The 144,179-nt window shown below is 42.4% G+C and overlaps 1 protein-coding gene and 1 long non-coding RNA gene across 4 annotated transcripts; both read right to left on the bottom strand.

Moving 5' to 3' along the window:
• Positions 1-56,803: 56,803 nt before the first annotated feature.
• LOC109897936 (uncharacterized) lies at positions 56,804-141,939 on the bottom strand. 3 transcript variants are annotated; one of them, XR_004211178.1, is made up of 6 exons: positions 141,819-141,939; positions 90,292-90,541; positions 82,389-82,494; positions 64,229-64,320; positions 60,093-60,177; positions 56,804-57,194 (listed from the first exon to the last, which is right to left on the bottom strand). It is a non-coding gene; the product is annotated as an uncharacterized LOC109897936 (long non-coding RNA). The 3 variants fall into 3 exon arrangements; XR_002256291.2 differs by lacking the exon at positions 141,819-141,939 and adding an exon at positions 113,530-113,856; XR_002256292.2 differs by lacking the exon at positions 141,819-141,939 and adding an exon at positions 113,530-113,737 and having other exon boundaries at positions 64,234-64,320.
• LOC109897935 (transcription factor Sox-2-like) lies at positions 84,726-86,739 on the bottom strand. The gene has a single exon (XM_020492618.2). It carries the CDS (start codon positions 86,420-86,422, stop codon positions 85,475-85,477), a length of 948 nt encoding a protein of 315 aa, XP_020348207.1. The 5' UTR covers positions 86,423-86,739; the 3' UTR covers positions 84,726-85,474.
• Positions 141,940-144,179: the final 2,240 nt, after the last annotated feature.

The following is a 144,179-nucleotide window of genomic DNA, read 5'->3' as shown; positions in this document are numbered from 1 at the left end:
TTATTTTAGATTCTCTAAAATCAATTCAAATAGATACACGTACAGTACGTTTGGAGAATGCTTTTATAAAGACTAGTCGGTTTATATGTTACATATACAGTACAGAACATCATACCTAGCTATAAATCATGTTTCAGTTCTAAATGTAACGCTTGTAACACAGATGAATGTCAAATTAAAACACAATTGAAAGGCCCTCCTTGAGGGCATGGATGTATGTGGCTGTCCCTTGTGTAAGATCATTGCTGTATCTTCACAGTGCTAGAGCCCATTAATAGTGCTGGGTTTGTCATTGCCCTTGTCCTCAACATATTCAGCTTTCCTAAAACAAAGGTCTATCTATACGACCATTTCCACGGTCCACCACTAAACCCGATGGGTGGCGGAAGATAAAGAAGGGGTATTTGTTCAACTAGGAGCCTTTGAAATCCCTTTGGTCTATAGGGCTGCAACCTTCTAACTGCCCCCAACTTAGCCTTTTGATCAGATTTTTTTTTACTGATGTGCCATCCACCTAATCCTCTCAGCTCTGCTAGTCCCTGGAGATGCAAAGTGCAAAGACTCTTATACTAAAGCAGGCCTACCACACTGAAGAGAGAGAGAGGGGGAGAGTGGATAAAGAGGGGGGGGGGGGGGTGAATAGAGGAAGAGAAAGAGAGAGGGGAGAGGGGAGGGAGAGACCAAACGGTCTAGCCCTGCTATATCACCCCCTGCCCCACCCCCTCCATCTCATAATTGCACCATCACAAAAATAGCTCTGATGTATTTTCCTGTCACAACAACCACACAGGAGCCAAATCGCCACTCTGCGCAAATAATGTATTATTTAATAGAGCCATGCTTGGGCAAATTGCATTTACATGAGCATCCAAGTCCCCCCCATTCCCCCGCTCCCCTGCACTAAAAGAGCACACATAGCAGAGGATGCCTCAGAGTAGTGTAAGCAGGTGCATGTCAAAACAAAATAAGAGTCTGCACAGGAACCTAAAGACAGCCTCTCTGGCACTCAGACAAAATAGGTGCTCAGGATGTCTGGAATGTCTACTGTCTTCTGGTAGCACCACTATACTCTTTAAATACATTGTGTTGTGAGCATATTCTTTCATTGCTTTGTATTTATTTATCAGCATATTTACAAAGAGATGTGTAGTAATCATGTTCTAAAGTCTGTCTGTATTGGCAGTGGTATCAAACACTGGTCCACTAAAATGGTCTAGTGGAACTCCCTGGGTCCCTGGTGTGTACTACTCTGTGTCTTCCTCCCAGGGCCAGACAGAGCTTCCTGCTGCATCGCTAACTGTGAAGACTCTTCTCACAGCTTTTCATCTCCCTCCACTGCCTGCCAGGATTAGGCTCTCTGTAGTGTTCCGGAATATTCCCTCCAAAAATAGTTATGGAGGGCAGGAGTGACGTAAATATAGTGTCATTTGGCTCTCCTCGACAGTGGAGGCCGAAGGGAGAGGGGAGAGGGGAGAGGGGAGAGGGGAGAGGGGAGAGGGGAGATGGGAGAGGGGAGAGGGTGAGGCAGCCAGGGCAGGCAGAGTGAAAATGGTGTTTATTCACGCCTTGTTCAACTCAGTTGTAGGCTTTTGCCGTGACATGCTTAGGCCAGAAGACGTTCTCTATGCCGTCCTCCTCTTGACGTTCTCCACAACACATTACGGGAGCAATTGGACATGGAATCTGGGGTTGTCGTGGGTAACCAGGCAACTGAGGGGAAACACTCCCCTGACAGACAGTACACTTATTGCCTTACCTCCCGAATCTTAATACATTTGCACACACTGCACATATATTTTTCTATTGTGTTATTGACTGTATGTTTGTTTATCCCATGTGTAACTCTGTGTTGTTGTTTTTGTCGCACTGCTTTGCTTTATCTTGGCCAGCTCGCAGTTGTAAATGAGAACTTGTTCTCAACTGGCCTACCTTGTTAAATAAAGGTGAAATAAAAAAACTAAAAACACTTTGTATGCAGCCCTGCACGTATACACACAATGTCAGGACAGGCGCTAGCAGGGTAAATGCGTATTTTATCCCCATTTCAAAGTGGCTCACCTTTAAGGTGACAAATCACCTTTGTAATGACTCTACAAGGTGTGGGCCTCATAAAGAGGTTTAGTGGAGGGTTCAGATGATGCTGTCTGATTGGGACTCATCATGTGGTCTCTACTTCAGGCTGTAGGTTATTGTAGTGTAGTGCGGTCTGTCAGTGAAGTGGGAATTAGCAGTGTTTTAATGAAGGGTTTATGTTTATCCTGCTCTGCTCTGTGCTGCTGCCTGGGTGGCTGGCAGGCCGACCTGTTCTTCTCTAGACGTATATACGGCTGCCACGACTTTACCCTGACGGACAGACAAACACATCACATCACAGGCCTCTAATACCCATCACCACAACATTAATAACATCATTTGCATTATTAACATGGCCCCAGCGCATTAGGGCTGTGTGTGAAGTTAACTAGTCACCACGGCAATGACAGAGCGTGGAGCAGGGGAATTATTGAGCGTCTGCGGGCGGAAATCAGGTTAACACATTCTGGTGATATTACTAATATAATTACAGCACCATAACGCAACACTCCCAGTGATCGCCTCTCCCTCCCTCCACCAGAGACCGAGAGACAGAGAGAGAGAACAGCCGTTTACACACTCTGAGCCTGTTTGTGTTTGTTCACACCCTCCCCCCCCTCCCTCACAGCCAGGGCTCAGCCTAGGGAAACTAATATGGTCTGTCAACATACTGTACACTATATCCAGCGCCTGTATTCACTCCCAAACATCACTGCCAAAGAGGATGATGCGGATAAACTGTTCTGTAAATATAATGCTGTGTGATGTACAAATAATATATGATGGATCCAATAGCCAGGGCTGTGGTTCATAAATGAAGGCCTTCAGATTTGTCACTAATGGGTTGTTATGTACTGTATACTGTAGGCACAAATACTATGTACGTAAGAGAGGGAGGGAAAATAAAAGAGACGGAGGGAGAACAGGATTCTCTCTGAGCTCAAGGAGGATCGAGCAGTAGAAAAAGAGGTAGTAAGGAATCATAATCGAATGTTATGGTTAGTGAACAAAATGTTTCTGGACTTTAATAAACATGCCCTTTGTCTTTGTCTGCTCTCTGTGCCCTAAGGTTTTTGTTATTGTCATATGTGTTCAGGAGTTAGAGCTGTGAATTGGATGATGAAATTAGGGGAATTAGGCTTATTTCACAGTCTTTTTTTTATTGAGGTAAACAGAGATGGGAGAGGATGGAGTGGTAGGGATACAGTGACAGCAAAAGAGTGTTGTAAGGAAACAGTGGAGGGAAAGTGAGAATGATATATTGTGGGAAATATTATTTCCTTTCCCCCACTGCCTCTCAAGGGTTAAGTGCAGCCGGCGTGAGGGAGGCAGAGCAAGGCTGGCAGCCCTCAGCTGTTGCACACTGGACAATTGCCAAGAGTTGAGGTGGACCACACCTTAGATAAACCTTCTAATGCCCCAATCTAACGCTCCAGTTTCAAACAGTTTCCCTACAGCAAGCTCCAGCTTGTCCCTCGTGTTTGTGAGCCGCTTCTCCCATTAGGGCTGTGCTGTGGCTAGTTTGCTCTTGGCCAAGCAAACAAATCAGAATGTGTTGATCTTTCTGTGATAGGAGAGGCTGAGATCACTTCAGGAGACAAAGGTCCTCCCTAAGTTCTTCTCTAAGGAAAGCACTAAGCAAAGTGAAAGAGCTAACCACAATGTCATCTTTAAAAAGGAAATTAATTAGCCTTGGGTTTACACAACATCCTATCTTTTATTCCTCCAATTTGTAACTAATGCTATCAGGCTACATTACAACCCAGTGAGGAAATGCTACACTTCCTCCATTGGAGGCCACAGTGTACTTTTCTCTTTTCATGTGCAGGTGTGCTGCATTGGTTGTAAAGGACGTTCAACTGATCTAAGAACAGCGGTGTGTGTTGGATTGCGGTACCATTCTGTCCAACCACCAATAACGTGCCCACCCACTGGGCACACACTGGTTGAATCAACGTTGTTTCCATGTCATTTCAATGAAATTCAATTCTGGTAAATTCTATTTTTTTCTGTCCGGGATTATATACAGTATATTTGTGCCCTTTTATTTGTTTTTTCTGGTCCATATTTTCACATGTACCATTCAGCTTTATTTTAAACAATAAGATACCTTCCCCTTTACAAATTCTCGCCGGAAACCGCCATGCTTCCAAAACCACTTCTAACGATGTGCCAGACAAAACAAACAATCACCCTAAAACAAGAAAGGAATGTGTATTTACTTCAGACATTCAGACCTGTCTCAGTACTACAGGTAATGTTCAATGTAAACACGTAGGACCCACCCTCTGCACTCCTCTGCAGTTCTCAGGAGATGAGAGTATGTAGCTACAGACCCAGACAGGAACAAGCATGGTCAACTCCAGGCCACACAATAACCCCAGTGACAGATGGGGCTTAAGCTCCGATGCTGGCTCTCTTGTACACTGCAGACCTTTTTGTTTGGAGGGTTCACCAGAAGAACATGAAAAGGAAGTGCTGTGCCCTGCTTGGCCTGTGATTTGGTCCGGACAAACAAGAAACACTCAATTCCTGATTTAATGTGTTTTGTCTTGTTAATCGTCACTAATCCAAACAGAGATTCCAGACAGGGCCCACCCAGATGAGAAAGGTGAAAGTTATAAAGGCAGAGAGATGCAGCTGTTTCCCTTCGTCACAGGACACAGGTGACACAATAGATATGTGTACCTGATGATATGGGAACCTCTGCCACTGAGGGCCAGAGGCCCCGTCGACAAACAGGTCTGTGTTTGAGTGAGAGGTATAGAAAACACAGTGTAAAGAGATGGAAGCCTTGCTTACTTTATGATGTATGACTATATTTTGGTTTACTACATACTTAATAATATATATAACGCGAGGACACTACATTTAAAGGGGCAGTGCAGTGATTTTTCTGTGTTTTCTATATATTCCCACACTATGCGTTTGGAATAATACTGGAAAATTGTGAAAATTGTGATAACGCACTTTTAGTGTAAGAGCTGTTTGAAAAGACTGCCTGAAATTTCAGCTTGTTTGTCTGTGTGGGTTTTTTGGACCATCTGATGACATAACCAGGCGGTACAAGTTAATAGACCAATAACAAAGAGAGTTTACTCTCCTCTCTGCCAATAACAGCTAGTTTTTAGGTTACACAGTCCTGCCATTATGTTCCTCCAATTAGGCTTCTCAGACCACTCCCAGACAGTCCTAACAAAGTTCTTGCTTCATTTTTTCTAGGAAGCTATTGTTGTTTATTTTTGACCATTTTAATTGAAAGAAAGTCAATGTAAGGTACTTAATTGTTACACAGAAATTATTTGATATTGAGATGAAAACAAAACAGCTGCATTGGACCTTTGACTCTGTTTATGTGCAACAACGTCTACATTAATCCAATGTGCATTTGACATTTCCCCCTTCTTGTTCCAGAGTGAATGTGATCCACATTAAGCCCAGATGTCAGGTTGCAGTAATCCCGGCTACTTTCATATAATTAGTACCCACCACTCCTAATTGTGAAAAAAAACTTTCATGATCCTTTATTTTCACACCACACCACACCAACCCCCCCCCCCCCCCCCCCCAGAAAGACTGTGCAGTGTGCCTGCATGTCACTGGCAAAAACTAAAGTACCAGCTCTCAATATTATTAGCCTATATTGAAGTTTCTGTTGTTGATTTCAGAGCTCTCGCTGTACACCAGCCAGCAATTCAAGTGACATGATACTGAAACAGCCCTGGTGGGGGGAGACAGGTGGAGAAACGTCTGCCTGCTTGATGGCTTTGCTCACTACCTGTTCCTTCTGAACCTCTGTAGGTTAGTGGAGGGAGGGGAGGAAAAGGAAGAGAATGTTTGTTTTGAACATGCAGCCAGGATACCGTAGAAGAGCCACCGTGCTTCAGATTCTATGGTAGACAGATCAAAGGCATGACGTTTGCTGGGTAGTGGGGAAAACTATAGAGCAGCCTGTGTGCTGTACATGGTCTGACTTGCCGTAGCAGGACTAGCGCACTTGAAGGAACAACACAATGCCATGATAACAATCTGCCGTGGCAGGGGATGGAACCGTGTGTGTTTGTGCACACCACTCTGTCGTATTCATGTGCCTCGGCCAGCGATGCCTATCAAGGTTTTGGGCTACAATTAGGCTGTTGTGAGAAGTCTCTTATTTCTGTTGCTGTTTTTGAGTGTGGTATGATTTATCATGCTGTTTTTATGACTAACTAGTCCAGTTTTGTTGGATGGAAACAAGGTGGACTACATTATTCAAGACCTCTGACTACCTTTTGGTGACCCTCAGGCAAGAAACCCTCAGGCAAGACATTTCTCTTCGTTTCTTTCTCTCTTCCATTCCCCTCCTCTGTTCTCCCTCCCTCCCTCTTTCTCTCTTTCTCTCTCTCCCTTCTCTCCCTTCCCTTCCCTTCTCTCTCCTATAGCAGTGGTGGATTAGCACTGATATGCTCCGATTGCCTCCACCTGTCAGTTGAGTTAACCTCTTTTTATTTTTTATTTTATTTCACCTTTATTTAACCAGGTAGGCTAGTTGAGAACAAGTTCTCATTTGCAACTGCGACCTGGCCAAGATAAAGCATAGCAGTGTGAGCATACAACAAAGAGTTACACATGGAGTAAACAATTAACAAGTCAATAACACAGTAGAAAACGAAGGGGGGGTCTATATACAATGTGTGCAAAAGGCATGAGGAGGTAGGCAAATAATTACAATTTTGCAGATTAACACTGGAGTGATAAAAGATCAGATGGTCATGTACAGGTAGAGATATTGGTGTGCAGAAGAGCAGAAAAGTAAATAAATAGAAACAGTACGGGGATGAGGTAGGTGAAAAGGGTGGGCTATTTACCAATAGACTATGTACAGCTGCAGCGATGGGTTAGCTGCTCAGATAGCTGATGTTTGAAGTTGGTGAGGGAGATAAAAGTCTCCAACTTCAGCGATTTTTGCAATTCGTTCCAGTCACAGGCAGCAGAGTACTGGAACGAAAGGCGGCCAAATGAGGTGTTGGCTTTAGGGATGATCAGTGAGATACACCTGCTGGAGCGCGTGCTACGGATGGGTGTTGCCATCGTGACCAGTGAGCTGAGATAAGGCGGAGCTTTACCTAGCATAGACTTGTAGATGACCTGGAGCCAGTGGGTCTGGCGACGAATATGTAGCGAGGGCCAGCCGACTAGAGCATACAAGTCGCAGTGGTGGGTAGTATAAGGTGCTTTAGTGACAAAACGGATGGCACTGTGATAGACTGCATCCAGTTTGCTGAGTAGAGTGTTGGAAGCCATTTTGTAGATGACATCGCCGAAGTCGAGGATCGGTAGGATAGTCAGTTTTACTAGGGTAAGCTTGGCGGCTTGAGTGAAGGAGGCTTTGTTGCGGAATAGAAAGCCGACTCTTGATTTGATTTTCGATTGGAGATGTTTGATATGAGTCTGGAAGGAGAGTTTGCAGTCTAGCCAGACACCTAGGTACTTATAGACGTCCACATATTCTAGGTCGGAACCATCCAGGGTGGTGATGCTAGTCGGGCATGCAGGTGCAGGCAGCGACCGGTTGAAAAGCATGCATTTGGTTTTACTAGCGTTTAAGAGCAGTTGGAGGCCACGGAAGGAGTGTTGTATGGCATTGAAGCTTGTTTGGAGGTTAGATAGCACAGTGTCCAAAGACTGGCCGAAAGTATATAGAATCGTGTCGTCTGCGTAGAGGTGGATCAGGGAGTCGCCCGCAGCAAGAGCAACATCATTGATATACACAGAGAAAAGAGTCGGCCCGAGAATTGAACCCTGTGGCACCCCCATAGAGACTGCCAGAGGACCGGACAGCATGCCCTCCGATTTGACACACTGAACTCTGTCTGCAAAGTAATTGGTGAACCAGGCAAGGCAGTCATCCGAAAAACCGAGGCTACTGAGTCTGCCGATAAGAATATGGTGATTGACAGAGTCGAAAGCCTTGGCGAGGTCGATGAAGACGGCTGCACAGTACTGTCTTTTATCGATGGCGGTTATGATGTCGTTTAGTACCTTGAGTGTGGCTGAGGTGCACCCATGACCGGCTCGGAAACCAGATTGCACAGCGGAGAAGGTACGGTGGGATTCGAGATGGTCAGTGACCTGTTTGTTGACTTGGCTTTCGAAGACCTTAGATAGGCAGGGCAGGATGGATATAGGTCTGTAACAGTTTGGGTCCAGGGTGTCTCCCCCTTTGAAGAGGGGGATGACTGCGGCAGCTTTCCAATCCTTGGGGATCTCAGACGAGATGAAAGAGAGGTTGAACAGGCTGGTAATAGGGGTTGCGACAATGGTGGCAGATAGTTTCAGAAATAGAGGGTCCAGATTGTCAAGCCCAGCTGATTTGTACGGGTCCAGGTTTTGCAGCTCTTTCAGAACATCTGCTATCTGGATTTGGGTAAAGGAGAACCTGGAGAGGCTTGGGCGAGGAGCTGCGGGGGGGGCGGAGCTGTTGGCCGAGGTTGAAGTAGCCAGGCGGAAGGCATGGCCAGCCGTTGAGAAATGCTTATTGAAGTTTTCGATAATCATGGATTTATCAGTGGTGACCGTGTTACCTAGCCTCAGTGCAGTGGGCAGCTGGGAGGAGGTGCTCTTGTTCTCCATGGACTTCACAGTGTCCCAGAACTTTTTGGAGTTGGAGCTACATGATGCAAACTTCTGCCTGAAGAAGCTGGCCTTAGCTTTCCTGACTGACTGCGTGTATTGGTTCCGGACTTCCCTGAACAGTTGCATATCACGGGGACTATTCGATGCTATTGCAGTCCGCCACAGGATGTTTTTGTGCTGGTCGAGGGCAGTCAGGTCTGGGGTGAACCAAGGGCTGTATCTGTTCTTAGTTCTGCATTTTTTGAACGGAGCATGCTTATCTAAAATGGTGAGGAAGTTACTTTTAAAGAATGACCAGGCATCCTCAACTGACGGGATGAGGTCAATGTCCTTCCAGGATACCCGGGCCAGGTCGATTAGAAAGGCCTGCTCACAGAAGTGTTTTAGGGAGCGTTTGACAGTGATGAGGGGTGGTCGTTTGACTGCGGCTCCGTAGCGGATACAGGCAATGAGGCAGTGATCGCTGAGATCCTGGTTGAAGACAGCGGAGGTGTATTTGGAGGGCCAGTTGGTCAGGATGACGTCTATGAGGGTGCCCTTGTTTACAGAGTTAGGGTTGTACCTGGTGGGTTCCTTGATGATTTGTGTGAGATTGAGGGCATCTAGCTTAGATTGTAGGACTGGCGGGGTGTTAAGCATATCCCAGTTTAGGTCACCTAACAGAACAAACTCTGAAGCTAGATGGGGGGCGATCAATTCACAAATGGTGTCCAGGGCACAGCTGGGAGCTGAGGGGGGTCGGTAGCAGGCGGCAACCGTGAGAGACTTATTTCTGGAGAGAGTAATTTTCAAAATTAGTAGTTCGAACTGTTTGGGTATGGACCTGGAAAGTATGACATTACTTTGCAGGCCATCTCTGCAGTAAACTGCAACTCCTCCCCCTTTGGCAGTTCTATCTTGACGGAAGATGTTATAGTTGGGTATGGAAATCTCTGAATTTTTGGTGGCCTTCCTGAGCCAGGATTCAGACACAGCAAGGACATCAGGGTTAGCAGAGTGTGCTAAAGCAGTGAGTAAGACAAACTTAGGGAGGAGGCTTCTGATGTTGACATGCATGAAACCAAGGCTTTTTCGAACACAGAAGTCAACAAATGAGGGTGCCTGGGGACATGCAGGGCCTGGGTTTACCTCCACATCACCCGCGGAACAGAGAAGGAGTAGTATGAGGGTGCGGCTAGAGGCTATCAAAACTGGTCGCCTAGAGCGTTGGGGACAGAGAATAAGAGGAGCAGGTTTCTGGGCATGGTAGAGTATATTCAGGGCATAATGCGCAGACAGGGGTATGGTGGGGTGCGGGTACAGCGGAGGTAAGCCCAGGCACTGGGTGATGATGAGAGAGGTTGTATCTCTGGACATGCTGGTAGTAATGGGTGAGGTCACCGCATGTGTGGGAGGTGGGACAAAGGAGTTATCAGGGGTATGAAGAGTGGAACTAGGGGCTCCATTGTGAACTAAAACAATGATAACTAACCTGAACAACAGTATACAAGGCATATTGACATTTGAGAGAGACATACAGCGAGGCATACAGTAATCACAGGTGTTGAATTGGGAAAGCTAGCTAAAACAGTAGGTGAGACAACAGCTAATCAGCTAGCACAACAACAGCAGGTAAAATGGCGTAGACTAGGCAACGGGGCCAACAGATAAAACAAACAAGCAGAATGGAGTACCGTGATTTATGGACAGTCCAGCGTGCATCAGCTATGTAGCCAAGAGATCAGTGTCCAGGGGGCAGCGGTGGATGGGGAAGGGAAGCTGGACTGGCGAGTGTTATCCAGGTTAAAAAAACGAACAATGACTGAATAGCTTGTAGCTAGTTAGCTGGTTAGCTTCTGGAGGTTCTTGAGTGTGTTCTAAAAATAAATAAAAAATAATAGCGATTCCGTATCACATTGGGTGAGGCAGGTTTCCGGAAGGTATAAACAAATTAAAAGTCAAAAGAGATAGAAAGTAAATATGGGTCCGGTGGGCGTTTGGGACGCGGCGATTCAGGCGGTTAGCAGGCCTGTGCTAACAAGCTAACAGTTTGTAGGCCCGGGCTAGACAAGGTAGCAGTTAGCGGACCGGAGCTGGACAAGCTAGCAGTTAGCAGGCCGAATTAGCAAGCAGGGAGATAGCGAGGGCTAGAGAGTTAGCCTTTGGGGGACGTCGCGATGGGGTGAGTCTGTTTATTCCTCTTCATGCGGTGACATCGATAGACCGGTCGTGGGCCCGGGTATTGTAGCTCAGGAGTATGCTACGGTGGTAGCGCAGGCCGGGCTAGCTTCAAGCTAAGTGGGTGGAAACGCTAGCCAGGGGTAATCGTCCAGGGTCCAGGGTTGCGGTTTAGCTAGATAGCTAGTTGTGAAGATCCAGCGTATTTGGAAGCTTAGGTTTAGCAAAATGTTTTTAAAGGGATAGCTATGTAAAAAACGAAAAATATGTAAAAAAAACGAAGAATAAACAAAATATACAGGGACACGACACGACAGGACGACTTACTGCTACGCCATCTTGGATCAGATATGCACGGCTCTGTGCAATCAGCCGTGCTAAGGTCAGACCCAGGGCTCTTCCACTGATGGGCAAACAGTCCCACCCAGCCCCAGCCCCAGCCCCAGTCCCACCCAGCCCCAGCCCCAGTCCCACCCAGCCCCAGCCCCAGCCCCAGCCCCAGCCCCAGCCCCAGCCCCAGCCCCAGCCCCAGCCCCAGCCCCAGCCCCAGCCCCAGCCCCAGTCCCACCCAGCCCCAGTCCCACCCAGCCCCAGCCCCGGCCCCAGCCCCAGTCCCACCCAGCCGGCCCCAGCCCCAGCCAACAACACACCTGGCCCCCCTTCCCCTAGCCCCTCGCTCGCCCACTCAGCAAACTCAGGCCCGACAGCATTCACTCACCCAGCTGCTCCGGACAGCATATCCACTAATGGAATTAAAGAAATCTCGAGCTGGCCGACAGGCAGAAAACCGCTTGCAAATCAGCTGTGTTAAATTGAGTAGCAAAATTTGAACAACCATGTCGTGAAGATTAATTTCAGCTCAGCTCTTGGTCTGGCCATGGCTGGCCAAGCTTAGTCTGCCTGTGATGTATTTGAGTGTAATACCAGTTCTGCTATGCACCCACAATCTCTGGGTTTGTTTATTTTTGTCCACACATGTTACAAGTATCCTGTATCTTACCCCATTAACACTAACACTGTATTGAAACCACTGCAATCTGCAAAAAAACATTCAAAAACACACCAACAATTAACGTCATTCTGTGGATTTTGATGTTAGATAACAGGTTGTTTTTACCTTCGCAGTAGAAATTCTGCCTGGAATGAAAATTTTCTCTCAGCTTTACCCTGCTACTGTAAGCTTTTCACTGGGAACATTTATCTCCAATTAAAGCCCCAGATCAGTGGAGGGCTTGGGAGGAGAGGAGAGGGGAGGGGAGGGGGGATTGGCATCTCGATGTGTGGTCCTGTCCTGTGTTATTCCCTCCTCCCAACGCAGCTGCTGCGCAGGGAGCTACACCTCTGCACGCCTCAGTGCCTCTCCCCCCTGCCTGCCCCTAGGAGCCTGCAGCAGCCCGTCAACAGGAAGTGTCTCCCCCTCATCTATATCTCCTCCATCATACCTGGCCAGTCTGTCCTGCCGTCACTCTGTCATCACACTCAGCACACTAATGTCAATACGTGCAGCGAAGTCTCCCTCCTCTCTTGTTTGTCCTGTTCTGTTTGCCTGTTCTGTTTTTCTAGAGAGGCTTCATGCAATATGTTGATGCTGTTATTTTCTGGCTGTATGAGTCTTTAGTACACAATTATGTCTTCAACCACCTGCTCAGTTAGCACAAGAGCAAAATGTGAATTAACATACTGTGATGGGTAGTTAATCACTAAATTCTCCTGAGGGATTATGAAAGTAATACCAAGCTTCCATACATCAACACCCTAATGTGGGAGGCTATTTTTTTATTTGTTTTCCTGGCAGTAATGTAGTGTTTTGTTTGGGTGTTTTCTCTCAGCTGAGGTGTCCTCTGTCTGAACGCTGAGGCAGTCCCCTAGATGCAGGAAATCCTCTCTCTTGTTTTGTCGTCTTGGCGACAGCAGAAATCAGCTTCTTAGTGGAAAGTGGATGGGGGCTGGAGACAATGGAGGGGGCTGGAGACAGTGGAGACTGGGTACAGTACCTCTCTCTCTGTCGGGCCTGATAAGTGAGGAGAGCACCGGATGAAAATGTACGGCCTGGGATTTTGGAGAGCCTGAGCAGCGGCGTGGAGATGATTCGCTGCTTGTCTGGGACTCGATCAGCGTAATGAGTTTTGGACTGCCCACCTAAGCCACTCGGGTGCCAGGGACAGTTTTTACTGTTTTATCTAAAGCAACTCCCTGTACTTACGGCTACAACGTTCTCATTAACATATCGCTAAGCCTCCTCTGAAAGCCCTGAGAGCAGCAGAAAGATATCTGACCTCTGGATGGGGCACAAAAAATTGCATTGCTCCTCATAACATGAGGATTAATCCCACATATGATTACACATTAAATTACCTGGGATGTATGCATTTGTGCTGTGCTTTGGCATCAGCACGTCAAGGTTTTTCACAAAGTTGATAGCAACTACTTCCTTGCAAATGGAAAAAAATCCTTGTAACCAATCGTTTTTTTTTATATAGACTGACATTCTGCCTGGCTTACCCTTTTCTTTACAAAAAGGAAAGATTAAGACAATCCGTTGCAAGCCACCTCGACTTTGCAAGGTGCTTAAGGACTGAGAGTAAAGAGGATTTCTCCGGTGGTTTCTGAGAAGATGCTGAGGAATCTAGGGGCATTACTTTTGCCCACCTGGAAGTTAACAGCAGACCACACCAACTCTGTCCTTTGTTTATCAGCTTAGTGCCCTTGCACTCTGAGCGCTGATAACAAGCACCTATTCAGTTTCCCTTTGTTGCCCTCTCCCTTCCCCTGGCCACAAACAGGACTCACAGACAGGCTGGGAACACACACAGACACACAGACACACAGACACACAGACAGACAGACACACAGGCAGACAGACACACAGACACACAGGCAGACAGACAGACAAACAGACAGACGCACACACACACACACACACACACACACACACACACACACACACACACACACACACACACACACACACACACACACACACACACACACACACTGGCCTCCACTCCCTCACACGGTCTACACTCACACTCATCAGTCAACTGTCCCACTTCTAAAAGCCCAAAACCCCACAACATGTCTTATTACAGGTATGCAGGATCTAATCCCAAAATCGCAGCAAACCTCATTCTTATCTGTTGTGCTCTCAGCATGTAAACCCACCTCGCCTAGGTATTTTACCTCCAAATGATCAACTCCTCACTTTCCCCTCACCACTCTCCTCCCCTCTAAGCTGTTTTTCTGCTAACTTTTAGCTTCATACCGAAAAATAAGCAGGTGGCGGATAAGGATGTATCTCCCAGGTAATGTGGATTTAAGACTTACATGAGGCGCCTTTAAACATTAAGAGCCCGATAATCACCATTTCATCTGACAGGACTTGTGTTTTTACCCTCACTGTCCCTTTCAGAAGCCATGTCCTGACTGTCACAGGGTGGTGTGAGGAAGTGCCATTGATTGCCCTGGGCGGCTGACGTTAATAGGTGCTCGCTTTGTTGAACCCCTGTGATTTATGCACCTCTGTCTAAAGGCCGGCCGAGTCGGCCTGCTGCTCCTTTAACGTAGGCCTCTGCTGAACAAAGTGACAGCTGGGAGACTTACCAGCAACCTCCCAATAGTGGCCATGTGGTTTCACCACTGCGTCCAAATCCCCATTCAAATTAACTGCCTCCAGATCCAGAACAACAACAAAGCAAAGTTTTCCAAGATTTTGAGAGTTTATTCCAAAGACTTTTGCTAAACACACTGTTCATACTTATCATGAACAGCTTCACCAATCGGAGGATTGATCTCGCGGGCGTGGGAGATGATCTAACGGGAGCAGACCGGGCCTGGATGGATGTTTTCAACGAGAATGGAAGAATTTATGAAGGGCAACCTGGAAGCCAAACAGAGTTTCGACAAGGAAAGGGAGAAGAAACAGACGGCTCCCTCCAATCTGTCCAAATGCCCCAGTGTGCCCATTGCCCAGTGCCAGTCGCCCATTTACACCAGGCAGGGGCCTGCTCTCAATCACCCGTTTATCTCACTCCGTTCCCCCCGGCCAGGCAGATGGCAGTGCCACCCCTGCCAAAGGAGTGTGCCAACCCCCGCACCAAGCAGGAATGCTAAACGAGTCAGCTGTATGCATTTGGCATTAGCATATAGTTGACATGTTTGGAAACTTTCATGATAGCCTCGGACCATGCGCTGGAGCCAAGTCTCTCACAGTGGAGAGGTGTTTACGGGACCAGTTGGCTAGGGAGGATCCCAACAAAGGCCCTCGTAAAATAAATATTCTTTTGAAGGAGTAAAAGCCACTAAACCATTCTTTGTTTCAATAGGCCAAGTGTCCACTATGCAGTATGCCCAAGTGTCAACTATGCCCAGAGTCACCTAATACAATTTGTTCTCCAGCAACTGGGTACAGTTACCCTCTACTACTAGAAGCCAGGAAAATGTGTGGCGTCTCCAAGAGGCCATATGCCATTACGTACTTCAGTTTGTGTCGGCTGTCAAATCAAATGATGCAGGAGAAAACATGAGGTCAATTTCATATTTAGGACGATACCCTCAACTGAAAGAATACGTATAGTACATATCGCGGTGTAAAGGGGTTCATATGAATAGATGGCTAATCAAAAGCCTACATGAAATATGATGATAAACATCAGACCATGTAGCCACAGAAGCACAGAGCAGCTATTTGACTTTTGCACAAAATGTTCCTAAATGTTTTAGGTTTTCATTAGCTGGCTCTAAAAGGAATTCCCGTTGGTTAAAATGTTGTGGCCGAAGTTCGTTTGGTTTGGATTATTAATAATGTAGTTTGAGTCAAGTCGTTGATTGTGGATGGCTCTGTCTTGCCCTGGTCGAACCCATGTGGCGTTTGCCTTCCCTTAACTGTCTGCAGTCGGGCCTTTCAACACAGAAATGGCTTTGACTCCTATAATTGATGTAATTATGCACAGATCATGATACTGCACAACTACCTCCTTTTTTTCTTTCCCCCATTGCAGGCATTTTATTTTGTCCCCTCCAGAAGAACCCTAGTCCCGCTGAACCCCTCAGCTCAGACTATACATGCAATTGGCTGTGAACAGTAGACAAACAATATTCTAGTCCTAGTACCGCTCACAATATAATTAGCTTTCGGCAAGTTGGACCAAAGCGGTTGACAGTTCACTTGACCAAGGGCTCACTTAGTTTGACTTGTGCTCAATAAAAAGGTCACATTGTTTGGAAGGAGTTCTTAGTGGGAATCAGGCCTTTTCCACCAGGATCACTGCTATCCAGAAATGTATATTTTCGTCAAGACTGTCAAAAAATGAAGACCTTTATATTTGTATATTTTTGAATGCTCATGTTTTGAGATAGATATCGCACACTGTGAAAATCAATCAACAAACAGACAGCATGCGTAGGGCTGGGTCAGATTCTTTTTTTTCTCCTCTCCCAGACTGTCATTAAAACTGCTGTTCCAGCCTCAGTGAGTCAAGGGAGATAGCTGATAGCAACAGTAGAAGAGGTAATTACACCTATCTGTCCACAACCTTTGTCTCAGAGCAACGGAGCCTCACAGTGGAGCAGATAGAGGCGGGGCGGTGAGGAGTGGGCCCTCTCGGTCCGGGAGAAGGAGACGACCCGTTTGCCTGGGGCTAAACAGGCTCTCTCCACCTGCCAGCTGCTGAGCACAGCTTTAAACTCTGGGATGGAGACAAGCCTGAAGAGATTGGAAAGTTAGCGAGACAATAGACAGGTTGACAAAAAAAATCCTGCTTGTACCACTCTCTCCCGCCCTTTCTCTCAATAACATGGTCGTGTAAAATAACACTCTACCTGAAGGTTATTTAACAAAGCTTTACTTATCATGACGTTATATTATGTCTCAAAGCAAAACGTTGTTTGCTATGAGACAGATGTGTTCATCAAATGAAAAGTGTATGTATTGTGTTTCCATCCCCACCCTTTATGAACCAAGGTAAAGGGGTTAGACAAGATTAAAAGATTTTTTAAGATGTGAAGTTTATTCTGAATTCTCAGGTTGTTGTTTCTTTTACCAATGAAAGACATTTTTAATGTCAGTCTCAAATCAATATGCAAACACAATGCAGACCAGAGTACTGTCCTCTGAGCATGTTGGGCTCCCAATAGCCTGAATAGTTTTGTCTCTATAGACCTTGGCCTTGTAGTGTCCAACATAAATGACACAATTGCCAGTTTCATAGAATGAGATCAGATCATTGATTAAAAACCAAATATATGTTGTCACATATTTTTACATGTAATAACACAGACTCATGGAGAGGCTGTGTTATACAAAGGATATGGCAGAATCTTTTGTAGCAAACATGGCCGCCCCAGCTCCCTCATATGTAGCCTCCACATGTGGTTAGCAGTGCCGTGAGTAATCCTAGTAACTAGTCAATATTTTGGCCAGCTTTGTGGTGTTTGACATACCATTTCGAGTGGATGGAGTGATGGATGATGGATAAACACTTTGTGTGTGTGTGTGTGTGTGTGTGTGTGTGTGTGTGTGTGTGTGTGTGTGTGTGTGTGTGTGTGTGTGTGTGTGTGTGTGTGTGTGTGTGTGTGTGTGTGTGTGTGTGTGTGTGTGTGTGTGTGTGTGTGTGAACCAACTAATCCCCCAGCCTTCTACAGGTGAGGTCTAACTGGATTCCTCTCAGCTTGGTCCGCCCTTGCAGGAGAGAGCCATTCTGGGAACTGTTAATGTTTAACTCTCCTAAACAAATATGAATGTACATACATGAAGTGTGTTATTTGGAAAAGCTACATTTTTTTCAGTCAAGGGCTGTAACTATGCCTTAGTCATGAGTATTTAGGATTTGTGTGTTTTATGGACAATGAACCAATTAGGAATTTTCCATTGTTGCCAAATGGTGTTTGACAATCTGCTGTTACTTTTCAGCACAAGTTTATGTTCAAATCATTGTACATTTGTATTTATTATTTTAACTTCTTTTAATTTTTGGATAAAAAACGTTCCCGTTTTAAACAAGATATTTTGTCACGAAAAGTTGCTCGACTATGCATGTAATTGACAGCTTTGGAAAGAAACAACTCTGACGTTTCCAAAACTGCAAAGATATTATCTGTGAGTGCCCCAGAACTAATGCTACAGGCGAAACCAAGATGAAATTTCATACAGGAAATGCCCCAGATTCTGAAGGCGCTGTGTTCCAATGTCTCCTTATATGGCTGTGAATGCGCCAGGAATGAGCCTGCCCTTTCTGTCGTTTCCCCAAGGTGTCTGCAGCATTGTGACGTATTTGTAGGCATATCATTGGAAGATTGACCATAAGAGACTACATTTACCAGGTGTCCGCCCGGTGTCCTGCGTCGAAATTATTGCGTAATCTCTAGGTCCATGCGTGTTCCATTTCTTCAGAGTTGAAACTAAACTGCCACGAATGATTTATCATCGATAGATATGTGAAAAACACCTTGAGGATTGATTCTAAACAATGTTTGCCATGTTTCTGTCGATATTATGGAGTTAATTTGGAAAAAAGTTCGCGTTGTAATGACTTATTTTTCGGGTTTTTTCTTACCCAAACGTGATGAAGAAAACGGAGCGATTTGTCTACACAAATAATCTTTTTTGTAAAAACTGAACATTTGCCATCTAACTGAGAGTCTCCTCATTGAAAACATCTGAAGTTCTTCAAAGGTACATGATTTTATTTGAATGCTTTTCTTGTTTTTGTGAAGATGTTGCATGCTGAATGCCAGGCTTAATGCTATGCTAGGCTATCAATACTGTTACACAAATGCTTGTTTAGCTATGGTTCAAAAGCATATTTTGAAAATCTGAGATGACAGTGTTGTTAACAAAAGGCTAAGCTTGAGAGCTAATATATTTATTTCATTTCATTTGCGATTTTCATGAATAGTTAACGTTGCGTTATGCTAATGAGCTTGCGGAGAGAATTACACTCCTGGATACAGGTTTTTTTCGTAGCCAAACAAAATGGAGCGATTTGTCCTACACAAATAATATTTTTGTAAAAACTGAACATTTGCTATCTAACTGAGAGTCTCCTCATTGAAAACATCTGAAGTTCTTCAAAGGTACATGATTTTATTTGAATGCTTTTCTTGTTTTTGTGAAAATGTTGCATGCTGAATGCTAGGCTAAATGCTATGCTAGGCTATCAATACTCTTACACAAATGCTTGTTTAGCCAGGGTTCAAAAGCATATTTTGAAAATCTGAGATGACAGTGTTGTTAACAAAAGGCTAAGCTTGAGAGCAAATATATTTATTTCATTTCATTTGCGATTTTCATGAATAGTTAACGTTGCGTTATGGTAATGAGCCTGAGGCTGTATTCACGATCCCGGATCCGGGATGGCTAGAATCAAGAGGTTCTAACATATGTAGTACTCTCTTTGCCTAAAATGTTTTTTGTTGAGTGAATCTTTGAGGGCATAAAGTGCAACTGTTTTATTTCCATGTGTGCTACTCACTCCTCGGTCGTCCTCCAGCTGGGCCGGAAACAACAGAAAAGTTCCTTTCATTACTCCAACGGCTTCCAACCATTCATTTGACATCGATTGGGTCAGTTGATATTTTCAAAATACATCCCGCATGAATAATGTCGGGTGAAAATACTATATCTGAGGAACAGACATGCTGATTAACAAGCCCAGTTAATCTGCAGGCCAGGAGACTGCATAGCCTCCACTCTGAGCACATTACACTGGTGCTGCATATTACACCCTGCACCTCTAGATGCTAAAATAATACTCCTGATATATTAGAGTAAACCCTCAACTGCTTATGTGGCAGAACCCCCTCATTACATTTAAGGAGGAGGTTTAAATTCAGGTTTAGAGAGTGGTGTGTTGTCATAGAAGGATTGGTGGCTTGGGTATGGTGTGATGAGGGGCAGTGGTGGAAAAAGTACAAAATTGTCATACTTGAGTAAAAGTAAAGATACCTTAATATAAAATGTTTCAAGTAAAAGTGAAAGTCGCACAGTAAAACACTACTTGAGTAAAAATATAAAGTACTTGGTTTGAAAGAAACTAAATGTAATTTCTAAAATATACTGTATTTAAGTATCAAAAGTAAAAGTAGAAATCATTTCAAATTCCTTATATTAATGAAACCAGATGGCACCATTATTAATCAGACATAATTTACAAATGAAGCATGTGTGTTTAGTGAGTCAGCCAGATCAGAGGCAGTAGGGATGACCAGGGATATTCTCTTGATAAGTGCGTGAATTGGACCGTTTCCCTGTCCTGCTAAGCATTCAAAATGTAACGAGTACTTTTGGGTTTTAGTGAAAATGTATTGAGTAAAAAGTACATTATTTTCTATAGGAATGTAGTGAATTAAAAGTAGTCAAAACTATAAATCGTAAAGGAATGTACAGATACCCCCCCCCCCCAAAAAAAAATGACTGAAGTAGTACTTTCAAGTATGTTTACTTAAGTACTTTACACCACTGGGGTGGGTTGATGTCTTTGGAAAGGTGGGTGCTGTAGTGGGGGTCAGGTGATTTGGCAGTCTGTAGGTAGAATTCACTTTAATACACCTACTATACATTTATACCCTTTTTAACCTTTGGAGGGTTTTTTCTAAGCAGAAACTCTTAGAACCTGTGCTAGGGTGCGTGAGTGAGATTTCGGTTTTAGGATTAGCAGTAATACCTGACATTAAAAAAGTAAACAGAACATCCTTCTGTTAGCAGCTCCCTTTCCATCTGAACACTGCAAAGACAACAAATGTCCCGGGGAGGAAGGGAGGGAGGGGATGACTCACCATGTCACAGTGCATTTACTCCCTTGGCACACAGCCTAATCTTTTAATTGTGTCTGTGTGTGAACTCTTTCATAGAATGAAAATAAACCATTTAAAAGTGAATCTTTGCCATCATCGGCAAAGAACTGAGTGTACGTGTCGATGAGTGCCTTGGGTATTCCTGAGGTAATCCTGTTTTTTGTTGTCTGAACATTTAAAGATATTAAATAGTACATGATTTAATGTATATGGCGTACTGTGCTAATGTAGCTATATGTCATAGGTTGTGCTTATGTTATGGTGGTGTTTTTGTGACTTTAGTGAAGTCATTTTCAGGAATCATATTTGGAGGTACACTACCATTCAAAAGTTTGGGGTCACTTAGAAATGTCCTTGTTTTTAAAGAAAAACATTTTTTTTTGTCCATTAAAATAACATCAAATTGATCGCAAACACAGTGTAGACATTGTTAATGTTGTAAATGACTATTGTAGCTGGAAATGGCTGATTTTTATTGGAATATCTACATAGGCGTACAGAGGTTCATTATCAGCAACCATGACTCCTGTGTTCCAATGGCACATTGTGTTAACTTATCCAAGTTTATCATTTTTAAAAGGCTAATTGATCATTAGAAAACCCTTTTGCAATTGTGTTAGCACAGCTGAAAACTGTTGTTCTGATTAAAGAAGCAATAAAACTGGCCTTCTTTAGACTAGTTGAGTATCTGGAGCCACAGCATTTGTGGGTTCGATTACAGGCTCAAAATGTCCAGAAACAAAGACCTTTCCTATGAAACTCGTCACTCTATTATTGTTCTGACATATGAAGGCTATTCCATGCGAGAAATTGTCAAGAAACTGAAGATCTGGTACAACGCTTTGTTCTACTCCCTTCACAGAACAGCATAAACTGGCTCTAACCAGAAAAGAAAGAGGTTTGGGAGGCCCCAGTGCACAACTGAGCAAGAGGACAAGTACATTAGAGTGTCTAGTTTGTGAAACAGACGCCTCACAAGTCCTCAACTGGCAGCTTCATGAAATAGTACCCGCAAAACACCAGTTTCAACGTCAACAGTGAAGATGTGACTCCTGGATACTGGCCTTCTAGGCAGCAACTAGTCTGAAGAAGGCCAGTATTTATTGCTTCTTTAATCCCCACAACAGTTTTATGCTGTGCTAACATAATTGCAAAAGGGTGTTCTAATTATCAATTAGCCTTTTAAAATTATAAACTTGGATTAACTAACACAAAGCACCATTGGAACACAGGAGTGATGGTTGCTGATAATGGGCTTCTGTACGCCTATGTAGATATTCCATTAAAAATATGACATTTCCAGATACAATAGTCATTTACAACATTAAAAATGTCTACACTGTATTTCTGTATGTTGTATGTTATTTTAATGGACAAAAAACTAGCTTTTCTTTCAAAACAAGGACATTTCTAATTGACCCCAAACTTTTGAATGGTAGTGTAGATTCAAAATGTTTCCTATTATGAATCAATATATATTTCTAGCCAGCAGCCTTGATACATTTGCGCATTCTTAAAATCTCACCGTCCGTATCTCTCCTTGTTTGTTAGTGAAGGTGTTATATTTCACCAGGGTGACCCAACGGGTGGAATCCAGGTAGAGAGCGACAGGCAGAGAGAGAAGAGAGAGAGAGCGTGCATGTGCGAGTGCGCACGCATTTGTGAGGGCGCGTGTGCATGTGAGTATGTGCTTGCGTGTGTTTTGTGTGGATCTGTGTCCTAGGTAGAGAAAGTCATTTATCACCATGCACACAGAGAGCTCTCATTACCTCCAGTGAAGGTGTGTCCACTCCCAGGAGTCAGGTGTCACTGCCGGAGGGACTGGCCTAGCACATCCTGCAGCAGCCGCAGCACAGGAGCCTGGGAGAGGAGAGGCCTGGCTGGGGAGAGGGAGAAAGACCTGGGACCACAACCTCTTATACACTCAATACCCACATGTGGTGTTGTTTTTCAACCATATTTGATCATCATACAAACCTTACAACATTTATCCATCAGAAATGACAATGAGCCTCTGCATGCAGCTGATATCTGTCTCACTCTTTCTATTTTTTCATAAACAAACTCATGCACTGTAGATTGCTGGCATGTATGCACTGGTTGCTATCGATGCATACATTTTCCCTCATCCTCAGTATTAAGGGCAGCTTTCCTCCAAACCCTAGCATTTGTTGATCTCTACTTTTAAAAAATTAGAAGATGCTTTTAGCCACAGAAACAAGCATACCTTTGAGACACTCAGACAGGAAACAGTTCAGCAGTTCATTGTGAGCCACTCTGGAAGTACACATTGCAGTTGAATGTTATTTCCACTTCTTGCACGTGTTCTAGAGGTTCACATAAAAAAAAAAATTGTACAAGCATGTCTGTCAGCTTTGAGTAATTTTCAGTAAAAAGTTTTACAAGTAGCACACACAAAGCATGATATTTCTCATATTATTCTGAAGATAACACTTTTGGTGCATAAAAAAAGTCAGTATTTTGGTGTTTTGAGGGGTCACATTCATAACTTTTGAATGGCCCAGTTCAGTCAAAAAAATATATTTTATATTTTAAACTCAGCAAAAAAAGAAACATCCTCCCACTGTCAACAGCGTTTATTTTCAGCAAACTTAACATTACAAGATTCAACAACTGAAACTGAACAAGTTCCACAGACATGTGATTAACAGAAATGGAATAATGTGTCCCTGGGGCGTCAAAATCAAAAGTAACAGTCAGTATCTGGTGTGGCCACCAGCTGCATTAAGTACTGCAGTGCGTCTCCTCCTCATGGATTGCACCAGATTTGCCAGTTCTTGCTGTGAGATGTTAGCCTACTCTTCCACCAAGGCACCTGCAAGTTCCAGGACATTTCTGTGGGGGATGGCCCTAGCCCTCACCCTCCAATCCAACAAGTCCCAGACGTGTTCAACGGGATTGAGATCCGGGCTCTTCGCTGGCCATGGCAGAACACTGACATTCCTGCCTTGCAGGAAATCACGCACAGAACGAGCATTATGGCTGGTGGCATTGTCATACTGGAGGGTCATATCAGGATGATCCTGCAGGAAAGGTACCACATGAGGGAGGAGGATGTCTTCCCTGTAACACACAGCATTGAGATGGTCTGCAATGACAACAAGCTCAGTCCGATGATGCTGTGACACCCTGCCCCAGACCATGACGGACCCTCCACCGCCAAATCGATCCCGCTCCAGAGTACAATCTTCGGTGTAACGCTCATTCCTTTGACGATAAACACGAATTCAACCATCACCCCTGGTGAGACAAAACCATGACTCATCAGTGATGAGAACTTTTGCCAGTCCTGTCTGGTCCAGCGAAAGTAGGTTTGTGCCCATAGGCAACGTTTTTGCCGGTGATGTCTGGTGAGGACCTGCCTTACAACAGGCCTACAAGCCCTCAGTCCAGCCTCTCTCAGCCTATTATGAACAGTCTGAGCACTGATGGAGGGATTTTGCTTTCCTGGTGTAACTCGGGCAGTTGTTGTTGCCATCCTGTACCTATCCCGCAGGTGTGATGTTCGGATGTACAAATCCTGTGCAGGTGTTGTTACACGTGGTCTGCCACTGTGAGGATGATCAGCTGTCCATCCTGTCTCCCTGTAGTGCTGTCTTAGGCGTCTCACAGCACAGACATTGCAATTTATTGCCCTGGCCACATCTGCAGTCCTCATGCCTCCTTGCAGCATGCCTAAGGCACATTCACGCAGATAAGCAGGGACCCTGGGCATCTTTCTTTTTGTGTTTTTCAGAGTCAGTAGAAAGGCCTCTTTAGTGTCCTAAGTTTTCATAACTGTGACCTTAATTGCCTACCATCTGGAAGCTGTTAGTGTCTTAACGACAGGTCCATGTTCATTAATTGTTTATGGTTCATTGAACAAGCATGGGAAACAGTGTTAAAACCCTTTACAATGAAGATCTGTGAAGTTATTTGGATTTTTACAAATGATCTTTGAAAGACAGGGTCCTGAAAAAGGGCAGTTTATTTTTTTTGCTGAGTGTATATATTTCCACACTATGAGGTTGGAGTAATACTGTGAACTTGTGAAAACAATGATAATGGCCTTTTAGTGTAAGAGCTGTTTGAAAAGACAACCTACATTTTCAGCCTGTGAGGTGGGAGGGAGTTTTGGTTTGGTAACATCACATTGCATTATATTAGTTAATAGGCCAATAAGAAAGAGTTCCAAATATCTCTCAATAACAACTCATTTTCTGTCCCCCACCCCCACTCGAACCACGCCCATACAGTCCTAGCATAATTCTTGCTTGTGATATTGCGCTTTGCTAAGAAGCACTTTGTTATCAATTTAAAATAGTCCAATAGAAAAACAAATCCCAGTAAGGTACTTAAATGATACCCAGAAATGATTTGATATTGAGATAAGAATAGCTGCATTAGATTAACCCTTTCATAATATAGTGTCTTTGTGTGCTGTCACTCAGGTGGTGGAAAATGTGGAACTGTTGTTGGTATACTGTAGGTATTTCTACACAATCTATTTAGATTACCTTGTCAATGCGAGACGTCCGTGTGCTTGTTTTGGTGTGTCCATTAAGCCATACATCTTTTAGACATTTGTGAACTCCTGAACTCCCATAACCTCCTGTTTTTTTTGTTGTGGATTTGAAGATAATTGATAGGACTGAACAACAACAACAGACATAAAGGTATTAATGCTAAAGGTTTACGGAATGTGAAGGACACTACGGATTTGTACTTTTTTCATCTCCAACGGAAGAGGAACACGTTTAGGAAATCACATTTTGATTGTTTTAATGTTATAGGTACAACTCTCCTCCATATGTATTTCGACAGTGAATCTAAACGTTTTCATTTGGCTCGATACTCCAGCATTTTAGATTTTGAGAATGTTTCATATTAGGCGACAGAGCAGAATGTCAGCTTTTATTTTGTTTTATTTCCATACATACTGTATCTGTTTTACCATTTAGAAATGAAAGCACTTTACGTATGTGGTCCCCCCATTTGAGGAGGTCATAAGCATTTGGACATATTCACTTACAGTGCCTTCAGAAAGTATTGCCATCCCTTTACTTGTTTCACATTTTATTGAGTTACAGCCTGGTTTTTAAATGGATAAAATGTAGATTTTGTGTCACTGGGCTATGCATGATGTCCCATGATATCAAAGTAGAAGTTTTACAAATGAATAAAAAATGAAAAGTGGAAATGTCTTGAGTCACTAAGTATTCAACGTCTTTGTTATGGCCTAAAAAAGTTCAGGAGTAAACATTTGATTAACATGTCACATAATAAGTGGCATGGACTCAATCTGTGTGCAATAATAATGTTCAAAATGTAGAATGACTACCTCATCTCTGTACCCCACGCATACTGTTCATGTTTGTAATGTCTATGTTCATGTTTTAAATATATATAAATTCTAAAGTATTTTTGCCTGTAATGTGTTTTTCATAATGTGTCAGACCCCAGGAAGACTAGCTGTTGCCATTGGTGTCAGTTAATGGGGAACCTAATAAAAAATTATCCAGCAAGTTTGTAGAGCCACAAGCTTGATGAAGTCATTGCGTGCAAGGAATATGGGACCAAAAACTAAACTTTTGAGTACTTTAATAAACTATAAGTGAATTTGTCCAAACACTCCAATGGAGAGACTACATGTATAAAGTGCATTCATTTCTTAACGGTTAAACAGATATGTATGAAAATACCCTCAAATAAAAGGTGACATTCTGTACTGTCGCCTCATATGAAACATTTTATCTCAAATCCAAAATGCTGGTATATAGAGCCAAATTTTTAACAAATTGCTTCACTGTCCAAATACATATGGAGGGGAGAGTACAGTATATGCTTGATATGCTATGACTCAAAATTGTGGTATTCTTTCATATTGCCCCATGGCAGTAGCTTTTAGCGTTGTCATCCCGACACATTACATGACAGTATGTTGGTATTCCCCAGAGTAACGTCACATAGGCACCACTCCCCTCATAGCTTCCACCACTGGCTGGGCCTCACATCACTGGAATCAGGTACGACTGGCATGCCAAGGCCTCACCCTGAAGACGTCAAACCCGCTGAGATGCTCAAATTCCCATGCCAGCCAGCCAGCCAGCCACCCAGCCAGCCAGCCCAGACGCTCTATCAGCCCGCCCTCACGAACACCAGGTACGGACAAACCAGTTCTCTCAGCATCTTCCTTCGTAAACCTCCAGACAATCCCCTGTTATATCATCCATCTTCTTCATTCTGGCTTGTCATTTTTGTCCTCAACTAAAAATAGTATGAGAAGACACTGTGCATATCCACTTAATTCAAAACTACTTCAATTTAAAAATGTTACAGTAGTAACCATTTTATTTGATAAGTGAACCATAACTATGAGTAATCCAGCATGAGGCTTCTTTTCCTGGAGAGCGTCAGCAGCCTGTAACATTTACATAAAGAGGCATTGTGATTAGGATCTTATCTGCCTCTGAAATATGTGTTTAAGTTGTCTACAATGACGTACAACAGTATCAAATCAAATCAAATCAAATGTATTTATATAGCCCTTCGTACATCAGCTGATATCTCAAAGTGCTGTACAGAAACCCAGGCTAAAACCCCAAACAGCAAGCAATGCAGGTGTAGAAGCACGGTGGCTAGGAAAAACTCCCTAGAAAGGCCAAAACCTAGGAAGAAACCTAGAGAGGAACCAGGCTATGTGGGGTGGCCAGTCCTCTTCTGGCTGTGCCGGGTGGAGATTATAACAGAACATGGCCAAGATGTTCAAATGTTCATAAATGACCAGCATGGTCCAATAATAATAAGGCAGAACAGTTGAAACTGGAGCAGCAGCACGGCCAGGTGGACTGGGGACAGCAAGGAGTCATCATGTCAGGTAGTCCTGAGGCGTGGTCCTAGGACTCAGGTCCTCAGAGAGAGAGAAAGAAAGAGAGAATTAGAGAGAGCACACTTAAATTCACACAGGACACCGAATAGGACAGGAGAAGTACTCCAGATATAACAAACTGACCCTAGCCCCCGACACATAAACTACTGCAGCATAAATACTGGAGGCTGAGACAGGAGGGGTCAGGAGACACTGTGGCCCCATCCGAGGACACCCCCGGACAGGGCCAAACAGGAAGGATATAACCCCACCCACTTTGCCAAAGCACAGCCCCCACACCACTAGAGGGATATCTTCCACCACCAACTTACCATCCTGAGACAAGGCCGAGTATAGCCCACAAAGATCTCTGCCACGGCACAACCCAAGGGGGGGGGGGGGCGCCAACCCAGACAGGATGACCACATCAGTGACTCACCCCTCCCAGGGACGGTATGAGAGAGCCCCAGTAAGCCAGTGACTCAGCCCCTGTAATAAGGTTAGAGGCAGAGAATCCCAGTGGAGAGAGGGGAACCGGCCAGGCAGAGACAGCAAGGGTGGTTCGTTGCTCCAGAGCCTTTCCGTTCACCTTCCCACTGCTGGGCCAAACTACACTCAATTATATGACCCACTGAAGAGATGAGTCTTCAGTAAAGACTTAAAGACAGTAACCTTCGTCCTCCTTCATCACCTCCCTCGAAACATTGATGTTGCAAAAACACAGCACTGTTATTAAAGACGTTCTAGACGCACAACACTGTTAAAGACGTTGCAGACGCACAACACTGTTAAAGACGTTGCAGACGCACAACTCTGTTAAAGACGTTGCAGACGCACAACACTGTTAAAGACATTGCAGACGCACAACTCTGTTAAAGACGTTGCAGACGCACAACACTGTTAAAGACGTTGCAGACGCACAACACTGTTAAAGACGTTGCAGACGCACAACACTGTTAAAGACGTTGCAGACGCACAACACTGTTAAAGACGTTGCAGGCGCACAACACTGTTAAAGACGTTGCAGACGCACAACACTGTTAAAGACGTTGCAGACGCACAACACTGTTAAAGACGTTGCAGACGCACAACACTGTTAAAGACGTTGCAGACGCACAACACTGTTAAAGACGTTGCAGACGCACAACTCTGTTAAAGACGTTGCAGACGCACAACACTGTTAAAGACGTTGCAGATGCACAACTCTCTTAAAGACGTTGCAGACGCACAACAATGTTAAAGACGTTGCAGACGCACAACTCTGTTAAAGACGTTGCAGATGCACAACAATGTTAAAGACGTTGCAGACGCACAACTCTGTTAAAGACGTTGCAGATACACAACAATGTTAAAGACGTTGCAGACGCACAACACTGTTAAAGACGTTGCAGATGCACAACAATGTTAAAGACGTTGCAGATGCACAACACTGTTAAAGACGTTGCAGACGCACAACACTGTTAAAGACGTTGCAGACGCACAACACTGTTAACGACGTTGCAGACGCACAACACTGTTAAAGACGTTGCAGACGCACAACTCTGTTAAAGACGTTGCAGACGCACAACTCTGTTAAAGACGTTGCAGACGCACAACACTGTTAAAGACGTTGCAGACGCACAACTTTGTTAAAGACGTTGCAGACGAACAACTCTGTTAAAGACGTTGCAGACGAACAACTCTGTTAAAGACGTTGCAGACGCACAACTCTGTTAAAGACGTTGCAGACGAACAACTCTGTTAAAGACGTTGCAGACGCACAACTCTGTTAAAGACGTTGCAGACGCACAACACTGTTAAAGACGTTGCAGACGCACAACTCTGTTAAAGACGTTGCAGACGCACAACACTGTTAAAGACGTTGCAGATGCACAACTCTCTTAAAGACGTTGCAGACGCACAACAATGTTAAAGACGTTGCAGACGCACAACTCTGTTAAAGACGTTGCAGACGCACAACAATGTTAAAGACGTTGCAGACGCACAACTCTGTTAAAGACGTTGCAGATACACAACAATGTTAAAGACGTTGCAGACGCACAACACTGTTAAAGACGTTGCAGATGCACAACAATGTTAAAGACGTTGCAGACGCACAACACTGTTAAAGACGTTGCAGACGCACAACACTGTTAACGACGTTGCAGACGCACAACACTGTTAAAGACGTTGCAGACGCACAACTCTGTTAAAGACGTTGCAGACGCACAACTCTGTTAAAGACGTTGCAGACGCACAACACTGTTAAAGACGTTGCAGACGCACAACTTTGTTAAAGACGTTGCAGACGAACAACTCTGTTAAAGACGTTGCAGACGAACAACTCTGTTAAAGACGTTGCAGACGCACAACTCTGTTAAAGACGTTGCAGACGAACAACTCTGTTAAAGACGTTGCAGACGCACAACTCTGTTAAAGACGTTGCAGAAGCACAACTCTGTTAAAGACGTTGCAGACGCACAACTCTGTTAAAGACGTTGCAGACGAACAACACTATTAAAGACGTTGCAGACGCACAACTCTGTTAAAGACGTTGTGGGATGAATCCAAACAACAGGATTTGTTGTTTGGGTTGTTTGGATTCTCCTCGCCAACTCCACCTCTATTACCAGGATGATTTTTCCCATGAGTGTGTGTCTGTTCGTGTGTGTTTGCATAGGTGTGTGCGTGCGTGAGTGTAGCCCCCAACACAACCTCAGCCGATGGGTAGTAAGAAGAGGGAATTACTTCCTGTCATCAGGCTGGATTAGGCATTCAGTTATTCCTGTTTGGCCAAGCCATCTTCATTCTCCCCATCAAAGACCCCAGCTTAACCCAGCAGAATACCTGCAGGCCGTACCGTGTATACACATACCACTAAATCACTGCTTATGCTGTACTATAGGTTTGAATGTACTGCACCTGTTAGTCTGTCTGAGTCGGTCCAACCACCTAAAATGGGGATGGCTTGGAAATGTACTCAGAGAGAAAAGCTTTCACAAGTTAGTACAGAATGTGTAGCCAACTTCTGTCTCAACTAAACCCCCTCCACCTGAAAACATCCACACAGGTGTGTGGAGAGTCTCTTGGGAAAACACACACACCTTCTCACTCTCACTATCACACACTATCTCTCCTCACACACAAACATGGGAACAAAGCTGGGATTAATATTTCATCAGGAAGCTCAGTAATGATCTGAAATCGGAGGCCCCGCTTGAACTATTATTCTATTTCAATAATTACAGCTGTATCTGAAGTGGGTCGACATCCAGAAATTACACAACCCTAGCCTGCACTCTGTGGCACAGGGGTCACCACCTGAGTTCACAGCCTAATTAACACGTCAGGTAGACTTTTGACAGAGGATCTCTGGCACAGACATGGTTCCCAGAGTAAAGTTTCAGCTCTGCTGCTCCTGCTACTGGTGCTTGTGGTGGTCACACTCTCATTAGCTGGGTGTTCTGGCAAACTGACCTGAGTGAACAACTGAAGATTAAAGTACAGGTGTTGTAAAGGAGTTACAAGTGTTAGGTAAGGAATATGTTAATTTTATGTAACAGGCTTGTGTTTGATTAGGGAAATAAAATAATAAAATGTTCACTGTTAGGTATTTTGTTTTATAATATATGTGTGTGAAATAATATTGTTTCTTGGAAGAAAAAAAAACATTCAAAGTTTCTTATTTTTTCAGGTAAGTTGACTCCAAGAACACATTCTTATTTAGAACAACAACCTGGGGAATAGTTATGGGGGGAGGAATGAGCCAATAGGAAGCTGGGGATGATTAGGTGTCCATGATGGTATGAGAGTCAGATTGGAAATGTAGCCAGGACACCATGGTTAACTCTTGCAATAAGTGCCATGGGATCTTTAACAGTCAGGACACCCATTTAACAACCCATCTGAAAGACAGCCATCTAAGCAGGGCAATGTCCCCAATCATTACCCTGGGAGATTGTGATTAACTTAGACCAGAGGAAAGAGTGCCTCCTACTGGTCCTCCAACACCACTTCCAGCAGCATCTGGTCTCACATCCAGGGACTGACCAGGACCAACCCTGCTTCGCTTCAGAGGTAAGCCAGCAGTGGGATGCAGGGTGGTATGCTGCTGGCATACATAAACAATCAAAAGAGAAACAATGAGTGTAATAATTGTGTTTGTTATCAAAGCAGTTGTGAAGTGAGTTTGTTGTTGAAGTGCGCACTGTGCTGTCCGTCCCCCAAACCTCAAGTATCAGATTAGCTCATTGTGGCAGGATGAATTGCAATCCCAGAGGATACAGAGGCAGCAGTGATGTGAAACCTGTTGAAACCCAAACAGCCGATGTAGTATGATAAGAGGAAGGCCTATTGTGGAACTCAAACCCTCATGTCTCATCTGAGTATGACCTTATTCTCTGGCTCAACAAGTCAGTTTGCAGAGTTGATCTCACTACACTGGCATGAAAATCTATGACTTCAATGTTTATAACTGAAATGTTCAGTGTGCTGTTGTGTACAAAATAAAAACAAATACTGACAATTTCATGAAAATCAGTAAAGACAGCGAAAAGCCCAATGACAAAAATGTAAAATATAGAAATAAAGAGTAGATTGTCAAAATATTTGACATTTTAAACAATCATTAGGATCATTAGGAATCAAGTAGGAAAAAAATATGATAGCACGATAATGTAGTTCAGCACCGTATTGCTCTTTACTGATGAGATGGGCTGCTTAGTGAAAGAGGAATAACTTCAATGTCTAGAAATGCAGAGAGATGTGACACGTCATCTGAAATGGGGCCCCAGTGTTCTGCCTGACCGCTCCTGACCCAGTGTGCCGTAAACAGGTTGAGGGACAGACAGACACGGAGGCATGAGGTCACCACAGCCATGAGCCCCCACAGGGTGCTGCTGGACTCCTAACTGTCCCTAACTGGCTCACTGAGACAGACTGCATGTCATAAGAGCGGGTGGTTAGTTAGTTGGTTAGTTAGGAACCTACAATATGGGAATGGGATGGGAGTCTCCATAGGGGTTCCTCGGTTCACTCAATGACTCATCTCAAACTGTCCCATCCTCTTTTTTGGATACAGCTGCGGGACGGGTGGTAAGGAAGAGGGGGGAGCCCCAAAGCAGATGCCCTTCCCATCCTCCAGGAGGCCATGCAGCTGCTTCCAGCTGCATCCCAGCCCAGCGGAGAGCTGTCACAGGACATCTGCTTTGGGGCTCCTCGCCCCGCCGTCACCAGCCCTCTTTTCTGCTTCACTGGGGGCTTGTCTCAAGTCGTCTAGGCGCTTGCAACTGTGCGCTGACAGCTGCTGAGGTTAACGACAGGAGAAGGCCCACTGATGCCTGACATGCTGGTGTTACAGCCGGAATCACGCTCTCTGTCCCTTACACACACACACACACACACACACACACACACACACACACATAAACACATCACGCCCAATCCAATGTTGGTTAGCAAACACACGAGTCTGACCTGTTGAGTAATATATTTCTATTCCTTGACTAAGTGAGTGTCAATTTACACATTTTTATGGAAGTTCAATGAAAACTTTAACATTCATTTGCTATCAGACAGTGTGATAATTTCAATGAATTACTGTTTGATATAGTTTCAATATACCGTATAGGTAAATTACAACTTATTGGGGGAAAAGATTTTCTTAAAAATAGTTTCTTTTGACATATGCTATTGTATAGTGAATGCTATGAACCTAATTTTGAGTCACTAATTACTTGATCCCTAGAGGATTAAAGACTAACTTCCTGTAGGAAGTGTTCCTAAAGAGGAGATACAGATGTAGGATCTTAATTTGAGCACATTCTTCTACAGCAGGTTAATAATCCTGCAGCAACAGGAAATGTTCATTATTATGTGAATTTATAATTTTTTTGTAGGGGTTGATACATTTTACGTCTGTTTGTGAGTGCGTGTGTGTGTGTGTCTGTGTGTATGTGTGTGTGTCAGTGGAGGCTCCTCAGAGGAGGAAGGGGAGGACCATCAGTGAATTTCATAAAATTTTTTATTTTTTTTATTTTTTATTTTACCTTTATTTAACCAGGTAGGCAAGTTGAGAACAAGTTCTCATTTACAATTGCGACCTGGCCAAGATAAAGCAAAGCAGTTCGACAGATAAAACGACACAGAGTTACACATGGAGTAAAAACAAACATACAGTCAATAATGCAGTATAAACAAGTCTATATACAATGTGAGCAAATGAGGTGAGAAGGGAGGTAAAGGCAAAAAAAGGCCATGATGGCAAAGTAAATACAATATAGCAAGTAAAATACTGGAATGGTAGTTTTGCAATGGAAGAATGTGCAAAGTAGAAATAAAAAAATAATGGGGTGCAAAGGAGCAAAATAAATAAATAAATAAAAATTAAATACAGTTGGGAAAGAGGTAGTTGTTTGGGCTAAATTTTAGGTGGGCTATGTACAGGTGCAGTAATCTGTGAGCTGCTCTGACAGTTGGTGCTTAAAGCTAGTGAGGGAGATAAGTGTTTCCAGTTTCAGAGATTTTTTTTTTTTTTTTTTAAATAAAAATAAAAATACTGAAACAAAAAAAGTCATTTTTAGATTAAACGATACAAAAAAATTCACGTTACCAAATAAATTATTAAAAAACTGTTTACTATCAAGGTCTACAGTAGCCTCAACAGCACTCTGTAGGTTAGCACCATGGTGTAGCTGGAGGACAGCTAGTTTCCGTCCTCCTCTGGGTACATTGACTTCAATACAAAACCTAGGAGGCTCGTGATTCTCCCTTCCTACCATAGATTTACATAGTAACTATGACAACTTCCGGAGGATGTCCTCCAACCTATCAGAGCTCTTGCAGCAAGAGTTGACATGTTGTCCACCCAATCAAAGGATCAGAGAATTAATCTAATACTGAATGCATAAGCTCCAGCTAGTTAGCACTGCAGTGCATAACATTTGGTGAGTAGTTGACTCAAAGAGAGAGAAAGATCATATTTGAACAGTTTTGAACAAATTAATTTCTTAAAAAATGAAGGAGAAGCAAGAGTGAGAGAGAGCAAGCAATATTTCATTTTTTTTTCAGTTTCAGTTTCACTTACTTAGCTAGTGAACGCAGCTAGCTAGCTTGTTTAGCCTACTTAAACACCCAGCTTAAACAGAGAGGGATGCTATGTTACCTAGCTGGCTAGGGCTATCCAACACAGGAAGTCTTTCAAGTCATGTTTATTTTATTTATTGCCACCGGGCCTACCAGTGTAATTGCTAAACTGCTTTCTCACTTTACTGCATGATTGTAGCGGGTTTACTAACGTGTCAGATCTATGTGGTTGACTTGACGTTAGCTAACATGGTGACAATGATGTTGGCTGTGTGTAGCAGTTAGCGGTTATGATATGAAGGTTTGGCTTGGAAAGGTTTTTTCACATGGTCACAGACAGCTGATGTGTTCTGTGCTGATGTGTTAAATCCACAAGCGAAGGGAAAAAGTGAGAGAAGGAGAGTGCGTAGATGCAAGGAGGAATTATAACTATAACAATCTGGCTGCTATGAAAGTGAACTGTGTTTGCATGTGATCAGGGGTGTATTCATTCCACCGATTCTGTTGAAGAACATTTCTTAAACGAAAGCAAACAGAATGAAACAGGGATAAACATACCTGCATTTTTCAATAGAAATTCTCATTTGCAACTGTTGGACTAATGATTACACCCTAGACCAGCTAGATGCAGGCAACATTCTGCAAGGCGATATTGAATGTGTCAATGTCTGTCACCTTGAGTACTCAAATTTCTGTCGACCTATGGACCTAAGTTGTAAACTTTCATTTATAGGCTAGGTTGTAGCAACCTCATGATGGGTATAGGGAAAATTGGAGTATAATGCAGTAAGCAGACTAAACCTATCAATGTTAAATTGAGCTGAGTGAATGGAATATGAATGATAGTCATCCAATATGCTGTAATTGAAATAAGGTCATGCTCATAAAAAATGTTTGCGTCATACAATAACAAAACAGTTGGATAAACAAATAATTTGTGAAATCATGATGTAATGCAGCGCATGACATGGGTGAGTTTCGAATTCTCAAACAGTATGACAGAAGCAGCTTCAATTTGATTGGCTGTTGCATACAATTGTAATCACGTTTGAGTTGCTTCATGTAAAAGCAAAGTTGCTTGAGATGATGTCACTTGCAACTGCAACTAAAATAGCATGACATTTGCTTTGTGTAACTCCAGCCTTAGACTTGTAGTCACACTCGCTCACGTGGAACAAACTTAAATTTGTGCCTTTTTTCAATGCTGAATTAAGAAAACAGAAAGGTGTCAATGTATTTTTTTCTTGCTAAACATCCTTTCTGAATTTAAAAATAATCCATGAAGTAATCATCTAGATGTGATCAAATTTGTTTTGTTGGTAATGTAACAGATTACAGTAAAAAAAAATCGGACTACATGTAACCAAGGTGGATCCCTCACCCAGCTACTGTCTCCTTGGGGAAAGACCTTACCTCTTGTGTTCTTGAAATGGATCCAGCTGTGTGATTGGGTCACAGTGGCAGAGGGATTTTAATGTTCAGATGAGAGTTTGTGCTGGGATGGATGCTAAGCATGCTCTGATGAGTGACTGACACCTTAATTAATCATTTACTCCCCAACCCTGGTTGAGCGGAGACCCCGGTCTGGCAGAGCCTGTCAAAGAGATAAGATCTGAGTCAGAATGGAGGCAAGGGGAAAGGCCAATTCCTCACAGTCTTGCTGCGATTAACATCTGGATAATTTTAAGTTGTATACAGTAGCTGATGGAAATTGGTTTTACTTAAGGGGGCAGCATTAATTAACTGTACTTGGTGTCTTGTGCACTTGGATTTGAATTGCCAATACTGTGAGTGTCTCTTTTATTCCACACAGACTCTCCAAGCCTTTTCAAATTTTGGACCACTCAAGTAAACTGATACATTTTGAAAGCGTAATGCTTTTCTGTGATTTATCGCCACCCTTTTACCATTCTTGCATGTGTATTGCAGAAAGGAGCACATGTAATGAGCTTGGGAGAAGGTTTTGGTTGTTTTTTTGAGAAGTGTGGCTGAGGAGACAATCATAGCAGGCTTACTGTGCACACAAGCTCCACGTCCGCTGGAGTTTTCCAGCATCAACACTAATCTGATGAAACGATGAGGTCTACATACGGGCTCTGTTAGGTGGGCTCTCATGCCACCATTACAAAGGGTGAAAGGTCCTAAAACAACATGGAACTGTCATGCTCCATTACTTCCTACAAGACAGAGGATTTCAACTTGTTTTGTTTTAAATCAACCCCTTTCTCTAAATCCACCCCCACCCCGGGCCCAGTCCTTCCACTTCAGACTCACTACAATGTTACACAACATACTAGCCCAATTTTAAATGTACACTAGAACCACATAGTCCTACAACACCACATTAGTCCATTAGAAAAGCTATTCAAAATAACTAAATAATCAAACGTTTTTTGTCATTCTAATGTGTTTCTTATGGATATGCCATTAATACTTTATGTAGAGTTAAAACAAGTTATTAAGGTTACAGTAACATGAAGGCAGGAGCAGACAGACCCACACACGCACACACACACAGAGCCAAGTTTCACACCTTTCCACACCCTAATCAACCCAACAGGCCTTGTTGCTCAATGTCTTGTTAGTCTGTGAGAATGTGTTGATATGATGTGTAGTCATGGAGGAAGTGAGATGGGGTTGCTTTAGACTACAAGGTGGATCCCTCACCCAGCTACTGTATACTTGGGGGGAAGACACCTTACCTCTCTTGTTCTTGAAATGGATCCAGCTGTGTCATTAGGTCACAGTGGCAGAGGGATTTTAATGTTCAGATCAGAATATGTGCTGGGCTGTATGCTAAGCAAGCAGCTGATGAGTCACTGACACTGTAATTGACATAAAGAAAAAGGGATAAACATTGTGTTAGCTGTCGAGGAGTGCGCCCAGGGCTTGACTGGAGGAACACTGTCTGTGTTACTGTACGTCTTGTAGCGTCTTGTCATTATAGTCGTTTCATGAGCCTGCATCAAGCATAGTGGTATCCCGATAAAGTGATTGTGCATGCAAAAACACATGCCAGATAGTGGACCCCCTGTGATAAAATGGTAGCCAGTGGGTAGGTGTTCTGTGGAATGATCTCTTGTTTGGTCCTGGTCTGCTGCTAAAGCTCTGAGTAACCATCTGGACCAGTCCCACTGCTCTGGGCTGTCTGAAGACTTACCCCCAGCATAGCAGCACTCCCCTCCGTGTGGGCCACTCGCCGTGTTGAGTCGGGCCTGCCTGCCTTCCTGGGGAAAAACATCCAACCAAACAAAAACACAGCTGAAGATAAGGCGAGAGAGTTTGTGTGTGTGTGTGTGTGTGTGTGTGTGTGTGTGTGTGTGTGTGTGTGTGTGTGTGTGTGTGTGTGTGTGTGTGTGTGTGTGTGTGTGTGTGTGTGTGTGTGTGTGTGTGTCTCTCTGTGTTTCAAGTTTCAAGTTTTAAGTACAGTGAAATGCCTTTCTTGTAAGCTCCAAACCCAACAATGCAGTCATCAATATCATTGTAGCACTAAAAATAACATAAGGTAAAACAAAAACAATAGAGAAATAAACGTAAGAAATTAAAAGAACACGAGAAAGTAAGATGCAATATACAGGGTCAGTTTCAATACCATATTTACAATGTGCAGTGATGAAGTGATAGAGGTAGGTATGTATAGGGGTAAGGTGAATAGGCATTAGGATATATGATAAACAGAGTAGCAGCAGCGTAAATTATGATTGTGTGTGTGTGCGTGTGTGCGTGTGTGTAGAGTCAGTATAACTGTACAGTGCATTCAGAAAGTATTCAGACCTCTTGACTTTCTCCAAATTTTTGATTTTTTTGCAAATGTATAAAAATCTGGGGAAGGGTACCAAAAAATGTCTGCAGCATTGAAGTTCCATCATTCTTAAATGTAAGAAGTTAGGAACCACCAAAGCTCTTCCTGGAGCTGGACACCCGGCCAAACTGAGCAATCGGGGGTGAAGGGCCTTGGTTAGGAAGGTGATCAAGAACCTGATGGTCACTCAGGTGAGCTCCAGAGTTCCTCTGTGGAAATGGGAGAACCTTCCTGGGAAGGACAACCATCTCTGCAGCAGTCCATCTACCAGGCCTTTATGGTAGAATGGCCAGACAAAAGCCACACCTTAGTAAAAGGCACATGACAGCCTGCTTGGAGTTTGCCAAAAAGCACCTAAAGACTCTCAGACCATGAGAAACAAGATTCTCTGTCCTAATGAAACCAAGATTGAACTCTTTGGCCTGAGTGCCAAGCATCACGTCTGGAGGAAACCTGGCACCATCCCTACGGTGAAGCATGGTGGTGGCAGCATCATGCTGTGAGGATGACTCGAGGGTGTAAATGCTGCCAAAGGTGCTTCAACAAAGTACTGAGTAAGGGTCAAAATACTTATGCAAATGTGATATTTCATTTTTTTGTTTTTTTTGCAAAAATGTCTAAAAACCTGTTTTTGCATTGTCGTTATTAGGTAGTGTGTGTAGATTGATGAGGGATTTAATCAATTTTAGAATAAGGCTGTAATGTAACAAAATGTGTAAAAAGTCAAGGGGTCTGAATATTTTCCGAATGCACTGTATGTGCATGTAATGTTTGTGTTGCTGTGTCAGTGTGTGTGAGTGTGTAGAGTCCTGAGGATATGCAGGATATGGCACTACATAGCCAGGTCACTGACCTCCTCATCGTCACCGGTGATCAGGCCTACCACCGTTGTGTCATCAGCAAACCTGAAGTTGTGGGTGAACAAGGAGTACATGTGGGGGTCTAAGCACACACCCATGTGGGGACCCCGTGTTGAGGGTCAGCGTGGCGGTGTTGATGTTGATGTTGCCTATCCTCACCAACTGGGGTCAGCCCGTTAGGAAGTCCAGGATCCAGTTGCAGAGGGAAGTGTTCAGTCCCAGGGTCCTCAGCTTGATGATGAGCTTGGAAAGGACAATGGTGTTAAATACTGAGCTGTAGTCAATGAATCAACATTCTCACATAGGGCTTCCTCTTACAGTATCTAGGTGGGTGAAGGCAGTGTGGAGGGCAGTTGAGATTGCATCGTCTATGGATATGTTGGGGCGGTATGGAGACACACGCACCTCCTTGTCAGGCGGATGCACTGGAGAAAGTGCTGAAGACATCTCTCTGGACGAGGAACTCCCAGACACACATTCACTCTGTGTGTGTGTGTGTGTGTGTGTGTGTGTGTGTGTGTGTGTGTGTGTGTGTGTGTGTGTGTGTGTGTGTGTGTGTGTGTGTGTGTGTGTGTGTGTGTGTGTGTGTGTGTGTGTGTGTGTGTGTGTGTGTGTGTGTGTGTGTGTGTGTCCGTCCGTCTGTGTGATGAAATTTTCTAAAATGTTACATGATTGCTCATTATTCAATAATCTGCAGGAGAGAAAGAAAAGTGGCCTATTGGTTGGTTGAGTGCAGATGTTCTGCTTTTGATTAGAACAGACATACTTGGGACTGGCCCAAATGATGTGATTAACTAGCAGATTGTCCTCCTGCCCTAAGCAGTTAACATCTATTTAAAGACAGAATCCTTAGTTGAAACAACAACAAAGGGACACCTCACCTCTGTTTTGGTAAAAAAGGGATGGGCCTGGAGAGATTGAACCACTCTCAAATCTGAAGACAGAGCTATGGATGCAAGGACTGACCATCCATGATGTCAAAAGTATAGTTTTACCATGTTTTGAGGTGATACAATGTTTGTTTACATTTACATTTTGTACAAATATTGGAGTTAAACAAGCTTATATTTGGGGTTCTGATGGCATATGACAGCACATGAGCTCATGAGGCAAGTATACGTTTTTCCTTCAAGAATCAATGGCTATATGTCAATATTTGTTCAGAAATTAGTGTGGCAGCTAAGGATTCTATGTATAGAGGTCACTGAATGTAAAGCCCAGTTAAGAATTCAAGTAATGAGGATCCGATTGATGAAATCTCAGGAATGTGACCATCTCATCCAAAGTTCAGATTCAAGCACTTGACTGAGCGAGCAGTGTCAATGCAATGTCTGTGTTCCTCATTAAGGCGTTCACCTCAGACACTTCCACACCCGAGGGGTAGTATGAGTGTGTGTGTGTGTGTGTGTGTGTGTGTGTGTGTGTGTGTGTGTGTGTGTGTGTGTGTGTGTGTGTGTGTGTGTGTGTGTGTGTGTGTGTGTGTGTGTGTGTGTGTGTGTGTGTGTGTGTGTGTGTGTGTGTGTGTGTGTGTGTGTGCGCGTGTGTGTGCGCGTGTGTGTGTGCCAGAACGCACATTGGCTAGGGGTGGGGTGAGTGAGGTATATCTGGAAGGGCCGGGTGTTTGCTCAGACAGACAGCAGGTGGAGGTGAAGGTGTGTCCAGAGAAATGCCTTCAGCACTCTCTTCGGTGCAGCAGCCTCTCACAAGACAATGAGGTACGTGTGTGTTTAAACTAGAAGTAATCAGCCTCTTCAGGTTAACCATGTGAGAGGACAGAGAACTAGACAGAAAAGACATGGTATTACTCACTGTTTGGGGGATTTGATCATGTGAGTTTGAGATATTACTGTGTGAGAGTGGCCACTGTGCTAATGACAGTTTCCCCACAGGCTGAGACAGTGATATGTTGTCACACAAAGCCCTAAATTCTGTCAAATCAGTTCAGTCATGTCTGTTTCTCATCACTAAAACACTAGTATACCATTTAGTTACCAGCCAACCCCTGGCACACAGTTCAATCACTAACACAAATTTAAAGCATTTGGCCTCTCTGAAGTAATTGAAACCTATGTGTTACTTGGTCTTGATCTGAGCCTAGTGATTTATCCATTAGCTGGAATTCACTGTTCACATTTTGCATTCTTATCGGTGCTCAGGCTCTGTTTACCTATGATTTCTCACCTGATTGTGCAAAATTGTAGTATTTTCAGTACTTTTAAGCTTTCAGTCTCTCTCTGCCCAGCGACTGAGCTCTAACATTCCATAAACATAGAAAAGTGTTCTTTTTTCCATTCTTTTCCCCAAGCTGGGTTTTTCTTTTGCCGTAAATAATTTGGGTGAAATCTGAGTCTCCACAACTTCCTACTACACGTTTTAATGCTGGAGTTAGAGTGTAGTAGACGCGCGACATGTGATTTTAAAGACTTTCCTCTATCCTCAGGAGACTTAATATTTCACACATTAACTTCATAGATGTTGTCACACATTTGAAATGAATATGTGCTGTAGCCGTGTAATTGTGCAGTACATCATTTCAGAGGTTTGTTTTAGAGCCGTTATAATTTGAAGATGATATCCGTTGATAAACCAAACTCTATAAATATAAAGTTAGTGAATCATTTAAATGCATGTAAATAGTCCCCCAAAATCCCTTTAAAGTAATCCGAAGCATGCCAAATGAAAAGATTCATTATAAAATGATCAGCTTTGGAACGTTCTAGGATTTTTTACTTTGCGTGTGGCTGTGCATGCATGTGAGAGAGAGTGTGTATCTGTTGGAGTGTGTGTTGTTTATGCAAATTCACATGCCATTTTTTTTCTTCAGTAAAACTGACATCATTAAGCATGCTGTAATCCTGAAGAAAAAGTCAACAGATATTGGCTCCATTAAGGAGTGGACATGTGTTAAGTGTGTTGCACTGCTTGATTTGCTTGAGGAGGGATGAAGTCGATTCAAAGCACGCTTTTAAACTCCCGTAGCAAATGAGCTGGCCAGATAATTCAGTTAAGGGAGATATGATTACTTCTGGTTTTCTGTGAGGCAGAATGGAGTTGACGCAGCGAGATGGAGACCAGGGGTTGCATTTCAGGCCCATCAGCCAGTCAGTCAGTGTGTCCCGGGGACTGGGCCCAGCGCTTGTTTGAGGAAAGATTACCTTGACAAATTGGATAAACATCTTGTGCATGACAGGATGCTGACGGAGGGTCGGCTCTGCATGCACACCTGGGGAGAGTTTGCTTAGTGTGTGACCAGGGTTTGCAGCTCAGCTCACCCAGCCTGGTGCTGTTTATCCCAGACAGGTAACGACAGGCACAATGGCCCAGGCCTCTCCAAAAACACTCCATGCAGGTTTCAGGTGTCTGTCTGTCGCTCTCCACCCCCTCCCCACTCTCTGTTTTTACCTGCATCTGAGATGGACTGCAGACTGCAGCTTAAAGAGACAAAGAGAAGAGAGCAGGCTGCCTGTGCTGTGTTCTGCTGCAGAAAAGGCCAGCCAGGTGAGGCAGAGAGCAGCAGGTAGATGGAGGAGGGTTTGAGCAGAGGGCAGGTTTACACAGTGATTGGCTGGCTGGTCCCGTTCCCCTCTGCCTAGCCATCTTCCATGGCCGTCAGTCAGTTGCGGTGAACTCAGCAAGCATGTGAAACTTTATCGCAGGATTGAGTTTGTTGAAAGTCAGCCACTCTGTGACAGTGAGTTCCAGAACAGAACACCTTTTCACTGTAACCCCCAGTGCTCTGCCACTGAGAAAATACATGCTGGAAAAACACATTTCAAAGCTCCCACATCCAATATGTTTAAGGAGGTTGTGAGGTTATGTTGTTTTGAATTGTTTGGTGACGTGTTGTTATAAATTACAGAACATGGGTTGTGACACCATTCACCATCACTAAAAAACTACATCATTATTTGTCATTTAAAGTGGAGCAAAAAACATTAGTAGTGATAGTAGTGACAGTAGATGTATTTCTATGAGGAAACAGTGGCATTGAAATGTGTGGAAGTGGAGATGACTGTCTCTCTCTCTTCACATCCAGGCAGCCTGAAGGTTAGACTGTGTCGAAAAGTGTGGTAATGAGACAGGTGTAATGGCCTTATGATTCTGTCCTGGGGGAACTGTCTGTGTATGATTGATCAGATCCAGGGAAAAGGGGCCTCACACCTGAGATCACCTCTCTCTTTGTAGTACAGAAACTTTGGAAGGATATTCTATTACCTTCTAACCCAGGAAATCTCTTTATCTCTTTATCTCTCTTTCTCCCTCTCTCTCTCGCTCTCTGTCTCACTCTCTCTCTCTCTGTCTCAGGCCCTCTCTCTCTATCTCAGGCTTTGTCTCTCTGTGTCTCTCACTCTCTCTCTGTGTTTCTCACTCATTCTTTCTTTCTTTCTCTCTCTCGCTCTCTTTCTCTCTAACGCTCTCTGTACAGTATGTAGAACTGTACCATCTCTCTCTACATGGCTGTCCTTACCACACATCCTCCTCTGGAGTCGTGTAGAGGTTAGTTTATCTAATGCCATATTCCCAGGCGCTAGACTCCGTTTTTGACAGGTTCATCTTTTTATAATTTTACACAGGATTTTGTTATTTTCTGTCTCCCATTTTTCCCCCACTATCTCTATGGGGGGTAACTTGATCATACTTAGCAGATTTAGAGCCAAGTTCTTAATTTATGTAACCTACTTTGCCATGTGTACAGCCAGTCTTTTGGTTCTCAGATCAGTTCAAGGAACACATTGCTGTTACTCTTTGGCACTACAAGGTCAGCTGCTTCAGTGGCGATGACAACATGCATGAAGACCAGTGGCATCTTGCTCATCCTGTGTGTCCAATACCCATACCAGCTTAATGTCACTTTTAGCTTTCAACTAACTAACTGTACTATCTAAATATAATTATTGTCATTACTGCATCCCCCATCAGTGATCCTCTGTTCAGAAAGTGGTAGCACCACTGTCACATGCATTAGACAGTGTGTGTTTTCCCAACTGGAGGACACCGTTCAGATAGGAAGTCAATTCCAATCCCCTAACCATATATCCCTCACTCACTACCACCATCACCACTATGACCACAACCATCACCCAAAACAATGAGGGCAGTCTGTTCTTTACTAAAAATAATCTGCAAGCAAATAGCTCCCTTTCTGCATGTGAGAATGTGTGAAAGGACCCACTAATCAAGTCACAAAAGAGTTGGAAAACAAGTGCAGAGGAAATAGAAGGCAGGCAGCATAAAAGGCCTTTGTGTGGCGCTCTGTTTCCCTTCTATACTCTGAGTGTATCATAGCTGACATTTCCACTCTCATTACTGGGATTCCATGAACGGGACCTCAAGGGCGCGGTCGCTCAATGATGGGGAAGGATGGCAGGCTCTTTCTCCTGCATGTTTTATCTCATACCAACCCTCACATTTCACTGTAATAGAGCTGAAAGTTCTGTCCTGTTCAACTCTGTTCTGGTTCTAACCTTAAACCCAACCGACCAGCTAGGCCTCTGGGTTCTGGGTTCCATGTCTCGGTCACACTGTTTCCTCCAAAGGGTTAAAAATCCCCAAGAAAAGTGCCTGTCTTTTCCCACTGGCATTCGAGGGCTAATTTCCAGATTAGGAACAGGAAATGTATTTAATCCCTCCCACCTTCATTCAATTCAAGAGGGTCTTGTTCTTCATGCTTAAACGCTTGCTAGCCAAAGCTTTATTTGAATCAGTCAACAGTAAAGGAGAACCAATTGAACATTATTACGTCAAACAAAAAACGGATGACCCTTTTTTTTAATTTACAATTTACTATAATATTTTATCGTCAGTTCTTTTCAGTAGGTGATAATAAGTAAGAGCCTTCCCTGACTAACACAGATGGCTATAGAAGTAGTGACCGTCTGTAAGCTTTCTAAAAGATGAGAACTCTAGAAAAAAATACAAAGCAGAATTTCAGCATATTTTGTATAATTATTTAAATATTATTCCAAGACGTGCTTAAACACAAGTGGTGTGAGAGAAGAAAAACATCTCTCCCTCCATTTCCCTTCTAGATTGCTGGGAATGGGATGAGCATCCTGCCCTCCAGGACATTTACAGCACTCTGTGTCAAATAAAGGCCAAGAAGATCATTAAGGACCTCAGTCACCCGAGCCACAGACCGATCAAGATGGCGCCGATAGACCTGGTAGCTCTGTTTCTAGCTCCTAAGCAACTTTGCAGTATTTAGTTATTTTGGTGTTATTTCTTACGTTGTTAGCCCAGAACATTTTTTGTGTTATTACATACAGCCGGAAATAACTTTTGGGTATCAGAGCAGCAGTAACTCCCCAGCATTACAACCAGAAATACGACTTTCCTGAGTTGGATCCTTTGTTCGTACCCCCCGTGCAATTGAACTTATCCCTGAGGCTGCTCCAAGACGCCGACAGTGGAGAAGAGGTATTTGGAGAGGACTTCTAGTCTGACTCAGGAGGTGTGCATACCATCCACTGTTCCTGAGTATACTACTCGCTAATGTTCAGTCCCTGGACAATAAAGTAGACAAGCTCAGGACAAGGATCTCCATCCAAAGAGACATCAGGGACTGTAACATACTCTGTTTCACGGAACTATGTCTCTCTCTGGATATACAGTCCCCGTGAATATAGCCAGCTGGGTTCTCCATACATTATGCAGATAGGAATATAGAACTCTCCAGGAAGAGGAAAGGCAGAGATGTTGTCACGGCTGTTGAAGGAACTGGACCAAGGTACAGCGTAGTAAGCGTACATTTTCTCTTTTATTCGAAATGAAGCCGACAAAACAATAAACAATACAAAACAAACCGTAAAGTTTCAGGCAATGTGCCATCAAACAAAGTTAACTTCCCACAAACACAGGTGGGAAAAAGGGTACCTAAGTATGGTTCCAGAGACAACAATGTCAATCAGAGACGACAGCTGTCCCTGATTGAGAACCATAGGGACCGGAGAGCGTCGCTGGAAGGTCCGGACTGGAGGGCGACTCTGGAGGGACCGGGCTGGAGGCCGTCTCTGGAGGCTCCGGGCTGGAGGCCGTCTCTGGAGGCTCCGGGCTGGGCGCAAACACAGGACTCACCAGGCTGGGGAGACACACAGGAGACCTGGCTCTGGGAGCAGGCACAGGACTCACCAGGCTGGGGAGACATACAGAAGGCCTCTTCCTTGGCCGAGACACCGGATATACTGGGCCGTGGAGGCGCACTGGCGGTCTCCACCCATTCTGGCTGGATGCCCACATCCACCCGGCAAATGCAGGAAGCTGGCACCGAGCACACAGGTCTGTGAATGCTCAGCCTCGACACAGTGCGCATCACCCCATAGCACGGGGCCTGACCAGTCACATGCTCGCCACGGTAAGCACGGGGGAATTGGCTCAGGTCTTCAACCTGACTCAGCCACACTCCCCGTGTGCCTCCTTCCCAAATGTTTGGGGCTGCCCCTCGGGCTTCCTTGCCAGCCGTGTTCCCTCATAATGTTGCCGCTCCGCCTTAGCTGCCTCCAGTTCCTCCCGTGGATGGCGATACTCCCCAGCCTGCCTCCAGGGTCCCTGGAGGAACTGGACCAAGGCGCAGCGTGGTGAGCGTACAGTTTTCTCTTTTATTCAAAATGACGCCAACAAAACAATAAACAATATAAAACAAACCGTGAAGCTTCAGGCTATGTGCCATCAAACAAAGTTAACTTCCCACAAACACAGGTGGGAAAAAGGGTACCTAAGTATGGTTCCCAATCAGAGACAACGATAGACAGCTGTCCCTGATTGAGAACCATACCTTTCGGACTCTGGTCTGGACTATTGACCTCTGCCTGCCCTTGACCTGTTGTTTGCCTACCCCCCTGATTATGTAATAATCTTTTGTTACTTCGAAACTGTCTGCATCTGGTTCTTCTCCTGAGCCCTGACACCACCGCATTTAACCATGGCAAACTGACTGGGAATATGGTTGAATGCAAACAGTCCAGTTATGCCCTCTGTAAGGCAATCAAAAGGGAAAAATGTCAGCACAGAGACAAAGTGGAGTCGTAATACAGCAGCTCAATCATGAGACGTACACTACCATTCAAAAGTTTGGGGTCACTTAGAAATGTCCTTGTATTTGAAAGAAAATGACATTTTTTGTCCATTAAAATAACATCAAATTGATCAGAAATACAGTGTAGACATTGTTAATGTTGTAAATGACTATTGTACCTCGTAAAGTCAGATTTTTTTATGGAATATCTACATAGACGTACAGAGGCCCATTATCAGCAACCATCACTCTTGTGTTCCAATGGCACGTTGTGTTAGCTAATCCAAGTTCATCATTTTAAAAAGCTAGTTGACTGGCAGCTTCATTAAATAGTACCCGCAAAACACCATTCTCAACGTCAACAGTGAAGAGGCGGCCTTCTAGGCAGAGTTCCTCTGTCCAGTGTCTGTGTTCTTTTGCCAATCTTTTATTTTTATTGGGCAGTCTGAGATATGTATTTTTCTTTGCAACTATGCCTATAAGGCCAGCATCCCGGAGTCGCCTCTTCACTGTTGACGTTGAAACGGGTGTTTTGCAGGTACTGTTTATTGAAGCTGCCAGTTGAGGAATTGTGTAGGCGTCTGTTTCTCAAACTAGACACTCTAATGTACTTGTCCTCTTGCTCAGTTGTGCACCGGGGCCTCCCACTCCTCTTTCTATTCTGGTTAGAAACAGTTTGCGCTGTTCTGTGAAAGGATTAGTACACAGTGTTGTACAAGATCTTCAGTTTCTTGGTGATTTCTTGCAGTGAATAGCCATAATTTCTCAGAACAAGAATAGAGTGACGGGTTTCAGAAGAAAGTTCTTTATTTCTGGCCATTTTGAGCCTGTAATCGAACCTACAAATACTGTGGCTCCAGATACTCAACTAGTCTGAAGAAGGACAGTTTTATTGCTTCTTTAATCACCACAACAGTTTTCACCTGTGCTAACACAATTGCAAAAATGTTTTCTAATGATCAGCAACAGCAGCAGGAATGATTGAAAACTTATTGACTCAAGCCATTACAGCTTTTCATTTTCTATGAATTTGTAAAAAATGTAATACAAAAATAACATAATTCCACGTTCAGAGAGACAGGAGAGAGAGAGAGACAGGTGAGAGAGAGACATGAGAGAGAGACAGGAGAGCAAGACAGGATAGAGAGAGACAGGAGATACAGAGACAGAAGAGAGAAAGACAGGAGAGAGAGAGACAGGAGAGAGCGAGACAGGAGAGAGAGAGAGAGACAGAAGAGACAGAGCAGGAGAGAGAGAGACAGGAGAGAGAGACAGGAGAGAGAGACAGAAAAGAGAGAGACAGGAGAGAGAGAGACAGGAGAGAGAGAGAGACAGGAGAGAGAGACAGGAGAGACAGAGCAGGAGAGCGAGAGACAGGAGAGAGAGAGACAGGAGAGAGAGAGACAGGAGAGAGAGACAGAAAAGAGAGAGAGAGAGACAGGAGAGACAGAGCAGGAGAGAGAGAGAGAGAGAGAGAGAGAGAGAGAGAGAGAGAGAGAGAGAGAGAGAGAGAGAGAGAGAGAGAGAGAGAGAGGAGAGAGAGACAGGAGAGAGAGAGAGAGAGAGAGACAGGAGAGACAGAGCAGGAGAGAGAGAGAGAGAGAGACAGGAGAGAGAGACAGGAGAGAGAGAGACAGGAGAGAGAGACAGGAGAGACAGAGCAAGAGAGAGAGAGAGAGAGAGAGACAGGAGAGAGAGACAGGAGAGAGAGAGAGAGAGAGAGAGACAGGAGAGACAGAGCAGGAGAGAGAGAGAGAGACAGGAGAGAGAGACAGGAGAGAGAGAGACAGGAGAGAGAGACAGGAGAGACAGAGCAAGAGAGAGAGAGACAGGAGAGAGAGACAGAAAATAGAGAGCATATAGGAGGATAAGGCAGATTAGTCCAGTGAAGACATACTTGTTCTTTGTTGGAACATGGTGTCCTCAGCCATGTAGTGACCTGGTAGTACATACTGTTTCTGGTGAACCCCTTTACTGATACACGTATCAGTCAATCATATCACTCTGTTAATCACCATGTCCATAACCTCTTGTTAATCGGCACCATTAATTACTATACTCTATTAGTCATTGCACATTAATTAATAAGTAAATTTGTCAACCCATGTGTCCCAACTTACTCTCAGATACTTCTATTATACACTGTTATGAATCACTCAACTTTTAAAGCAGGAGCATGGGGAATTCAGAAGAAAGTTGGTTGTAATATCATTTTTGTGTGGCGTTTACCTGATTGTTATGCACTTTATATGCACTTTACTGCTTTGTTGAGGGTGGCAATTTATGACACTAAAAATAGTGCTTGAACATGGCTTATGTTGATTCAAGAGTCCTATAGGTGTTAGTAAATGTTTTCGTGATTACTTTATATGTTATCTCAGGCTCTTACGAGATGGATGGCCATCTTTGTTTTATTGACTTTTGTGCATTATGTTCTGTTAAACATTGGGACAAAGATGTATTTGAAAGCTGTGTACAGTGTTACTGCTGGGTTTGTTTCCTGGGCCCAGTTTGGCACAGTTCAGATGACTTTTTGGAGTAAGGGACCAGCCGGTTCCCATTCATTCAGTTTGTATGCAGCACCAGAAGGCAAGTAGCGCTGGGCTCTAAGATATGATCTGTTGACTACAAAGATTGCTGTGACAAGCTACACAAGGCCCCTGACTTGCCTATTAAGCCCGAACCGTCAGTTCCATGTTAATGTGAGGACAACTGTGAAGTGAAACGTTCACTTCTTCTCTAGAAAATTCACACAGGAATGTTAAGAAATGTTTAATTGGGTAAAACATGTGCTATCCACGATCAGGTTTTCAAATGGGAACCATGATAAATAAAATATTTAATAACTCAGTTTTCTTGTTATGTTGACAGACCATTGTGTATCACAATCCTTACGCAAAACATTTCAACTCCTCTTGACAACGTTACTGTAACCAGTACAAACCAGTTAGCCAAAACATTTCAACCCCTCTTGACAACGTTACTGTAACCAGTACAAACCAGTTAGCCAAAACATTTCAACCCCTCTTGACAACGTTACTGTAACCAGTACAAACCAGTTAGCCAAAACATTTCAACCCCTCTTGACAACGTTACTGTAACCAGTACAAACCAGTTAGCCAAAACATTTCAACTCCTCTTGACAACGTTACTGTAACCAGTACAAACCAGTTAGCCAAAACATTTCAACCCCTCTTGACAACGTTACTGTAACCAGTACAAACCAGTTAGCCAAAACATTTCAACCCCTCTTGACAACGTTACTGTAACCAGTACAAACCAGTTAGACAAAACATTTCAACCCCTCTTGACAACGTTACTGTAACCAGTACAAACCAGTTAGCCAAAACATTTCAACCCCTCTTGACAACGTTACTGTAACCAGTACAAACCAGTTAGCCAAAACATTTCAACCCCTCTTGACAACGTTACTGTAACCAGTACAAACCAGTTAGACAAAACATTTCAACCCCTCTTGACAACGTTACTGTAACCAGTACAAACCAGTTAGCCAAAACATTTCAACCCCTCTTGACAGCGTTACTGTAACCAGTACAAACCAGTTAGCCAAAACATTTCAACCCCTCTTGACAACGTTACTGTAACCATTACAAACCAGTTAGCCAAAATATTTCAACCCCTCTTGACAACGTTACTGTAACCAGTACAAACCAGTTAGCCAAAACATTTCAACCCCTCTTGACAACGTTACTGTAACCAGTACAAACCAGTTAGACAAAACATTTCAACCCCTCTTGACAACGTTACTGTAACCAGTACAAACCAGTTAGACAAAACATTTCAACCCCTCTTGACAACGTTACTGTAACCAGTACAAACCAGTTAGCCAAAACATTTCAACCCCTCTTGACAACGTTACTGTAACCAGTACAAACCAGTTAGACAAACATTTCAACCCCTCTTGACAACGTTACTGTAACCAGTACAAACCAGTTAGCCAAAACATTTCAACCCCTCTTGACAACGTTACTGTAACCAGTACAAACCAGTTAGCCAAAACATTTCAACCCCTCTTGACAACGTTACTGTAACCAGTACAAACCAGTTAGACAAAACATTTCAACCCCTCTTGACAACGTTACTGTAACCAGTACAAACCAGTTAGACAAAACATTTCAACCCCTCTTGACAACGTTACTGTAACCAGTACAAACCAGTTAGCCAAAACATTTCAACCCCTCTTGACAACGTTACTGTAACCAGTACAAACCAGTTAGACAAACATTTCAACCCCTCTTGACAACGTTACTGTAACCAGTACAAACCAGTTAGCCAAAACATTTCAACCCCTCTTGACAACGTTACTGTAACCAGTACAAACCAGTTAGCCAAAAGATGTTTGTTGTTGCAGCTGAGGAAAAAAAGTGATTGGCTGATCCCTGTGTCCCATGCAGGACAATCGTCCAGTCAAAAAGAGAACACAGTTGGCTTGTGTGGGCCCTAGTAGTTAAGATCCTACTCTGTTCATCCCTGCCTGACTGCCCAATGCATGGACCCACCCCACTCAGAAGAATATGTCCAGTCATCTCTGCACTGAAAAGGCCACATGTGCAATAATGTCTAGATTCCATAAAGCAGCCAGAAGAAATGTCACTATTATGGAAACATATTGCTGTTTTATGGACTACTGACTGAACTGTAGAGTACACTGTTTAGCTTATGGTGATGCAATAATGTGTGGATTTCTAAAACCCTTCCTGTACTTTGAATTGTGATTTGAAATGTGTATTAATGATAAAAATATTTTGTGTTATTTTGACAAATCGTATCTGTTGTGTTGAATGTTACATTTTACATTTGAGTCATTTACAGATGTAGGATTTTTTTGAGCGAGTTTTCTGCAGCAGGAAATCCTGCAGCAACAGAAAATGTGAATTATTATATGGATTATAATTCATGGACAGTTTTGTTGGAGTTGATAAATGTTTTGTTAGGGCAAATAAAGTCTGAAATTTCAGACAAACTTTAGAAGCCTTTTTAAAACTCAAATACACAATAAGTTTGCTGCTGTGCAGGAAATTTCCCAGCAACAAAAAAAGTGATAAATTAAGATCCTACATCTGCAGGAGACGCTTTTATCCAAAGTGACTTACAGTAAGTGCATTCATCTTAAGGTAGCTAGGTGAGACAACCACATATCACAGTTGTAATAAGTAAATTTTTCCTCAATACAGAAGAAGCTTTTTTTCACATTTAAAACAGTTAAAACTATAATTATCCCAGTGACTTTATAACATATTCTGAGCTTTTGCTTACCTACCCATCTCCTTTGTTGTCCTCTGTGAAAGTTATACACTGCATATACAAAGGTACGTGGACACTCCTTCAAATTAGTGGATTCGGCTATTTCAGCCACAACTGTTGCTGACAGGTGTATAAAATCGAGCACACTGCCATGCAATCTCCATAGACAAACATTGGAACTAGAATGGCCTTACTGAAGAGACTTATAACATGGCACAGCCATAGAATTCCACCTTTCCAACACATCAGTTCATCAAAATTCTGCCCTGCAAGAGCTGCCCCGGTCAACTGTACGTGCTGTTATTTGGAAGTGGAAACCTCCAGCAGCAACAACATCTCAGCCGCGAAGTGGTAGGCTACACAAGCTCAAAGAACTTGACCGCCGAGTACCTAGGAGCGTAGCGTGTAAACATTGTCTGTCCTCGGTTGCAACACTCACTACTGAGTTCCAAACTGCCCCTGGAAGCAACATCAGAGCAAAAACTGTTAGTCTGGAGCTTCATGAAATGGGTTTCCATCGCTGAGCAACCGCACACAAGCCTAAGATCACCATGCTCAATGCCAAGCGTCGGCTGGAGTGGTGTGAAGCTCACCGCCATTGGACTCTGGAGCAGCAGAAGCGTGTTCTCTGGAGTGATGAATCACACTTCACCATCTGGCAGTCCGATGGAAGAATCTGGGGTTGGCGGATGCCAAGAGAATGCTACCTGCCCCAATGCATAGTGCCAAGTGTAAAGTTTGGTGGAGGAGGAATAATGGTCTGGGTCTGTTTTTCATGGTCCGTGCTAGGCCTCTTAGTTCCAGTGAAGGGAAATCTTAACACTACAGCATACAATGACATTCTAGACGATTCTGTGGTTCCAAGTTTGTGGCAACAGTTTGGGGAAGGCCCTTTCAGCATGACAATGCCCCCGTGCACAAAGCGAGGTTTATCGAGATCGCTGTGGAAGAACTTGACTGGCCTGCACAACCCCACCGAACTGACCTCAACCCCATCGAACACCTTTGGGATGAATTGGAACGCCGACTGCGAGCCAGGCCTAATCGCCCAACATCAGTGCTTGTAATCGCTCAACATCAGCACTCGACCTCACTAAGGCTCGTGGATAAATGGAAGCAAGTCCCCGCAACAATGTTCCAATATCTAGTGTAAAGCCTTCCCAGAAGAGTGGAGGCTGTTATAGCAGCAAAGTGGAGACCAACTCCATATTAATGCTCATGATTTTGGAATGAGATGTTCGACGAGCAGGTGTCCACATTCTTTTGGTCATGTGGTGTATGTGTACTTAGTACTTACCGGTAGGCTAGTATCTCTACTTATTTTATAGCTCTTCTGGTTACTGTGTGTGTGTGGAGGAGGGCCTAAAAATGACAGCCAGACCTACTGGGCTGATGATAATGTAATTGTTACACACTCTTGTTGACTCTTGAAAAGTGCTGTGAATGGATCCCCTAAGAACGGGAATTGTTGTTGTTTTGGCTGGTGCGGTCTGGAGGAGGGCAGGGAACACAGAGGGAGCAGAGGGCCTGGTTCTGCTGGGAAAGAGAGGAAGAGAGCGGAGCAGTTGTATGCTTCCCCAGGGACCCTACTGGGGAACCATACACCTGTCTGTCTGTTCTCAACTCATTTGTATAATGCTGGGTCATGGATGAAATTGAGTGTTAGGCAGCGGGATTGAAGTTTTAATTCTGGCTCGGTGGTTTGGGGCAGCTGTTCTGCCTTTCCCCTCCCAGTCAATTAGGACGGAGAGGCAGAACAGGGCCATGCTGGAGCGGAGGCTGGCTGTCATCAAGTACTGCTGCCACCACGCTGAATAGAAATCAAATGAAGGAGTTGAGTCATGTTGAGCTAGCTAATGTTTGTCCTTCTCTAAACAATAAATATGTTGTGAATATTCACTCAAGTGGACAGAGGGAGGCGGAATGTCAGTGAGACGAGGCAAAGCCGCCAAGTGTTGCGAAATTATAGGTTGCGATTGCATTGTGCAACAGTAATATTGTAATAGGCGTTCATGACTCGAGAGAGGTCGTTTTTCAATTAGCAGTATCTGTAGCCTGCAGCTAAAAGATCATATGTTTTTACAACATGCCACTGTTCCACCAGGCATCTGTCAGGTGGAAATGTACCGCCTCTAACAGCCGAGCGACGAACTCCACATGCGAGGAAGCTGCAGTCTCCCCAGTCCTCGGGTGACTGACACTAAACGAAGTCAGCAACTTTGAGTCGCTGAGGAGAGAAAACGCAACATGCCGACTGGACCGCACAAAGCATTCCTGATGGGTGATCTGAGGAGTGTGAGCCCGAGCAGGCCCCACAGGAACCAAATCCACTCCTCTGCTCTCTGTACTCTCCCTCTCCTTCCAAATCTGCACCTCAGCCTGGTGCTGACCTGGATATGGGAAGTGGAGTCATCTCATGCTCACTCTCTCTGCACAGATGAAATAGGACTAGGGGTTAGGTGTATGTCGTCCATGCTTAATGCCTCCAATATGCACCAGACCATCAGATTCAGGCCGAAGGATGAGTCACACAGGCTTAGATGCCGCCACAGTGTCCCAACCACCCCATGGTAATACCCTTTTGTTTTTTAAGTGCTGCCCTAGTCAGAACTGTGTGTTCATGAGTGAGTGTGTTTGTTGGGGGGGTGGGGGAAGGGGCAGAGTTTTGCCTGGTCTGTGACTATTTGACCTCTCTTTGGGCCATGGCTAATACAGAGTGTGGGCTCCTGAATGGGACCAGGGTCAGTGCCCAGTGACACATGACCTGCCACGGTTAATTGCAGCAGAACAATAGGCTCAGCCCCAGCCCCGGATCATCCCATTACACCTCCATGCCAAATGAATTGTTTGTTTTTGTGTGCCGCTCTCTCCTGACCTTTCCGCCAACTTGCTTTCATAACGTTCTGTATAAACCTGGAAACACAGGATTCAATCTGCACTTGAACACAGATGGGCCTTTGATTGGTTCTCTTAAGGATGTTCCGGAGTGTCATGATGCTAACCATCTCCTGGGCTTGACTTGGCTTGACATGATAGAGAACTCTTCCCGCTTGGATCCTCTGAGAGGACAATCAAGTGTGAGTGAGGAGGTATATCCACTTACTGTGTGGTTTCTGTTTGCTGATTTACACAGTAAATACATGAGAGAGATGTGGGTAATCAATAAGCCCAAATGGGGACACATACCCACTTTAGTTGGCAGTGATAAATGACTGGGCTGCGTGGTAGGCAGTGGAAAGGCTGTGTGTGTGTGTGTGTGTTTGTTTTAAATAAAGGGGTGTTGAGTAGCCATGGCTGAAAGCCGGCCTGGGAGCTTTGAGAGAAAGGAGAGAGAGAGCAGCTAATGTGGCAGAGACAGTTTCATCACCTGAGGGCTGCAGTGATACAACATGAACAATATAAGATACCACACACCGTACTGGAAGATAGAGTTACCCGGCCATGTCCTGTATTTAGATGAATTATAACCAGAAATGGTGTTATCATTTACATAGTAGTGACCAGCCTTATTCAGGTTTTTATAGAGGCCATAACAGTGTCAACATGTCTAACCCTGCAGCTGCAAATGGTGTGTGTGGTAGGGTGTGTGGGGGTATTCTCTGTCACCATATTCTGGCGTCTGCATCTCCTATAACTTTAATCTAGGGGTGTACAACTCCTGTCATGGAGGGCTTGAACAAAAACCTGCAGTTACCTTCCCCTGGCTTGGGGATGTGAAAACCCTACCCCAAATATTGTAATGCACAACATACACAGTGTACAAAACATTATGAATACCTGCTCTTTCAATGACATAGACTTACCAGGTGAATCCGGGTGAAAGCTATGATCCCTTATTGATGTCACTTGTTAAATCCACTTCAATCTCTGTAGATGAAGGGGAGGAGACCGGCTAAAGGAGTTTTAAGCCTTGAGACAACTGAGACATGGATTAGGTATGTGTGCCATTCAGAGGGTGAATGGGCAAGACAAAAGATTGGAGTGCCTTAAAACAGGGGGTATGGTAGTAGGTGCCAGGCACACCGGTTTGTGTCAAGAACTGCAACGCTGCTGGGTTTTTCACACTCAACAGTTTCCTGTGTGTAGCAAGAATGGTCCACCACCCAAAGGACATACAGCCAACATGACAGAACTGTGGGAAGCATTATAGTCAACATTGGCCATGCTTGTGAAATGCTTTTGACACCTTGTAGAGTCCAATGCCCCAACGAACTAAGGGTGTTCTCAGTGCAAAAGGGTGCAGCTCAATATTATTCATGTTTTGAAAACTCAGTGTGTTTCTACCGAAGACACAGCACACCATGATTTCATTGATTTAATATGATCACAGATTGAAGACATGTAACATCATGAAATCCAATATATCAATGGACGATACAGTTCATATCATAAGCAGCATAACCTCTATTGGTAAAACGTTTTGTCGTTTCAGTTGTAACAGTTTCAAAATTAACCATGTTCTGAGAATTTCACAAGGTGCATATTGTTTTGTCTTCACAGAGACAGATCATGCCCTCACATTTGCAGCAGAAGCAGTGGTGTGTAGATGTGTTTTGCGTGACTGATCTCTCCTTAGGTCCTGTCTTTGAAGCTGTTCTTGGAGGCCAGGGTTATAGCAGAAGGAACCTCATCTCCATCACCCATCAACGGACGAGTACCCTTGGATGTGCATCAAGAACATCAGAAGGACACCTGGAAAGAAATACAAAATACAGTTATACAACACCATTTCCTGGTTGAGTTCTTGCTGCCTTCCAAGTAATAGCAATATACAATACTCATTTAGCTGGATAAAAGGGATTAATTGCCTGTCCTTATATTTTACTCTGTGTAACTTTATGTTTATTTTTATGGTTACCATAATGCCTTTCAGATGTACTTTTAATGATTTTTGTAAAGCCCTTGCTTTGTATGAAATGTGTTCCTTAAAAAATATTGATTGGTTGACAGGGAGAGCAAGCAGTGGGTTTGGCCCACCAGCAGACGGCGTATCGTCACACACCACACCACACCCACAGATCATGCATGGCACGGGGCAGGGCGGGTTGAGGTGGGTGGAGCCCAGGGGGGCAGAAAGAGGCCGGGGCTCCTAGGTGTGTGAGTAATCACTCGTCTCCCAAGGCAAACACTGATTGGGAATCTGAGAGCCTCTTTCGCACCGAATGTGGATCTCACGTTCGTCTGCCGATCGTTCAGTGTGCTGTTGACTTATGATTGCCAACATTTTCGAGTGATTCTACATGTAAAATCGGTTTGCACTCGGTTCGCAAGTACTCCTGGCAGGCAAACGGTATTGGTGTTATCTCTTTGCCCGACCGGTCGACCTGGGACCACAAACACCAACCAGCCAAATCCTTCCTGCAAAGACGAGGAAATGACTGATTTACAGACTCTGGTTGTGTCTACAATCCAGGCCCGTCTGCAAAGGCTGACTTTAACACACATATTCTACTGCATGGCTTATTCTCCCAGTCAATATATGAGTTGGCCTAAATAAAATGTATATAAAAGCTTGCCAAGCAGAGAATTGGATGAATAATATGAAGTGGCACTACAGTTTGTAGTACTATATGTTACAGTACAACATAGTTCAACTGTAATTCACAGCACTTCAGCGGTCCTCACTGAGGGGAATACTGCTCAACATATAGTCAAATCTGGCTGGCTTAAAGACACTCTCTAGAGTGTGTTTAGAAAATTAAGGGACTTGATTTTTCCTAATTGTCCATTTTATCATTTTATTACAGCTAGCTTACTGTGATGGGCTTCTATTTTAATTGATGCAATACAATTAAAGCGTGACTTATTTCATTCCCCCACTACAGTGAACTGCATATGTCGGCTCTGCTATATTTAAATAGCATTAAGTAATTGGAAAAACACAAGAAGGGAAGGCAGAACATGTAACCAAAGGGCAAAATTGTCTTTGTGGATTTATTTTTCCCCCCATAAATATTCCAGGGGTTCTTCTATCATGCCCAAGTTTAAGGCAGAGAGGAAATAGTCTTTAACTGATACAGAAACTAATTTAGGACAGCTTTTCCAAAGAGATATGCTTTCCACCCTAGAACGAACATTTGGCCCAAGCCAGTACCTTCAGTACAAAAAATGCTAATGAAGTTGATTTCTTAGCCATTCTAAACTAATTGCATAGTCAAGATTACAAAGTATTCAGTCAGTGAAAAAGGGGTTGTTAATTTAAATGGTATCATATAATGCTCATAGTCTCCATAAATATGTAGATGGTAATCGGTGGCTGTAGGCTGGCTTTAAATGACAATGTCACTAGCTGCCAGAGCAACCCTCATTCACTATTCCTCTGTAAGGGGAGGTAGGTAGGTCTCACTGCACACAGCAGGCAAATAGCTAGGCTAAAATTACAAGAGGAAATCACTAATAGTGCAAATACGTTTTTACCATTTGAAGAACGCTATAAAAACATGATAAATATCATGACATTAGATGCAGTTGAAGTGCTTCAACACTAAACCCAAAGCCTCAGCATTATCCCCAACCTATTTAACATAAACCAAAGGCATGTGCTGCCTATGGACATAAATGGCCACATGGATGCCAAAGTATTGACAATAGTAACAATAAGTATACAAACAAAGTATTGCTTCTTTCCCCCCAAACAAATAGAACAAAGCATTACAAAACTACAGTCTTGTTCACTTTTCTCCCCTCCATTCTCCTCTTTCTCTGGCTCTCTCGTTTTCTCCCCCTTCTAAAAATACAGAGACAATGCCTTGAGGCTCTCTAGTCACTATTGTGTGCCCGCGAGTTCATTGTTCTCAGCTGATCAGCCGTGGTAAATGTGGAGCCCTGCAACTCATTACGTATTCTCAGTCCCTCGGAGCAGAGCGGAGGTGGCCATGGGAAGTTCCTGCTGGCTGGGCCTGGCCGGCCGGGCAGCCTACCCTGGAGAGAAAGCAAGGCCTTATAAATGACCTGGCCCGGCCCGTCTGGACATCTTGTGAGTCTATCCGTCCCTGTCCTGCTCCCCTCCCATGGTTAAAGAGCTACAGCTCTCCCTTTGACTGTCTGTGGACAAGTCCTATCTGTTCATCCCTCATCCCCGCTCAGTCTCAGTCACAGCTCCCTCCTCGGGATTAACTGTGGGACCGTGAGCAGAGTACACCCCACCACTCCCATTCTCCTCTCCTGTCCCCACATCCCACCTCACTATCTACTCCTGCTTTGGCCCAGCACAGAGTGGGCGGAAGTAGGACACAGTATGTTCTCTACTTATTTCCCAGAAAAACATGTTCTTATCTATGTTTAGAGTTGTTTGTTAGGAGACTAGAGTGAGTTTTTTATGCTTATGGTTTGTATAGCGTAGAAACAACTTTTTTCTGATGAAACTGTGGCAACTTCAGCTCGTGTGAAACAGAGAGAAACTCCACCCTTGAAGGCCTCCTCTAGCCTACCTTTCCTTAGCTTTGGTGTTCTGAGACAGTAAACTAGTTCTGTAGATATGAAGTGGATGTGAGGAACAGCAGTAACTAGGCTACCATGCTAGAGAGAAGGGGTTGGGTGATGGCTGGCCATTTGTATTGCTTGACATGACAATAATTAGAGTTGACTCACCCTCTCCCTGGTTATAATCCGCTGGATATACTGCACTCATACAGGTGTCCAGAAAATCCAATTATCACAACCATGGTAGGTAAAACTAGGGGGGAAAAAACAGGAGAAAATCAGAACTAGAGATGTCATTGCCATTTAAAAAAAAAAAATGTCAGACTTTAGATGAAACTCATCTCGTCTGCACATTATAAACCTTAAGAATTATAATGCGTAACAAACAGTCTTGGATATGTGGGTTTAGTGCTGAGTGATTACTGCTTTATTTATTATTATTGTTGCTTTTTGAGGTCGGTTCGTTTTCGGTTCAATTATTTAAAATAATCACGGTTTCCATTTTGGGTTCAATAATTTTTTTAAACGTGAAATGTATTATGAAATAATGACATTCAATTGATTTTAGTGCTTTTTAATGGACATTTCAAAGTCCAAAATAGTGAACATTCAATTGCCAAAATATTTAAAATACGACATTGTCTCTGTCAGGTAGGGTAGACATCAAAAGAAAATAGGAAATTACTATGAAAGAATAAAATATTTCAGTTGTGTAAATAACTTATATTTTATTTGTTTTTATTGTATGACTTTGTTATGTTGTATTCCTTAAAGTCATCATCTCATCTCTGCTCAAGCAGTAGCAGCCAGCCAGCCAGGCCATCTAATGTTATCTCTGTGCTACCCATCCTGTACTGTCTTTTGTCATTCTATTTAGCTAGGCTAGCCTGCCTAAGTACTGTATGCTGCAGAGCTGTCTGACAAAATCATTTGACTAGTTCTTCAAAGTATATCAGGCATACTTTCATGAACTGTCAATCTCTATCTTTCTCATCGTTGTGTTGTGTACATTCTTCTCTCATGCGGTCTGTGTGTATCTAACCCATAGCAGGCGTAAAAGTGTATCCGTCAGGCTCAATGGTTTATGGTCATTGTAGCTAATTACCACGTTTTGTGCTGAACTAGGTTGAATATTTGCTTAATGAAAACTACAACTCCCTTCAGCCCAGTGTCCCACATAGTTCTTGACTTTAATTCTAAAATGAATGATATTATTTAAAAGGCGAGTTGGGCTCACAAAAAAAACCTAACAAAATGGAATTCAAGAAATTGAACAGACGTCGGTCGATTAGTTATTTAATAACCACAACAACAAAAAAATTGCTCAGCACTAATGTAGGTGTTTTGTGTCCATACAACAGCAGAAAAAAAAGTAAAGTAAGAGAGGAGGAACCAGTCTCACTGCAAGATAGAGTACATCATATAACAGCAGAGGATAGACTTTTCCACCCTGCTGTTGTTAGAAGAGGAGGAGTATTAGTGCTTCCTCCCTGCAGGTTCCCAGTATTCCCCCACTCCTCCATCCTCTCATCTCCCCAGCAACAAAGGCCTGGAGCCCGGGCCACTCCTCCAGCCAGCTGCCTTCAGTAGCACCATGCTGGTTGCTGTGGGAGGAAGCCAGAGTGCCCCTCTACCCCCTCTGCTCTGTCCCCGGCAACCCCAACCCCAAACATGTGGGCTCAAATCCCGTCAGTGCGGCCAGGCGCACGGCTGGAACAGAATCTCGACAGATGGAGTTGGTCTCTCCTACACCACACTCTCCCCTTAGAAGTCCTGCTTCTCCTCTCTGACCTGAGTGATGGCTGCCCTGGGACAGGCAGATGTGGTCCCATACTAAGTATCAAGGTACACAGAACAACTAACAACTTCGTTTTGATGTCAACAAAGATCCCAGATCATTGCATTCCTGCACAACAAAATTGACAATTCCTACACATCACAGTTTTCATCTATATGATTTGTCCTTAAACATTTTAGTAATTTAGCAGACACTCTTATCCAGAGCAACGTACTGGAGCAATTAGGGTTAAGTGCCTTGTTCAAGGGCACAGCGACATATTTTCCACCTAGTCGGCTCAGGGATTCGAACCAGCAACCTTTTACCATCCCAACGCTCTTAACCACTAGGTTACCCGCCGCCCTACAAGGACTGCAGGTTACAGTATTAGAAATTAGTTGAAGGGTCAGTCCTTTTTCAATAATATAGTACAATCCAAAGTACATGTATTATTGAAAGAATAATTTAAAGACAATGGGATGTGTGAGCAGAGAAAAATTTCTCTTTAAACATGACAAGTGGACAAAGCGCCATGTGTGTGAGCATAATGAGTCTAGACTAACCCGTCCTGAGTTTGGTCAATAAAACCAAGCATCCCAGTGGGACTTCACTCTGTTTGGATTTCAACAACCATTAAGCAAAGCAAATATGAAACTCAAATATTCAATTGTATTACCTACATATTTAACAATGGAAACTAGCCAAAGTAACAAATCCTGCTCTGGAAACCGCCTTCCTAAAGCCATCTTCATACCCTCATAACAATCTAGTAGGCTGTCATGACAATGTCAAGACATGAAGGTTCCCAAGGGTTATACGTCTCCAGCTAGTGTCCTTAACTAACATAAATAGACAATGTTTTGCCAATGAAAGTACAGTATAACCATGAGTATCTCCAGTACCCTCCCAATTCCACTCTATCCCTTAAGATGCTTTCATTAATTTTAGATTGGGTCTAAATGGAGTCTTACTCTTTGTGACCAAGGTTTTGAAATTAGAATAATTTATATTAAAATTGTGACTTGTTCTGAAATAACCATCCTAATAAGATATTCATTATTTCCATTTCAGATAGGGTGAAATTCCACTGTGCTTTATTGTAAATCACCCAGTATTGGAACCACTCTGCCCCTGCTGCCCCATCATACTGAATGACTGGAGAAGGCAAGTGCTTCACAGTTAATGTGCTTGGTGACACACAGCAACATTGGGTTGCTGACTTGACATAGGCATCTTTTAAGGGCCTTAAACTCAAAGAATGGCATTGTTCCTGAGCAGAGGCTATCTGCAGCAGAGGACCGACACTGCGCCACAGAGGAGCTGTGAAAAAAGGAAACTTTGTGTTTCCACCGCACACAACTCTTACGACAAAGCAGGAAATAGTTCACAGGGACATGCCACATTCCACATTCCACAAGGGCCGATGCGTCTTTCTTTCGACACGTCAGACTAGTGTGTGACAGTAGTAGGGGTGAGGGAACGCTTCCACAATACCTGGTGACATTAAAGAACTAAGAACTGGGAAGGGTCTCTCTATAAAACCTCACCAGCAGAATATCATTCAGGAATGTACATGTTTTTCTTTATATACGCAAAGAGAGCAGGGTGGGTGTAGGAACTCAGAGGTTCCATGATGCGTTGTACTGGTTTGTTCTTGAGGGAAATCCAAGGCTGGTGCACAAGAAAAGAATGGGCACCAGGGATGAAGACACTAAAAAGTGAAATAATGTAGAGTAATCTTAAAATGATGGAACGGATGTGGATTGGGGTCAGATGTGTGAGTTGATCAGTAGTCTTTCTCCAGTCTCTGAGTCATTTCCACTCAGCTGTTCTAAAGACCATCCGATGGCAGTCTTCCAATGACTGAGTTCATATTCTTTGTGCCACACACAATTTGGAATAGTGATTGTTGGGCCTGCCACCCTCTCAAGGCATTGTAGAAAGCAACCAATCAGGAAAAACAAGCATGGCAAGGCTTCTCAAAGGAAATGGGAATATTTTTGGGAGGATGTTTTATTGTCACAAACACTGTTGTTTACAAGGTCAGCCAGAGTAGTACGGCGCCGAGCAGTATTAGGGTTAATTCCCTTGCTTAGGCTCCAGAGTGGCACAGCGGTTAAAGGCACAGTGCAAGAGGCGTCACTACAGTCCTTGGTTCAATCCCAGGCTGTATCACATCTGGCCGTGACTGGGAGTCCCATAAGGCGGTGCACAATTGACCCAGCATCGCCCGGGTTTGGTAAGGGTAGGCAGTCATTGTAAATAATAATTTGTTCTTAACTGACTTGCTTGGTTAAATTAAGGTTAAATTAACAATATATATATATATTTAAAGGCACATCGACAGGTTTTTCACCTTGTCGGCTTGGGTATTCGAACAAGCAACCTTTCGGTTACTGGCCCAAGAACACTTTGTTTTTCAGAGGGGAAGAGTAATGGTAATAGTAGCTGTGAGCAATAAGGTGTACCAATGTGTAGCAATGGACGACATTCAAGAGCTGTCTATTCTCTTCAGTCCCAAACTTACCATACCTGGTGTGGTCTCTGTCTCCTGGACAGACAGGTCTTGTCTTGGTCATACGGTCATATGGATGTCAGCAGGTTCCTCTCACCTTTTCTCTAGCAAAATAAAACACAAAGTCTGGCTTACTATGTGTACCCACATGTATTTAGAACACCATGCTTTGTGTATCTGGGAGCATCTAGATTGAGTAATTATATTTTTCAGGCAGTGGTGCTGTACACAACAAACTAATCACTTTAGGGTTGCCATTTGAACATGAAATCCCTCTTTATCTAGTCCAAAGGAAACTATTGTTGCCCCCCCCCCCCAAACCTCGAAAACAAATCTCTGTAGAAACTTTTTTGGGGCAAGCTTGTATAATCACACAGAGGGTACCAGAGACAGACAGGCCTGTACCAAGACAGACAGTAGGGAGCAGAAAAGAAAGAGTGGCCTTGTGTTGGACTACATTCTGCAGCTGCCTCACGTTCTTCCAGTATTTTAATACACATGGGCATGTAATGAATGGGGGCCGCTGTGTGACTGTATGTTACTGTAGGCATCTTTCTCCTATAACCCCACTACAGACTGATCTGAAGGCTCCACTGCGAGGCATCGCCATCATAATTCTTCCCCATCATAAAGAGGACTTGTTGGGGATCCGTGTGGTCTGTCTGTCCTCTACAATATCCTGCCTTCAGGGCCAGCCCATGGCTCATGCCAGCCAGACCCAGTTGTGTTCTTCGGCTTGGCAGTGTCTCTGAAGCCCAGACTGTTCACTCAACTTGGAGTCGCTCAGAGGAACTTTATCAAAAATGTAGATAAACAGGTTCAAGTAAGGTTAAACTTTGTAATAGTGATACTGCCAGGGATGAAGAAAATCCTTATTGCAATGTTGACTATTCCTTTCCATTGCAAACATGTTTAGAGATATACCGAATTGTTTAAAGTACTATTAGCTCGAGACCAACAAGGATTGAAACTATATGCTGAATTTTGATAGCCTTAGTTAAATGTAGATTTCCCAGAATGCATAGCGATTGTATTTTCTTTGAGTGCCACTGGTTCAGACAGCATGCTAGCTGATTTTGTGCCAACATGTAATTCTAATTTTCAAGGAGAACTGCAGGTGGCTTTACAGTGTCCTAACCAAAGTATTAAATAAACAGAGGTGTGTGTCTACTTTGATTATACATTTATTCTGTTACAGTTGGAACACAGGAGGGGGCGAATCAAAAGGCTCATTTTCAGGATGTCACAGCTCTGAACATGAACAATGAACATTTGTATTGTCTTTTCAAAGTTTGAGCCACGTGATCACTGTTTGTATATCATTTACCCACACAATATCACATTTTTCATACATACGCATAGCCTTTACTGATATTGTGTATTGCTTTGGATGCTATGGAAGTGTCAGCTAATTGACCATAACTTTATCAAAAAACAAATTCCTTATCATTAACATTCCGCCCAGATATTCTCCTTAGATAGATAAAGCCTAAGTAAATGAGTGTGGAGGATATGATGAATAAACAGGGTTGAAAAGCAGAAATCCTGTTGTGTGTGTGCACTGCACTCTGTGACAGAGATAGCTGTACACTAGAATGTTTGTCCCAGTGAAAAGAGGGGCTATGTTCGGCCCAGACTGGGCCCCATAATGCTGCAAACTCCACGGATTTGGAGCTCTCTTTTGTTGTCTCGGCAATGCTGACATCACACACTGCTGACGGGCCGAAATCCCTCTTTCTCCAGCACCAGCACTTTTGAAACAAAACTACCATGACACTGATGAGTAACGCCAACTTGCCCAAAAAATCCCTCATTAAATCACACACAAGCACGTGTGTGCATACTCACACAGGCACACAGGCACACAGCTGTGTGTTACCAATAAATCCAAAAGGTAATCAGAAAAATATTACTGCTGCCACAAACACTTTTCATGAAGCCTCTTACAAGTGGACCTGGCACTTACACTGTTAGTCTCTGACGCTGACCAACCACTTCTCACATTTTAACAAACAAATACTGAAACATTATGACAAACAGCATCTAAATGTGGCTGAGATTATGATAGGCATTACATATCTCAATGACAAACCGTTATGTAATTGCAGAAGACATGAATGATGTGGCCATGTTGGTATTGGTATCTGAATGTGAGAGGAGAGGGGGAATGACAGGTTTTCCATCAGGATGGAGTTATAAGACACAGGTAATGTAAGGTTAGCTTACCCTTCAGTGTTTGCAGAAACATTTGCATAGGAACACATGACTCAGGACTCTTTTGTGGGTGATTGATTAGACAAGAGGCTAAAGTAAGAGAGGTTCTCCCTCTGGACTGAGTTCAAATGTAGGATACTGTTGCTGAATCCATTCAGTTTGAAAATAATAGTGAAACACTCCATGAGTGTCATCTCTTCCAAATAAACCAGCGAGTGTTTTTCCAGTTATAGGGATACACTCTCTTCCCTACTGGAAGAGGAAAACTGTTGGGATGATACCAGCTCTCAGAAGCATCATTAAGGTCCCACTCAAACAATCAATCACAATAGCATCCTCAGGCACTTAGACTAGTGTCCTCCCTCAAAGCCTATCTCTCTATCACCCCCTCCCCCCCAACACACACACACACACACACACACACACGCCACCCTCGAGTCTAGGGAGTATCAATCTGTTAAACATGTGACAAATGGCATCATTTGGGAGGCCATGGGGCATATCCAGGACCAATGAGACAGCAGAAATAGGCTGTGAAGAGCTGCCCTTTATTCACACATGCTCCTGTGGGACTCGCCATGACAATTTCAAAATCACTGAACAAGTTGACACTTATTTGCAGGGCAATGAGCACCACTACCCTCTGAGAGAGGAATCCATATCCTCAATCCACATGGGAAGACGTGTAACCAAACAAAACTATGTCATGGAAAATCAATGGTTTCTAAGTCGGAAGCATACATGACCATTCTAAAAACATTAGTATTGTGAAGGTTAGATATTGGTATTTTACTAACTTATGTACACTCAATCAGTTAAGTTCATCACCAAATATAGACATATTTATTCATGTCATTGATTTAATACACAACTCAATATGACAACAATATACAGTACCTGTCAAAGGTTTGTACACGCCTACTCATTCAAGGGTTTTTCTTTATTTTTACTATTTTCTATTTTGTAGAATAATAGTAAAGATATCAAAACTATGAAACAACACATGGAATCATGTAGGTAGCAAAAAAGTGTTAAACAAATCCAAATATATTTTATATTTGAGATTCTTTAAAGTACCCTTTGTCTTAATGACAGCTTTGCTCTGGACCCTGATCTCTCGTTTGACGAACATATCAAGACTGTTTCAAGGACAGCTTTTATCCATTTACGTAACATTGCAAAAATCTGAAATTTTCTGACCAAAAATGATGCTGAAAAATGTATCCATGCGTTTGTTACTTCTAGGTTAGACTACTGCAATGCTCCATTTTCCGGCTACCCGGATAAAGCACTAAATAAACTTCAGTTAGTGCTAAATACGGCTGGAATCCTGACTAGAACCACAAAATGTGATCATATTACTCCAGTGCAAACCTCTCTACACTGGCTTCCTGTTAAGGCAAGGGCTGATTTCAAGGTTTTACTGCTAACCTACAAAACATTACATGGGCTTGCTCCTACCTATCTTTCCGATTTGGTCCTGCCATACATACGTACACGTTACGGTCACAAGGTGCAGGCCTCCTAATTGTCCCTAGAATTTCCTTGCAAACAGCTGGAGGCACAATAGGCTTTCTCCTATTGAGCTCCATTTTTATGGAATGGTCTGCCTACCCATGTGAGAGACGCAGACTCGGTCTCAAACTTTAAGTCTTTACTGAAGACTCATCTCTTCAGTGGGTCCTATGACTGAGTGTCGTCTGGCCCAGGAGTGTGAAGGTGAACGGAAAGGCAATGGAGCAACGAACCGCCCTTGCTGTCTCTGCCTGGCTGGTTCCCCTCTTTCCACTGGGATGCTCTGCCTCTAACCCTATTACAGGGGCTGAGTCACTGGTTTACTGGTGCTCGTCCATGCTGTTCCTAGGAGTGGTGCGTCACTTGAGTGGGTTGAGTCACTGACGTGGTCTTCCTGTCTGGGTTGGCGCCCCCCCTTGGGTTGTGCCTTGGCGGAGATCTTTGTGGGCTATACTCGGCCTTGTCTCAGGATGGTAAGTTGGTGGTTGAAGATATCCCTCTAGTGATGTGGGGGCTGTGCTTTGGCAAAGTGGGTGGGGTTAAATCCTGCCTGTTTGGCCCTGTCTGGGGGTATCATCGGATGGGGCCACAGTGTCTCCTGACCTCTCCTGTCTCAGCCTCCAGTATTTACGCTGTAGTAGTTTATGTGTTGGGGGGCTAGGGTTAGTCTGTTATATCTGGAGTATTTCTCCTGTCTTATCTGATGTTCTGTGTGAATATAAGTATGCTCTCTCTAATTCTCTTTTTCTTTCTTTCTTTCTTTCTTTCTTTCTTTCTTTCTTTCTTTCTTTCTTTCTTTCTTTCTTTCTTTCTTTCTTTCTTTCTTTCTTTCTTTCTTTCTTTTTTTTTGAGGACCATGCCTCAGGACTACCTGGCATGATGACTCCTTGTTGTCCCCAGTCCACCTGGCTGTGCTGCTGCTCCAGTTTCAACGGTTCTGCCTGCGACTATGGAACCCTGACCTGTTCACTGGGGCGGCAGGGTAGCCTAGTGGTTAGAGCGTTGGGCTAGTGACCGGAAGGTTGCAAGTTCAAACCCCCGAGCTGACAAGGTACAAATCTGTCGTTCTGCCCTTGAACAGGCAGTTAACCCACTGTTCCTAGGCCGTCATTGAAAATAAGAATTTGTTCTTAACTGACTTGCCTGGTAAAATAAAATAAAAAAATTACTATTATTTGACCATGCTGGTCATTAATGAACATTTGAACATCTTGGCCATGTTCTGTTATAATCTCCACCTGGCACAGCCAGAAGAGAAGAGGAGTGGCCACTCCTCATAGCCTGGTTCCTCCCTAGGTTTTTGCCTTTCTAGGGAGTTTTTCCTAGCTACCGTGCTTCTACACATGCATTGCTTGCTGTTTGTGGTTTTAGGCTGGGTTTCTGTACAGCACGTTGGTATATCAGCTGATGTAATAAGGGCTATATAAATTCATTTGATTTGATTTGGCACACGCTTGGTATTCTCTCAACCAGCTTCATGAGGTAGTCACCTGGAATGCATTTCAATTAACAGGTGTGCCTTGTTAAAAGTTCATTTGTGGAATTTCTTTCCTTCTTAATGCGTTTGAGCCAATCAATTGTGTTGTGACAAGGTAGGGGGTATACAGAATTGTTGTGTTATTGTGCTATTGTGTTATTGAATGTACGTTTGTTTATGTGTAACTCTGTGTTGTTCTTTTTGTTGCACTGCTTTGCTTTATCTTGGCCAAGTAGCAGGTGTAAATGAGAACGTGTTCTCAACTGGCCTACCTGGTTAAATAAAGGTGAAATTAAAAATTAAAAAGGGGGATACCTAGTCAAGGGAAAGGGGGATACCTAGTCAAGGGGAAGGGGGATACCTAGTCAGGGGAAAGGGGGATACCTAGTCAGTTGTACAATTGAATGCCTTCAACTGAAATGTGTCTTCTGCATTTAATCCAACCCCTCTTTGGTAAAAGACCAAGTCCATATTATGGCAAGAACAGCTCAAATAAGCAAAGAGAAACGACAGTCCATCACTACTTTAAGACATAAGTCAGTCAATGCGGAAAATTTCAAGAACTTTTAACGTTTCTTTAAGTGCTGTCGCAAAAACCATCAAGCGATATGATGAAACTGGCTCTCTTGAGGACCGCCACAGGAAAGAAAGAGTTACCAGCCTCAGAAATTGCAGCCCAAACTAATTCTTCACAGAGTTCAAGTAACAGACATCTCAACGTCAACTGTTCAGATGAGACTGCGTGAATCAGGCCTTCATGATTGAATTGCAACAAAGAAACCACTACTAATGGACACCAATAAGAAGAAGAGAATTGCTCGTGCCAAGAAACACAAGCCATGGACATTAGACCGGTAGAAATCTGTTGTTTGGTCTGATGAGTCCAAATTTGAGATTTTTGGTTTCAACCGCCGTGTCTTTGTGAAACGCAGAGTAGGTGAATGGATGATCTACGCATGTGTGGTTCCCACAGTGAAGCATAGAAGAGGTGTGATGGTGTGGGTGTGCTTTGCTGGTGACACTGTCTGGGATTTATTTAGAATTCAAGGCACACTTAACCAGCATGGCTACAACAGCATTCTGCAGCGATACGCTATCCCGTCTGGTTTGCATTTAGTGGGACTATCTTTTGTTTTTAAACAGGACAATGACCCAACACACCTTCAGGTTGTGTAAGTGCTATTTGACCAAGAAGGAGAGGAATGGAATGCTGCATCAGATGACCTGGCCTCCACAATCACCCGACATCAACCTAATTGAGATAGTTTGGGATGAGTTGGACCGCAGAGTGAAGGAAAAGCAGCCAATAAGTGCTCATCATATGTGGGAACTCCTACAAGACTGTTAAAAATAATTCAAGTTGAAGCTGGCTGAGAGAATGCCAAGAGTGTCCAAAGCTGTCATCAAGGCAAAGAGTGGCTACTTTGAAGAATCTCAAATATAAAATATATTTTGATTTGTTTAACACTTTTTTGGTTACTACATGATTCCATTTGTGCTATTTCATAGTTTTGATTTCTTCACTATTATTCTACAAGGTAGAAAATAGTAAAAAAATAAAGAAAAACCCTTGAATGAGTAGGTGTGTCCAAACTTTTGACTGGTACTGTACATATATATATATATATAATTTGTGGGGTTTATTTATTTTTTCTTGTTCAAGTGAAGAGGGCAAATGGGGACTTTCAGAACTGCATGAGCACCCTGATAACCTTACAATAATCTATTGGCAAATGGCTCTCAATCAAACATCTCAAAAAAAGACTGTCAATCTTCTGTATAGATCAGTGAACTCCAGTGACAAGTAACGCAACAAACTGACACAACCCTAAGCTGATTAAATAGAACAGCAGCTCTGTGCTACACACACACACCAACTCTCTCCTAACTGCTGAAAACTTTTAATGAGCACTTCTAGCACACCCATAACCTCCCCTGCCCTGCCCCTCCCCTCCCACCCCTTACTGAAATCTGTGGAGATCTGTCAGTGCCAACTAAATTCTTACTCAGGTTGTCAACCATGCCTCTGCTAGACAGGGTCACAGGGTTAAAATCGATTTCACAGGCCACCTGGAGAGCCTAGGCTGCGAACTGACTCAAAAAAATTATATCAGACTTAGAATTGCTTACCACCCAGGGCTAGGCCCAGGCTAACATGCCCACTAAAAAGTCCCCAGCCCAACAGAAGTTTGCACAGGCAGGCTGGAGCTGATGACCCTGCAAGCTGACCTCCTCTAACTTCAACTGAATTGTTCTGGCAGTTTCCACGGTGACGAGGCACTCCAAGCTTTATCCTACTTGGGCTACTGAAACAAGTGGGACCAGATCTTCTCTCCATAATTTACTGGGCAAAAAAGTTGCATTTCCTTATTTTCTCTGAATGTCCTTTTTTACAGGGTGCCTATTGTGATTTATTGAGCATTTAGGTTGGATTTCTTCAACTGTGTAATGTAATAGATCATTATATTGATAGTTTATTATTTATAAAAATTTGCATTTGTTTATGTAACTATGGCTGTGGTTGTTTTTGTTGTTGTTTTGGGGATTAAGCTATGTTTTTGTTGTTGTTTTGGGGGATTAAGCTATGTTTTTGTTGTTGTTTTGGGGGATTAAGCTATGTTTTTGTTGTTGTTTTGGGGGATTAAGCTATGTTTTTGCTGTTGTTTTGGGGGATTAAGCTATGTTTTTGCTGTTGTTTTGGGGGATTAAGCTATGTTTTTGCTGTTGTTTTGGGGGATTAAGCTATGTTTTTGTTGTTGTTTTGGGGGATTAAGCTATGTTTTTGTGCCATTTCTTGTGGCGTTAATGTGGTGAAATGCCCCTCTGCTCTCCTCCCCATGTCTGCATAACTGTTATTGAATATCATTGCTGTCTTTCCATTTTGTATTGTCTATAAATGTGAATAAAATTAGGCTGAATAAAACTGAGTCCCCCTAATCTTTGTGTTTAGTGATTGTTCCTGTCCAAGATTCAGAGCAAACTTTCGCTCATAGTGCTTCATCAAACTGGACTATCAAAAGGGGAATTTACAAAGACTGATTTGTATAATCACACTCATCTGAAAGAACATCGACATCATTCTCTTATTAAACCACAATTTCACAACAGTCACTTGACTTTATACACTTATGTGACAAAGAGGGTTGGGATCCATTCGGTTTTCAACTTTTCAATGAATTCAATGTATCCCATGGAAGGCTACATAATCGCCTAAGGGTCATCCTTTGAGCTGCTTCTTACACTGGCCTAAAGTTCAAGTCAATCAGAAGTCCTGACATCTAGAGCATTGAAACTGTGTCAGTGAAAGCTAACACGATTAATCAATAACTGCAATGTTCAAATGTTTTCTTTTCCATTCCCTGTCAATAATGATTTGATCAATTGATCCTTTTCTTTAACTCATTTTCCTTTCTCAGACTGTCCTTGTGGACTGGAATGTTTTGCGTTTTACATGACTGGTCACTTGGCGAGCGCGAACACATTTTTCAGCGCAATGCACGACCAAATAAAGCTAAGTAGACTGCGAAAACGTCATTCTAACTAGATACTTTAATGTACACTTCATTACCACAAGGATCGATTATATTAACATCTGAGCTACAAGCCTTGAGTGCACTCACCCGGGGCGACTGTGTGATGGAGTGATGTTGTGATTGTGATTGGATGCACGCAGAGTAGAAGGTGCTCATGGGTTAATGTCCCGCGTGTCATCGGGCAAAACGTTAAATGACACAAGCTGTCACAAAATCGATAAGAGTGGTCCAGCTGTCCTGGATCTTCATCTCCTCTTGAAGTCACAACTTGGTCTGACACCATGTCATCTTTGTGGCCTTGCTTCATATGGCCATTACGTTTCATGAGTTGAGCAATGAGCCATGGAAATAGAGGGCATTACTGTTTACTTCTTGGCCTACAACTATGGACATTGACAACCTTGACCCAGGAGTCGACTTAACATAGTAAAGGTAAATGTGTCTCCCTCCAATGAATATGGAGCGTTATGTTTCGTCTGGTACATATTAATTTGTGGATGTCCATCATCCATTTCATATGATATCTTAGCATATGTGTGGCCTACATTAGGGGTTAGGGCAGGGTTTCCCAAACTCGGTCCTCTGGACCCCAAGGGGTGCACGTTTCGTTTTTTGCCCTCTCATTACACAGCTTATTCAGATAATCAACTAATCGTCAAGCTTTGTAGTGTTAGGGCCAAAAAACAAAACGTGCACCCCTTGGGGTCCTTAAGACGAGTTTGGGAGACACTGGATTAGGGGTTAAGTTTAGGCAGTACTTGATTTGAGCTGGATCCTGCAGAACAGAATCCTTCTCCTCTACGTTTTTTCTGTTTCTTTCCCGGAACCCATTTGTCAGAATCCAGTACCTCCTCTTGGCATGAAAAACTATGTTCACTGTTTGCAATGTAAAAATTCTAATAAAATCAGAGTTAAGTTCAACCAATCAAGTTTCATCTTCTGTCATTATCTGGCCCCTAAAACACGTAATGTGAAAACGTGCCTGATGTTCTAAGAATTGGTCGTGCTCGGCCGGCCCGGTTTTATGGTTTGGCAACATTGTAGTCTGTTAAGACCAACGCGTGGCCATTGCTGTGGTGAGAGAGGGAAGTGCGCCTGTATCTCTCACGGAACTAGAATGAGATTCGCTTTCTATGATCTCTCTCTTCTCTGATAGACATAACCCTGCAACTTTGCATTGTTGCACTTCATCATGTATTTCCTTATACCTTATATGAGTTCCACAGCACCCTTAATACATTGAGAAATGTATTTAAAAAGTTATTGAATTACTGCTGTCTGTTCAGAAATAAATGAAAATAAAAAATGCTACAACAGTAGGCCTATAATTTAGCCACAGTGGATCAATAGCTTGTTAAAACATTGTATAAATGCCTAGCTGTGGACTGTGTGCCTACTGTTGGAAACGTGAGGCAAATCGTTAGTGAACAGCATGCAGGCAAAACGGGCCTTTCACAATATTTCCAATACAATTGTGGGAAAACACATGTTGGAAAGCAAATGGATTTAGCTGAAAATAGAATAATAATTTGTTTGTAGGCTACCAAATATGCTATCAGCTTCAAAATAGTCCTATTGCGGGAACAGCATTGTTTTTACAAAGTTTAACTGACTTGCCTAGTTAAATAAATGTTAAATAAAATACATTTCAAAAACAAGAGTGAGCGCATTGGGGCGGCAGGGTAGCCTAGTGGTTAGAGTGTTGGACTAGTAACTAGTAACCGGAAGGTTGCAAGTTCAAACCCCTGAGCTGACAAGGTACAAATCTGTCGTTCTGCCCCTGAACAGGCAGTTAACCCACTGGGCCATCATTGAAAATAAGAATTTGTTCTTAACTGATCTTGCCTGGTTAAATAAATAAAATTGGCAGGAGTGCATCTGCCATCGCTGGTGAGTGAGCTGAGCATCATTGGGTGAGTCAGTGAAACTGGAAAGGTTTATTATGAGTATAATTTCCTCCTCATATTGTACACTATGTCCCTACGACAAATGTGTTTTTTTATTGATGCAGATTCTCAGTTTGTCCGTGTCAAAGTAGCCTGTCATTTCAATAATTTGTGCGGTATTGAAAAATATTATTGTAATGTCTCCAGACATCTAAAATTGTGTAGAATTTCATTAAATGCGTTTATAAAAGGCCTGTTTTTTTCCCTTGACCCTAGGCTTAAAAATGTTTTTCCATGTGTACAACTTTTGCAAGCGCCTCTACTCTACTGCTCTACTCTACTCTACTGCTCTACTCTACTCTACTGCTCTACTCTACTCTACTGCTCTACTCTACTCTACTGCTCTACTCTACTCTACTGCTCTACTCTACTGCTCTACTCTACTGCTCTACTCTACTCTACTGCTCTACTCTACTCTACTGCTCTACTTTACTCTACTGCTCTACTCTACTGCTCTACTCTACTCTACTGCTCTACTCTACTCTACTGCTCTACTCTACTGCTCTACTCTACTGCTCTACTCTACTGCTCTACTCTACTGCTCTACTCTACTGCTCTACTCTACTCTACTGCTCTACTCTACTGCTCTACTCTACTGCTCTACTCTACTGCTCTACTCTACTGCTCTACTCTACTCTACTGCTCTACTCTACTGCTCTACTCTACTCTACTCTACTGCTCTACTCTACTCTACTGCTCTACTCTACTCTACTGCTCTACTCTACTCTACTCTACTCTACTCTACTGCTCTACTCTACTCTACTGCTCTACTCTACTCTACTGCTCTACTCTACTGCTCTACTCTACTCTACTGCTCTACTCTACTCTACTGCTCTACTCTACTCTACTGCTCTACTCTACTCTACTGCTCTACTCTACTCTACTGCTCTTTGCAAGCACAAAGGCGATTATATGCATGCAATGCTTTATTATAAAGCGCCACCCAATTTACAAATTAAGCACTGGGGTTGGGGGTTAAATGTAGAGTTAAGGGAAGGGTTAGCTAACATGCTAAGTAGCTAAAAAGTAGTAAGTAGTTGCTAAAATGTTAATGTTGTCCATGATGTGATTCGAACACACAACCTTTGGGTTGATAGATATAATGCAATCTCCTTTAACGTTTGGCTTAAGTAACCTTCTGTATTATGTAACTATACCAAACAGAACATATCATACGTATGCTGGAGGGATACAACTTTACATATACTATGTTATGTCTACTCTTTGAGGCAAACCTGCTATGAGAGGTTATATTTTTTAATGCCATTTTTTTAAATGTAATTGTACCTTTATTTAACTAAGTCAGTTAAGAACAAATTCTTATTTACAATAACGGCCTACACCAGCCAAACACGGACGACGCTGGGACAATTGTGTGCCGCCCTATGGGACTCCCATAGGGTGGGTTGTGATACAGTCTGGATTCGAACCAGGGTGACGCCTCTAGCACTGAGATGCAGTGCCCTAGACCGCTGCGCCAATCGGTATCCCAAATAGGGGCTTGAAAAAATAAATAACATTTGTTTCCTGTGGCCTAATTAACAAGGCAGGGTCTCCCCTCCCTCCCAACTCCAGAACTCGTTACATTGCGTTATGCTAATAGATGGGCTTATAACGCACAGACACTGAAATCTCATCCAGCTACTATTCGCTTTCCTGAGGGAGATGTCATTTCGCAGGGGGGGACACAATGACGAGCTCGTGAGTGACAGAGCTCTGATCTCAGCGATAGGAAGATAGCCACCTGATTAAAATGGTTCGCTTGTTCCCCTTAGTCACTCGATCAGCGTGTGAACTCTTCTTATTTATAATCAAATGCAGTGACCGAGTAGCGCCCAGAACAGCACACTTCCAGGTTCCAACCCAATGTAATTCATTGCCCTATATTTATTAAACGCTGCCACAGGTGCAACTCTCAAAATCCAATATAGATAGTGTAAACATTTATAACAAAATAATTCATAGGTTATTATTTTATTATTTTTCATGTGTGGTCGCAACAGTACACGTTTTAGAAACGAAAAAATACATTTTGACCAATATATGAATAATATTTCCCAACAGTGAGTGTCAGCCCCAGCCAGAGCATTGTACCCCGTGCAGACAGATCCCTGTCGCATCTGAGTCATCAGTCACAGAAAAACGCATTGGATGGTCTCTAGAGACTTTTTTTTTAAGGACCCACTTTTCCATTCGAGAACTGTTTCTGTCAGAGCGACAGGAGAGGGACCATTCAAAAACTGTGAGCCACGGACCACTCTTGAGTATTAATTAGGGTGATGCAATCCATAGAAACGTATGGATTCAACATAATCGACTTTCCAGTTCTGGCGGGAGAGATAGAATAGACAAGTAGTTGGAGGATATAATTTACTGTTTGAGGGAAGTCATGCGTGTAATTGAGTATATTTAACACCACCATTTTTAATGATCAATGATTAAGGGTGAACTCATTACATGTTTCAGTCTCTGCTTTTATCATTATTAGACTTTGTAGAGGATGTTGGTTCGTTTGTGCCATACTCTCAGCATTTCACACATTTGGGAGAAACATTTGGGAGAAAGAATTCTGCGTGTTTATTATGAAGCCCAGCAATCTTTATGTTTTATGTCCGTGCAGACCTATTTGATTGATGTCTCTCGCATTCCTGAATAGGCATCTTATTCGGCTATTCCTATATTTTCTCATTTTGATTGTCCTACAGGCAAAATATGTGAGCTTTTTCATCTGTATTTTAGATATGTGATCATTTTACGTTCTTCTGTCAACAAACCCAGGCGCTCAAGCAGAGTAGTTCTCCCACTTCCATTCAAATGACTCGGGCATCATGTCGCATGTCTATAAAGGGCCTGTGTAGTGCCCTTTCAGTACTCAGACAAACTTTTGTAAACACTTTGCTCTAAAGCATACAGAAAGTCAGCCGCTTGCGAACGAGCTGCTGTCCTAGATTTATTTCCACTCACACTCTCGATCAGCCACAGGGATAAACATATTGATAAAGTTGTATACGGTTAAACTTTTCATTGGGCCTACCGTTTCAAAGTTCAAACTGGTATTCCCTATAGATACAGGTCTATATGCTCACATTGAATGACTGAACTATCTAAAGATAATACATATTTTATATTTAAATTCTAATGTGTTTATTTTTCTTAAATCTCGAAATGTGTTACCCAGATGCTTATAATGTGGTCCTTGATCAATATGGGATACATGAAGATGTAAGAAATTGTGAAGGAATGAAGTGAACAATGAGTTCTGCTGTTGGGGAAGTCAGTGCATTGCTGTCAACAGAGGGTTGGATAGTGACAGTCATCGTGGCCATTGCCACTACTGGGAAGTGACAGAAGCTCCCGTTTCGTCTGCTGATGATTTACGCAAAAACAACGTCGAACGTCAAATATATAGTCCTACAATGTCACATGTATGATTTTAGAACGAATTGGAATAAAAATCACACTTTAACGAAACAAACCAATCTAAAACGTACATGTTTTAATTGGATGATTTTGTAAGACATGTAGTTATTTATATTCATATTGCATTAGTTGGTAGGCCCATGATATTACGTTTTTAGCCTAGAAAGCCTAGTGAACGTCTCTGACTTTCCATGGTGCCAAGATGTAGGCATATAGACGTTAACAGGTTACATATATTTGTCACCAACTGATGCTTGCTATAGGCTAAATCTGTGCTAAAATGGGCTAAATGGAAGAGTGATACTTTTAAATGAGTATGTTTATAATGAAACTATGCTATTATTAAACCTTTATTTAACTAGGCAAGTCAGTTAAGAACAAATTCTTATTTACAATAACGTCCTACCTGGGAACAATGGGTTAACTGCCTTGTTCAGCACAACAGTTGTTTACCTTGTCAGCTCGGGGATTCGATCCAGCTACCACAACACTACAACCAACTTTTTTTTAAAGCATCTAGTATATAATGAAACATTAACAAAACGTTTTACAACTTGTTCTAGGCCTACGTTTTAATCATGCATGGTATTTCGCAATGTTATTTATCAGGTTTGAAAAGCTTGTCACACTGGATGTGTTTTATGTTAGCATCGACACAGCAGCACAACTATTAAAAGCTGCCTGAAACAAGCACCCTGCTCCCCACCCCACGCTGAGCTTCTCGCCTCATTTGTTTCCCAGGCTATGCCAGTGTTCCATAAAGCTCGAGCTTGATCTGCATCGTACTGCACACCCCTGCTGGCTGCACCGCTGCATCAAAGCATATATTGTTCTAGGCATGGGTGGACTGACCAATAGAAGTGGAAAAGCAGAAACACTTGCCCCGCCACTATTGTTGCGCATGGGTAAACTTTGTTTCCGCACAATAGCAGCCTAACCAATAACGTGCGCCGTTTTCAGATTAGAACGTACTCAGCCTATCATGTAGCAGTCCGTTATCACCTGTTGCCTGACAGACTGCGGTAGGCCTACTATACATGTGGTAGTAAAGACCAGAAGCCTGACAGACAGAATGTCCCAGAAGTGAAACTAAAGTTTTCCAAGTCTGCTCAGCCTTATTTCCCATCACACAATGACAGTGTTGCCCATCAAGATTAAAACATATTTTACTTGACTAGTAAACGGTCAAAGTTTTTGTTTAGTCTCTTTGAAGGGGTAGGGGCAGAGGGCAGTAAAGCGCAAATAGTGTTCATGGTATATTTAATGGCATAAATAGTATTAATAGTGTATACATTCCCCTTATAATAGATGCATTTGAGTCACAAATGGTGTAGTCTATATGGACAGTGGTCGTGTCTTCTGCTCTAAATTATATCTTCGCTGTTCAATTGGAGTGGCCATGCACCTTCTGAAATGTCCACAATTAGATATGCATTGTTCCTAACCCAATCTAACGAAGCGTTTGACGTTATTAGCCTAAATAATAAAGAGATGGTGATTTATATTGTTTTTCGTGAAAAAAGGCATTATACGCTGTTATCCTGTCATTAAGAATGTATTAACTCGAATGAGTTATACAACAATATGTATATTTAAATTTGAGCTAGGCCTGCCACTTTCAGCAGTTTTGTTCCTTTCTAAAATAGGCCCAATCTGTGTTTGTATTAGCTATGATACATAGTGACATGCTTCATCACAAAAAGTATAATCTTCCAATATGATGCAGTTTCTGTTTAGCCTACTGTATCCCATCATTGGTAGAGTATGCACTATGCGGTGAATAACCTGATATATGCAGAGCTATGTTAAATTCAACCAGCAACAAATACTCTCAATGTCTACCTCAAGTGTTAGTTTGATTTAAAAATAAATAAAACACAACACAACTTGAGTCACTGAAATCATGAAACGTGAGAGACCAACTGTTGTATTTTATCAGAGCTAAATCCCGCGGTTTGATTAGAATTATAGTCAAGTGCCAATAGGCCTCCATAGCAACTACAGTACAGTGGTCTTCCACTGGGCAAACAGATGTCAATTCAACCTCTATTCCATGGTGGTTCAATTTCATTGAAATCACGTGGAAACAACGTTGATTCAACCAGTGTGTGATCAACCAGTGTGTGGCCAGTGGGCATATTGTATTTACTAGGACATTGTTAGTGCCTACTTATCCATTGAACAGTGGTTACCGTCCTAATCCCCTAGACGCCAGAATATGCAATGAGTTTAGGGTCGCCGTTTTAGAATTTAAAACCCACCATCCATTAAATTAGGGTGTGTCCACAACCTAAAACAACTAAGTGGCCATGGTGCTGGTTGAGAAAAGGGTTAAACATTTGATTGTTATTAATTACAGACTGTGGGACGGCAGGCAGCCTGGTGGTTAGAGCGTTGGACTAGTAACCGAAAGGTGGCAAAATCGAATCCCCAAGCTGACAGGGTAAAAATCTGTGGTTCTGCCCCTGAACACGGCAGTTAACCCACTGTTCCTAGGTCGTCATTGTAAATAATAATTTGTTCTTAACTGACTTGCCTAGTTAAATAACAAATAAATAAAATCACAGTATATCAAAATGTCCACAGAAAAGAACTTGAAGAATGTTTTAAATAATGTAGGATATGATCTGTTCTCAAAGCATACATTTTGATATTGCTATAAACCTTTCATTATCAATTATAAGTGATATAAACACAGGAAAACACAATAACAATCCTGAGTCATTCAGCCCATGCTTGTGTATATTTTCTGGCGAGCTGTAAAGTGTGTGAGCTCCGCTCTGTAAGGACTGCACTGCACTGAGAATGTGTGAGAGGCGCAGAGATGATGGCATGCTGGCGGACAGTGTGTGGTCTATTGAAATGAATGCGCATTTTGGCTGCGCAGGGACCCCCATCCCCCTGCTTCCCTGCACCTGCACTGGATCAGGGAGCGACTGCCATTCACCCCTGAAACCACTGTTAAAATAGACGATATCTCTGACAGTTTTCAATTCAACGAATCTCACAATGCTACACCCCCTACAGATACCCGTCCACTACAACCCCCAACTCCTCAAAAACTACAGCAGATAAAGCGACAAAAATCGTTACTTTAGGGAAAGTCGTTTTCTTTACACTGTTGAGTATACTATCACTGACTAGTGGCCCAATAACGAGACATAGCCCTAGGCCTAATATTTTCCAGACGAAATAATAAGTGCATAAAAACATCAACAACAATAAAACAACATCAACAATAATAATAATGAATTAAATATAATCTCCTCAAATTCCATTATGCCACCAAAGGAAATAAGAGTAGGCTAATAGTGCATATGTGTATAGGCCTATGCCTATTGTGTAGCCTACCATGACTTTCATCCAGATTTCCTTATGTTTTAGTTTCTGAAGAATACGTTATAGGAAGATATAGGCTACTCTCTCACATGGTGTGTTCAACAAAATATTAGACAATGAGGAACATGGAGCATAGGAAATGCTCTATTTATCAATATAGTACATGTGACGTCATTGCTCCATACGATCAGTAAATCTGGTAACTGATTAGGGGTTTGATTAGAAGCCTATTGGGGACTAATATGTGTGCGCATATTCCACTACCTCAGAGAACACTTAGTTAGTGCTATCGGGGATCCATACACTAAACCCTAAGACTAACCCCTACCTTAACCCTAACCTTAACCCTTACCTTACCCGATCGACGTTAAAATGGTTAAGGTCAGAGTTGGGACGTCCCAAGGATCCCGATTTAGCAAACACCGTTAACACTATGGGACACATCTCTGACGTTTGTATATAATTTATTAAACGATACACATTTTAACTACAAAAACTAATATAGAAATAAAAGATAGGCATATAGGTTATCTGATTAAATATTGAGGTCTCTTGACGCATATCTTACTTTGAATGAGATCTGGACACTAGATATGAAGATGTGTTTATACACGTTGGGCCCTCATATGTTGTGATTATTACGTTCCAGGAAGAGCGTGTCATTTCACAAAGATATCAAAATATATTATCTGAGGGGTTTTACTATGAGCAAAACATAGAGTGCTTACCACCTGTTGCTGTCCACAGCTGCGGCAGCCTCCGCGCGGACCGCGGCGGAGCAAAATCAGGGCCTTTTGGAACAATTGGGTCCTCTTCTTATACGGCGCTGTTATCCTAAATCACACAAAACGACACATTTAGTTGTCAATGTTTTACGTGTGTACTCGGTAGTTCCATTTATAACAAAAGGGACAATATCCAAGCATTCAAAACATTAGAGGGTTGAACACAACCCAACGGCGTTTGAATCTGGCGCTCCATTGAGCGCTTTGAGATTAAATCACGCAATTGAAAATACATTTAAACACTCATCTTTTATCCTTCTCTCCTATGTGGTGGCCCAACAAGGGGATTCCTTGACTGATCACTGCTCCTCCAGGGAATAGTCCAAGCCTGATATCCCTTATTCAATGTGTAGAAAACGGGAGTCTCTCAATGAAAGTCCAACACAAAAGTCTTAAATTCAAGAGGTTCAGGAGCCTAATATTAGGTTAATAGTACATTCCCTTTACCTTATCACAACTATTGCGAATATAGCCTAGTCGTCCGCTCCATTTATATTTTCATGAATGTTTTCCACTTACGTATTTGCAATATACGTTAAAGGTAAAATGAATATCTGTCGTTTCTCCTAATCTCCAAAAACATGAATGTAACTAAAGCTAAATGCTCATCCTCAATATATATATAGGCTAGCATATGATCACATAGGCCTTTCGTGTTGCCATTACATTTAAATTAAAAGCCTAACACTCTCGACCTTTAAACATCCTAGTTTATCAAACATGTTCAGCTATTACAACCAATTATAGGTACTGCTTGTATAAATAATTAATTTAACCACTGCTGCCTGACCCCTTGAAAGTCCGGTATAGGGACACGATTTTCGGAATAATACTTTGGAAAGAGCCCTCGTCAAATATTAATTTAGCGGTTAATGTGAGCTCCTCTCCCCCGGGACCTAGTCTCATAGAGGCTTCCCAGCCTTGGCAAGCAACAGTTCTAATCTACCTCTGTAGTTTAAAAAAAACACAGATTTAAAACGTTATATTCAATGGATAGATCATAATCTCATCCAGGTTTAATTTGGAGAAATGACAGACGACAGTTTGAACACTTCAGGCAAGATGTTTTAAAGTTATGCCCATCGACATGAACTGTGTGAACCATGGTTAAGAGAAATCATAATTTGAATAAACAGTGAATTCAATGCCCATTCGAATATGGAGATATTTAGGCTATAGGCCTCTGAGTGAAAATTATTTGCGCTGTTTGGGTCTCTTGATTCTTTGCAGAAATACTTTCCATTTGATTTAATCATTAAACAGGCTACATTAAGTGTTAGCCAGTAGAACAATTTATATTAAAGAAATAATACAATTAGGCCTAATATGGAGCGACATTAAACAGAACAATGAAAAATGATGTGGTGCATGCATGCTTTCAAGACAAGTAGGCTTATAACAGGCATATTTATTAAATCTATTTTTTTCGTTGTTGCTCAGTAGGGTCTATCTTTATTCATATATCAAGAGCCTCAATGTTATTAATGTTTATTATCCATACCACAAACATGCCTACATATTATCCAAACTAGAAACATGCCTTCATAAGCCAGCTCACATGGACTGTCTCTGCGTCTATGTTGTCACACTTGTTTTCTGATACATGAGAGCTAAACTTAATTCATTCAAATCAGTAGTCATATGAAATGATATGCACCAAACCGGTTCTCAATTAGAATGATAAAATAAATCAAATGATGTGTGTATTGATTAAAGAAAAATATAAAATGAACGACTACCTGGAGAGAATCTTCAACATTTTGAGCGAATAATCTTACACGCAAAGCATAGGGTTTGAGGCAACATACTTTCGCACGCGGTTGTCCTTCTTAATCCTTAGGGGCATAGCTCATTTCACAAAAAAATGAAAAACATCGTTAAACTGAGTCTAAATCATCTGAAGACTTAACATGACAAAGAAACAGGCATGCACGCGTGTTCTTAGACACAGATGCATACACACATGTACGCACAAAATGATGTGGTTTGATTTAGTTTTTGTTGATATTTCTGATGAGATGTGATTTAAGACTTAGCATGTTATAATAACTTAATTAGGCTATATTCCTGTGTGTCCTTGGATTGTAAAAATTAAAATATGACAGAATATTAAGGTCTGTCAAGTTCTGACATATGATGTGATGAATAAATACTGATGCAACATGAATAACATACATGCAATACAAAACATGGACAATCCACAACAAATTGAGCGAGGATGACAATCTTATCTAATTAATCAAATGATAAATAAAATCAAAACTCATACAATTTCAAGTATCCAAATTTCAAAAATTTATTCATTTCAAACTGCATATTGAAAAAACGTCGCTGAAATTGTAACTATTATAATGATGAAATTAGTTCGAATATATATACATGGAGTGTTGGCTGCTGCGTACAGACCACATTTTAAAATACAACTACGGGAATGAAATGTGAAATAAAAACTTAAAATATCACAGTAAATATACATCAATTGTACAAATCATTAGAAAATAAGGAACACAAACTTCATACCTCTAACAGATGAAAAGTGGGAGACAAAATATAAATTAACAATTATGCTTAACCTGTAAGAAAAGGTTTCTGCTTATTCTTATTTTTTTTTAAGAAATTAAAATGGTTTAGTACTAATTAACCTTGAGGAGAAACATTTACCTGCTTTGCTTATAGGCCTACTTCCGCTATTCCAATGTTTGCAGTTTTAGGAGTATCTTGAACTCAATTTCAATTCTACCATTTTCTTTTCGGCAGAATATCAGTTTATAAAAATGTAACCTCTTGTAGTTTACAAAAATTACATCTGATTGTTATGTTTTTTATATATAAATACTGTACAAAAGGTGATTGCAATAATAAAACATCTGATTGAGACTCTCCCACTTTCTACTTTCCAAACTCATACACCATTGAAAAACTTTCTAGAAAAAGTTGTTCTTTCCTTGAGTTCTGTACAACTTTTACCACCCAAAAATGTCTGTACAAAAATAGTCCATAGTAGTCCAGTTTCTCTTATTAAAGTTTATTTACATATGTGATAATGGGAGTGTGCCATTAATCGTCGTGCCTGGTACAGGTGCGCTCTGGTAATGTTGGGACATATGGAGTCTGCTTTGGGCAGTTTGCTCCGGCACCTCAGCACCCGGTAAGTACATACTGATCATGTCCCGTAGGTCTCCAGTCTGACACGGAGCACCCCTTGAGTGAGACGAAGACGTGACTATGGGGGGACTACAACTGGACTCTGACTTGATCACCGAACCCATGGAGCCCAGAGTCATTCCAGGAGTGCTCTGCTGTGAGTATGACATGCTATACGTGGGTGATCCGTTCATGTAGGTCTGGGAGTTTGTCATGGAGTTGTACTGAAGTGCGCTCATGTCATAGCGGTGCATTTGCTGCATCTGCGCGGTGTTGTGAGCGTTTAAACCAGGGTGCTGCCCATAACCAAGCTGCTCCTGCATCATGCCATAACCTCCATTGGTCCAGCCGTTCATATGTGCGTAACTGTCCATCCTTTGATTAACCCCACCACCCAAGCCTCCCCCTACACCCACTCCAGCGCCCATGGCATTGCCGCCTGGCGCAAGAAGTCCACCTGGCAGTGTATACTTGTCCTTCTTCATCAGGGTCTTGGTTTTCCTCCGGGGTCTGTATTTGTAATCCGGATGTTCCTTCATGTGGAGAGCCCGGAGACGCTTCGCTTCGTCAATGAAAGGTCGCTTTTCGCTCTCGGATAGAAGCTTCCACTCGGCCCCAAGTCTTTTGCTTATTTCCGAATTGTGCATTTTGGGGTTTTCCTGTGCCATCTTTCTTCGTTGTCCCCTCGACCAAACCATGAAGGCATTCATGGGTCTCTTGACTCGGTCCGGACTGTTTTTCTGGTTGTTTCCAGATGCATTTGAATTCCCCGTAACCCCAGAATTTGTCTGAGGTGCGGTTGGTTTCAGTTCAGTTTCCATCATGTTATACATTATAAACAGATTTTTATTAAACTTGCCCGACCAATGAAAAAAGTCCAACACAAAGGTAGCTGGAGTTACCTTGTCGTTTTCAGTAACTTTGCAGAAATAGTAAACGTCTTTTTGCCTTCAGCCAGTAGGTCCTGTTGTGTCCAAAAACTTCTCTCTTGGTCTCAAAGAAACAACAAACTACTTTTCCCTCTTCGCCAGAGCCTTGACAACTCCGGATACTTTTTGAACAAGTTAATAGACAACCATTCATGGGATGAGTGCTGTCAGGGAATAAATGCCTTTTTACCTGACCAATCACAGAGCGACTGTTCCCTCGGCCAGGATTGTGTCTTTTATTTATCATAAAGGGGCGGGGTTACTCGCGGTCAGTGGTGGAGCACTGAGGCAGAAGCTGCGGTTATCAACCAATAGAAGCTATATATGTATTATTCCAAGTGCTTAAAGTGGGAACATTACACTAGGATGGCAAACTTTAAGTGCTTTCTACTGAAATTCGAAGGAACACAAGCTCCAGAACGTATACAGTAGGATACATTTATGCTGTTAAGTAAACAGCCTATCGGACCAATTCAGCTTTTTAAACTTTTATATAGGCTACCATTTTTAAACGGGTTCAAACGTTATTTGGAAGCATAATACATAACATTTCAAACTTCATTCGATATTTCATCTTCACTGAATCAAATGTTCAATGTGTCTTTAGATCAAGATAGCTATTTCGGCTATATAGTGATTTTTTTTAATGTTCAACGACAAACAGGGGCAAAAGCAAATGGAGCATAAATCAAAACGTACACATACAAATATCCTAGCCTACTTAACCTTTGCTTATAATAATCACTTCTTTATCAGTAGGCCTATAGTGACAGTTGAAGAAATAGTTGTGAAAGTAGTAGTCTAGTTGTAGTAAGCTATTAGCAATACGGGTGACGTTATTCGTTATAAGTAATTAGGCGATGTGTAGCAATCCATTACATTAATATAAGTGTTTTGAGTTAAGGAATCGATCAGCAAGTTCAGCTCGGTTTTTGCACTGAAAAGCGGATAGCTAATCTTAGCTGTTTCCCCATTGTTTAAATGGATGAGCTTCAATTCAACTGAAGTTGAATGCCAACAGAAAACAGAGACATGCCCATCACAAATAATTAGTTTTGTTTCGGGTGTTGTCAGTACATCAGCCCGAACAAAAGCATGACTACATTCCGTTAAGATCTTTTTTGTTGAAATTCACTTCGTCACAAGACAAAAAATTATATAATAAAAAAAGTTTTCACAAACAATTATGACCAAGAGGGGTCACCACTTCAACGATAGGCCAATATAACAGACACTTTTGTCCATAGATTTTCAATTTATAACATCAACAATTGGCATTGGAAAATAGGCTTGGACAATGTTTTATAGGCATATCTGATGGATAATTTACATTACTGTGAGCTACAAAAGCTGATGGAGCATGAACAGCGAAAATACACTAACACGTCTAATATGTGTTCAGTAAAAGCACGTGTTTATGCATATGAATTCACATATAGGATAATTCCAACTGACTTGCCTAGTTAAATAAAGGTAAAACAAATAATAATAATAATTGTTCCAAAAGGTTGTATCAGCCACACGAAGCCCGTTGTAACATGCCATTAGCGCCGTCTGCTGGCGAAAGGGACAATTGGCAAATAATCTTTATGAACGTATAAACCTAAAAGGTGTCATGGAACACTATTATAGTTTATGTTAGTTTGTTCTGATGTGCGCTGTAGCCTAATAATATAACTTGTATACCAACTACAGGTTTAGAAGGCAAATTTATTTTCAAAACATTCACGCTTATGGTAAAACAGTTGGCAATGATGCTGGAAATGTTGGAAAAGCATCAAATAGGCCTATAGCCTACATACATCTATTGAGAAACTTGACACTGAATATATTGTATTTTTTTTGGACACAGTTTTGAGCGAGATAAAGTTTTAAATCTACAACGTCTAGCCTATACTATTAATATAATAATTATAGCCTATGCCTATTTTGTACATGTTATTAAACAAAACATCAATACCTATTTGAATGATATACAAACTGGTAAAGAGTTTATTACCACCATATTCAAAAGGTTTCACTTTTGAGTAATTGGGTGAGATGTGGAGATACAACAGTCAGCCGCTTCTCTTTCCGCGTTTGAGTGTTTTCCCCGCTATTTGTAATCTGTTTACGATCATGGGAAAAGCAACAGCGGGGAGTCTGCAACATCTTTAAGAATCCTTAACAGGAATTTCCCTGCATTTGCAATTAGCAAACTATTTGACAACTAACTGATTTGCGGGAAACACCGTTTGACCACTCGATAGACCAAACCAACTAGTACTATTTGCACAATAAAACAAACATATTTTTAAAGAAGGCTCGACTGAGCAAAATCAATAATAACATATTTATAGGCTATTTAATTCATGTACAAACTAGAAAGAAAAACACTGTAATTCATAGCAAATTAACGTTTTAATAAAAACACATGGTTTCTCATTAAATGCAGGCCCATTCCTATCAACTCTTGAACATAATGAGTGTGAAAATATCTTAGAGGGAATCTGTTAAATATTGTTTTTTAAAAGCCTATAACCCACCCTTCTGGAAAATGTAATCATTTTTTTCTCCCTTTCAAAATGTACATCTGACCCGATATAAAACCATGTCTGCCATAATAACCCTTAGGCCTATAGCCTAACTCAATATACCTCCCATAATAACCCTTAGGCCTATAGCCTAACTCAATATACCTCCCATAATAACCCTTAGGCCTATAGCCTAACTCAATATACCTCCCATAATAACCCTTAGGCCTGCCTCAATATATATCCCATAATAACCCTATTGCCTATAGCCTAACTCATTATATCTTTAATCACACTAAAGTCCTAAAATATCCATATTTACTGAATATAATCCAACATAACCAGCACTGATATTACTAATTGGATGTAATATGTTTATTTCATTAATGGATTTACTTTTTAAACAGATCCTCCCTTTTCTCAGAGAGATAGAGAGAGACTTCATGGTAAGAAAAATGACAGAAAATAACCATGATGAATCTCTACATTTTATATTATTGTCCACTAGGTGTCGTGCTAGTGATTGGAGAGCAGTAGGCCTGCACCAAAGAAAATATTAATTTATAAGCACTCAATACATGTAGCCTCTGAAATACCCAAGGAAAAGGGAGAGTGGATGGTTAAAGAGTGCAATTTTAAACCTAATATAGTTATACTAACTTAACTCTACCCATAAACATTTCTGTTCTCTAATTTGCTATATTGATTGCTCTTTAACGTCAAACTATAAATCAGTATAAACTCAGAAATTGATTAATACATATTAATCATTTACTTTGGAACAATCATTTGACAAGTGTGATGTTTCAATATTTATGGTTGACAGCCTACTCTCAAGTAGCCTAGATCAAGGCCAAATCAATACATCTTGAAAAAATATTAAGAACAGTTTTTAAAGGTCAAACATTAGGCTACTTCTGCTGAAGAATGAGGAGAATTGTGTAACAAAATGTTTTTAAAAAACAAAACATAATGGGACAAATCTCAAACAGTAGTCAACAAAACAAACAAAGCCATTACAAAAACAAAACAAACCACTAAACACGTACATGATGGATATTTATAATAGAAATCTACTTGAAATCTAATGTTTGCGAGTGTTGAGCAAGTTTTAAATGATGTCCGAGTACCCAATGGGAAAATAACCTACGGACCACTGAAGCTCATAACGCGATACTCTATCACACTGCAGTGCACTGCATATAGGCGCAGCCTGCTTTTCACTGTTCCCGGACCACTCTCGACTGTAATGCTACTTACGTGCCAGTTTGGGTGTTGTCCTCATCTTTGCTTGATTGGCAGAAAAGAGGATGGAACAGTATCTGGCCGATTCAAGAACCACTCTTCAGCCGCCGGAGATCGTGCTCTCTGCTCGACCGAACCAGCGGTAGGCTGTCTCTCTCTCTTTGCTCGCCCGGTAGTCCGCAGGTTTTTCCAAAAGCCAGTGCTCTTACTTCAGCGTACCACCGCTCAAGCTGGTCGCTGAACGCTGGTGTTTTGCTCGCTACCCCTGTAACAAGAAAAGCCGTTTATGGCTACACACAATCTGAAAAGGGGCCGATTTAAAAAGAGAAGAATGCATCAAGAACAACAAAAGTCAGTTATACCAAGTCTGCTTACCCCCCCCCCCCCCCCCCCCACCCCCACCACCACTACAACCACCCCACATAATGAGAAGGGAAAGCTTTATATTTTTTTCAGTGGGTATTCAGAGATAATTTGAAGCCATTGTTTCTGATACAGATGGTTCTTTTTAATACAATAACTCTGCTCTTTGTGAATTCTACCCACAATACCAATCTAAAGCGTTCTCCTGAATAACAATTTTGTTCTCTCTTGTATAGGGCAAACAAAAGCTGCCGTGAGGTAATGGGCTTGGTTTATTATTGAAAGGCATGGAATGGGGATTTGATAAATATTTTTTTCGTTTGCAGAAAGTAGGCTTCACTGCAATGTCAAGAGAAGCTGGCATTGGTTGAACAAAATGTTCGCTATAGGTTGGTGATGAACATTATTATTAATAATATTATCATAGTAATACATATTTTGATTATTATTATCAACAATTCCCCAAAATGATCATTCATAAGCTGAATCCTTAAACTGGAGAGAAAGCAGACCAGAGAGACACTTTTTTTGGAGAGATAGGCTACAATAGACTATGATAATAGGAACTGTGGTTACGGATTTTGAATCAAGCTTAAAAGTTTCATATAACATGGGTTTAAAATCTCAATAGTATTGTTACCATGGATTTCACATAGCATTATTCTTTTTTTAGTTAAGTGAGATGATTGAATATCGCATTCAGGGAGCATAAGGTTTCTCAATAGCCATTTAAAGTAACGTATTCAATCTGCAGCTGATGCCATTTGTAATTAAGCTATGGGTAATCAATGAAGTGCTTTAGGAGTTACAAAGCACAGACGTTTAGCCAAAGAAAACATATTGCATATCACCAATCATTAGGGCTGAATTTACTCTCCATGTCACCTAAGCTTTGGCTTTGGCCTGACTCAAGGTCTTTATCAGTCCTGTCAGGGAGCTGGAAGAGAAAATGGGAATCTGAAGACAAAAGGTCTCAGCGGGGAAAGTTGTTAGTCAGTGGCTCTACTTTGTCTACTTTTCTATAGGAATTACTGGCTTCCTCTACTTTCCTATAGGTCTATACAGACAGTAATCCACTCCAGTGACAGCAAGGGTTTTGTCTTCTCATAGAACACGGTTCACTGTTAATCTCTGAGGTGCTGCTGCAAAGGTGTGAGCAATAATGACTTAAATCAAAATTCTATCCGTTAATTAGCTTGCAAGGTGCACCCAAAAAAATGGAGGGAGATGAACAGATTATGAAGGGGATGTCTAATAACAACAACAAAAACAGTTCTCGGGTAACAGGAATATTATGGAGGGGTTGAGTGACAAAATGTTTGGCTGCCTCTACCTTGTTTTAAATTAGTGCAACCAACAGTAATCTGAAAATGTTTCATGTTTTTCTCAAAACTCACTATCAATCCACTTTCCTTCCTCTCTATTGAGAGTCAAGGAAATTTATCTTGGCTTTGAGTATTATTGTCACAAGGATTTTAACAGATTTACTGTTAGTAATATGTTTTGCCACAGATCACATTATTAACTTTTTATCTCCAAGTTAGATTGGTTTAACTATTTGTTTTGTTCCTTTGCACCCCAGTATCTCTACTTGCACATTCATCTTCTGCACATCTATCACTCTAGTGTTTAATTGCTACATTTGTTATTATTTCGCCACTATGGCCTATTTATTGCCTTACCTCCATAATCTTACTTCATTTTCACACACTGTATATAGACTTTTCTATTGTGTTATTGACTGTATGTTTGTTTATTCCATGTGTAACTCTGTGTTGCTGTTTGTGTTGCACTGCTTTGCTTTATCTTGGCCAGGTCACAGTTGTAAATGAGAACTTGTTCTCCACTGGCCTACCTGGTTAAATAAAGGTAAAAATCAAATGAGTCGTACAATGGATGTCTTTGGATGATTTGAATTAAAACTACATTGAGAGAGAAATGATTCAATGCAACAGCTCATTGTTTTCCAGGCAGAGTCTAATAGCAGTATGTCTGAGAGAGTTCACTTAGAAGTGTTTTGAGCATCACAGAATGCTAACACATTTCAGATGTAAAACTGGGCATTCATATATAACTGGGCATCCACGCACCCACCCACCCACCCACGCACAAAGTAAACCCACCTAACACACCCCTCTGCCATAAACCACTGACATACACTATATGCCTATATAACTCAGCCTGGTAAGTATTCACTGGGAGTGCTCTAATGCATAGCACAGTAATGACTGAGTGACAAAACACTTGTCATAATATGCTGTGACAGACTGTAATAATAGTCATAAGCATTATGAATGCTGACATAATCCTATTAACTCAGCCAAGATGTGTGATACTTGTGTGAATTGTCATGACTTGCACTGTCCAGTCATATTATCTGATAATCTGTATTTTCCCAGGTATGGAAGCCAATGCGATACCTATGCAATTTCAAACAATCTCAACAGAATTATGCATGCTACTAGCATTTTCATATCTTACAGCTACGTGACAAAGAGTACATAGACAGTGTAAATCAATAGACAATAGAGTTGAACTGGCTTGAACCTACCTACCAGTAAAAATAGTAAGAGAGATGCCCCACGTGGAAAACAGCCATGTAGCAACAATAGCAAATAGGTGGCGGGTCCCATCAGATAACAGAAGACCTCCACTGTAAAACATACATAATAGATCCAGCTAAGTGGCGATACTCTACCACAGTGCTTACTAGACAGTTACTCTTACCATCAGACATACCAATGGGTTTGTTTACTGGCCAATTTGAATTAAAATAAAGCTTTGCTTCTGCTGACCACACATCATTATCCATGAGACTATAATCCCAGCAGTAAATCCTATAGTTTCCAGAGCCAGGGCCCTTTTGTTTGAGATTGCTGACTGCTTAGCATATAACAAAGAGAAATGAGGCGTTCACCTCATCCTCTGTAATTATGTGTGGCGAGTAATTTAGTGACAAACCAAGACACCCAAGGCAGCATAGGATGATACCTTTTAGATGCTGGCCACATCGTCACACAGAAAGAGATACCAAGCAAAGTACAGTAGAAGAGAGTAGACACTGGACTGGTGGAAGCTACTGTACAATCCCACATCTTTAAACAAGCTATTCATTTCCCCCCCAGATATCACACATATTTTCAGCAGCAAAAAAAAACACATTAATGGGACAGGTGGAAGAAAATCAAGATGTGTAGGAAATTTAATATTTTAATTGAATCATCAACACATTTTTATCTCACTATAGAAGGGAATGGAAAGGTACTTCAGATGAACCAATACAAGGCAGAATTAATGGGCTTATTTTGAATGATTAGTTTGTTGATTATGACAACTATTGACACATTTAGTTGTGTTACAAAGTGGGATTAAAATGGATTTAAGTAGATTTTTTTGTCAACTATCAACACAAAACATTAATGTCAGTGGAAAACAAATTCCAATAATACAAAAAAAAAATAGCAACATTCAACAGTAATATACCTGGATTACATATGTTTTCATGCCCCTGAGTGAGTACATGTCGTTAGAAACACCTTTGGCTGCGAATACAGCTGTGAGGCTTCTCGGGTTAGTCGCTAAGAACATTGCACACCTGGATGGTGCAATATTTGCCCATTTATGCTTTTCAAACTTCAAGTTCTGTCAAGGTGTTGGGGGTCATGGCTAGACAGCAAGTCTTGCCATGGAGTTTCAGCTCATGGTGACATCCCTGAGCAGTTCCCTTCCTGTCCGGCAGCTCACTTCAGAAGGACGACTATATTTTTGTTGTGTCTGGGTGGTTTAATTACATTTTATTTGTCAAATGCTTCGTAAACAACAGGGGTAGACTAACAGTGAAATGCTTCCCAACAAAGAATAAAGAGAAAAATTATAGAAAAATAATAAGACACGGAATAAATACACAATGAGTAATGTTAACTGACCTCCTCCCTATAGGCTGTCTCATTGTCGCCGATGATCAGGCCAAACACCATAGTGTGGTGGATAGCTGAAAAGCACAATGTCTTGATATACAGTAGATTTTAGATTCTTAAAAGTAGCCACCCTTTGCCTTGATGACAGCGTTGAACACACTTGGCATTCTCTCAACCAGTTCCACCTGGAATGCTTTTCCAACCGTTTTGAAGGCGTTCCAACATATGCAGATCACTTGTTGGCTGCTTTTTCTTCACTCTGCAGTCCAACTCATCCCAAATCATCTCAAATGGGTTGAGGTCAGGTGATTGTGGAGGCCAGGTAATCTGATGCAGCATTCCATCACTCTCCTTCTTGATCAAATAACCCTTACACAGCCTGGAGGTGTGTTGGGTCATTGTCCTGTTGAAAAACAAATGATAGGCCCACTAAGCGCAAACCAGATGGGATATTGTGTTGCTGCAGAATGATGTGTTAGCCATGCTGGTTAAGTGTGCCTTGAATTCTAAATAAATCACAGTTAGTGTCACCAGTAAAGAACCCCCACACCATCACACCTCCTCCTCCATGCTTCACGGTAGGAACCACACATGCGCAGATCATCCGTTCATCTACTTTGCATCTCACAAAGACAGTGTTTGGAACCAAAATCTCAAATTTGGACTCATCAGACAAAAGGACAGATTTCCCCCGGTCTAATGTCCATTGCTCGTGTTCCTTGGCCCAAGCAAGTCTCTTCTTCTTATTGGTGTCCTTTAGTAGTGGTTTCTTTGCAGCAATTTGACCCATGAAGGCCTGATTCACGCAGTCTCTTCTGAACAGTTGATGTTGTGTCTATTACTTGAACTCTTTGAAGCATTTATTTGGACTGTAATTTCTGAGCTTGGTAACTCTGATTAACTTATCCTCTGCAGCAGATGTAACTCTGGGTCTTCCCCTTTCCTGTGGCGGTCCTCATGGGAGCCAGTTTCATCGTAGCGCCTGATGGTTTTTGCGACTGCACTTGTAGGAACGTTCAAAGTTCTAGAAATGTTCAGCATTGACTGACCTCCATGTCTTAAAGTATTGATGGACTGTCATTTCTCTTTGTTTATTTGAGCTGTTCTTGCCATAACATGGACTTGGTCTTTTACCAAATAGGTCTATCTTCTGTATACCAACCCTACCTTGTCACAAAACAACTGATTGGCTCAAATGCATTAAGAAGAAAGCTGGTTAAGAGAATGCCAAGAGTATGCAAAGCTGTCATCAAGACAAATGGTGGCTTCTTTGAAGAATCTAAAATATATTTTGATTTGTTTAACACTTATTTTTGGTTACTACACATCCATATGTGTTATTTCATAGTTTTGATGTCTTCACTATTATTTTAAAAAGTAGAAAATAGTAAAATAAAGATAAACCCTGGAATGAGTAGGTGTGTCCAAACCTTTGACTGGTACTGTACTTTGAACAAGGTTTCATGTTCAATTCATTGAAAATGAGACATGGCAATCTGCACAAAGGCATAAAGGCCATTTTTAAACAAGGGATGAGCTTTTCTTAACAATCTACTTGAGAACCATTTTGGATTCAAGTAAAACTGTTGAGAGAGGTTTAGGGCTTTTATATGTAATAATCTCGGCCCACCCAGTTCATATTCATTATATAGATAGGCACACTTTATCTTGTATGGTTTAGCATCCCAGATAAAGCGTAATATGTTTTGCTCATATGATTTGAAAAACAAATCATCAGTAGGCAGCACCATAAGTAAGCACCATAGTACACCTGTTGTATTCAAAGCATGTGACAAATACAATTTGATTTGAAGTGAGTCTACTGAGATATGACTAAGGAGTTAATCAGTGTCATTTTTCCATAAATAGACTGGTATTTACCTCCATGTTTGCAGGATCTTGTCTGTTTTCACTCATTTTCAATTGAAATTCATTGTGGAGAGCTCATTTATATCTTTTGTGATATGAATACCATGTATGTCTACTTCACCGTCAGCCCATGTTATAGGTCAACTGCAGGGTTATGTAAAAGCTGTGTTTTTTCAAGATCCAATACGTAATATGGGATGCCTATCATGGTTAACTTTTCTAGCCTCTCTGGACTAAAACCTATCTTTAATGAGACGCTGCAGGGATCCAGCTTGCAGATTTATTATAAAACATAACATGAGTCATCAGCATACATGGACACCTTTCGTTTTTAAGCCTTCGATTTCAATCCTCTAATGTTATTTGATCTGATTTTTAACAGCTAGCATTTCGATGGCCATAACGAATAGATATGGTGACAGTGGACACTCTTGTTTAACTCCTCGACAGTTCAAAACTTTTGGAGAAGTAGCCACTTTTACTATTTTACACCTGGGATTGTTGTACATTCATTTTAACCATTGAATAAGAGACTCACCGAAATTGGTAAAAAACTAGGCATTTATATTTAAAATCCAGTCTTACTTTATCGACAGCCGTTTCCAAATCCGCTATGAATACCAGGCCTGGCTTCTTAGGTGTTTCATGTTGTTCTATTATTTCTATTAGTTGTTGTGCTCCATGTATCGTCCATGTAAAAAAAACTGTCTGATCTGAATGAACAATACCTGGTAAAACATTTTTTATTCTGAGTGCTCTGTATTTCACTAGTATTTTTGCATCTGAACATTGAAGTGTAAGATGCCTCCAGTTTTGTTAATGGACTGGACCTTTTATATTTGTCATCTGGGTATTGTTTTAATAATAGTGAAATCAGACCTTCCTGCTGAGTCCCTGACAGACGACCATTTCTATAGGAGCAGTTAAAAAAGCTATTAATGGAGCTTTGAGTATATATTTAAAAAAGGCTTGATATACCTCTACCGATGCACTTATTAAGGAAGCTGGTGATTGTGTTAAACTCCTCGGTGTTATCGGATGAATCCTTGGAACACTTTCCAGTCTGTGCTAGAAAACCAGTCCTGTAGCTTAGCATCCACTTCATTGGACCACTTCCGTATTGTCACTAGTACTTCCTGTTTGAGTTTTTGGTTGTAAGCAGGAATCAGGATGATAGCGTTATTATCAGATTTGCCAAATGGAGTGTGAGGGAGAGCTTTATTTGCATTTCTGTGTGTGGAGTAAAGGTCATTGAGTCTTGTTGCCTCTCGTTGCACAGGGGACATGCTGGTAATTTTTTTTAGTAAAACAGAGTTCCGTTCTTCTGCAATAAAATCACCGGCCAATCGGAGGGCCGCTTCTGGATTTGTATTTTCTTGTTTGCTTATGGCCCTATAAAGCTTGTTGAATGCAGTCTTAGTGCCAGAATCCATTTGTGGTGGTAAACAGACAGCTACACATTTTTTTTATCTGAAAACTATTTAGCTAAATAGTATGGTCTACAGCTTATCATGAGGTATTCTAACTCAGGTGAGCAAAACCTTGAGACTTCCTTAACATTAGCGATCGTGCACCAGGTGTTGTTAACAAAGAGACACAAACCTCATAGAAAAACCAGCTAGATGTAAATTATATTATCATTGTCTTTTACTCGCCTACGTAATCGCGTCAAGGAGCCTGTTCGTTTGCCTCCCTTGTGCCGTCTCTTCCTCTTTTGAGTCCAGGGGATTAGGGCCTGGTCAGGAACAAGTAGTATGTCCACAGCTACCGACTCGTTGAGTGAGAAATCTTCATCCAAACCGAGGTTAGTGATCACTGTTCTGATGTCCATAAGCTGTTTTTGGTCTTAGGAAATAATTGCGGAAATATTATGTAAAACAAAATCACAGAAAATAACAGAATTGGTCAGGAGCCCGTAAAACGGCAGCTATTTATTGCAGCGCCATCTTCATCCACAGGATAATTATAACACATAATCCAAAGCATAATTATTAACCTGATCATGCTTAAAGAGATATTCAATGTCTGATTTGTTATTGTTACTCATCTACCAATCACAGGCTTTTGAAAAGCTCCCAGGTCTTTGTAGTTGAATCTGTGCTTGAAATTCAATAGACTGAGGGATCTTACAGAAGATTTATGTGTGGGGTCACCAAAACAAAGGGGGTGAATACTTATACAATGACTGACTATATTTGAGTTATTTAGTCAGTATTAATTTGTTAACATTTGTAGAATTGTCTTTGCACTTAGAAAATATGGAGTATTTTTTGTAGATCATTGACAATTTCTTTTTACAAATAAATCTATTTCAATCCCACTTCACCCCCACAAATTCACCCCCACAAAATCCAAGGGGGGTGAATACTTTGGATGCCCACTGTATAAACCATGTAACACAACATCCGTAGCACATCCATGAAAACACAGCACAGTTTTCCAGTAGGATTTCCACAGGCCAGCAGGACCTAATGTGGCATCCATCTAAGCTGTTGACCGTATCCTCCATCCGTTTGGGAAGAGCTCCAGACAGCCTGGGGAGATGGGGCTGTCGCCCGGCTGCAAGGGAGGATGCCGGGGCGTGGGAAGGCACTAGGCAGCCTAGGTGGCACAGACATGGCTCCCTTCACCCTGGTCGGCAGGCCTAGCTGGCGCCAGGCATGGAGCATTAAGCGCAGGCCGGGATAGGATTGGCCTCTCTGCTGCTTTTAGGCCAGGAGCATGCAGATACAAGTATGCTCCAGACACAGAAGGCTGGACAACCATCTGACAGGGCTGAGCTGCCTTTGATAGAGCTTTGTTTTGATGGCCGTCCAGGGCTTTAGTCTAAATGGCTATCTTGAGGTGGAGTTTGTGAAAGCTGGGAGAATCTGGTAAAAATGAAGACCATTCCCTTGCTACTGCACACACACAAACAAAATCATGTTTTTGGGTAAGTGGCTGGACAAAGAGAGAAGCTTGAGTGGCATTGTGTATCCATCTGTGGAAAAATAACAATGCTCACTATTATTTATCTACTGCAAATTCTTTATTTCAATTATGAAATAATTGTTCAGAGAAATAAAACGTTCAATTTGACAGCCCCTCAAATGTCCTTTCAACTGTCATTTTTTTAAATGTCCACTTCTGCCAAATATATCTACTGACATGAACAATGTGACTTCTTCGGGCACACACTTTTATTTCAGGTTATAAATAATGAAAGACATACAGTTGAAGTCGGAAGTTTACATACACTTAGGTTGGAGTCATTAAAACTCGTTTTTCAACCACTCCACAAATTTCTTGTTAACAAACTATAGTTTTGGCAAGTCGGTTAGGACATCTACGTTGTGCATGACACGTCATTTTTCCAACAATTGTTCACAGATTATTTCACTTATAATTCCCTGTATCACAAATCCAGTGGGTCAGAAGTTTACATACTCTAAGTTGACTGTGCCTTTAAACAGCTTGGAAAATTCTAGAAAATTATGTCATGGCTTTAGAAGCTTCTGATAGGCTAATTGACATCATTTGAGTCAATTGGAGATGTACCTGTGGATGTACATCTCAAGGCCTACCTTCAAACACAGTGCCTCTTTGCTTGACATCATGGGAAAATCAAAAGAAATCAGCCAAGACCCCAGATTTTTTTTGTAGACCTCCACAAGTCTGGTTCATCCTTGGGAGCAATTTAAAAATGCCTGAAGGTACCACGTTTATCTGTACAAACAATAGTACACAAGTATAAACCCCATGGGACCTCGCAGCCATCATACCACTCAGGAAGGAGACGCGTTCTGTCTCCTAGAGATGAACGTACGTACGGTTTGCAACTTCACATGTGGACAGAGTTTGTACTTTTTGGAGAAATGTCCTCTGGTCTGATGAAACAAAAATATAACTGTTTGGCCATAATGACAATTATGTTTGGAGGAAAAAAGGGGAGGCTTGCAAGCCGAAGAACACTATCCCAACCGTGAAGCACGGGGGTGGCAGCATCATGTTGTGGGGAGGCGTTGCTGCAGGAGGGACTGGTGCACTTCACAAAATAGATGGGATCATGAGGAAGGAAAATTATGTGGATATATTGAAGCAACATCTCAAGACATCAGTCAGGAAGTTAAAGCTTGGTCGCAAATGGGTCTTCCAAATGGACAATGACCCCAAGTGTAACGGTTGTGGAGCGATTGGTAACGATGCTTTGTGGGTGACTGTTGTTGATGTGTGCAGAGGGTCCCTGGTTCGCGCCCCGGGTATGGGTGAGGGAACGGTCTAAAGTTATACTGTTACATTGGTGCCGTGACCCGGATCACTGGTTGCTGCGGAAAAGGAGGAGGTCAAAAGGGGGGTGATTGTAACGGATGTGAAACAGCTAACTTAGTTAGCGGTGGTGCGCGCTAAATAGCGTTTCAATCGGTGACGTCACTTGCTCTGAGACCTTGAAGTAGTAGTTCCCCTTGCTCTGCAAGGGCCGCGGCTTTTGTGGAGCGATGGTTAACGATGCTTCGTGGGTGACTGTTGTTGATGTGTGCAGAGGGTCCCTGGTTCGCGCCTGGGTATGGGCGAGGGGACGGTCTAAAGTTATACTGTTACACAAGCATACTTCCAAAGTTGTGGCTTAAGGACAACAAAGTCAATGTATTTGAGTGGCCATCACAAAGCCCTGACCTCAATCCTATAGAAAATGTGTGGGCAGAGCTGAAAAAGCGTGTGTGAGCAAGGGGGCCTACAAACCTGACAGTTATACAAGCTCTGTCAGAAGGAATGGGCCAAAATTCACCCAACTTATTGTTGGAAGCTTGTGGAAGGCTACCCAAAAATTTTGACCCAAGTTAAACAATTTGAAGGCAATGCTACCAAATACTAATTAAGTGTATGTAAACTTCTGATCCACTGGGAATGTGATGAAAGAAATAAAATCTGAAATAATTCTCTCTCCTATTATTCTGACAATTCACATTCTTAAAATAAAGTGGTGACCCTAACTGACCTAAGACAGGGAATATTTACTAGGATTAAATGTCAGGAATTGTGAAAAACTGTGTTTAAATGTGTTTGGCTAAGGTCTATGTAAACTTCTGACTTCAACTGTACAGTTTTCACAGTTTTCTTTACAGTTACATAGGCTATTATAGACACCTCAATAAAGAAGCATAACAAAAGCATCCAGTTGATACTGACTGAATTGGGTGACACACCTGACTTTCTAAAAAGAACACACACACACACACACACACACACACACACACACACACACACACACACACACACACACACACACACACACCACATGCACTTTCACTATTCCAGGAGAAATACAAATCCTACTAAGTTTGAAATCATATTCAAAGAAAATAGAGACAAACATATGTGAAGTGAGTTGAATGAGTGCCCACCCTGCCTTTCCAGTCCTATATGAGTCCAGTAGTAGCCTACAGCCAGAGCCAGAGAGAGAGAGAGAGAGAGATCACACCATGGAGCTAATGTGAGAACACCAGAAAGACCTGAGACACAGTAGCCTCTACCATCAGACAAGCCGTGACTTGACACACATTTCCCAGTTCCTTAGCTTTCTTACCCCTTCTTCAAACACTAGTTGTAGAATTTCACAACTAGCTCATAAAGGCCTGTGGCCAACGGGAAGATAAGTCTTTGGCGTTTGCCTGTCTGTGGAAAGCAAAGAGAGCCCTTGACTTATGGAGGCCTATGACATTCATTCTCACCATTTGGAATGGCAGGAACTCCATGGGAAAGATCCCAATGTGCTGTACTGATACTTTAAATGCCATAAAGAAAGGAAGGGGGGAAACTTGTGGCAAGTGCATGCAACATCTGCCTTCCTGTGTGTGTCTGTCTGCCTGTCTGTGTGCGTGCGTGCGTGTGTGTACGTGCTACTGCCAGAGAGCACTTATAGCTGTCAGCACTTTACCTCCCACTGTTAACATCTGCTATGCTTAACGTTGCCATGTAACTCGGTGGTACATCAGATGCAGGCTAATAGAATCAAATGATCCCACGCTGCCAACCCTTATCACGTTACACGCACACATTTCATTATGACGCAACAAGCAGATTTGTTAGATGAATATCAATCAAGAGTAAGCTTGAGGCTGGCGGAAAACATAAACATACTGCTCCTGTATAGCTTGGATCTGTTCTTGTAAGTAATCTACTTAAATCCTTGTTTTTATTACATCACATTAATAATCAATTAGTAACTAATAGCATGTAACAAGAGTTAGCTACACTTTATGGTCAATTCCTGTGTATATCATTTCGGACATTCTATTCTTATTGCTGAAATTGTTCACTATTAAATGTTTTCTGAGTCTTTTTGACAATAACTTTTCACTTCAACATGTTCGCATTACAGATTATAGCTACCACTTCAGATTTTCAGGTGCTGATTTTGAACAATGTCAAAGTATCTGTCTCACTTTTAGCAGTAATTAACTGACTAGTAGACCAAGACACAAGATCCATCTCTGTTATAATGTAAATGAAAAAAGAGGTCTGTTTCTATGTGAGTGTGTCTGGGAGTGTGAATGGCCCGGACAGAGGAACAATGACAGCTGTCTGTCTGTCTCTGTCAGGACCTGACATACATCCAACATGCAGGGTCGCTGGACTACCCACAATTACCCCCATTGACGTTTGTGCAAAATCAATAAAAATGATCTTGGAGTCCATACGCCATTTGGCAGCTCGATCTTGTGGCGTCTTCTTTAGAATATAGAGGCCATACTGTACAATGGAGTAGCCAGGCGCATGTAATTTGTCAGGCTAATCTCCAGCACTCTTACATTGATTTTTCCCCCTCTTCTGACTCCTTAGCCTCTAGTCATTATGAACACAAAAACTAACTTAATCATACAGTGTGTTAATGCACGGGTCACAATAACCTCCATTTTTTTGCCCTCTGGTAATTTCAGGATTTCTTTGGATTTTCTTCTGAAATCCTTTTTCAGGTCATTGTCCTTTTACTTTGGAAAATGGAAAATGTAGAGTTGGGCAAATGTTGGCCTAACCCTTTTCTGAACAGAATATAAATGTAGTTACAACCTCTTCTTCTCGCTCCTCGACTCGATTATGTTTAATAAACTGTATGTTTGATATGATCATACTCAAGTATTCTCTTCAAATTTATTTTTTATATGCCATTAGAGGAAATATTGTTATTCTGTTATTTTAATTACTTCATCATTTGTATAATAATCATAGTTGTCGAACCCTATGGAATTCTACTAAAATGATTTATATGGCCTTAGTATAGCCAACCTGAGAACGCCTGACATCGAAACACTGTTTCAGCACTAATACACAAAGCTAATTTCTCCATCTAACAAAGGTACTGTACCCAGTCCTGAATAAGGTATGCCATTCTAAGAAGCTTGCTGGCTACCTCATGCCTAGATGATTAACTATAATATCCATGATGGATTTAACCCTTCTCCTAGCATTAATCCGATTGAGAGAATACTCTAGATGGTGGTGATGATAATGTTGTTGGTTTGTCTTTGGATTACAATCCACTCCAGATCAGAGTCACATGTTAAGTAGGTTCTCTCTATACAGTAGCTGGTATGACACATAACATACTGTTATACGTATGCCATTCATAACAATGGTTCTCACAGAGCATGACAACATGCCACAGCACTAAGCCTATTACTTTATGCACCTTCCCAGTTGTCTCCTCAAAATGCCACATACCTATAGGGGTTGCTGTCACTATCAGGAACCTTGTAAATAATCCAAGCATATCCTGCGCTATCACAAGCAGCACACTTTGAATCTGTATTTTTGTGTTGTTTGCCAAAAGTATCGTTTACACCAAAGCTCTTGAAAAAAATAAACTCTTGTGGCATGTGTGTAACCCACTCTCTTAAAGGCTTTAATCCTCATGTGCTTATCTGCTCCAGTCAAATGTATTTCTTATCGAAGAGAGTGGGGGGAGCCTTCTGACAATACTGCTGTTATCAAATTTCTTCAGCCAAGTCCCTGTGTCATTCAGCAGTCAGATGGTCTCCAGTTTGATTGATGGATGGGCTTCCCAACAAATAAAATGGGGATCAACAGCTTTGCGCCTCTCTCCCCATCGGAGACCTGAGTGAAACATTCCTCCTTAACAAAGGCGGGATTACGGATGCATTAGCTCTCCATCGACCACGGCCTCCTGCTCCTGTCAATACTTTGCACATAATAACCTGAAGCAATGATAAGGAAACAAAAGGCAGGCGAGATAGGAGCCGGATGGGAAAATAAATCAATGAGAGTGAGGGAAAGTTTTTTCAAAGACACACTGTCAGGCCTGGGGAATAATTTTTCGGACGTTACGGTGGGATAATGCCCCCTGACATGAGGACAATGAGCCCTCCAGGCCCATCAGGGGACTGCCGGTTTGTCGTCGGCTGGCCTCGATAGCACAAGGAAGATAAGAGGGACAGGGAACGGTCAGGGAGATTCCTCTCAGCCCCACTCACAGGGACACAACACACAGGACTGTGCTGGACCCTCAGCCCTGTGGCATCCTCAATGATCCTTCTGTTAGTCTCTATCAATATGCAACATGTCTTTTAATTCATCACTGGTGCACTAAGAGAGCAGAGTACACATAGCTCCGCAGAGGCTCCTCCTGAGTGTCTATCTGAACATATCAAGGTTACATTCACATTTCCTATAGCCACTCCTGATCAGGTTCACGTCTCCTCTGATAGGCTCAAGGTCATTAATATGATTTACGACTCTATACGGCACATTTCTGGAATAGTATAAAGCTTTTCCATTTACCAACCCTGAGCAGCTACTGGAAGTGTATAAGGACCATCTCCATAAAACTGTATTCAGTGACAAAGAAACATTATGGAGGATTTATTGGTTCACATATTTGGGTTATAGTACTAATGACTGGACGAGAAGAAGTCAGGGTAATTGTTTTCCCCTCACTAATTAATTTCCTTCCTGTTTCACTAACCCATCATATGTCTGGGGTTTGGAGGTGCAAGTAATAAAGTAAGAAAGAAAGAAAGAAAGAAAGAAAGAAAGAAAGAAAGAAAGAAAGAAAGAAAGAAAGAAAGAAAGAAAGAAAGAAAGAAAGAAAGAAAGAAAGAAAGAAAGAAAGAAAGAAAGAAAGAAAGAAAGAAAGAAAGAAAGAAAGAAAGAAAGAAAGAGAACTCAGGCTGTGGAAAATGTATGAGAAATTAGGAAAGAGGGCTATGCATGTTCTGTCTGCAGAGGGCTGTCACACAAAGACACAATAAACCCTCGGAACAAACAGGCACTTAAAAACATAGCCCAGAAACAGTGAGCAAATTCAATTATAGAAGTAATTAGAAGATATAGGGCAAGGCTGCCTTTTGGGACTGTGCCAGAAAACATGAATTAATAGGAGTGAATAGGAGGAGGCTGTGCTAGTAATTAAGAGGCAATCACCTATGTCAATGAATACCTTCAAGAAAACACAGGATGGAAACTATGAATTCAGTGATCAAAAATATTTAAAAGATGACTGATACAGCAAATTCATTTTAAAAGACTAATTTCTGGAAAGATAGCAAGACAATTGCACATAATGTGCTCCTTCTGGCATTTATATTGCTAATTAAATTTTGATAATTTGCAGAGGAATTTTTGAATGATCTGTTAAACAGCAAAGGCAGCATTTGGCAAATGTTGTCTGTACTGTTTAGCAGTGCTTACAATAACAGCACTGGCAGAGATCATATACAAGCCCGTCTTCAAACTGAAACCATTCAAAGCAAACTGAAAAACGTACATTTTCACTTCAACTTCTCTTATCATTCATGGGTGCCTCCTCCTAATGAGACAATAGCAGCAATTAAATGACCAGATAAGAATAAAACAAAACAAAAATGACTTTGCTGATTTACCTCGCATGGGGGAAGCTATCATTTCTACCTGATACATTTTGTATAAGCACACACTGCTTTTGTAAACTCATTGACAAAACGTGAGTTCCTTAAAGAGGTAACAGATGGAAGAAATGAAATAGTTGCAGATTAAAAGAGTGTTGGAGTTGCTAAACAACAAGCCACATTACACTGTGTACCCTATGCAGAGTATATTGTCAACATAATGGTATTCCTCTCGTCCAATGGTTCTCAATTATTGATCATCTAGTTCTAAATAATGATATGTGAGACTGTGTACACTGCTGGAACACCACTGGTAAGACTTAGTTCACACAGAGAGTTGGATAATTGCTATAGACTGAGAAGCTCAACTTTTAGCTCTATTCATTCGTAAGCACATGATACTGGAGCACATAAACAGAGCGATAACACCTAGCAATGAAGCACCGAAGTGCTCCTCATACCCTGAGTAGAAATCATTTAAGATCAAGCTGTAGTCTTGTAATTTTCATCATATCTATATTTTGAAGGAAGTTAAATGGGGACCAAGCAAGAGGCTCCAATGAGATTAATTTTAAGTTCAAGATCTTTAAAGAGGATTAGCCTTTCTTTTGTAAAATAGGACATTTCCATACACAAAATGTACATATTCATACACGTTAGCATTTAGAGCCACTTTATGACAGATGCGAGATAAATTCCACTTAATATTATCAACAGTGACGATCTTGGGTCATAAAAGCCCAATAGCCTGAAGAGGATGGATAACGCCAACATGCTTTCAAATTGAAATGGGAACTAGTCCTTTATTTACAGCAAAAGTACAGCTGAGTGTGAAAAGTGGATGGCCATAGACTGGAGTTCAGAGTTCATCATCATCGCCTAGAGCTGCCTGCTGAAAGACCAATTATCACTTAAATGGAGTTTAAGCCAAAGATGGACTATCATGATCAACATTCTATATTCCTATCGCTCTGAACCAAAGACCCAAAACAAACTTAACTGGAAATGTGATTAGTGTTTAAAGTATCCAAATCATTCATGATCAAACAAGGCACTTCGTTTTAGCACGGTCATGTGAGGCAGAGATTATACATGTGATCTGGGGGCTTAAACAATTTAGTCAATTATGAACGTTATCTAAAATGCTTTAATTTCCTATTCAGCCCTTCCATAGGAGTGTCATTTTGTCAATGATGCGTGATTAAATCCAGATTGCAACAACATGCAATCGGTCACATCTGGTGGCAGGGAGACCTGAGATCTTCACGAAGGAACAAGGGAGAATTCAAACTTTCCCTCTTCAGCCTTGGCATCCGATTAACACCAGGCTTTGGTGGGATGCCAGCGATGGAGCCATCTGTGTCCCTTAACCCTCAAGATGGCAGATGTAGAAGCAGATTGATTTTTGATTCAGCTGCATACACAATGAACATCAAGTGTGAGCTGTGACTTGCTACCGTTTCCTGTCATTTTCTGCCAACTTAAATGAAGCTATCGATGCGCAATAAATCACATCTGTACCCAAATTAAATCACTTTCACTCTATACAGGAGGGAGAATTTACCTACAATAGAGACTAGGGTAATTACTTATCCGGATAGCTAATGTTACAAAAACGTTTTCTGTATAATTTTATCCAAACTAGCCATCAAGCGATATTACTTTGTATTGATCTCATGCTATGGTTTTATGTGATATCAGGTGGAACCACATCAGAGGTAAGGGTGTATGGATGGAGTTCCTCTCCAGGTCCTCTAGCTTGGCCAGCAGGTCCCTGGCCTGTCCTGCAAGATGACATCATAGCTAAAGGACTGTTTAAGCGGAGATGCATGCTGTTGGGTCTCCGTGATGCACCACAGATCTCCACCAGGGCACTCCCCATCCCAATCCTTTCTACTGATTACTGGTCTTCTCCACGGTCAGGTGGCCAGTCTCAGAGTAAATTGCAGTCTCCCCTTTGCCTTTTCTTTTGTAATACTGAGCTCCATATCTTAGCCCCTGCCTGCGCCTCACCGACTTCCATTCTATATCCAAATGACCGTGTTTTGTGGTGGTAATGGCTCTCATTTTCTCAGCGCCCCGCGGTGGCTTCACTTTTCATCAGTCTGTGAGTGGTGGAGATTCCTCTGGCCCCAGAGAGAGGGTTGGTGGTGGGATAGTGTGTTCTGTGGGCTAATAAGGCTCTTCTCAACTCTGTAACCCATCTTCTCCACCTCACATATCAGCATACAGCCAATGACACCTAACACCCCCGAGGTTTCTATCAGAGATAGTGACAGACAAGGCAGAGGTCTTCGTCACCTTTCCAATCCAAAACAGACCCAGCTGCAGTTCCACTAACATGGTTCAGTGACTGGCTTAATATCATCCAAATTAGCAGTTATGACGTAGTATAACAGAATGACATAATAACATATTTCATTGCATGTGAGGTGAACTGCAAAAATGCTGAATATCTTATTCACTAATGTCTCTCCCACCATGGGAAAGATCTGACCCATCTGAAATGTACCCAAATTCCATCAGAAGTTGAACATTAAAAACCCATACATCTTTATTTTGAGACAGTCCAGCCCTTTGTGATGTGAGCAGCACAGTCACCCTTTTCCCATGCGGGAGAGGAGAAGTGTCCTGCCTGCTGTTGACCTCCAGTCTCTGGGAACACCCTGCAAGCTGGGTCTGCCTGCCTGTCATCCATCCCCTGGGGACAAGCCAGCACTTCCAGGCTGCCTCTGGACACTCCAGGAATCTCTGTCATCCAACATACAGCCTAGCACACCCACAGACATGCACAGACACACAAAGACAGACATAGACTCTCTCTCACACACAAACACACACATTCATGTGCGCGGGCAAAGCACACAAACACACACCTCACTGTGTGTTTGACTTTCTGCATATTGAAAGATTCACACTGACAATAAAATCCCACATTTCAATCGTCAGTGTTATCTCAGTAGAGTTAGCGGCAAACCAAATCTGCTATTCAAAAAGTATTATTGTTCATCTAACTGGCCATTTGATTTCCCTCTAATCCTATTTCCCTTATATCCCTTCTTTGAACAGCGAACATTTTCAAGTACTGACCAACATGCAAGCAGAATTCCTATGACACCCACTGAGCTTCTGGGCCTGGCTGGGCCTGGCTGGCTGGGCCTGCAGGTCTGCCACATACAGATCATGCCTAAACACTCTATTCTCCTCTACCGGGAAAAACAATCCCCTCTCATTTCAGCACTGACATCCCCAGCATGAACTGGGAACTGGAAAGCAGTCCAAACTGAGGAAAAGTTAGATAGGGCTTATCTGATTTGAATGAACTCTGACTAGATTTACTACAGTCACCTGTATTTGTTTTCAAACTAAACATTGAAAAAAACTTTTAAAACTTTTTTAAAATTTCAATTGCAATTCAATTTCAATTATTTTGACTGTTTACGCAGCTAGCTACTTTCCATCCTGAAAATCCGGAACGCGATTCACTGTTCTGAAACAGGCGTAGATCAGACATCACACGAGCATGGCGCTTCATGTGGAGAGTCTACTGTGGTTCTCTTTGTGGACTGAGGCGGGAAAGAGGCTTAGCTCCTCCTATGCTAATGTAGAGTAAATTCCTTGTTGAGATGTGGCGCCTGCGGAAGCTGCCGATGGCCGGTGTGAGCCAGGGTCAGGGACGCTGCAGGAGATTAGGTTCTCTCTCCGCCTGTCCAGAGAGGGAGAGGAGCGCGGCGCAATGAGGGGGATTTGCGCTCTCAACCCTGAGGATAGATGTTCACATCACAAAAAGCCCCACCGCAAATTGCACATATTGAATAGCTAATTTGGCAGTCTCAGTTCAGAGGGGCTTGAGAGGAGAGAAGAGTGTGAGGAGGATGAACACAAAGCTGCAGAAAACAAAAGGAAACAGCTCCTGCGAGGTTAGGCCTGGATGAGGAGAGCTGCGCCCGGCACGGCAAGAGGAGGGGAAGGAGAAGAGAGGGTGGGCTAGGGGGCTTCCTGGATGAGGGGCATGCCGGCAGCACACAGAGCATTAGTGAGCCTGCTCAGCCTGCACTCGTTGTTTTCTGACTGGCTGCTACCTTCATTAGCACTGGAGTAGCTAGTCAGCTGTAGAGCAGAGCACGACTAATGAGGACAAACAGTCAGTCATTAGTGTGTCACTCTCACTACATCATCATCAAGTTACTCACACGACTCAACTTTTTGGTTTGATATTAGAGTTTGCGTGCAACCCAGGTAAACAAATACCTGAGAATATTTTCAGATTTCTTAACAAAACCCAATGGTGATCAAAACTATAAATTGTCTCATTTCTATACCAGCTGGGGAAGAGTTGCTTGCTACTTCAGCATAAATGACTACAAATAATGCCCAAAATGAAGTATTTTTCATAATTTTTGTGTACATGCCTAGAAGGCTAGGCATGTACACAAGTTGTTTTGAAATCTTATTGCAAATAAACCCAATTATGTGATCAAAGTGAATTTGTAACATGTTAAAGCTGATCAAAAGCATTACTGAGATTTTGAATCAGAAAACAGCAGAACAGAAAGAGTCCTAAGCTCCAAAACCTAAGAAAATAATACTCTTAAATTACCACAACAAGCCTCCTGAGTGGCGCAGTGGTCTACTAAGGCACTGCATTGCAGTAGCTAGCTGTGCCACTAGAGATTCTGGGTTCGAGTCCATGCTCTGTCGCAGCCAGCCAGGACCGGACGGCCCACAATTGGGCCCAGCATCGTCTGGGTTAGTGGAGGGTTTGGCTGGCAGGGATGTCCTTGTCCCATTGCACACTAGCGTATCCTGTGGCAGGCCAGGTGCAGTGCACGCTGACACGGTCACCAGGTGTACAGTGTTTCCTCTGACACTTTGGTGTGGCCGGGTTAAGTGGGCAGTGTGGCTTGGTTGGGTTATGTTTTCAGAGGATGCACGCCTCTCCCGAGTCCGTACGGGAATTACAGCGATGAGACAAGACTGTAACTACCAATTGGATACCATGAAAAAGGGGTATAAAAACAATTACTGCAACAAAAGCAAAATAGTAAATACAGAATACATAATAATATTATTTGAAGCCAAGTATATTTGTATAATATGTTCATCTACAGTGTATTATGCTTATCAATTCAGTGAATATGTTTAAAAATAGATATTATATTGTGTTTCTTCTTTGATTGGAAATCCTTTAAAGGATAGTTCAGGATTTTGGCAACAAAAAAAATAAAAAATCTGTGTCAACTATGAAGGAAGTTAGAGGTAGTTTTGCGAGCCATTGCTGACTAGCATTAACATAATGACAAAGTCTAAAGGAAAAGCTAGCATTCTAGCTGTTCCCATAGACTTCCAGTCATTATGCTAACACTAGTTAGCATTTGCGCTACTGCCAGTTAGCAACTTCCTTCCAACTGCACACAGAGACTTAAAAATGGTAGATGCTTTTTAGAGTTGAAAAGTTTGAGTGAATGGAGCTGTTGCCAGCAGCTATATCTTCTCATAACTACTCATCTCCCTCCACTTCACTCACTACACCCACCAGCCCCCAACACCAACTTAATGTCCATGCTAAAACACCAGGCATGGAAACAGATGTGCTTTTTGGACCAAAACATACTTGGAACATAAAGGAGAGCCCATCTACTGTCCGCCAGGCTTTCCATCACTAGACCACATTAACATCTATTTCTTTTTAACAATGTCACTTTCTTGCACTGCCGACAACTTGGCCTTTTGTTAGGGCGTACTCTTACTGAGTGCACGTAATGGCTGAAATGGATGATGAAGAGACCGAGGGAGGAAAAAAATACACACATACACAAAGGAGCCCTGTAATGTGGTACTCTGCTGCTCAGACCTGTAGGGGTAGGAGGCAGCATCTTTACGGTGTATCCAAGCAGCACTAAAATCTACTGTCCGTGCCCAATCAGGACAATTTTTTCTAGCCGCAAGGGCTCCTGCATCCCTGCCTTTACACTACACAGAAAACCCTTTGTACTAATTGATGGATTGTACCAGATTTTCTAGTTCAGTTCCACCCTATAATTGTCTGACAATGATGGGCAAGGATGGGGAAAACTTCAGGCCCCAGCGCTGTTCGGGGCCGTGGATAGAAAATGACTCAAGTAAGTGTGTGTCGGTGTGTGCGTGTGGTATGTGTTTGTGTTGAGAGGGGGGTGGGTGTTAAGCCAACCAAAACGGTCTCAGTCCCCCCTTCAACTCCTTGTTTCCGTGGAAGCCAACCTCAAGCAGCCCGAAGCCACTGAAGTGCACTCTCCAGTGAGCACGGCCGAGAGGAGAGCCAAGCCTCCCTTCTATCCTTCTATCCTACCACCCTACATCAAACACACATCCTCCTTGCATCTCTCCTCCACCCACCCACATACCACCATTTAGAAAGACCTGCTTACAAAGTAATATACTCCCAATCCTCTCACAGAATGAACTTGGCTGGGATTAGAAAAACACTAATAACTGACTTAATATGTACATCAGTTACACAAAAACAATACACAAAACCAGTAATAACTGCATAATATAATACAAAAAAAATTGAATATTAATTTGAGAAATAATACTACAGGCATTCCGAGGTACTGCAATACTAAGTCTCTATTTTACTTCAACAAATGATTTTAAGCTGCTCGTTAAATGAGACATTCCCTCATGTCATCTAAGTGAGAAGTGGCCCACCCCCATTCAGACAGGCTGGCTATGGCCTGTCACTCTGCACACTAGCGGCTGAAGAAAGGAGAAATAAATAAACTTTTGACTGAAATGAATGTGCACATTTCAGCGAGAGACATAACTCTTTTACATTTGGGCTGATGCAGGCGCCAAATGGAAAAAGGTACCATCATAGACCAGCCCTGTCGCCCTCACCCCCTCCAGGTGCTATTCTAGTCTACAAACAGCAGTGAAGTAAGAGAGAGATCACATAACAAAGACACCTTGCCTGCCACGAGCTGCTCTTGCCCCACTCTGCCCAGACCTGCACCACCTCAGGAGGTATGGTTATTGTTAATCTGCATTCCAAATCAAAACAGCCAGCATGCTTGTCTTTAGTCGTTCCACACACTCAATGACTACATTTGCACCTGAGAACAAATTTCCTCACAAGGCCAAAGAACCAGAAAGAAAGAGGGAGGGAAAGGCAGAGACAGGGGGAAGGAGAGAAGGAAACACAGCATATTGTAGCTTGACAAGAGGAGAAACAGCCGTGTAGTAGCAGTCAGCAGACAGCTTACCTTTCCCCCTCACTGCTCTAAGGCCTAGACCTGCACATCCATGGTTCTCTCCCCATGAGCCCATATCGAGTGAAGCAGGGCCGCCTCATGACTCCCACAGCCCGGCAGCCCAGCGCTTTAGCAACTAGAAGAGCACAAGACTAAAATGTCTTCCCCTCTGCCTCAGCCTGCCTTAGTGCAAGGGGAGCTAGGAATGCACTGGCTATAGACTTTTGTCCAAGCTGTAGGTCTTTTTTAGTGAGGCAAGATTAGTTCATACAAAACTCAACAATACAGCACTGAAACTCATTGTTGATATTCAACATTTTTCACATAGCGAAACAGAATAGACAATACGGTAGCTAGGAAACCATGGGCTGGATTACAAGCTGATGATATCTCATCCTTTCGCAGGCCTGTAATCCTTTTCATTGAGCGGCGGACAGAGCAGACGTAAACCAAAATCAATATTGGTGGAACTGGCCTGAGGGTGAGGGGGGTGTCAGGATGTTTTCACATTGCCGCATGCTTCACAATAATTTTGGGGGGGTGGTTTCAGACCAGACAGACTTTATATTACAGATATGCTCCACTTGGAGATAGCCCTGAAGAGACACCTCCACATATGCCAGTCTCAGCTCTCTTTCAAAATATGACTATCATTAAATACTGTACTGCTATAAAAATGTGTGCTTGTTACAGTTCAACATAACAAATCAGTGTGTAAAATTGTGCCCTTCACGAAAACATTTTTACAACACAAACAATGTGTTTTTATGTGAAATATATTTCAGACAAATACAGAAACACTGCCATGCACATGTGTTTTAATTGTAATATAATTTGAGCAAATATAATAAACTAAATGTGCACATGCATTTAAGCAATAAACCAAGTGAGCCCTTAAATGTTTGCAAATTTAACATCAACATTACAATTGTAAAACAGGTATGAATTATTCCAAGTTAAAACCACTGCAGCAGGCGAAGAGTAAAAGGCTGATAAGAGATCTTACCATGGCTGCTGTACCTGTGTGACTGATCCACTCCCTGCTCTGCTCCAGCTGCCACGTTTTCCCAAGGCTCCTGAATACTCTAGGTAGCCAGAGAGAGGGGATTGTTCAACCCCTTCCTTTTCATCACCTCTGCAATTGACCAATTGACAACTGATTGATGGTTATCTTTTCACACCGAGAAAGGGAGAAATTACCATCTCTAAAGCTACGTACAGTAAAAAGGCCCAAGAGTAAATTACATGTTGCTAAAATTCCTCCTTGACTCAGTCCGCACGATGGCAGGCAAACAAAAAAGTTTCCTTTTTGTCACTTCTGGGGCGCTCTAGATTTGGCCTTCCCTGCCAACTGCACAGAGAACATGACAGCTTCTTTAAATGGGGCAGCACAAAGGGCCTTGAATGAGGGATGGTACCAGGCCGGACAGCCATTCTCCAGAATGGCCCATTCTTTGCATTGAAAACAGAGGGCTTGTGAAAAAATAGATAAGCCATATCTGAATAAGAGCTGGGACACTGCAAGTGACCTTGGGGAGGGGGGGATTCTATGTAGCTAAGCTTTTCAGACAAGCACAATGCATTCTCTGCATTCAAATAAACAGGCCAAATAGAAGCAGCACAGTTGCTTATCAAACTCTGCTTGCTTGAGTCACTTTTTCATGCATGCAGTGCTCACTGTGTTACATCAAGATCAGTCAGTGAAATAGATCATTAGCCCACCTGAAAGCATTACATCTACAGTACACACTCACACAGAACTACTACAACTAACTATGACTACCCAATGCAATGACAGTGACATTTGAAACAATATTTTTGCCCCCCACAAAAATAATTTAGCTCAGTCTACATAGCACATACCACCCCATCTCTGCACATCCTGTATGAACTTCGACTAAGAAAGGGGGATGGAGGAGGAGTAGGAGGATGTCTGGCGGCCAGTGATGGAGGCAGCCCCAGCCCAGAACACTCAGCTGCCAACAGGGGCCAGGGCTGGCCTCTCCTCTTTGTATGGAAGCACAATCCTCAAACACCCCGTTTCCTTTTCACAGCCTCTCAATCAGAGCAGATGGGACCCAACCAAGAAGATATCAACTTTGAAGGAGGAGAGTCCTCTATTCAAGGATCCCAGTTAGAGAGAGAAGCTTCTCTGTCAAATAGCCCAGTGTTTAAGCATGTTGCTGAGACACCAAACTCAACATTATCTCTGAAAATGTACCTACGAAACAGAAAGGAGCAAACTTCGTCCTAATTCTTTTAATTTGTTTGATTTGAATTCCTAGATACATGATGTGTCGGCCTTGTTTTATTAATGAACCACTGTAGGGAACTCTTCAAATTTATATAAACAAATTGATAACAGAAGAAGGGATGCAAATGGCGTAGATATTGGCTCCATGCTGTTTCCCTCCACTTGGGTACCAATCTGTTGGGTTTAATTGTTCATTCATGGTATGAATACTTAAATACGTGGCTCAGCATCAGGTCAGGATAATAACTACATCCTTAGCAACTGAACCCAAATTGCTACTCATTTCATGTTACCATGGAAATATTCCACAATGTCTATGATTACACTTCTGTCTTACATATTGAGGCATACTGTAGTCCACAATGAACACATCTCCAAACACACTACCATTCTCTCTCCTTTCTCCTTCCCTCTCACCCTCTCACCCCCTCTCATACGTACAGTCTTGTTTCCATTAGTAATGTCTTGATATAATTGGTGACATTTTATCCTAATAAAATCACCTAAAAAAAAAAACTAAATCAGGGATGTGTGCCAAAAACAAAGAAAGCTAGTGGAATCAAACCAAATCGAATGATACAATTTTCAATTCTAACAGTCTTAATTCCATTTTGGCCGTCTTTTCCAGCGTGTTGTGATCCTCAGGTCCGAGCCACTGATTGAGAAGAGGACTGAACAAATCAGTGATGAACAGTTGGGACACAAGGAATATCTCAGCCTTTACACTCTATCTATCACACATCAGGCCTGGCGTAAACACAACCTGTGCTCTCACCACGTCTCTCAGCATCCGATTGCCTCCTGCCACAACATCCAGAGTAACACAGAGCACATGGAAAGCCCATGATGGCAGGCATTCACCTGTAAAAAGTAGAGCAGACTTGTTTGTCGAGTACAAACCATACAGCGTTATCATTTTATTTTCTCTCTACATTGTTTTTAATCAAATTAGCTTTTGCAGAGAAAGTAAAAACAAAACAATAAATGAGATATACATTTGTTTTTATTAAAGAGGCTATTGCCATAAATATATTTGTGTATATGTACAGTGGGGCAAAAAAATATTTAGTCAGCCACCAATTGTGCAAGTTCTCACACTTAAAAAGATGAGAGAGGCCTGTAATTTTCATCATAGGCACACTTCAACTATGACAAACAAAATGAGAAAAAAAATCCAGAAAATCACATTGTAGGATTTTTAATGAATTTATTTGCAAATTATGGTGGAAAATAAGTATTTGGTCAATAACAAAAGTTTATCTCAATAGTTTGTTATATACCCTTTGTTGGCAATGACAGAGGTCAAACGTTTTCTGTAAGTCTTCACAAGGTTTTCACACACTGTTGCTGGTATTTTGGCCCATTCCTCCATGCAGATCTCCTCTAGAGCAGTGATGTTTTGGGGCTGTTGCTGGGCAACACGGACTTTCAAATCCCTGCAAAGATTTTCTATGGGGTTGAGATCTGGAGACTGGCTAGGCCACTCCAGGACCTTGAAATGCGTCTTACGAAGCCACTCATTCGTTGCCCGGGCGGTGTGTTTGGGATCATTGTTATGCTGAAAAACCCAACCACGTTTCATCTTCAATGCCCTTGCTGATGGAAGGAGGTTTTCACTCAAAATCTCACGATGCATGGCCCCATTCATTATTTCTGATGGTAGGCTTTGTTACTTTGGTCCCAGCTCTCTGCAGGTCATTCACTAGGTCCCCCCGTGTGGTTCTGGGATTTTTGCTCACCGTTCTTGTGATAATTTTGACCCCACGGGGTGAGATCTTGCGTGGAGCCCCAGATCAAGGGAGATTATCAGTGGTCTTGTATGTCTTCCATTTCCTAATAATTGCTCCCACAGTTGATTTCTTCAAACCAAGCTGCTTACCTATTGCAGATTCAGTCTTCCCAGCCTGGTGCAGGTCTACAATTTTGGTTCTGGTGTCTTTTGACAGCTCTTTGGTCTTGGCCATAGTGGAGTTTGGAGTGTGACTGTTTGAGGTTGTGGACAGGTGTCTTTTATACTGATAACAAGTTCAAACAGGTGCCATTAATACAGGTAACGAGTGGAGGACAGAGGAGTCTCTTAAAGAAGTTACAGGTCTGTGAGAGCCAGAAATCTTGCTTGTTGGTAGGTGACCAAATACTTATTTTCCATCATAATTTGCAAATAAATTCATAGAAAATCCTACAATGTGATTTTCTGGATTTTTTTCTTCTAATTTTGTCTGTCATAGTTGAAGTGTACCTGTGATGAAAATTACAGGCCGCTCTCATCTTTTTAAGTGGGAGAACTTGCACAATTGGTGGCTGACTAAATACTTTTTTGCCCCACTCTATGTGCTTTACCATTGTGGTGTGATTTGTGTGCATGAAACATCCATGATGGAGCCTATAGGAAATGCTGAATGAAGAGCCTGCCTGTGCCAGTGCCAGCCCCTGAGGCCTCTGTCCCCTTGCCTCTCTGGCTCTCCCTCCATGGGGAAATGTGATTACATGTGTGTGAGGGTAGGTGCTGAGCAGAGAGCTGCTTGCACCCAGGAGGCACACTTTGCAAAGCCTCTTGTCCAAACAAGTCAGATCTGGGGGTAAGGCAAGACACCCCTAATTGTCTCTCTCAGTGTGATCCTGTCAATCAATGAGGATGACAGTAACAGCCCTGAAATAGCCATCATTACCTGCTCCCAGACCATTATCCATGAAGCGTGATCATCTGCTGAGTGTATCCACGCTTGCTAAATCCAGACACCTTTTAAGAATATAACTCTCATAATATTTCTAGACAAGAAACTGAATGCAAATAACAAAGAGGAAAAAAAATACTATGATATGATTTGGGTGGAACAGAACATCAGGTTCCTCCGTGGGCTATAGAGCAGTAGAGGCTCCTCAGAGGAGGAAGGGTGTACCATTCTACTGAGTGAATTTCATATATTTCTTTACATTTTAAAAAGTTTGCCTTTTTAAATAAAACTATACTAAATATATTCACGTCACCAACTAACCGATTAAAATACACTGTTTTGCAATGAAGGTCTACAGTAGCCTCAACAGCCCCTCCTAGGGTAGCACCATGGCCTAGCCATAGGACAGCTATTTTCCATCCTCCTCTGGGTACATTGACTTCAATACAAAACCTAGGAGGCTCGTGGTTCTCACCTCTTCCATAGACTTACACAATAATTATGATGACATCCAGAGGACATCCTCCAACCTATCAGAGCTCTTGCAGCATGAACTGACATGCTACCCATCCAATCAAAGGATCAGAGAATGAATCTAGTGCTGAAAGCATAAGCTACAGCTAGCTAGCACTACATAAAGTATGTTGAGTAGTTGACTCAAAGAGAGAGAAAGACACTAGTTTAACAGTTTTGAACACATTCATTTCTTAAAAATATAAATAGACGCAGCAAAGAGAGAGAAAGAGAGATAGCTATACTTCGTTTTCTTCTTCTTCTTAGTTTACCTTTCACTTCCTTAGCTAGCTAATGCAGCCACATTAATCTACTCAACAACCTGACTCAAACAGAAAGGAATAATATTTATGTTAGCTAGCTGGCTAAGGTTATCCAACATTGTAACTCTTCCAAGGTAAGCTTTCAGTTTTATTCATTTATTGCTAAACTGCTTGCTATACACTGTACTGCGTGATTGTATACATGGATTGGATTGTGGGTTTACTAACATGTTAGTTGCTATGTAGCTATGTTGTAGCTATGTTGACTATAACATTAATTAATATGATGACAACAACGTAGGCTGTGTAGCAGGGGTTGGAACTGTTTCAAGGAAAATAATCAGACCCGGAACATAAGTTATCTATAATGTTCCGGAACAGAACCGTTATATTAAAAGCATGGGAACCGGTTAAAATCAAATCAAATCAAACTTTATTTGTCACATGCGCCAAATACAACAAGTGTAGACTTTACTGTGAAATGATTACTTACAAGCCCTTAACCAAAAGTGCAGTTCAAGAAGAAGAAAATATTTACCAAGTAGACTTGTCACACCCTGATCTGTTTACCCTGTTGTTGTTATTGTGTGGGGGAGGGTCAATGTAAATTGTCCGGTGTTGAATTTATGAATTGTTCAGCAGCCTAATGGCTTGGGGGTAGAAGCTGTTGAGGAGCCTTTTGGTCCTAGACTTGGCGCTCCGGTACTGATTGCTGTGTGGTAGTAGAGAAAACAGTCTGTTGCTTGTGTGACTGGCGTCTCTGACAATTTTATGGGCTTTCCTCTGACACCGCCTATTATATAGGTCCTGGATGGTAGGAAGCTTGGCTTGTACTGGGCCGTTCGCACTACCCTCTGTAGCACTACCCTCTGTAGCACTACCCTCTGTAGATGCCAAGCAATTGCCATACCAGGCGGTGATGCAACCGGTCAGGATGTCTCGATGGTGTAGCTGTAGAACCTTTTGAGGATCTGGGGACCCATGCCAAATATTTTCAGTCTCCTGGGGGGAAAAGATTTTGTCATGCCCTCTTCACGACTGTCTTGGTATGTTTGGACCATGATAGTTTGTTGGTGATGTGGACACCAAGGAATTTGAAACTCTTGGCACACTCCACTACAGCCAGTCGATGTTAATAGGAGCCTGTTCGGCCAGCCTTTTCCTGTAGTCCACAATCAGCTCCTTAGTCTTGCTCACATTGAGGGAGAGGTTGTTGTCCTGGCACCACACTGCCAGTTCTCTGAAGTCCTCCCTATAGGCCGTCTCATCGTTGTCGGTGATCAGGCCTACCACTGTTGTGTTGTCAGCAAACTTAATGATGGTGTTGGAGTCGTGTTTGGCCACGCAGTCGTGGGTGAACAGGGAATACATGAGGGGAATAAGTACACACCCCTGAGGGGCACCAGTGTTAAAGATCAGCGTGGCAGATGTGTTGTTGCCTACTCTTACCACCTGGGGGCAGCCTGTCAGGAAGTCCAGGATCCAGTTGCAGAGGGAAGTGTTTAGTCCCAGAGTCCTTAGCTTACTGATGAGCTTCCTGGGCACTATGGTGTTGAACGCTGAGCTGTAGTCAATGAACAGCATTCTCATATAGCTGTTCCTTTTGTCCAGGTGATAAAGGGCAGTGTGGAGTGTGATTGAGATTGCATCATCTGTGGATCTGCTGGGGTGGTATGCAAATTTGAGTGGGTCTGGGGTGTCCGGGAGGATGCTCTGTATGTGAGCCATGACCAGCCTTTCAAAGCACTTCATGGCTACCGACGTGAGTGCCATTGGCGGTAATAATTTAGGCAGGTTACCTTCACTTCCTTGGGCACAGGGACTATGGTGGTCTGCTTGAAACATGTAGGTATTATAGACTCTGTCAGGGAGAGTTGGGAAATGTCAGTGAAGACACTTGACAGTTGGTCCACGCATGCTTTGAGCACACGTATTGGTAATCTGTCTGGCCCAGCGGCTTTGTGAATGTTGACCTGTTTAAAGGTTTTGTTCACATTGGATACCGAGAGCGTTGTCACAGTCATCCAGAACAGCTGATGCTCTCATGCATGCTTCAGTGTTGCTTGCCTCGAAGCAAGCATAAAAGGCATTCAGCTCGTCTGGTAGGCTCGTGTCACTGGGCAGCTCACTTCTGGGTTTCCCTTTGTAGTCCGTAATAGTTTTCTAGCCCTGCCACATCCAACGAGCATCAGAGCCGGTGTAATAGGATTCAATCTTAATCCTGTATTGACGCTTTGCTTTTTTGATGGTTCGTCTGAGGGCATAGCAGGATTTCTTATAAGCTTCCTGATTAGTCTCCTGCCCCTTGAAAGCGGCAGCTCTAGCCTTTAACTCAATGAGGATGTTGCCTGTAATCCATGGCTTCTGGTTGGGATATGTACGTACCGTCACTGTGGGGACGACGTCATCAATGCGCTTATTGACGAAGTCGATGACTGAGTAGGTGTATTCCTCAATGCCATTGGCTGAATCCCGGGTTAATAATGTTCTGTTACGTTCCGGGCTTGCTTTTCCAGTCCCACAAAAATGCAACAAAGTGCCTATGCAAAGCCCTACCTCTGTCAATCAGAAACTTCTTCTAGCCTCTGCCTGCCAGCTGAAAATATTTGACAGTGTGTGTGCATGTAGGCTACCTTCCCCTCCCCCTAATGGTGCTGTTCAGAGCTAAACAATTGGAAAATATTTTAGGTTCCAACCACTGCTGTGTAGCGGTTAGAGGTTATGGTAAGGAGGTTTGGCTTGGAGAGATTTTTGCGCCTGGTCACAGAGAGCTACACTGAAGTCCACAAACAAAGGAAAATGGTGAGAGGAGGGGAGCACGTAGATGCAAGAATGAATTATGCAACAAGCAAGGTGATGATGCTGTTTGTGGCTGTTATGAAAGTGTGCGGGTGATCAGGATTGTATTCAATCTGCCAATTTTGTTGCAAAACATTTCTTAAATGGAAGCAAATGGGACAAAATGGGGATGGACCTACCCAAATTTGTCCAATAGAAACTTTCATTTAAGTTACAAAACAGACATTTTTGCAACTGTTTTGGCTAATGATTACACCCCGGATCAGCTATATGCATGCCAGAGTAGGCAAGGCTGTATTGAATGTGTCACTGTCTGTCACCTTGATTACTCCAATTTGTCTCTCGACCTTTGCACCTACTTTATAAACTTTAATTTGTAGGCTAGGTTGGAGCAACCTCATGATGGGAATAGGGCAAATCTGAATATCATGTATTAGCCTAAACCTATTTATGTTACATTGAGCTGGGTGAATGGAATATAAGTGACATTCATCCAATATACTGTAACAGAAATAAGGCCATGCTCATAATTAAAAAAAACGTCCTCCCTCATTTTAAACAGCACCAGCCGCCACTGCTATAGAGGCATTCACTTTGGCATTAGTATTGTTGCTGACAGACAGAAAGTCTCAGTAGCAGCAGGTTGTTAGGTTTGATAACACTGCATTCGGGAGGTGATCTTTGTCAACACTGCCTGGCTAATGTTATTTCTCAGAAGACACTATACACGTCACTACACTCAATTGGGAAAATGACAATGGGAGCATAGGGGTGCAGTGTAACTATATGGACTGTTCCACTGCAGCATGAGAGACTGTAAGGTAACCTGATCTCTGGTCTTCTTGCACTGCCAAGCAGACATTACTGCAGTCAACGGCCTGCCTATCCCACCTGGCTGAACCTACACTACTCTTTATAGTTAGGCCTACATCTAGACACCAGCATAAAACATACATTTCTAGTAATGCTTAGGTCAACGATTTGCATCAGAATATCATAACATTGTTCAATTGCAAAGTCCTTTCCATGCCCAATGAGATCTGGGCTTGTCCTATCACTGTCACACAATAATATATTACAAACTGTTTTAGAATGTTTGAAAGGGCCATAGGTAAATAGGCCTAGGTACACTTCACCTTAGATAGCTTTTTATCTCTCTATTTTGGTTTGGTAAGGGTTCTATGTTCTTTTTTCTATGTTTTTCTATTTCTTTGTTTTGGCTGGGAATGGTTCTCAATCAGGGACAGCTGTCTATCATTGTCTCTGAGTGGGAACCATACTTAGGTAGCTTTTTCCCACATGGATTTTGTGGGTAGTTGTTTTCCGTTTAGTGTTTTGCACCTGACAGGACTGTTTCGGTTATTCACTTCGTTATTTTTGTTTAGTGTTCAGTTTAAATGAAAAGTCATGAACACTTACCACGCTGTGCTTTGGTCAGATTCCTCTTCATCTGACGACAACACCCGTTACAACACCCCAAATGAGTTTTGTGAGTGAGTTAGTGAGTGAGTGAGTGAGTGAGTGAATGAGTGAGTGAGTGGTGTGTGTGTGTGTGTGGCAGGGGGGCTTTGCTGCAGGGTAAACACAGAGTACAACAGTGAGGCCACATTCATTGTAGCTGGGGACGTGTTCTACAACCACATGCAATTATCCTGGGTGGGTGTTGCATGTGGTTGTAGAACACGTCCCCAGCTACAATACTAGAAACACAAGCATTTCACTGCACTTGCGATAACATCGACAAATCTGTGTACGCGACCAATAAACATTGATTTGATAAACAAAAGCTCCAGTGTGGACTTGAGGTAAGCCTTTTCACACCCTGGTGAGTGAACAGCAACACTAAACCCTGAGGGAAAGGTGTGAGGTGTGAGCTAGACGAGGGACTCCCTTCTCTCAGCAGGGGAGTCTTAGCCCCCTGGCATGAGGGTGTGAGAGCATTTCCTAACAGTGTCTGTGCTCACACCTGGAAGACAGCTTTGTGATAACGAGCCACTAATGTCCTGGGGCCTGTAGCAGCATCACCGGTTATTAACACATTCATGTGTTATTAAACAGGGTGGTAGAGCGGTTTCAATGTGGGAGTCACGTGTGGTAAAGTGGATACAATGTAACCTTCAGTGAAGATTTTATGGAGTGAAAAGGCATAGAGGTGACAAATAATACACAATGTGATCAATGACAATTCTGAATTGAAGGTCCAATGCAGCCATTTTTATCTCAAAATCAAATATTTTCTGGGTAGCAACTAAGTACAAAAATAGTTTATTAGCAAAGAGCAATATATCAAGCAAGAGTTTTGCTAGGACTGTCTGGGAGTGTGGATGGGAAAATTGAAAAATGGCTGCTATTTATAGAGTTTTGGAACTTTTTCTTATTGTTCTATTAACTAATTTACCACCTGGGGATGTCACCAGAAAGGCCAAAATTCCATCCCACAAAAACAGGCTGAATTTTTTTAAACAGCTCTTTCACTAAAAGGGCATTATTATAACTTTCACAATTGTACAGTATTATTCCAACCTCATAGTGTGGAAAATATACATAAAACAGGAAAAATCACATTTCTGACTGCACTGGGCCTTTAAACCATGATGCCATCTAGATTTAGATATTAATCCAAATTAATTAACATTCAACTGATAAGTGACCAATCCAACACAACCATTGATACATACAGTTGTAAGCAATGAGTTGGGAATTTGTATCCGACAAACAAGTACAAATTGTGGGCCGGGTTAGTCACTGCTTAACCTGCCTAATACTTCCTAATCTCTTTCAGAGTGAGAACCCGTCAAGCAATTAGCAACTAGCCCCCCCCCCCCCCCCCCCCATGTTTAAAACAAAGAGCAAAGAGCCAGTGTTTAGGGGAGGAGACAGTCATTTCCACAGATCTGCATGACAGTTTGGCCCCGCATACACACAGCCAGAACCCCCTGGAACAGCCATTGTTGGCCGCTGGGGAGAAGGGCCATTGTGTGAGGGTATCTGAAAGGCATTGTTGAGTAGTTGGCACCTTTTGAATATATTGTTGCTGTAATTCCGCATCACAATAAGAGGTGTTGTACGCTACCTTTTATGGGCTGAAGAATCTAGCATATTTAAAAGGAATTGTTGTCTAACAAAGCTCAGCTTAACACCCACTAAAACATTATCATCAACACTCATTAACAGTCAAACAGGTGGGGAGCAGAGCAGGGCTACCTTTCACACTGGGCTTAGAATAACTAACATGGTATACAGTGCCTCACACCTCTTGAATTTTTCTAAATGTTGACATTACAGCCTGAATTTAAAATTGATTAAATTGAGATTTTTTTGACATACACACAATACCCCATAACGTCAAAGTGGAATCATGTTTCTAGAAATGTTTACAAATGAATTACAAATAAAAAGCTGAAATGCCTTGCATCAATAAGTATTCAACCCCTTTGTTATGGCAAGCCTAAATACGTTCAGGAGTCAAATTTGCTCAGCAAGTCACAGAATAAGTTGCATGGACTCAAGTGTGCAGTAATGGCGTTTAACATGATGATTTAAAAAAAATGAATATCTCATCTCTGTACCACACACATCAGTTGCCGGAGAGGAAGGAAACCGCTCAGGGATTTCACTATGTGGCCAATGGTGACTTTAAAACAGTTACAGAGTTTAATGGATGTGATATGAGAAAATTGAAGATGGATCAACAACATTGTAGTTACTCCACAATACTAACCTAAATGACAGAGTGAAAAGAAGGAACCCTGTACAAAATAAAAATATTCCCAAAACATGCATCCTGTTTGCAATAAGGCACTAAAGTATTACTGCAAAAAATAAATGTGGCAAAGAAATTCAATTATTGTCCTGATTACAAAGTGTTATGTTTGGGGCATATGCAACACAATACATAACTCAGTAAATCATTACTTATCTTCTTATATTCAAGCATGGTGGAGGCTGCATCATGTCATTGGCAAGGACTACAGAGTTTTTTAGGATAGAAATAAACATAATAGAGCTAAGCACAGGCAAAATCCTAGAAAACCTGCTTCAGTCTGCTTTCCAACAGACACTGGGAGACAAATTCAACTTTCAGCTGGACAATAACCTGAAACACAAGGCCAAATATCCTGGAGTTGATTACCAAGACAACACTGAATGCTCCTGAGTGGTCTAGGTACAGCTTTGAATGAAATCAGGTTTATAATCTATTGCAAGACTTGAAAATAGCAATGATCAACAAGCAACTTGACAGAGCTTGAAGAATCTTTAAAAGAATAATGTGCAAATATTGTGCAATCCAGGTGTGTAAAGCTCTTGGACTTACCTAAAAAGATGCACAACTGTAATTGCTGCCAATAACATGTGTTGACTTAGGGGTGTGAATACTTATGTAAATGAGATATTTCTGTGTTTCATTTTCAATAAATGTACAAACCTTTCTAAAAACATGTTTTCACTTTGTCATTATGGGGTATTGTGTGTAGATGGGTGAGAAAAAAATGATTTAATCAATTTTGCATTCCGGCTGTGGAATAAGTCAATGGGTATGAATACTTTCTGAAGGCACTGTATACAGTAATAACAAGATCACCCATTTCAACAAAAATATTGGTATTTAGACTCAAAATACTAGTCTAGTCTGACTAATTCTGCGCTCAGCTGTTAGCATGACAAATGATGTTGATGAAAGTTCAATCAGGAAAACTGTTCTGAATCCTCGTTTAACTTCATCCAGTAAACATAACACAATTCACTTTGTTTCCTATTCGATGGACATAGTGGGAATGAATACAAACGTTTCATCATCAGCATAGCGGTTTTGTTTCTTCACCTCTATGCTATTAGCCATATGCGAAATGTAATTGACCTATTTACCTTATAGGCTATAAGCGCAGCACAATAGTGCACATTCCTCACACTTGCTGTTTAACCCTGGGGTCACTCTTGCAATTATCACCTTCCTCTCTCTCAACCAATGGGCTCCATCTTTGGATGGATTTATGGGTCTACTTACTCTCGTTCTCTCACAGGAGGTTCGATGCCAGGCTATCTGCCATCACATCATCTGGCTCTGAGGATCTTCCCTCGGAGACGAGGCCATTCCCCAAACTATTTAATAAAATGTCATATTTCATTCTCTCTTTATTGTTCATTCAGTTAAGCTTTTTTTTAAAATTGAATCAAATAACAGATGCCACAGCAGCTGTACAGTACCTGTACAGTAGTACCTGTATGTGGTGAACTAGCCTATAGGCCTATTGCCTAAAGCCCTGAGGACAGCAGCCAGCCCCCAGTGTACCTGCCCGATCTCAGTCCACAGACTCATTCAGTCTATCAATTAGTGATATGTAAAACAAGGGACCATCATAGTTAGGAGGAATCCAAAGGTGTTCTGTAATTTCACATCCGAATCAGACAGTAGTAGGTTCACTTCAAAGCCCCTCTCACATGTCATCATGTCACAGAGGCATGATATTGTGACTTTGAGCTGACCAAGCTCCACGGATAGCGGCTCCTGGATTCCAGCGTCTGACAGATTACACCAGGGTTACACATGTACAAATACGGCTGATTGTAGCAAACACACACAGCCACCTGATCAAAGCCCAGCTCTCACCACAGAGGCAATCAAGTGAAAACAAGCCAGTGGTCTGTGGCTCTTCTACTGCAGCACCGCAGCCCGCTCTGAAAGGAGGTGTCTGCAAGGCCCACATGGAAGAACATCATTACTCCCACTACAAAATGAAGTGGAATCCCCAATATTGCCAAGGATGTTAAATGACTTGAACAAATAACCAGCAGTTACAATACAGGATTTCAAAGGGAGGTGAAATGAATTCTATTCCAGAGGAAATCTACACCTGTCAGCATATTCCCAAAATACAAGAACAGGGTGCAGATATTCACTGTGCATGTACTGCAGTCAGTTACATTTGTCTGGATTTACAGACAACCCTATGGGGTTAATCTGTCTGAAATTAAATTTTAAAAATCATGAAGTAAGATCACTACACTTTAACCAAAGCAAAACCACATTACTGTGATCAAAACCAAACAGATACCAACTGTAGAGAGAGGAGAGAAAAGGCGTTCTTGACCAGGTCAGAGTGACTGAGGAATACAGATGGTCATGAGAACATGGGATCCTCTTATAGTGCTTTTCAATAAGCAATCTGATTATTGATCATCCTAATGAGGATCAATCACGTGCATCACAGCTCTGACCGGTCCGAGTGGGGGACACTCACCGCTAAAACCACTCCACCAAAACATTATCTTTGTTTTTCCTGTCTCACTGAAGGTTATCTCAGCAGGCAGCGGGGACGTCAGCTGACAGCCATTTCCCATGATGCCCCAGCAGAAGCCGTCAAGCTGTCCATCCAACTGTCAGGTGACCAGTGGTTCCCATGGTTCCCCCCTCTGCCACTCCATTGAACTGAAAGGCTCTATTATCTGTGCCTGTTGGAGAGGTACTGCTCAGGCTTTGATAAGCTATCACTGGTCCCAGGTGAGTGCTGGCTAACAGCACATCACATCAGGACAAAACGACCCAGCGACGCCTGGCAACCAAACACACCCAGCTTCATCACATGTCCACAACACTCAGCAGCACACAGGCTTGTGGTTATAAAAGTGTCCTTGCAAGTTCATAATGAACATCTATCTGCAAAGTAAACAAACACTAAATGTATTTATATATACTTGATATTAACTCAGCAAGAAAAGAAACGTCCTCTCACTGTCAACTGCGTTTATTTTCAGCAAACTTAGCATGTGTAATTATTTGTATGACCTTAACAAGATTCAACAACTGAGACATAAACTGACCAAGTTCCACAGACATGTGACTAACAGAACTGGAATAATCTGTCCCTGAACAAAGGGGGGGTCAAAATCAAAAGTAACAGTCAGTATCTGGTGTGGCCACCAGCTGCCTTAAGTACTGCCGTGCATCTCCTCCTCATGGACTACACCAGATTTTCCAGTTCTTGCTGTGATACATTACCCCACTCTTCCACCAAGGTACCTGCAAGTTCCCGGACATTTCTGGGGGGAATGGCCCTAGCCTTCACCCTCTGATCCAACAGGTCCCAGACGTGCTCATTGGGATTGACATCCGGGCTCTTTGCTGGCCGTGGAAGAACACTGACATTCCTATCTTGTAGGATATCACACACAGAATGAACAGTATGGCTGGTGTTATTGTCATGCTGGAGGGTCATGTCAGGATGAGCCTGCAGGAAGGGTACCACAAGAGGGAGGAGGATGTCTTCCCTGTAACGCACAGCGTTGAGATTGCCTGCAATGACAACAAGCTCAGTCCGATGATGCTGTGACACCCTGCCCCAGACCATGACGAACCCTCCACCTCCAAATCGATCCCGCTCCAGAGTACAGGCCTCAGTGTAACGCTCATTCCTTCGACAATAAACACGAATCCGACCATCACCCCTGGTGAGACAAAACCGTGACTCGTCAGTGAAGAGCACTTTTTGCCAGTCCTGTCTGGTCCAGCGACCATAGGCGACGTTGTTGCCGGTGATGTCTAGTGAGGACCTGCCTTACAACAGGCCTACAAGCCCTCAGTCCAGCTGCTCTCAGCCTATTATGGACAGTCTGAGCACTGATGGAGGGATTTTGCGTTCCTGGTGTAACTCGGGCAGTTGTTGTTGCCATCCTGTACCTGTCCCGCAGGTGTGATGTTCGGATGTACCGATCCTGTGCAGGTGTTGTTACACGTGGTCTGCCACTGCGAGGACGATCAGCTGTCTGTCCTGTCTCCCTGTAGCGCTGTCTTAGGCGTCTCACTGTACAGACTTTGCAATTTATTACCCTGGCCACATCTGCATGCCTCCTTGCAGCATGCCTAAGGCACGTTCACGCAGATGAGCAGGGATCCTGGGCATCTTTCATCTGGTGTTTTTCAGAGTCGGTAGAAAGGCCTCTTTAGTGTCCTAAGTTTTCATAACTGTGACCTTAATTGCTTACCATCTGTAAGCTGTTAGTGTCTTAACGAACGTTCCACAGGTGCAAGTTCATTAGTTGTTTATGGTTCATTGAACAAGCATGGGAATTAGTGTTTAAACCCTTTACAATGAAGATCTGTGAAGTTATTTGGATTTTTACGAATTATCTTTGAAAGACAGGGTCCTGAAAAGGGGACGTTTGCTGAGTTTATCTAGTTTATTCAAAATCTGTGGTGACAAAATATATATATTCATCCACATAAATGTCACAACTTTCACAAAGGTGTATTAGAAACACCAAGAGTCAATATAATTGTATTCCATAGTTCTCTTTACACATTTCCAATACAATTGGAACTACCCTAAGTTACAATTGCAAACATTTTGCAAGTAATAAAACACAAAATATCATGCAAAGCAACTCAACTAATTTGCTTTAGTATTCATAGTTTCCAATCAGAGAAGAAGAATAGCATAGCTACCACCACCTTGTGTACAAACACTTCACACTCTGGATTATTATAGTATCTGGGAAATTAAACATGGCACTAAAACCATGCTGCTGTGGAGGTGTGCTGTGTTTACTTCACTCACCCAGAGAGAAACACATACCATATCAGGTTGAGATATCCTGCGGTGCATAGCCCTCAGACACAGCTCCCTGTTCAATGCTTGTTCGGTACATAGTTTCATTACCTGAGCTGCTACAGGGCATCACCATATCACCACAAAGCCAAATGTCAGATTGTTTCAGTATCTCCCTCTGCATTTCAGGCTAAAATAATTCACATTATTGTGTAATGTGGCTTCGTGATTGCCTTTGTATTACAACATCGCTATTTTTTTATCATTACAGAAGTGATGGAAGTCAAATTGCTTTTGACAAATTTGTGGATGAAGCCAACCAAAACCCTGAGAGATAGCTACCACCATCAGCAACAACGGCTGTGCTGCTCTTGAGGAACGACACAAAATAAATGAGCTTCGAAATGAGCAGAAAAGATAGCAGAGGGGAGGGGTGGAAAGACGTTTCCACCCCTCCCTCATTTCCCATTCAATTGGATATAATGTTTTTTTCCCTCCTATACAGGATACCATGGAGAGAAAGAAAATTTAATAATACATTTTTTTTCTGTTTTCCTCCAGTGTAAAATGGCCCTTTCCTATCGTGAAATCTAGTCATATCTTTCCACAGCTTGAATGACACTTTCCCAGTCTCGGTAGAGGCAGTGAAAGGTTGTTTGTTCTGCTAATTAACTTTATTACCCTGATAGCTCCCCACAGCCTTTGACGAAAACAATTACCATCCTTTTTTTCACTGGCAAAAATACTATTAATTAGAAATGGGGCCTGGTCCCTGCCATGTTAGCCTGCCATGTCCCCAAGCTCTCGAGCAGGATAGCATTACATTGTCAGTAGTAATTTAGCTCTCATCTGTCTCTGCTAATTATTGTCACATTCATCAAATTCATCAAGGAAAGTGCTCTCAGAAGGATTGCATATTTGCAGTTAATATAGCATAAACTGGTATTACCCATCACCACATTTGTGATGATGAGAGGGACACAACTTATTCATCCCTAATTAGAGCAAGCTGGGTAATTAATTATACATTCCGCCTTATTACTTCAGAGTCCCAGATATTGTTTGTAGAAAAACTGGAGAGGGAGAGAGGGAGAGAGGGGAAAGAGCAGGCAAAGCCACGAACCAGAGGGGAAAAGGGGGGTGACGTATTTTGTCATATGAGCTTTGCTGTAATTCCCACCTGACAAAAGACTCAGAATCAGTGGGGAAATTGCAACTTGTCAGCCGTCAGAAAAACTGTAGTAATAACTGATTAATGATCAACACCTGTGACAGATGCAATGCAAGGCAAGAGACATGCTTCACATAAATAGAGAAAGCTCATAACAAATTCAGTAACAAATTACATTTTTAAGACCGCACATAAGAAAGTATAAAACGCTGGTGAGAAAGATGTTAGAATTTCGACAAAAATACTTAACATAAGGGCCTCCCGACTGGTGCAGTGGTCTAAGGCACTGCATCGCCGTGCTTGAGGCATCACTACAGACCCGGGTTCGATCCCGGGCTGCATCGATCCCATGATTGGGAATCCGATAGGGCGGCGCACAATTGGCCCAGCTTCGTTTGGGTTAGGGGAGGGTTTGGCTGGGGGGGGGGCTATACTTGGCTCATTGCGCTCTAGCCACTTGTGGTGGTTGAACAATGTTTCCTCCGACATGTTGGTGTGGCTGGCTTCTGGGTTAAGCAGGCAGGTGTTAAGAAGCGCGGTTTGGCAAATCATGTCTCGGAGCCCATTGGGGAGATGCAGCAATGAGACAAGATTGAAATTTGGGAGAAAAAGGTGTAGAAATACAACAAATAAATCAAAATGTACATAGTGTGACCATTTCTGTGACATGATGTTGACATGACCCATTTGACATAACCCATTTTTTCCCACTGTAAATAGCACCCTTGTCAAACAAGCCCAATGTTCTATGTGCACTGCATCTACAGTGCCTAGTCAAAGTCTACACACCTCTACCTCCATTTAAAGATGGCATCCGCAGTAGGAAAACAGTGCCACTGTCCACCCCACTGCCGTCATTATTGTTGTTATATTGGAGGGTATGACAGGAATTCTGGTATTTATATAACATTTTCAGTACAATTTAAAAATGTTGGATAATACACCATTACAGCACTTTGTGTACATTCAGAGGGTAGCTGGTTTCTGTATTACAGTTTTACCAAGATTTCATACCACTGACAGTCTTTTATGAGCTGTTTTGACTACAACTAAGCATATAGCTAAGGTCATTTATATTTTGTAAATGGTCGTACCTAGTTATAACCAGTTATAACCATAGGAATATACACAAGGTGCTCCATCTCTGCAGGTGATCTGTCTATCTGGTCAAAGTCACTGATGCATGTCCCCCTCACCCCGCTGATGATAAATTAATATAATCTCTCCAGAGAAATCTGGATAAAAATAAAAATGTCTAAAGATGTATTAAATAACTTCAAGATGAATATACACCAATACAGCGGTCTATGTGCAGTAACAGTCAAAAGTTTGGACACACCTACTCATCAATGGTTTATCTTAATTTGTACTATGAAGGATTTCCCACATATGCTGAGCACTTGTTGGCTGCTTTTCCTTCACTCTGCGGTCCAACTCATCCCAAACCATCTCAATTGGATTGAGGTTGGGTGATTGTGGAAGCCAGGTCATCTGATACAGCACTCCAAACTGATCCACGCAGTCTCCTCTGAACAGTTGATGTTGAGATGTGTCTGTTAATAATTTATTTGGGCTGCAATTTCTGAGGCTGGTAACTCTCATGAACTTATCCTCTGTAGCCGAGTTAACTCTGGATCTTCCTTTCCTGAGAGTTTCATCATAGCGCTTGATGTTTTTTGCGACTGCACAAAGTTCTTGACATTTTCCAGATTGACTGACCTTCATGTCTTAAAGTATTGATGGACTGACATTTCCCTTTGCTTATTTAAGCTGTTCTTGCCATAAAATAGACTTGGTCTTTTACCAAATAGGTCTATCTTCTGTATACCACCCCTACCTTGTCACAACACAACTGATTGGCTGAAACGCATTAAGAAAGAAAGAAATTCCACAAATTAACTTTTAACAAGGCACACCTGTTAATTGAAATGCATTCCAGGTGAATACCTCATGAAGCTGGTTAAGAGAATGTCAAGAGTGTGCAAACCTGTCATCAAGGTTACTTTGAAGAATCTCAAATATAAAATATATTTTGATTTGTTTAACACTTTTTTGCTTACTACATGATTCCATTTGTGTTATTTCATTGTTTTGATGTCTTCACTAATATTCTACAATCTAGAAAATTATACAAATAAAGAACAACCCTGGAATGAGTAGGTGTGTCTAAATGTTTTACCTGTAATATAGATTCAGATTGTATCTGAGCTTTGTATTGCAGTTCTATCAAATATTTATACAATTGGCAGACTGGATATTCACAAAACTAAGGTCATTTTGGTTTTGCACACAGTCATGCGATACGTGATGTAAGTACAATCTTAGGCGAGTACATGGGAAGCTACAGTATATATCTCTGCAGATGATCTGTCTATCTATCTGGTCAAAATCACTTATACAGGTCCCCCTCCACCCTCTAGTGGTATGGATACTTCTAATTATGTGTCCTTAGAAACCTAGATTTAAATAAAGGCCTTAGTTTTCAAAGGCAGAATTATATGCTTTTGTCTGGGGACAGAATTACCCTAAATTACTTGAATTAGTCCATATTATTACAGAAATACTAAACAATTATTTAGATTTTTTAAGAAAAAGTTGATTGACAAGGTCATGAAAAATTTGAAGAATTTACTAAACAACCTTTTGGCTATGATAAAAAGAAATTGCCTCTGGAACCAAATGATGGTAGCTTGGGGGTTAAAATTACATCTTAAAAGTGTTTCAATTAGCTTTTTTTACCAACAGATCTACAAAACCTACTCCACATATATATAATATATATATATATATATAAATTATATATAAATAATAATAATAAAAATGTCTTTACACACCAGAGTTAATCCCTGGTGGAAGCACCTTTGGCAGCCATTACAGCTGTGACTCATTTTGAATAAGATTTTACCAACTTTGCACAACTCTTAGGGCAAGCCAAGTTAACAAACAGATCACCGAACGTTTCGAATCCCACCGTACCTTCTCCACTATGTAATCTGGTGCACCTCAGCCACGCTCAAGGTCCTAAACGATATCATAACCGCCATCGATAAAATACAATACTGTGCAGATGTTTTCATCAACCCGGCCAAGGTTTTAGACACTGTCAATCACCTCATTGTTATCGGCAGACTCAACAGCCTTGGTTTCTCAAATGACTGCCTCGCCTGGTTCACCAACAACTTCTCAGATAGAGTTCAGTGTGTCAAATCGGAGGGCCTGTTGTCCGGACCTCTGGCAGTCTCTATGTGGGTGCCACAGGGTTCAATTCTCGGGCTGACTCTTTTCTCTGTATACATCAATAATGTCGCTCTTGTTGCTGGTGATTCTCTGATTAACAAACCTCCAAATGAGCTTCAATGCCATACAACACTCCTTCCGTGGCATCCAACTGCTCTTAAATGCAAGTAAAACTAAATGCATGCTCTCCAACCGATCGCTGTCCGCACCCGCCCGCCCGTCTAGCATCACTACTCTGGACGGTTCTGACTTAGAATATGTGAACAACTACAAATACCTAGGTGTCTGGTTAGACTGTAAACTCTCCTTTCAGACTCACATTAAGCATCTCCAATCCAAAATTAAATCAAGAATCGGCTTCCTATTTCACAACACTCATGCTGCCAAACATACCCTCGTAAAACTGACTATCCTACCAATCCTTGACTTCTGCAATGTCATTTACAAAATAGCCTCCATGTCAGCATGAGTGGTGTATAGGTGAGGACGGAGTCAAGCGCAGGAAACAGAACTGAGTAAAAATAAAGTACTTTACTCAGGAAAAATAAACAGTACAATAAGTCCACGTAGGGATAACAAACCCTAACACACAAGACTAACACATAACAGGAACAATTACGCACAAAACATAGTGAGAATCAGAGGGATAAATAGGGAAATAATAATAATGTAATGGGAACCAGGTGTGTACAATCAAGACATAACAAATGGAAAAATAAATGTGGATCGGTGGCAGCTAGAAAGCCGGTGACGACGGCCGCTGAACAAGGAGAGGCACCAACTTCGGCGGAAGTCGTGACACTCCAACACTGTACTCAGCAAATTGGATGTAGTCTCTCACAATGCCATCCGTTTTGTCACCAAAGCCCCATACACTACCCACCAATGCGACCTGTGTGCTCTCGTTGGCTAGCCCTCGCTTCATATTTGTAGCCAAACCCACTGGATCCAGGTCATCTTTAAGTCTTTGCTAGGTAAAGCCCCACCTTATCTCAGCTCACTGGTCATCATAGCAGCACAGTAGCACACGCTCCAGCAGGTATATTTCACTGGTCATCCCCAAAGCCAGCTCCCCTTTTGGCCGCCTTTCCTTCCAGTTCTCTGCTGCCAATGACTGGAACGAATTGCAAAAATCACTGAATCTGGAGTCTTATATCTCTCTCCCTAACTTTAAGCATCAACTGTCAGAGCACCTGTACATAGCCCATCTGTAAATAGCCCACCCAACTACCTCACCCTCATATTGTTATTTATTTTTGCTCCTTTGCACCCCAGTATCTCTACTTGCACATTCATCCTCTGCACATCTATCACTCCATAATTGTTCAATTGTAATTATTTCGCCGCTATGGCCTATTTATTGCCTTACCTCCCTAATCTTACGACATTTGCACACACTGTGTATATATTTTCCTATTGTGTTATTGACTGTACGTTTGTTTGTCCCATGTGTAACTCTGTGTTGTTCACGTCGCACTGCTTTGCATTATCTTGACCAGGTCGCAGTTGTAAATGACAATTGTTCCTGGTTAAATAAAGGTGAAAAAAAACATACACTGCATTCAGAAAGTTTTCAGACCCCTTGACTTTCCACATTTTGTTACACTACAGCCTTAATATAATTTTCCCCTCATCAATCTCCACACAATACACCGTAATGATGAAGCAAAAACATATTTTTTGACATTTTTGCACATTTATAAAATAAAAAAAACTGAAATATAACATTTACATAATTATTCAGACCGTGTCCGCTGTACTTTGTTGAAGAACCTTTGGCACCAATTACATCCTCAATTCTTCCTGGGTATGACGCTAAAAGCTTGGCACACCTATTTGGGGAGTTTCTCCTATTTGACACTGAAGATCCTCTCAAGCTCTCAAGGAGTGTCGCTAAACATCTAATTTCAGGTCTCTCCAGAGATGTTCGATCGGGATCAAGTCCGTGCTCTGGCTGGGCCACTCAAGGACATTCAGAGACTTGTCCTGAAGTCTCTCCTGCATTCTCTTGGCTGTGTGCTTTGGGTCGTTGTCCTATTGGAAGGTGAATCATCACCCCAGTCTGAGGTCCTGAGCACTCTGGAGCAGGTTTTCATCATGGATCTATTTGTAGTTTGCTCCGTTCATCTTTCCCTTGATCCTGACTATTCTCCCAGTCCCTGAAAAACATCCCCACAGCATGATGCTGCCACCACCATGTTTCACCGTAGAGATGGTGCCAGGTTTCCTTCAGACGTGATGCTTGACATTGAGGCCAATGAGTTCAATGTTGGTTTCATCATACCAGAGAATCTTGTTTCTCATGGACTGTGAGTCCTCTAGGTGCCTTTTCGCAAACTCCAAGCAGGCTGTCATGTGCCTTTTACTGAGGAGTGGCTTCCGTCTGGCCACTCTACCATAATGGCCTGATTGGTGGAGTGCTGCTAAGATGGTTGTCCTTCTGGAAGGTTCTCCCATCTCCACATAGGAACTGGAGCTCTGTCAGAGTGACCATTGGGTTCTTGGTCACCTCCCTGACCAAGTTCCTTCTCCCCGATTGCTCAGTTTGGCCGCGCGGCCATCTCTAGGAATAGTCTTGGTGGTTCCAAACTTCTTTCATTTAAGAATGATGGAGGCCACTGTGTTCTTGGGGACCTTCAATGATGCAGACATTTTTGGTACCCTTCCCCAGATCGTGCCTCGACACAATCCTCTCGGAACTCTACAGACAATTCCTTCAACCTCCTGGCTTTTGCTAGCTTTGTTAGCTTTGTGCCTTTCCATGTCCACTCAACTGAATTTACCACAGGTGGACTCCAATCAAGTTGTAGAAACATCTCAAGGATGATCAATGGAAACAGGATGCATCTGAGCTCCATTTTGAGTCTCATAGTAAAAGATTTGAATACTTACTTTAATGTAAATAAACTTTGAATGTTTTTTTTATATATACATTTGCAAAAAATCTTAAAACCTGGTTTTGCTTTGTCATTATGTGGTATTGTGTGTAAATTGATCAGGGACAAATGTATTGAGATTCGAACACGCAACCTTTGGGTTTCTAGACGTTCGAGGTATGCGCCCCCACCCTGACCAACCTCCCACCTTTTTTTGCCTCAAGTAAACTGTGTTATGTAACCATGCCAAACGTTTAAAAAACTCTGTCTATGCCCTTGAGCAAGGCACTTAACCCTAAATGCTCCTGGAAGTCGCTTTGGATAAGAGTGTCTGCTAAATTAATAAAATGTCAATGTAAAACATGATGCTGCCACCACAATGCTTGAAAATACAGAGGATTTCACTCAGTGCTGTGTTTTATTGAATTTGACCCAAACCTGTAGATTTGAATTTGCTGTGGTGTCTTGCAGTTTTACTTAATGACCTTGTTTCAAACAGAATTGATGATTTGAAGTGGATTGTTATACACAGGCTTGCTTCTTTTTACTTTGTCATACAGGCCAGTATTGTAGAGTGAATGCAATGTAGTAGATTCTCTGTATTTTCAAGTATTGTGGTTCAACCCACCATCACAAATTATCATGAAATTCACCAGACACATAAAAAAGTCACAATTTTGTATACAGTACATCTCAATCACATAAAGGTGGTTGAATATTTAAAACAGAAATGATAGGAGATTGGTTGGTCAGGGAGAATGAGTGGGTGTATAACACAAAGGTCTAGCAACCCAAACGTTGCTTGTTTGATTCACATAATTAACAACTTTAGCTTTTTTTGGTGTGGAAAAACTTGACTGGCCTGGACAGAGCCCTGACCTCAACCCCATCGAACACCTTTGGGATGAATTAGAATGCCGACTGTAAAACAGGCCTAATCATCCAGTATCAGTGCCTGATCTCGCCAAGTCTCTTGTGGTTGAATTGAAGCAAGTCCCAGCAGCAATGTTCCAACATGTAGTGGAAATGAACTGTCCTAATACTTTTGGACCTCACTGTATGTTCCCCGAAGAGTTATGCAAGGTTGGTAGAATCTTATAAAAATTATTCACAGCTGTAATGGCTGCCAAAGGTGCTTCTATCAAGTATTAATACACAATCAATATATCCCCCCCCAAAATATATATTAATTTGGATTTTTCTTTCACTTACAAAAATGCGGAGTAGGTTGTGTAGCTCGGTAGGGAAGATAACAAATGTTATCCTTTTTAGATTTAATATTAAGGCAGAAAATTGTGAAGACTGTGCAAGGGGTGGGATGACTTTCACTCGCGACTGTACATGTATGTATGATCAAAAGTACTTCATATGTAAATGTGTGAGGACTGCATAACTTTGAATAAGGTTGAGCCTTCTTGCCCCCCCCCCCCCCTTCTCCCATCACTGTATCACTTAGCTGCATGGGACAGTGCTAATAATAAGCCTTGTCTATCTCAGGCCAACGCTCATGTTATACTCAGACCAGGCGACATCCAGAACAACTCAGTAGTCGTACTGCCATATGGGTTACATGTAATACTTTTGAGGTAGACTCCAGGAATTCAATCTTCCCAGAAATATTTTTCTGATGATTCCCATTGTTGAGGTAACAGAAAAAATGCATTTACATGTGTGAAACAGAGTACAGAGTTTCATGTTTATTTTTTAATTTTTTATCCATTCCAGAACTAATGGCCAAAGATACAAAAATGTTTCTTCCCTGACAGACTGTGGTTAACATGGGCTTAAAAAGATATATAGCCCTTCCCAATACCTTATAGCCTTAGCTAACCTGAGGTTACAAACAGGGCCTTAGCCAGGGTCCAAGATTCTTTAAGAAAGTTGAAGCTCATTTACTGACTGCATTTCTATACAATTAAAAAACTTGAAGATGCTATTTGATGAAGAGCAAAAGCAAGCCAAAATGACCCCAGCTGCTATCACTTTGGTTGCTGTAGCGGAGAGTAGGCTAATTGTTACCATTTTATAACAAATTTCAGGCAAATCTACTCATCTACTCATTTGCCATGGGTCGGAGAGAACATATTCCAGTTTAACAACAAATTTCCTGCAATTCTACACATTTTGTCATGACTTATGCCATGTTAATTTGATAGCTGAGTGAAAGTGACTAACTAAATCAATTGGGGCCCCCTGGAGGTCAGGGCCCCGGGACATGTGCCCTGCATGCCCGGGCGGTAATTTGGCCATGATTTCTACAAGTTTAGATAATCGTGTTAGTCTAGCCAGCTAATTTACCAATCTAAAACATGTTAGCTGACATGGGCTAATTGAGTGACTGTCAGTGAGTGACATAACAAGAGGAAAACTGCTTATGCACAACCACTTTTTGAAATTGCACCTTGTGTATTCTACCACTCTAACTCTCAACAGTAAATTGAGACTCTGACTGAGTACCCCACCCCCACTCCCACCCCCCTCAGCATTTGAAAGAATTACTGACGTCCGGACCTCAGTGTCCTCATATGAAGCTAAGGCCCTGGCTACAACCCATTGCTGCAAAAATAGTGTAATTACGATTGATGGACTTTTCAATCTAGTGTGGAGATTACATCCTCCCAAAGCCTGTAATGAAGCAAGAGCAGCTCCAGAACTCTGGGAAGGAAGAGCGGTCTGTCAGAGTCCTGGAGAATGTCAGATTAAACTAACATGTGCCAGTCAATATTGGTACATACTGACCCTAGGTACCTTTGAAGCAAAACCATTAAGTCCAACATTTCCCCCTGAAAGTGTTTATCTGTAAGGATGGCTTACATGTCCTCTGAAGCAGATATTGAAACTGATTGGACAAATGGTAAAATACCAGACGGGACCACAAGACCGACCTCAGAAAATGGGGAGAAAAAAATCTTAATCTGCAACACAATGGTGCTCTCTTGAAACCCTATCATTTTCACTTCCAGTGGGTCTGCTGTCTGACTGTGAATGAAGTGAAAAGAACGGATAGTGTCGAAAATTGGATCAGAGCTAACATTCGCTCATTTTTATCAGCAGCTACCAAAGGTCATCTGACATAATAGCTGATGAATTTAAACTCAGCGGATTTCATTTGCAATTTTCAATTTAGCAAGGCCTCCGAACCCCACTGCGATAAGAGCCTTCTCCTATCGTGGCCTGTCACAAACATCAAGGATCCGTGCAAGCCCACAGGAAGGGAAGAGGAGAAAGCGACATATCAAAAGAATTAAAGATAAGGTTGGTAGGGAGAAGAGGGTGTTACCATGTTTAAAAGTTGAGAAGTAAGTTAAGTAAATTGCATTTATAAGAAGCCACGATGAGGAGACCATATTTGACTATTTTCAGGAAAAGCTAAAAGGTTGTCATCTATTGAAATAACACACACACATTATAACTGGCTAATTAGTCTGCAGGTAAAACTACTCTTCCTTATCACAATGAACAATGTACAGTATGACATGGTAGAGTCTGTATCTATTTAGTATATGATGGTGTCTGTCTGTATCCGTTATATAAGTAATCGTAGTGTAAGGATGAGAATTGGATGTTCATCATTGATTATTAATGCCTGACCTGTGCCTATAAATTAATCTGTGTCACGTGAACTAATTGAGAAGGTGGTTACATGTCTTGGAATATGAGCTCCCTTTGCTGTCTCGTGTCCAAGTCGTATCTTTCTTATAGTCAAGGGTCCACTCTCCGAACCATCCAAACGGCGCGTTACAGTAGCAATAGCCGTCAGTTACAACATAGCTTTACTTTTTAGTATTACAGTATTACATCAGTATTTAATGGCTATTTTTTTTTTTTTAAACGGATGCATATCAAAGAGTAAATCAAATATAACTAATTTGGTTATTGTGCCTGGAAGTTACTTTGAGGTGATTTAGGCATGTTATTTGGAGCATGTTAGCACTTCATTGTTTTGAACTCAACTATGTTTAATACTAACCTGTAGCCAAGTAAAGAAAGCCAAATCTTGAGATTATGACTCGCTATGTCCATTGACTCGATGTCCAGAGGGGGCGGAGGGACCTCAGGCACCTCACCTTCTTGAAGGGGACCAGCCACCACCGGCCTGAGGAGAGACACATGAAACGAGGGGTTAATACAATAATAAGTAGGAAGTTGTAACCTGTAACACACCTCGTTTATCCTCCTCAGGACTTTAAATGGCCCCACACACTGCGGCCCCAGCTTCCGGCAGGGCAGGCGGAGGGGCAGGTTTCGGGTCGAGGGCCAGACCCGGTCCCCCGGTGCGAACACGGGGGCCTCACTGCGGTGCTGGTCAGCGCTCTTCTTCTGCCGTCCCCCCGCCAGTCTCAGCGCTTTCCAGGTGTCCTTTTAGCGCTGTACCCATTCCTCCACCGCAGGAGCCTCGGTCTGGCTCTGATGCCATGGGGCCAGGACCGGCTGGTAGCCCAACACACACTGGTAGGGAGATGTTCGTTGAGGAGTGGCGGAGGGAGTTCTGAGCGAGCTCAGCCCAAGGAACATACCTCGCCCACTCACCTGGCCGGTCCCGGCAATATGATCGCAGAAACCTGCCCAAATCCTGGTTTACTCACTCCACCTGCCCATTACTCTTGGGGTGGAAACCCAAGATCAAGCTGACCGATATCCCCAGCCTCTCCATAAATGCCCTTCAAACTCTGGACGTGAATTGGGGGCCCGATCAGAAACGATGTCCTCAGGCGCCCCGTACTGCCGGAAGACATGGGTAAACAGGGGCTCCGCAGTCTGCAGGGCCATAGGGAGACCGGGCAACGGGATGAGATGGCAGGACTTAGAAAACCGATCCACAATGACCATGATTGTCGTACTTCCCTGGGACGTGGGAAGGTCGGTGAGGAAGTCCACCGACAAGTGTAACCACGGCCATTGTGGAACGGGGAGGGGCTGTAACTTCCCTTTAGGCAAGTGTCGAGGAGCCTTGCTCTGAGCGCACACTGAGCAGGAGGAGACATAAAATCTCACGTCCTTAGCCAACGTGGACCACCAGTATCTCCCCCTAAGACTCCGCACTGTCCTCTCGATGCTAGGATGGCCCGAGGAGGGTAGAGTATGAGCCCAACGTATTAATTTATCACGGACCCCCCTCGGCACGTACTGAGTCCCTACTGGACACTTAGGGGGGGGCAGGCTCTAACCGTGATGCCCTCTCTATCTCCGCGTCCACCTCCAATACTACTGGTGCCACGAGACATGAAGGTGGAAGGATGGGGGTCGGCTCGAAGGACCGCTCCTCGGTATCATAGAGGCGGGACAGCGCGTCGGCTTTAGTGTTTTGGGAGCCTGGCCGGTACGAGATGGTGAAGCGAAACCGGGTAAAGAACATGGCCCATCTAGCCTGACGCAGATTCAGTCTCCTCACTGCCAGGATGTACTCGAGATTACGATGGTCAGTCCAGATGAGAAAAGGGTGCTTAGCCCCCTCAAGCCAATCTCTCCACACCTTCAGAGCCTTGACTACAGCTAACTACTCCCAGTCCCCCACGTCATAGTTACGCTCCGCCGGACCGAGCTTCTTCAAAAAAAGCTTTGGTGGTGCGCCCGAGCGCTGGGACAGTACGGCCCCTATCCCAGCCTCGGACGCATCCACCTCCACTATGAATGCTAAAGAGGGGTCCGGATGCACCAACACGGGCGCATTGGTGAACAGCTCCTTCAGACGACTGAAAGATCTGCCCGCCTCTGTCACGGTGGTCGGAGTCAGCCAAATACGCACAGCTGTAACGCGGTCACACTCCATCACCACCCCGGAGGTGTAAATACGATAACACAGGAAGGAAACGGCCTGTTTGAAGGACACACATTTCTCGGCCTTGACATACAGATCATGCTCCAGCAGTCGCCCAAGTACCTTATGTATCAGAGACACGTGCGCTGCGCGTGTGGCAGAATAGATCAAGATGTCATAGATGTACACTACCACTCCCTGCCCGTGCAGGTCTTGGAGAATCTCGTCTACGAAGGATTGGAAGACGGCTGGAGCATTCTTCAACCCATATGGCATGACGAGGTACTCATAATGGCCAGATGTAGTACTAAATGCGGTTTTCCACTCATCTCCTCCCCGGATACGCACCAGATTATACGCACTCCTCAGGTCCAGTTTTGTGAAGAAGCACGCCCCGTGAAATGATTCCACCACCGTAGCGATGAGAGGTAGTGGGTAACTAAACCCCACTGTGATAGAATTTAGACCTCGATAATCAATGCACGGACGCAGACCTCCCTCCTTCTTATTCACAAAAAAGAAGCTTGAGGAGACAGGTGATGTGGAGGTCCGAATGTACCCCTGTCCCAGCGA

The sequence above is a fragment of the Oncorhynchus kisutch genome, linkage group LG10, assembly GCF_002021735.2.
Source record: "Oncorhynchus kisutch isolate 150728-3 linkage group LG10, Okis_V2, whole genome shotgun sequence".
In the NCBI taxonomy this organism is placed as follows: domain Eukaryota; kingdom Metazoa; phylum Chordata; class Actinopteri; order Salmoniformes; family Salmonidae; genus Oncorhynchus; species Oncorhynchus kisutch.
The sequence above is the reverse complement of the archived record's forward strand: the minus strand, read 5'-3'. Positions and strand labels throughout refer to the sequence as shown.

Coding starts and splice junctions, on each gene's coding strand:
- LOC109897935 (XM_020492618.2), bottom strand. CDS start 86,422: ATGTATAACATGATGGAAACTGAACTGAAACCAACCGCACCTCAGACA.